The following is a 144,179-nucleotide window of genomic DNA, read 5'->3' on the forward strand; positions in this document are numbered from 1 at the left end:
GCTCTTCAGATGCGATTAGATGAGAGTTTCAGCTTTCATTTAAACAGAAGTTGCTAGCCCCTGTGGCAATGGAGAAAATCTTGAAAACGTCTTGTACGTGTACTAAAGGCTTAACAACCAGGTAAAAAAGAACCCTTTTTTTCCAAGTCTCATTTTAAGTAAAGTTCATTTTTAAGGCAATCTTCATGATTTGGGGTCTGGCTCATGATTTTGGAATATTCAGGGTTGACAACATTGTGTTATGGCATTTCTAGAGACCTTTATATTTGTGTAATTCTCAGCATACAATATACTTTAAATAAGGTTCCAAAATAAATAGTTTAATGATGCTCCTTAACCTATGAAAGCAAGGAAATCATTGTCTTCTTTTTCACTGAACCATGGTGAAAAACGTCACTGTTTTTATTCAGCATTGTAGTTACATAACAGTTGTCTGTTTCTATTACTAGAAAGAATTTATTAAAATAATCCTGAAAGACATCTTTTCTCCCTCCAATGATTTCATAACTATGTCTTTTAATGCCAATTTCCCACAAATCACCAAATGGATTTGATCTGTAGTAGTCAATTATAGCAATTGTCAAGGCACAAGCTCAGCTCTGCACATCAGCTGTTGCTTGCAGTCAAACAAGATATGCCAACTGTGTCCTCATTGTTAAAAATGCATAATCCCTTTATATTGCAACAGGAGACATTAACGTTACATATACAGACTACAAAGGGTCAAGGATTTACTTCTGATATGATCTGTAGATTTAAATGAAAAACCTACTGCATGTTTTATGTAGCAGATGAAAGTAACCTTCGTATTTCCTTTCGAAAGGCATGTTTGTGGTGGGAATAAACAATGTAAAGTAGGTCTTAAAAGTCAGTTTTAATCATTTCCAATTTTGTCTACTGTCAGAGGAAAAATGAAAGGTACAGGAGCCATCCCTTTTGATTATGTTGCAACACTGATCATGTGCCTTGATAAAGGAACAACACTTCATTAAATAAGGACGATGACATAACATGTAGGGAAGACTTTGGATTGTCTATTTAAAATGTCAACATAATAGGCAATTAATAATAAAACTTCATTTAAGTGCACTTCCACATGCTTTTTGTTTATAATATAGCAACTTCCTATCCTTTTTCTCAACAAATTTCACTCTCTACTCTAAAGCTGTTTGGCTGAAAATGCACTTTCCCCAGTAAACTTTTGTTTTTTAAAAATAATGTAACCAAAACTCCTACCCTTTCATTGTCTAAGAAATAAGTTTTGCTAATTAAAACACAATATATTACAAGACGTGTGAAGACAACACATAGTGAAATGAGTTTTAATTGTTGTGCTGTGACTAAAGTAAAGTTCTCAAGGCTGCAGTTTAACATTCCAAGTTCTCCCTTCCATCTTTATTGATTACGATTTTAAACAGAAACTCTTTGGGGGCTAGAACAGCAGTAATTGCATCACACTGTTTTCCAAGACTTCAAGTTTCAAAAGCAAACTCTTCAAAAAAGTACAGTTCCTGATTTGATTAGATACAGGGACAAAAATATAGCACATACTTGAAGGTTACATGGTCTACAAATGATGGCAATATTTTCCTTGGGAGAGTACAGTTTGTTTTCTTGTAAATACTCAAAAAGGCTCAACTTCAAGCAGTAATAAACACAAGCAAAAGTGATTTAACCCTTAAAATAAATATTCAGGAAAACCTCTCTGTACATACAAGTGAAAGAATATGTAATACTTTCACGCTAAAAGAAAAAATAAAGAATTTGTTCAATAAGCAGCTGAAATCTGCTGTTCCAGCCCAGTGTCCCCAGTAAAGAAGGGAGGCACAAACACAGGTGACTACTGTAGCTCACTATCTTATGGCCTTTTTTGGACAGGGACATCATCACCACCATTTTAATCCCTTTTGTTATATTTATTTATTTATTACAGCATGCCAAATCCTTTGGCGTATGTGATGGCCTTCAACAATCTCTCTTTAAGCTTTTCTTTGCTTGAGTATTCCGGAAGCAAAAGGACATTAAAGCATGTGTGAGATGTAGGTAATCTGAGGAAAAACAGAAAGGAAGAATTCAGTCATTGCAATGCACAGCACACGCACATAAGCATCCTAATCTTTGAGAGCTACCATGCTACTTCACCTGATTTTACATATGCAAGAACAGCAATACTCCGGCTCTGGTTCACAATTTATACCCATTTCACGTAATGTTGAGGTCACTGCATTACAAAATATTATTAAAATGCTACTGTAAGAGATACTTAAGCTTTAACCTAAAGATTTGTCAGCTAATATTTTCACTTTGCACAACCTGCCTTAATTATTAGGAAGTCAATATTCTCTCCCCCCCCCCCCCCACCGCCCAAACAAAAGGCCAATATTTTACCTTTCTGTGTCTGGGCCATTTTTGGCTATAATCATCTTTAATTTTCCAAGTCCTCCCACAGGTGCTCTATCTGTGCCTGTTGTGAACTGCAAAAATAGTCTTTTTTGCTCATCTGTAAAGGAATGGACTATTTCCCAGAATTCCCTATTGAGGGGAAATTGAAAACAAAACGTTGAGACAGCAAGAGAAAATGTTCAGAGTACTGATATAAACAACACCTATTTGTATGCAACTTTCACCACTACTGGAACTGTGCAACTTGCAGCTGTTAATTGCCATGATTAAATATGCCACATTTGATCCTCTAACACATAAGTGTATAAATTGAGCTCACAGGAGAGGAACAAAACTGCAATCAAACATTTGTTAACTGCTGCAGTTTTGAAACTACATGACATATTTCAACATCATTGAAAAGTGAAGTTATTAACCTTTGTAGAACTGTTACAGACTATTTTAAAGTTAGCAAATAATTTGTAAATGCCAGTTGGTTTTTACATGGTTTTTATTTTTGTATTTCTCAACTATCCTTATTGACATTAGGGATGTTATAGATTAACCAGTAACCAGTGCAGGCAGGGGGCTGCTCCATCCCTGTGGGGCTGCTGCAAGTCTAGAGTGCTCCGGTGTGGCTGGAGCTGCTCCAGCCTGGCATCAGTGGCCTCCTCAGTCACCCCTCCCCCGAACTGGTTAACTAATTAACTGGAGTTTTACACCCCTAAATGCCACACACTCTATTTTCTGATAATCTGGTTTCTCTCTTCCATCATGTTACCAAACACATCAACACTAGCTTGACTAATATATTTCAAATCACATGTTAACTACCAACTGTATGTTAAGATCAAAACTGAGGTTAAAATAAAGACCAGAAAAGACTAATTCTGCAATATAAATGGAATAGTTTATCTAAAATGTTAGCCAGATTGTAGGCAAAATAATCAATGCTGAGTTTTTGGAGCTGCTACATTTTTCCATAATCATAATTAGGGTAAACACAATATTTTGCACATCCTCATTCTTGACAAATGGCATGGCTTGAAGGCCTTTTGTATGGATGATATGCGATAACAAATGAACCCACCGATTATGACACTTTACCCTATTAGGATATTCATCTTTGAGGGGGAAAAAATCACCATTTATTATTTCATGGTTCTGAAGATCATTTGACTGTATTCGGTACTTATAATGAGAGACTACACACGGAATATTTCATTCGGATGAGGAAACCTCAGAACAAGAATGATGTAGACAGACTGGAAAGGAATTAGAAGAAAAATACAACAATGGGCTGCAGGACAGAGGGCCAGCCAAAGATTATAAGGATTACACTACCCTCTCTCAGAGGTGGATAGGAAACTCTCTGTAAGATTATTCTGTTTTTGACCCCCACAGAATCCTTCTGTGCAACATGGGCTCAGTGGGTGAGAAGGATGTGGCTGAGCACACAGTGGAATTGATCCCTTAAGAGCCACCCCAAAGGACCAATCTACCTTTTTCCCCAGCTGTGTACTAAGGAATTTTCTCTTGAAGGACTGGCTAAAGAACTTCATCAGCATAGGTCCCACAGATTCTCTCACCCCAAGAAAAGAATCAATTGGAAATTCTCCAAGTAGTACTAAGAGGTGGAAATTCCTTTCCCCTATGTGGGAATAATCCAGATAGGAAATGAAAAGGCCCTAAACATTTTTAAAACAAAACTAGGTAAATAGGTAGCATAGTCTCAGAGGAATAGCCATGTTAGTCCGCAGCTACACTAAACGAGCAAGTAAGCAAGCAGTCCTGTAGCACCTTAAAGACTTAACAGTTTTATGTATTGGGTAATGAACTTTCTTGGGTAAGAACCATGTCTTCAGACTTGGAGCAGAAATAAGAATCCAGGGTTTATATAGCAAAGAGGTTTAGGGAAGACAGGCGGGGTGGGGGAAGAGGCAGTCACCTGCAATTAAAGGGACCGGTGAAGAAGTAAATTAAGTGTGATGGGTGCCATTCCTGCAAATATCAAAAGGTGGGGAAAACTGTCCTTGCAAGTCTGACACACTTAACCTGGGGCTTAACAGAGATCTCAATTACCTTATTTATTACAAGGACAATATAAACCCTGGATTCTTATTTTTGTTCCAAATCTGAACACGTGGGTCTTACCCATGGAAGTTCATGCCTTAATAAATAATTTGTTAGTCTTCGAGGTGCTACAGGACTCCTTGTCTTTTTAGGTAACATAGTGTAAGAAATAATCCTGCTCAGTTGGGGATTAACTAACGACCCCTTTTCATCTCTCAGCAAGAAAGCACATGCGTAAAAAAGATCACAAGCAAAGGAACCATTTGTTCCCTCTGCAGGTTCTTCCGCAGCTTTCGATACATTTTCATTGGTTTAAAAATCTTATTCTGGAATGGCATGTTAAGCATTCACTGACTTGATTCAAGCACTCATTTTAGTGAAATTATAGATAATTCAGTAACAACAACAGATAAATTAGCTCCTGCTAGACTTTGTACTTCCAAAACACTTAACACATTACAGATGTCTATTCATCATGAATTTAATAAAATACAGTTGTCTCATGTATCACTGCAAAAGTTAGAGAACTTACCTAATAATAAGAGTCTCTCTGCTATAGCCACCATCATATTCTGTAGTTTCTTCTAGTGCTTGAAAGTCTAGATTCTGTAAATGAAGACATTTTATCACCACCTATAATTGCATCTTTGGGACTAAAAAACCCAGAAATTTGTTTTGTTGCATATTCCAGCTTTCTTACCCTACTTCCACAAATAAGCAATTCAATTTCTTCTGGTCTAAATAAATATTTCAGTGGAGACTCATTAGTCACCATATGGAATCCTCTCCGAAAGGCTTTGAACTGCTTTTCTACTGATTTGTTGAGAATGTAGTCCGCATAGAGATTAACAAACTCCTGTAAGAAAATAACCCCACAATTTAACAGTTAAAAGCCAAAGCACACATTTAAAAAACAAGATACACCCCACAAGACATTTTTGTCTAATGCTTTAAATAGGGAGAACAAGTCTTAGCTGGTATTGTGTAAATTCATCTTCTCATTAATGGAACCAAGTCAGAGTGAACTACTGGATGTGGCCGACCTACAATCACTCTCAGGGGCAGCTGAGCTATGACTGGACAATCCTGTCAACTTCACATTTACTGAAATTTTTAAACAGAAATCATCCTCATCCTTGCACAAATTAGTCCAGGTGGATTCTTCCCGGGGGGTGGACATCTTCATTTGAGAAACCATGTTTGTGAGGAAGAAAAAAATTCTCTCTTCCTCCTAACATACATCCACAAATCTGGAGGACTCTGGTAGAACACAGCAAATGAAGTTTAAGCCACCACAAAATCCAAGACAAAACTCACTTCTACATGTTATGAAAGCTTTATTGGATTTCAGACAAATTTAAAGACCATTCAGCAGTGCGTGTAGATGGTCTTCTGGTCTGGCACATTTTCTTATAAGATGGATGCTCAGATGCTGAGTCCAAATGTGTTTGGGAAGACATACAATGTAAAGTCCGGTGTACACATTTCAATATACTAATTTTATAACCAGTTCACACAGCAATCTGCATACACACAACTTAATCCAGAATCAATATCTAGGCTGACAGTTGCTTGTAAACAACACACATTAAAAAGGAGTGTTAAATATTACTCATGTATTATGCATAGATGTGTTACAGTGAATTTATTTTCAACTGATATTTGCGAAGTCATACATGCAAGAGCATTTTACAAAAGCACTTTTTCTATTTTTAATCAAATTAGACTACACTCATCCCTCCCTACACAAGCACAATTAGTTCCCAACTTTCTGCTCATAGGCAAAAACTCATAACAGGGACACAAAATTCCCATTAAAATACATGTAAAGTCTCTGATGGGTTCCTAGGGCTCCTAACTTGAGGAAGAAGTGGCAGCAAGTGGCGCTGCTTTTGAAAGGTAAGTGAACCTTGGGTTGGGGAGGGTTAAAGGCTGGGGGTAGTTTGGGGCCGTGAGAGGGAGAGAAGGTTAAAATCTGCTGGCAGGTTGGGTCCATGGGAAGAGGGGAGGATTCAGGCGGCCACAGTTGGGGCTGTGGGTCAGGCTGCGGGGGGCACAGGTGGCAGGGGGGTCTGGCTGCAGGGACAGCAAGGGGGTCTGACTGCTACGGTTTGGGGTTGCGGGGCCGGTGTGTGTGAGAGACTATGGGGGGTTGGAGCCACAGGGAGGGGGTTATGCTCACATTAGCCGGGGGGGAGTTCACTCATCGAGTGAACTAAGGGAGGTATGTGTGTCCCTCGTTTAAGCAAGTGCTTGTAAATAAAGTACTCGTTTAACGAGGGATGTGTGTATTAGAATTTTAAATTTAACAATTTCTTTATCTTTAGCTCAAAATGTTTTAATTACTTGCTTGGAGAATACTGACTGAAATTCTGAGCTACGTATAATGACACAGATCATTCCACCATCAAGAGTGCCACATGGCTTACCTTTCTGTTTTCGTTTGTGATAGGGATTTTATCTCCATTTTCTTTTAAATCATGCATCATTGGATTGCCGAAGAGATCGGTGTGAGATATTTGGAACGTTATCATCATATCATCTTCCACACTTCCTTCATACTGTAACAAGTCTCTTAAACTCTGATAAAGAACCTAATAAGATAAAAATATGACGACAGAGTTGTAAAATACAAATTCCACATTTTATCACCTGTGATAATCAGGGTAGAGCTTTAGCTACTGCTTCTCCAAAAACACACTTGGATTGGCCAGCTATAACTTTTTGAAGGAGGTCACAACTTTGTACCAAATCCCAGCATAATCCCTTGAAACACCAGGAAAATGTGCACATGATATGAAAAGGAGGAAGTGAAAGTGCTGCCAAATACCTGACCCTTACTTTGAAAAATAAGCACAAGTTAGGGTCAGTAAGTGCCCAATATAAGTGGAATTTTTTAAAACGAATGTACGCTGTTTGAAGGAGTTTAGGGAGCTTTCTGAGTCCCTGTACTCAATCAGTATTAAGCTGTGCAGCTCTGAAGAGGCACCTAGGAATACCTCCTAGCAGCTGCAGTTGTTCAAGTACTGTCACAAGGGGACAGGGGTATGAGCCACTCCAGGATGCACACTGAAGAGAGAGAGAACTCCTTCTCCAGTTAGAGTATAGTGAAATTTCCCCATGTATTTTTTTTGTGACTATTAGTGGCAATCCTCACCCTCTTACAAGCTATCTTCCTCCTCTGCCTACACACACTTTCAAATGCATCGTTTTCATAAACACTGTTTTAGGAACCACTGCCTTTTAAACAAGACCTGGCTCTCTTGCCCTTTGAATTCTGGCTGTGGTACTCAACAATGTGCGAAGTGGCCTGACCACTTTGAATTTTATACAGATGTAAAGCTCTCAATCACTGTTTAAATATCCCTGGGCCTGTTTAATGGAGTCTCTGAAGGCTGATTTTAAAGTAGGGTGGCAGAGTAAGGCAACCCTGGAAAAAGAAAAGAGGTGACAGCTAAACTGAAATTTTAAATCCACACATTCTCATCCCACAAAAATTAGATTGGCCACCCCACAGTTTGTAGTCTCTTGACAACTGTGAATTCACTCGTTATATACAAAAAAAACCAAACCTAAATTGGGAAGCTGTAACAGCTCAATTTGGCTTTTATAATAAAAATGAGTTTAAATTAGCTATCAGCCCTCAAACTACAGCTGAAAGGGTGGCCTGACTTGGCACAGTCCCGGAAGAGGAGCAATTTAAGCAGACCAGGGAATCCATAAAAATTAAGCTTTTTTTTCTCTAACATAGTAAAACAAAACACTTTATCCTACAACCTTTAACCCTACTCATTTTCTCTGTTCTTTCTTTGAACCATTTTTCATTAAGGAAAGATTTAGTGCAGTGGCCAGGAACCTCTAGTACCTGTGGTCTGCCTGGATCAGCTGCTGGTAGGCTGCCAGACAGTTCCTTTACCTGAATGTTCGCAGGCATGGAGGCTCCCACTGGCTGTGGTTTGCTGCTCTGGGTCAATGGGAGCTGTGAGAACCCATGGCCTGGCTTGTGCCATTTCCCGTATTTCCTGGGAGCAGCAAGTGGCCAGGCCTGCAAACCCTAACAAAGTAACCATCTTGCAGTCCGGCAGTCACTAACTCTAACCAACCACATGTGGCCACTGTGCTGGGAGATTCCCCATTTGTGATTCACTGCATAGCCCTTAGAAATAAAAATGGAAAAACTACCCCCCAATTAATTTAAATGAATCATTCTAGCAGCAATTAAGCATATTAGGTTGCATGTTAAAACCATGTTTTGCATTGTTGAACATGAGACCAAAATATTTGAGATGTGCTTTAACTGTCTACTCACACATACTTGTTGGGGGGTTATTGCTATTATACAGCGACCAGCAAGATCATCTCCCTTCATGCTTTAGCTCTACTTTTAAGATAACAAGAAAACAAGAAGTGTATGAAAAAACTGATAACTGCTTCAAGAATTGAGGATAATCTGCACCTGCCACAACCGCCTTTTACTTTAAAAAAAAAAAAAATTAATCTCCACAGCATGGAACTTCCATATGAAGTTTTAACAAGTGTTTTACAAAAGATTAGTTTTACAGACTGGTTTGTTTTGGTACAGAAGTTTAAGTGACTTGCCCACATTCACACAGCGAGGCAGAAGCAGAAACAGGATCACCCATGACTTGCTCTCCTGACCAATTAGCTACCCTATGGCTTGAAAATGTATGCGTCTCTAATTCAGATGTATTGGTTCCATCACTGACCAATTCATACCTTTTGACAAATAACCACAGAACATTTCCTTTAACCTGGTGGAGTATTACACTGTCTCCTATTCTTAGAGTAAGCTTGTGTTGAAATAAAATCTAAAATAAAGGAACATACATTTCTCCCAACCTGTAGCAATAAATTCAAGGAACAGAATGAACTTACAGGGTGAGAATCTGCCAGATCACGGAAAGTTCCTTTTTTGCCCATCAGCTTCCTGTAGACAACCATGGGAAAATGTACATCCAGTATACAGTTATTGTAAATAGCCAGACCCAGTACTATGCCAATCAGTGTAAACTGACCCTCAGTTTCAAAAGAGGATGGGTTAAACCAAAACAGTTTTGTAGACTCATCATATGTGAACATACCTATAAGAAATGATTTTAAATGATTACTTTTATATTTAGTGAAACAAAAACGTAGAGCAAACAATTTAAAAATCCACCTTATAAATCCATCTGTGCCAGAAATACATCTAAAATTACATTTTAAATTTGGTCTTCTATTTAATTTATCAAAAACATTACATGTTCAGAGTATGAATTTATTTTTCCAGTTTTATACAACATAAGGACCACAGCTTCTAGGAACATGTGTGTAACTTATAAAAGCACACATTTATAACCCATCTCCCAAAGTCACCATGCAGTGGGCTGGCTCCCACCTCTCCAGCATGCCTCCTGACTGAGTGCACACGCCTGCAGGCTCTCAGTTTGTAGTGACCCCTGTCTGTGGATGAAAACCCTCCTGGGAAACAACTCAGCCCTCTTACTTATCATCTCATACAGTCTGTATGTCAAAGAGAACAGATCCCCTTCTAGGGCATATAGACCAACCGGTGCCTATCCTAGTACTTCCCTGTTGGCGTCTCTGTAACCCCCCACTAGGCTCAAGTCTTTAAATACTGCCACCCCTGGAATAGGGCAATATACCCAGGGCCGCCTCTCTGGAAACACTGTCTTCCTGCAGCTCTCACTGGATTCAGTCCAAGCAGTCAGCCAGGAGCTCCTTCTTGCTCCCTCAGTCCCTGCCAGCAATTATCTGCCCATGGTTCTGCTGCTTCTTTCAGCCGGCCAGCCAGAAACACAGTTTTCTTTCCTCCAGCTCCAGACAGCAACTGACTGACACTGGCCCAGGACTTCTTATGAGAGCATCTTCTAGCCTCTCATTGTTTGCAGGGAAGCAGCCATTCTAGGCTGTTTGGAGGATTTTTCTGCTCCTCTCTGAGACAGAGTATGGTGGAATCATGAGGCCTCTAGCTGGGGCCTCTGGGCCTAGTGCAACCTGTCACAATCCCCAGTCATAAAAATAAAGTAATCCCCCACTGACAAAAGCTGAAGGCCAACAAATTCCAGCTCACTTGGACCAACAGGTAAGAGAATTCCAAATTCAGACTTCAGGCCCATTCATAAAAGTTGGTCCAAGTACAAGAATTTAGGGTTGTAAAAGTATCTTAGTAAATCTCAACCAGTGGGATGGTGCATGCACAGAGATGTCTTTAAGGGACTGTGTGTGGAATTATCCAGAATACCTCATCCGGAATAACTCCATATCTGGACTTTCCTTAATACAAAGTAACCTTCACGTGCAGACAAGCCCTCACCCAGCAAGGCAATGAACTGGAAAACCCAAGTAGTTTTTAGAACACAAGAACATGGTCTTTATGAAACATATTACAGTAAACCCCAAAACACGACTTCAACTTGCATTAACGCTAGTTAAGAGCAACTCAAAGCTGCTCTGCAGCTGTCTGCCTGTCTGGCTTCCCAAACTGGGGGAAGCCAGGCAAGTGGCTGTGGTGACATGGCTTCTTCCTGGCTTCTTCCCATTGGGAGAAGCTGCACCGCAGCTGTCTGCTCGGTGTGGCTTCTCCCAGCTGGAGGAGGCTGGGGAGAAAGACAGCTGCGCCTTCTTCACAGCTTCCCTTGGCTGGAAGAAGCTGCCCTGGCTCCCTGCCAGCGGGAGCCAGCAAACTGACCAATGACGTGCTGCTCAGTTTCCTGGCTCCAGACAATGGAGGGGAGCCTGGAGCCAGGCTGCCACCTGGTTCCCAGTTCCCCACCTCACTGTGGGAGTCAGGAAACTGATAAGCATTGGTGCTGGTCAGCTTCCTGGCTCCCTCAAGTGGAGGGGAGCTGGGAGCCAGGCTGCTGCCTGGTCCCCCCCAACTCCCTTCCACTTGGAGCCAGAAAACTGACCAGGGCTGGTGCCCTGGTCAGTTTCCTGGCTCCCTTGCCTCGCAGGGGAAATTTGACTTATGTGGGGGTTATGAGAACACAACCCCTGAATAAGTCCTGGGTCTACTGTACTGAGTAAAGCGGGATGCTGCATTCTGCTTTCTGAATTCACTGACGTTTCCAAGTGGGCTTCCAGACTACCAACCACAGCAGAAAGAGCCCCAGCCTGCTCTTGCACCCTTCCTTCTGGCCAGCCCCATTGCCCCAGCCCGCTCCTGCAACCCACCTCTCACAAAGACCTCACACCTCCAGCCCACTCCTGCACCTTACCTTCCACTCAGAGCCAACACCCCCATGCCCACCCCACTCCTGCACCCTTTATCCCACCCAGGTCCCCCACTCAGCCTGCTCCTGCACCCAACCTCATTTTCGGTCCCACCCCAAATCTACTAGCTCTGGGCTCCCAGAAGAGTTAATCTAGTATGAAGGAAGCCCTGAACCTTGGTCCTTCCACACCTCCATGAGGCTGGAGCACAAAGGGAGTGAGGTGTCTTAGTCAAGAACCACGTCACCAAGGGTTTCTCTGTGTGTGCGTGTGCACGCTTCTCACTTGTGTGTTTCCCCCAACTACTTCTACTTTGGGACAGTAGGCCCTGACTCTGGAGCACAAAGGGAGTGAGGTGTCTTAGTCAAGAACCACGTCACCAAGGGTTTCTCTGTGTGTGCGTGTGCACGCTTCTCACTTGTGTGTTTCCCCCAACTACTTCTACTTTGGGACAGTAGGCCCTGACTCAGAATAAGATTCCTCACCCCTGTGTAAGGCAACCACCTAATTAAAAGCATGCACTTTCTCCACTTAAAAAGTGGTGGTGTGGGGGGAAGAGCTAGACTTCAAAACAGGTTAACTTACACTGAATGAGAAAGTGACCAAAACTGGCTCCTGATTTACTTTTCTAGAGTGTGAATTTAATGAAACAAGACATCCTTCCAGAGGAGGATTTTAACACAGATATATAACTTCACTGAAAAGGGTCACAGAAGGGCACGTTTAAACTAAAAACTTTGTGCACAATAAGTGTAAAAAATGGTTACAAACAGTTTAAAATGCCAATTACAGTTTGATGAGACAACAGATTAATTCCTTTCCTATATTATGCACTATACTACTGAAACAAAGCATTCAATCTTATTTTCAATTTATGTGTACATATATTTTATTATTGTGACCTTTGACAACAAAAACAAACTAGTCAATTCCACATTTGTTTCTATGCACAAAGGGATGATTGTGTTACAACAGGAAAATGTTTGTATAACCAAACTATTGTGATTATAGTTTTTAAAAGCTCTTGGGAAATTCTACAGAGGTCTTTTAAGTTTTGTAAAAACATTATTTTAAAACTTGAAATTTGGGGACAAAGGGGACTCAAGTATCCCTTTTACATTTCTTCCCTCCTCCTCATTCAGTTTTAAAGAGAAATGGTAAACTTGATAATTCAAGTATGTGTGAATTTAAAAAAAGTGATAACTGGAAGTAACTAGGCAGACATTTTTTTCAAATTCATTTTATGTTTTTGGCATAGAACTATGTATCCCCTATAGTCAGTTCTCTTACCTTAGCGGCTCTTTTACACAGAAGTAGAAAATGGAGAAAAGTACATTTACAAAACAAAAACAAAACCCACACCAGGAAAATGTGATTATTAAACCACAAAAACCTGCTAGAACTCATGGGTGTAATTCCTTTAATCTACTACTAACTTTTCTTTTAATTGATTTGAATTTGACAATATTTCTAAACTTTCAACAAAAATTAAAATTAGAATCACTAGTTGAACCCTTTTTTGTACAGCCAGATCTTAAAACATGAAAAAATACCAACCTCTTTTTACAGGTTTGCCTTTAGCGTTTGGTAAGAGTTTTATTTATTTATTTATTTTTATGCTTTTTACTTCTCAGTTTTAATTACGAACCATACAAGTAAAACTTTCAATCAATGGGGAAATCAACAGATGGTTGAGATTCAAGTTTTAAGGAGGTAGAAATAAAAGTATTCATTACTTGTTAATGAGTTAAATGTCTAAGTGATAAATTTCACTAGTAGCAAAAAGTAATTCAGTCATTCTAATTGCCCTTTGGATGGTGACCATGTAAGATGCAGGATCCCAAAGTGAATCAGATGCCCTTATGGACTCAGCAAGGGATACAGAAGACCCTCACAGAGAGGGGAAGGAGAAAGAAAAAAAGAGAGAGACAGAGTACCCATAATGAGCAAGTAGATATGGGAAGAAGCTATGTGTTCATGCTCTTCATTGAAACAAGGGAGATAAACTGCATACCAATATCAGGGTTGAAGATTTCCTCCACAACCAGTTGAAAAAACTCTTTGGAAACACCTCCTTCGTCTACTCCTTGCTCTCCTTCAAATTCCACATATAACTGCTTTTTCAAGTCTGCAGGATTTTCCATGGCAATCATCTCTAACTATTGAGTCAACATAAACATGTTATTAGTATATCCATTTTACCAGAACAACCGATGCATGCAGAACAAATACAGGAAAAATGGAGAAACAGAAATGCAGGAAGATGACACCCACAAGTATAAATACAGGAAGGTAATAAAAATCAAAACTCTAAGTGCATTATGCAAGCCATGAATTTGGGAGTGAAGTAACAACTTATCTATTGAGGACTTTTATGTCTTACCAACAGCACAGATGCATTAATGCCCTGTCTCTTGTTTTTAGTAATTTCATTAAATTAAAGTTTTTGGGTTTGAGATACATAAAATTAGGCAGTGGAAATAGAAAACAGAATAAATGACAAAAACTACCACATTTAATCAATGGAATAATTAAAAATTGGAATTACCATTAGTATCAACTGAATCCCATTAAGGTGTTGGAATATGTCAGTTTTCAGTGAAAGGAATCACTGCATTCAACGGTTTGCCATTGCTATATCTAGCCACGTGGAAAATGAAAAATGAAAATAATGACTAAACCAAAGAGTGAAGAACCGAGAGCATCAGGCTCACCAGAATCTCCCATCAACCTACCGAAGAACCCCTCGTAACATATTTCTTCAGTTACTTTAACAAAACTAATGCACTGATTCATAAATGTGTGAGTTCATTCATCCTTGAATTGACTCTGTATGAATATGCCTGAACATTTCACAAGAAACTTTGATTGGACTGTATCACTTTTCAGTCTACCCAGGAGTAATCTTTTGGTATGAGAAAACAGAAAAAATAATTAGCCTTACGGATTGTCTACACTGGAATTTTCTGCACCAGGGGTTGTACACCATCATGCAGATGCATGAAATTAAGGAGCAGCTTTACAAACCACTTTTTACATCAGTCCAGTCTGTTTACGCTGGGGATTTTCAATTGTACTGAGTCTCTCAATACTGTGATGAAAACCACAGTTATGACAAGCCCTTATTTTATTTGTTCTTTTTGCATCCACTGCCACAGAACAGAAACATGTATGTCAGTAATACTTGTCAGTAATCTCAGATATTTCAAATTACAGTCATTCAGTTTACTGATCAACTAGAAGAAAAAAAATCCCGTATTTAATTATTATTGAAGTTATTTGCATTGTAGTAGTATCCAAAGGACCTAGTCAACATTGAAAGTTGTTGTGTGTAGTCTGGAGAAGAAAGATCTGCCAGTCAATTCTTGACACCCAGAAGGAGAGAAGCCTTTAGGTGAATGGCATGGCAGATGAACTAATACAGCTTGATCACCTCTTGACAGGGGAAAGATGACCACATTCTTCCCTTGCTTGTTGATGCAAAACATGGAAGCCATGTTGTCTGTCAATACCTGGATCACTCAACTGGCTAGGTACAGTTGAAATACCTTGTAAGCCAGGCAAACCACCATGAGCTCTTTGAGGTTTCTATGTAACCAAATTCTGCTTTGGCCACATGCCCAGGGACCATAGGACATCAACGTGTGTCCCCCAGCCTAGGTCTCAGGCATCTGTCTTCAGTGACACAGAAGGTCTCAGGCTGTCCAATGGGACCCTGGAGAGGAATGCATCGCAACTGGTTCACCACTGCAGCACAGTGAGAATAGCCAGAGGAATGGACATGACCTTCTAAAAGTGATTACTGGTAAGGGTATATACAGTGCAAGACTACTGCTGAAGTGACCTCATATAGTCTCCTGAGACCTGCAACATACACGCCAGGCTGAAGAGGAACTTGGTGAAGTCTGTGACGAGCTCATTGCCTGTAATCTTTTGTGGGGGAGGCATACACTTGCACGGGTGGAACTGTGCGCTGCCCCGATGAACTCTATCCCTTGTACGGGAATGATGTTGATTTCACTTTATTTACCATCACGCTAAGCCAGTCATGCTCTTCCAGCAGCACCATGAGGCATTCTCAACCCAAGACTTGGTGTTTAAGTTCCTCCTAAGGTACACATCTACGGCAGCTTACCATTAAGCTCCATGCAGGGGTGCATGGTTGCAGCAGGGTCCGCTCTCTCTCCCCAAGCCATGAAACTGCCAGGGATGATGAGAAGGAACAGGGGTGGGATCCATCTCACCAGCCCCAGCATGGAACAGCCATGGCCAGGGAAAAGAGGCTCCTCCTCACCGTACCCACTAACCGCCACCCCACCTTGAGCCCTCTATCCCTGAGCACCATCTTGCACCTCAAGACTCACAACATAGCCCCACTCGAGCCTGCACCCCCAACTGGAGCCCTCACACTCCTCCACCCCTACCCTTTGCCCCAGCCTTGAGCCCTCTCCCACATTCAGAATCCTTTAGCCCCACGAATTTTGTTATGTGCATCAATTTGAAGGTGACATGTCATACATCACTTCCACGTTGGTGAATATAAGAAAAATGCATTCCACTTGGGGGGGTGGGAAAAATTAAAGGGACCAACACCTGAAGTGTTCTCTGACCACCCAGTTGCCAAAGACAGATCATAATACCCCGATGTCTGAGGTAAACTGCCATGAGCAACACACACCTTGCAAATACCCTTCGTGCTGTCGCTAAGCCAAACAGAAGCGCTGCAAATTGGTAGTGATGCATGCCCGCTGTAAAGTGGAGGAAATGTTAGCCTCCGAAGACTGCAAAGTGGAAGTATACTTCCTTGAAGTCAAGGGCAGCATATCAGACTTCTGGATCCAGAGAGGGGATGATGGAGGCCAGGGAAACCATGCAGAACTTTAATTTTGCCCAGTGCATGTTGAGTGCTGGCAGATGTAGGACGGAGTGCGAGTTCCTCCCCTCCCCCTGCTCCCTTTGGAATTAGAAGGTACCTGGAGCAAAACCCACAGTTCCCTTGTCTGTCAAAGTAAGTGAACCTTCACTTCCCTAACAGTGGAAAATAAAGCCTTTATTTCCAGGAATGGCCAACAGTTCTTGTCACTACTAATACACACCACAATTCAATTCTGTTCATCTTAACTGCGCTCGGCCAGGTTTATTAGAAAGCAAGCAAAACTGAAGCAATTGAAAATTCATGTCCCTCACACTAACACTGCCAGGCCAGGAAATCAGTTTGTTTTTGTAAATAGATTTCAATCTCCTTTCAAAATAAGCATCATTCTAAGGCTTGGTCTATACTACCCATTTAATGTTGATACAATTACATCACCCAAGGCTGCGATTATTCACGCTGGTGAGCGACAGTCATACCAATCCAAATGCTGGTGCAGACAGCAGGGAGTACCTATGGCAATGGGAGAACCTTTACCTTCAGCATAGGTCATGTCTTGCCTACCTGCACTGGTGTAACTGTGCTGTTGCTGCGCAGTGTGTAGACAAGCCTTGAGTACTTTTTTGCACAATTTTTACTCCCCAGATTTCCTTGCATGTATTTACCGCATTTAAACACTCTTCTGAAACTGACTGCTATCTACTCTCAGAGCATTATAAACAGACAAAAAGTGTACTTTGCCTTCTGCTGTCCCCTGCAATTTACATATCTAGAAGGTGCCTGAAGTTACTGCAATAATCCCAAGAGGTTACCACAACACCACATGGTTGGACACAGCTATAAATCAGATAAGCCATGAAATCAGTAAGCACATTCTTATTCAAATGATAAAAGAATGGTACACAGAGTAAAGTTAAGTTTACAGCAATATAGCTGTTTCTCAGTGCTGGATGTCTCACATGAGTTCCAAAGAGAAAAGCTCATTTTCGCTTCACAAGTCCCATGCCACAGTAGTACTTGAGGCAGTTGTCGTCTCAGTTTAGCCATAATACTAATCTCTACCCAGGCAGCAGCCAGGCTCTTTGAAAGTTAAAATCTACTCCTCACAACATTGAACTGGGAGTTCATTTAGGGCTCTCAGTTTTGCCTCTTTAATAACAATTAACAGCATAAGCTCAATACACTTAACATCAATGCACTTTATCAGTAACAAATTATAGGCAAACAGCAGCAGAGCACGTGGAAAGACCCAGAATGGGAGAAATGAGTTGATGAGACGAATGAACCTTTAAAAGGTTAATTTGCTATATTCAGAGTAGAAAATATGTTTACCACTTCTCTCCACAAATTTCTGTACTATTTTCCTAGTGGATGCCTCGCATAACTCACTAATCCCTTTGTTCTCAAAATGGTTCTAGCAATTGTTTCTACAATGAATTTTAATGTAAGAAATCATATCATTAGAGTAATAAGCCTCATGAGGGCTACTCTTGCACTTTTCAGGTATCTGAAACTGCTCTGCCTTTTGCACTAAAAGTTATGGTTTACTAATATGCATAGATGAAGCCACTGGAAAATTTTAATTTACTCATTGTGTGTTCACCTAATTTTTTTTTAAATAATAGGAACACCCCCCTCTACCCCACCCATTGAACACAATTACATGGCTTCTCTTCAAACTGTCTCCTGAAAGATAAAATTCACTTTTGGACTATGATCAAGTATAGAACATTTCAACATTAAGGCTAATTGAAAGAAAGTATGTTCAAGGGAAAATAAGCTCCAATAGACAAGAAAAGAGTTGGCAAGCCAACATCCAGTAGCAAGGGCTGCACTCAACACTGAATACTATACTTCTAAGGGACAAGATGTTTAGAAGTTTAAGTTCAACGTCTGCAAACACCAGAAGAGTTATGCTTACTATACAAATATTCCCTTGATGCTGTATCCTCAACGTGCAGGACAGAACTTTAAGTTTGTAGGATATATTTTAACTTGCAGAAATCCAGTAATTAGTGAGCATATTTTTGTTTGAGGCAGTGAAGGATTTTAGCTACTATTACGGTATAGCATACTTAAGTTTTACACAGTTGCATGACTTACCCTGACAAGAGCATCATCTATGATGTGATCACGTCTTACTTTGAGTCGCAAATATGGGTTCAACTGCTGTCCTTGAACTAAACTGTAGAGCACAGTTATGCGTCGTTCACTGTACATGCGGATTCTATTGTCATAATACAATCCCAGGTTCTTGGTAACAGCATTCAGTATAAAGGGACAGGTCATAAAAGAGAATTTATTTTCTGTTTCTACTTTGAAGAAAGTGTAGTCTTTGTCCATTTCTAGAACATCATTCAGTGGCTCATTAATAAATTCTTCAAATGGGATAAGTGGTTTTCGGCAATCTATAGTTTTTACACCAAGCTCAGTTTCCAGTGGGTCCACTCGAGGCCCTTTCTTATTTCTTCTTTCTTCACCCAGAAGTTCTTGAAGAGTTAATTCACTGGATTCTGGGAGGGGCTCCTCATCATCTTCTTCATTGTGGTCTGTGTCCACATCCCCTCCAACTATATTTGCATAGTAAACCATTTTCAAGCACTTTGAAGCAGCAACAATGGCATCATCATCATTCACTAGGTTGCGACTATTGAATTCATTGCTTATGACTTTATAGGTGATAAGCTGTTGAAATGTTTCCATCATCCTCCGAATCTGCTCTGCACTGTACTTAGACCACAATCTGACTAGTTTTGCTTGAGCTGCTAGGGGCAGCTTGCTCATTGCTTTGCAAAACAATGGCAGAGCCATTTCCAGATATTCAGGACTGTGAAGATTGCCATTCTCCATAACAATTACAAACAAATTCAGATAGTTAGGATCCCGAGAGTACACATTATGGTAAGTCAAGTCACATTCCACGTTAGGTGACAAGTACACAAGTGCATTTAAAAAGGCAGTTTCTATTTTTTCATTAGAAAGTAATCTATTGTAGACCCTTCTGACTGCTTCAATATCTACAGAAACTTCATCGGGGCCTAATTTTTGTAGGTTGTTATCTCCTTGTGTGTTGTCACCTATTCTTGATGAAGATGATGATGCTCCTGAATCCTCCTCCATTGCAGCAGCTGAACAGGCAGCTTTTTCTTTTTCATCTTCATCCTTATCTTCATCCTTTCCTTGAAGAGACTTCAGCTCTTCTTTGGTATGCTGCTTGGCTTTTCGGAAACTTTGTACCAATGACTCAGCACTAGAAAACACTCTTCCAATGACACGGATTAGAGGAGAATAATCCTCTTTCTCTCTACACAGTTCAAGAATTTCATCTACCTTCTCTTCTGTTAGGTAAGCCACATCTATAAAATTAAAAAAGAGACCAGACATGAAATTGACTTGATTCAGTACATAAACTTTTTATCATGTTGCAATGATGCACACATTTTCATCACCACCTCACATCTAATACCTCCTACTCTACGATAATGTTAAATGAGTTTAAGATGAATTTACTATGTCTTTCCATTAGTATGAAGAAGCACACAAACATATCTATTACAGAATCCATAATACTTTAATGTTTTATTCCTTACTTCCATGGAGCAATGTGGCCTAGGAGTCAATTACAGTAATGAGATAGCTTTGCAACACAAAAGTAGGAAAAATAAAATACAATCAGTAATATATAATGGTATAACAAAGTCAGTAAAATGTTTAAATGTATAAAGCACATTAAACATCAAAAACATTGAAGCAGGAAGACCAATCCATTAACATACTTGATAAACTTGCTTTCATTTGTTGTTAAAGGACAGGATACCAATGCTTTTATCAATTAATCTTTGCAGAGTCATTAAACATCTGTTGTTCAAATGCACATTAATTTTTTTTTTTAATTTTTAATTGGAGATACACATGTCCTAGACCTGGAAGGGACCTTGGGAGGTCATCTAGCCCAGTCCCCTGCCCTCTTGGCAGGATCAAGCACCACCTCTGACTAAAGTAACCATCCCTCATTAAAGTAACTCAGCTGAAAATTACTATAAGTATGGTCACTGTTCATTAGCAACTATTTTAAGTTACCATGAGAAATTTTAACTTTCTTAAAAAAAAATAGAGATTTTCACAAAAGAGCTACCCCGTTTATTTTGTGATACAGTAAATGAAGGATATCATCATCATCATCATTTAGTAGCACTTTCTGCAACAGTTTTCAAAAAAGTCTCATGAATGTGAAAAATGACGTGTGGACAGCATGTCAAAAATTCAATAAATAATCAATCTCAGAAATTCCTGCTGCAGTGTAAACGACATACATAACTGGCCTTGAACAAAAAAGGTTATGTCTGTATATGCCGGTTCACTTTATTAGTTGAAATCTAGTAGACAAATCTTAAAAATATATCTGTTAATTTTCAAGTCTACAGAAGTTGATTTTTAAAAAGGTAGTTCCAGTGGGTAATTCTCATAGGTATGAAAAGTCTTATTTTGCTGCAGAAGTTCTTCACATGCATCCCTTTTTCTCTTTCGCGTTTCTGCTTTTGTCTCCACTCTTTCAGAAGCCCTTCTGAGGCCATAAGCTTCCAAACAGCTGTTTATAAGTGACTTTACATACACCCCGGCTCATGAATCTGACAAAGTGAGTCTTTGCCCACGAAAGCTTATGCTCCAAAATATCTTAGTCTATAAGGTGCTACAGGACTTCTTGTTGTTTTCACATACATCAGTCTCATTGAGTTCAGTGTAATTACCTATGCACATAAAATTACTACCATGCCTAAATGTTTAGGAGATCAGAACCTAAACAGGTTAATACAGTAAACCCCTGAGAAACACAATTTCAATTTGCATGTAATTCGCATTAATGCAAGTTAAGTGCAAATGGAAACTGCCCCTCACCCCACAACCCCTGGCTCCCTCAGCTAGGAGAGCCTGGTTGGCACACAACTGCTTGCAGTGCAGTTTGTCCCAGCTGGGAGACACTGTGCCACAAGCACATGTGTGGCGCCCCCCCCCACCCCCCAGCTGGGAGAAGCTGAGGGCTGTGTGGCTGCTCCCCTGCCCTTCCAGGGGCTGCCTGCTCCTCCAAGCCAGGGGAATTCCAGGGATATCTCCAATCCCCCCTACCCCCAATTTATGCAAAATTTGATCTATGCGGAGGTTGCACAGAACACAACCTCTGCATAGGTCGAGGGATTACTGTAGAGCCAAAAGTCTGAAGGCAGTCATCTAACTTGGCCTCTAGTATAACACAGGCAAAACAACTTCCCTGAAAAAATTTCCTTTTGAACTAGAGTATATCTTTTCAAAAAACACATGCACTCTCGATTTAAAGTTGCTAGTGATAGAGAATCTATCAGAACCCCTTGGAAATTGTTCCAAAAGCTAAATACCCTCCTGGTTAAAACTGTACACTTCACATTCCAGTCTGAATTTGTCTAGCATCAATTTTTATAGTCAATGAATATTAATATTTATTTTCTGTGTAGGTAATGTACACTAAGATCAAGTCACCCCTTAATCTTCTCTTTAAGACATACAGATTGAGCTCCTTGAATCTATCACCATAAGACATGTTTCCCAACCCTTTTGCAATCCTCATGGCTCTTTAAAGGGCCTTCTCCAATGTATCAACATCATTCTTGAACCGTGGATATGTGAACTGGACATAGTATTCCAACAACAGCTGTACCAGTGTCATATACAGAGGTAAAGTAACCACTCCAACACTTTCTCAAGATTCCCATTTACACATCTAATAACTGCATTAGCCTTTTTGGCCACTATATTTTATCAGGAATTCACGTTCAGCTGTTTAGCCACAGTGACTCTGCAGTAATTTTCAGAATCACTGCTTCCCAGGATGGAGAGTCACTTTTTGTAAGTGTAGCTTGAATTCTTTCCTACTCGAAGTAAAATCTTTAGTTAGCAGTATTAAAACATATATTGCTTGCTTATGACCAGTGTATCAAATGACCCAGGTCACTCTAGTGATTTGTTCTCTTCATTATTCTACTTTCTGAATATTAAGTCATCTGCAAGTTTTATCAGTGATAATTTTATTGTCTCTCCCAAATCACTGACAGAAAGTTAAATAGCACAGGGCAGAGAACCAAGCCCTATGGAACCCTACTAGAAACTCATCTTCATGGTGACGATTCCTCATTTACAGTTACATTTTGAGAACATCCTATCATTTTACAAGTTTTGAATGTATTTAAAGTGAGCCGTCACACTTTTGTATTTTTAAAATCAAAATATCGTACAGTACAAAGTCAAATGCCTTAGAGAAAACTTTTAAGCTCATCAGTATCATATATATCAGGCTAGTTTGACAGGATCTACTTTCCATAAAGCCATGTTGATTCATTAATTCTTTATTAATGGAGTCCCATATCAGCCACTCCATTATTCTGTGCAGGACAAATGTCAGACTGACAGACCTATCACTACCTGGGTCATGCTGTTTACCCTTTTAAAATACTAACACATGAACTTTATTCCATTTTTTGGAGAACTCTCCTAAGATTCCCAGACTGAATGAAAATCAACATTTACGGTTCAGCAAGATCATTATGCTTTTTTGAAACTCTGATTCAAGGTATCCAGACCTGATCATTTAAAATTGCTGTTCAACATCCTCATGAGTTCAGATTCTTCTATAAAGAAGGGTTGTTCAGAACAACCCTGGAAATATGCATTACATTAGTATTCATACTGCTTTCATAGTAAACACACATCCGATACGTGGTATTTCTGACTAAAATACCTTGCATTCCAGACTCAGAACAAATTTTATATGTTCATACCTTATAAGAAGTCCAGTTAATCTATTTTCATACTGATAATGTTACCTGTACCATACTAACTGCCATACTAGTTCAGTCTGATATCCTGTCTCCAATGCTGTCAGCACCAGATGCAAGAATTCCCACAGTGAACAATTACAGAACAATTACAGAATAAAATGACCACAGGAAAGTTCCATATAAACAGATGACACTTAAAAAAGTATTAATCACATGGTCTCAATATGGTAAAGAAATGAATTCCATCTGTGAGTTGTGCAAACTATTTCCTTCGATCATTAAGTGTATTAACTTACTACTTCATTGAATGTCCCTGTGTCATTAGTTAGTGTTTCTCAATACCATTTCTCTTCTTATTAGGAGTTTCTCTAAGCAAAATAATCTTTTCAATCTCTCTTGATATGGAAGCTTTTCTCAGGACTCTAGCTTTTGGCTTCTGGACAGCTATTTCTGCCTTTCTCCCCTTTCCCTTTTTAAGGGCGACAGGGATCAGAACTGGTTCCAGATGAAAATGCACAACTATGGCATTATGTTCTTTTCAAAAACATTTTGCAGTGCATCTTTATACATCTTCATACGTTGTTTGCTTTCTTGTGAGTGCTATTAAAGATTGCACAGAGAGATTTGCACTGAGCTGTTGATACCACCACCTGTTTTTTCTACGTGATCACATTTTTTAGGACCCAGCAATAGGAGACATTCAAGTTATTTCTTCCAAAGTCATTTACTTTGCATTTTCAACAGTGCTTCTCCAGCGTTTCCCAAACTTATTTGGCCACGGAACACTTTTCGGGCGTGAACTATATCGATGGAACACATACATGTTGGTTGGGGGAGGAGAGGGGAGGGTTTCATACTGAAAAATTGCTGCATGTAATGCTCAAAAGTTGATTTAAAAGAGCTGGGTTTTTAGACGTCTTATTTTACAAAGGACAAAAAACATAATAAACCCTCGATTTCAAGGACTCCAATTTAGCAGACTTTGGGAACAATGGACCCAAAGTCCACCAGGGCCGGAAAAATCCTAAATCACTCTCCTCCCTACCTCTCCCAAAAGTATGTCACGGACATATCACTTACAGCTGCTGCGGCCTGGAGGAGTTGCTGCCTCCTATGCCGGAGCCATCACGTGCTCCTCCCACCAGAGATGCGGCGCATACAGGGGCAGACAATACTTGCGTATGCGCTCCACCCCCAGTGGGAGGAGCATGTGATGGCTGTGGTGGCTCTTCCAGGCCACAGCGGGGTGTTTGTTGCAGCGTGTGGCAGGATGCTTGTTGCTGTGCGTGGCGGAGCCTGAAGCTCTGATGGAGAATCCAAATGTGGCTGGGCTGCCAGCTGCTTTGGCAGGAGCTGGTAGCTCTAGCGGTGAGAAGTGGGAATTTTTTTTTTTTGGGGGGGGTGGGGGGAGAGAAAGGGGAGGCGGGACTGGGGAAGTCTGGAAGGGGTGGGCGGGCAGGCAGTAAACCCTCTGATTTAATGGACTTTTGGGTTTAATGGACACCCTTCCCCACATTAGTCCATTAAATCGTGGGTCTACCGAAAACGTTGGAAAATCATCTGAATGAACAATTAACGTCCTCCTGTCAGGATGGTTAACAATCATATAATTAAGTGTAAAAATTAAAAATTAAGTACAAACCCCAAACAAAACATCAATAAAACAGTTGAAAGAATGATGGCTAGCGTTATTCTTTTGTACAAAGCCAGAAAGGACAATATTGGTCAAAAAAGGACTGTCGACTGTTAAAGCTTAAAAACATTTTCCTCAAAAAAAAAGGCAAACAAATTAGGTATTGAAAAATATTTTTATATTTCAGTTTTTAAGAAATGTGTTATTTTCACAAAAAACTACTGGAAAACAAGTAGCATTCGAGACTTTTTTTTTTTAATTGGAAGAATGTTTTGCATCTTTTGTCACAAAGCCTCTCAATATTAGGATGATGCTGGAGAGTTAGATCCCCATATATTGCGCAGCATCACCTGATTTCTCTGAGCGCGACTTGTCCTGAAACAATCTGAATCGACTCCAACTGTTTCAGCACAAGCCATATAACTATACTATTATGAATGTGTTACAAATATTAACATACCTATAATCTAAATACTATTCAAATACCTTAGTATTTTTGATACACGCAATTTCATATTTAATATTTTAGAAGGAAAAATATTGCAAACATCAAAATCTTTTCATGGATCATCTATTCACATTGTGCAGAACACAGTTTGGGAAACTCTGTGCCACTATGTTACCCATTCACCTAGCCCCATTACATCCTTTTGATATATGTTTTCTTTAACCATCACAACCGTGAGACATCTACAAATCCCGTATAAATGTTTAGAGATGTTTCAACTTGAAATTTTAGGTCTATATATGGGACATGAGAAAGACAAATGTACAAGTTTCTAGCACTGTTGTTCAGAATTTTTATTCAATAAGGATTCTACAATGCCTTACCTTTAAAATCATCTCTTGGGCCTTGCATTTCCTTCTTGTTCATTTTTCTGTCAGTACAGGAATTGTTATGGGCACCTTTGGAATTGTTTTCTAGGTAAGCTGAGCTTGTTCCTTTCTTGGAGGGATGAGGATCACAGAGTTTTGCATTAATTTTATAAAGCTCGAGGGCCTTAATGGCTGCTGCATTGTTATCCATACGGCGAAAAGTTGGACAGGAAGCACAAAATTCATTCGTGCAGGCTTCATTTCCACAGCCTTCAGTTAACTGGTGGTAGTAGCGTTCTATTAGATGTTTTGCAGCTGCTCGCTTCCTGTACCAAACATTCAAACAGTAAGCACAAGGATTAGTATGGCTTTCACATACAAAGCTCAGTCAAATCATCATCAAAGCAGAGATTAGTCAGACGTAGAAATAAAACATTCTCAATCAAAGGATACACAACAGGAGATTTTGAAAAAGGCAGGATTCTTATTTTGACAAAAGAAAGTATATTTAACACAATTTAGTTGAGAATCATATGCAAACTGAAGGAGAGCAATGATTTTACCATGTTTCTCTGGCACTAAAAGTTCTTAGTTCTAAATCCAAATATAGTACTTACGTTTACTATCAAAATTCTGCTGGGAAAACCCAAGTAATTCTGTTAAAACCAAGGTATAAATTAACTGAAGCTAAGTATCTTGATACCCCAAATCTAGAATTAATGTTCTGTCATGTGACCGGCAATGTTTCATTTTGCAGGCCTATCAGCACCTTAAGTAAGCACTGCCACATGATCTGATGATTTGAAAGTCTTGTTTTATTTTAGAAAAATACTAAAGTAATAGACATTAACCTAAGAAGCACCCACTGATTAATTTAGGGTCTGTTAAGTTCTAAGCACCCTCTACTCCCATTCAAACCAGTGAGACTAAGGTCCTTTCAAAATTACATTTCCATTTTTACAGCCTTCTAGAAGTAAAAACAGAACTCTATCCTATGTTTATTTACTTAATACTAGGGTCATTTACATTGCTGAAACTAACATAAAAGAGGAGCTCAAGTCTAAATAACTATTTCCTCTTGCTCAAATAAGGCATTTGAACCCCCGAACAGCCTTTCACCAAATCATTGCCTCTTTTTATCTTCTTCCTAATCTAAAACAGATACTGACTGCCGTATATGGTTTCAAAGATACAGCTGCCTCCTTCTCCTGGTTTCTTTGCGAAGCGAAGTGAAAAGCCACAAAGTGGAAACTCATCTGAGCCTAGCACTGTCAGTAATAAAAATCTTGTAACTGGACAATGCATGATGCAGATATATGCGCACACAAGGATGAGAGAGGAAATATGTTATCAGCAGCAGGGGCTGAGCACCTGAATAGCAGAACTTCACTGCTCTACACTGAACTGAAATTTGAATATCTGCTTCCATCGCGTTTTTGCATTCTGAAGTGTGCATTAAAAAGGTTCTATTTTATATTTTAGCATTTAAGTGCACTTATTCCTTCTAACAGTTCTGTAAGACATCATAAGCCTCTCCTAATTTTACATAAAATTAAGATTTTTATAAAATATTATCCATGTGAAAATGAAAAAAATATGTTTAGATTCATGTTACAAACTATTTTAAAACACACATCTGAAAATTTATCCATAAGACCTGAGTCCAGAATTCAATAAGGAGCATTTTATTGTAAATTTTTAGATGTTTTCTTCAACTTTTGCAGAGAACACATGCTACTGAACTCAGGTTTAACAGGCACTGTAAAAGTTGAGGACTGAATTTTCAAATATTTCATTTTACAGCACAAGTTTGTTCGCAATTTGTCTCCTTGATCTTCTGAATGCCCAGTTTGAGCTCAAGCCAAGAAAGAATATGCAAGACATCCCAGACACATCACGCAGCCTAAATGAGCAAGAAATGTGCCAGCAAAATCCAAGTCAGCTATTGCAGATGGTAGATAAATCAGAAACAGATACTAATGAATCTAATTACCAGTCCCACTCCTCTTCTGGCCAAAACAAAACAAAAACCTCCAATACTGGAAGGCTTGCCACTGATTTGTTTACAATATTTTGCTTCTTGTATCCATTCCTGTTAGAAAATTAAAACATTTTGCAAACAAAAAGCACTCCACTTTAGAAAAGCATAAATATAAAACTGTAAACACAGGTCCTCAATGTAGATAATTTTATCTGGGAGACCTAGAAAGTATGGGCTTTCGGAGTTTGGAAGCAGCTGTATAAACATTATCAGAACCAGTCTCTGGCTCTTCACAGTGTACATGGTTCTTTCTTTAGTCCTTAGCTTACTAAGGGAAGTGTAGACCTTGCACTGAAACACCATTTGTTCGCTTCTCTTGCACTTACTACGAAGCATTATTTTTACCACTTCCACTCATGGAATATGTTCCCAGCTCCAGTCCAAACCACTATTCCTTTCATTTCATGTACTCCTCCTTAAGACTACTTTTCTATGATACATATAAGATGACTTTTTAAATCAAATGCTGATGTCCATAAATAGTTGCACATTATTTTTAAAACATTCAGCCTTCCTTAGCCCATTCCCCTGCATCATCACTTTCACATATTTAATCATAATCTGGTACAACCTTTTTAGCGGTGAGGTTGTGAAGTGCCTAGTACTTCTTTGGGAGTTATATGTATCAGTGAAAGTCCTCCTTAATTTGAGCGCCTACATCCAGCCTATTTAAACTAAAGTGTAGGTTAATATGCTACATATTTAAATATAGAAGAAAAGATCAGCAAAGAACGTAGGAATGGCCATACTGAATTCACAACAATGAGCCATGTAGCCTACTATCCTACCTTCTGACAGTGGCCAATACTAAACACTTCAGAAGGAATGAACAGAACACGTAAAGAGCAAGTGACCCATCTTTTGTCCTCCAGGTGCAGCTTCTGGCAGCTAGAGGTTTAGGAGCTCTCTCCTTATGATCTTATCAATTTTTTTTTTTTTTTTTTTTTAAAAAAAAAACAAACCCTGTTATACTTTTGGCCTCCACAACATCTCCTGGCAATGAGCTCCGCAAGTTGACTGCGAAGTACTTCCTTTTATTTGTTTTAGACCTGTTTCCTTTTAATTTCATAGGGTGACCCTGGTTCTTGTGCTGTGTGAAGAGGTAAATAACATTGTTCACTTTCTCTACTTCATTCATCTTTTTATAAACCTCTATCATGACCCCTTCTTAAGTCATCCCTTTGCTAAGCTAAGCAGTCCTGGTCTCACTTCTCATATGGCAGCTGATCCATACCCTTATCATTTTTATAACTCTTCTCTGTATATCCTTCCCAAGTCTAGTATAACTTTTCTGAGATCGGGAAACCAGAACTGCATATAGCATTCAAGAGGTGGGCATAGTCAAGGGTGATAATTTATATGCTGCAGAGGCCGCTATTCTTTAGAAGATGAACTAGGACTTATACAAAAACACAATTAAGCTGGACATCTTACAGTGATGACAAGATGCACTATTAATATACCTGAGCTATTTTAGTATGGGAAATTACTCTGTTTTTAATCACAAAATATTTGAGATGACATATTGCTAGGTGAAAGAAGGATGAGTTGTACTACTTCCTCTAGTAGGAATCTTATTCCCCTGGGGTTGGCTGGCTATATCCAAGATTTCTAAAGGGAGCCATGTACAGTAGACCCCCGAATTATGGGAGAGTTGCACTCTTGCACAGTCTTGCTTAACTCAAAATTATCACAAGTTGGGGGGCGAGGAGAAGCCGGGAACCAGCAAGTTAAGCACAAGTAGAAATGGCACATATCGGGAGTTTACTGTATCCATTTGAAATTTTCTTTGGTATTGGCAAATGAAAAAAACAAGTTTGAAAACCACTACTCTAAGGGACAGCTACCCTATGCTTCTGTCGTCTTCATGATGAAAAAGAGAAAAGCCCAACACAGAATATAATACATCATAAGAGAATATTAGCAATTTCAAACTATATTATGTGACCATTTTAACGTCAAGCTTCAGAATCAATGTAATAAATTCTACACGACAGGCATGCATTTCTGCATTAAGTTAAACTGGGGTGAAATGTGACTATTTAAAGAACTTATAATTCAAATGCTCAACTAAAGAAAAGCCTGAGATGATTTTGCGCATCTCTAACTCAACTATAACAGACCAAAAGTCACTCCAAAAGCTAGATTCACCTGGCCAACAGCTGATTACTTCTCTTGGGTTACTGACAGCTTATAACAGCCAGAGGGTTTCTCCATCTACAAGGAGAACGCTTCTTGTTCAGAAATAGTTTTGTCTGTCACATACCTAAAGCTTTGTATACCTATAACAAACTAGCCCTAAATTTTGTGGCACTACCTGCAGCAAACTGAAGGTTCTCCAACAGCTTCAGTTACATAACAGTGGGGTTTTTATTTCAGTAGCTATGGAGCAGAATCATTCAATTATTACAGTATCTCTAGGAGTATGTGATCTATTTCACTGAATATGAATTTATATTTCTCAACAGTGCTTTTCTTGGTTAAAATGAAAAAAGAGGAGCTGGTACTCAGCTGGCTCCCCACTCCCTCTCCCAGCCCCCTTTCCAGCCAATCCCACGGCTGGGACTGCCAAGATGTGGGTACTCGGCATCGGCAAGTACCGGCACAAATAAAGCACTGATTCTCAATGTGCTGCAAAATTCAGTATTAAAATGTAAAACTGAGAATATACAGAATTTGTTATGGGGAAGCTGGAGATTTTGAAAATTAGGGTTTTTGGCACCCCTGGAATACAAGAGACAATTTGTACTTATAACGTAAGAAAATTAACTGAAGGTTAAAATGATGGAGAAAGGCTAGTTTTATGATTAAGATACATGGCGGGGACTCAAGAGACCTGGGTTCAATTCCTGGTTCTCCTACCACACTTCTTGTGCGACCCCTAGGCAAGTAATCTAACTCAAGATTTTAAAGGACTGGTCTGGTGCCTGAAGTGAGGCTCTTAAGTGGGCTTGTCCTCCAAGAATTCCAAGAGCCTCATTTGCCGACCTCAATTTTCTGAATTGTCTACAGTAGGCCTGTATTAGTGCAAACCTCTAAACACAGAGACAGTGCAAAGATGCAGACCATGTTTTACACCAGTACAGAATACTACAATTATGTAACTAAACTGGTAAAACTAAAGAGGAGATTACAGATTAGGACCACACATCAGGAAAAACCATCAGCTACAGGTAAGTATTCTACACATGGATGTGCATATGTGCCAGGCACTTAAGCCTGGAAATGTTTCTTAGTGGTGATTGACCACATGCATATGGCACATCCCCATACACTCCAGCTGAAGTTATAAGTAGTAGTAGTAGTCTGAGTTGACACCTCTCCAGTCTCCCTCTTACTGTTTTGGAAGGCAGTCTAAAGCAGAGGGAATGGAGGGCTGATAGTGGAATAAAGGCAGCAGCTTAAGACAACCAGTCCAGATACTGCACTCAGTGAGTAACAGCAATGGTGCACATCTCCATTTAGCTTGGTTGCATGCCCTGTTGGATTCTCTCCTGCTCAGAGAAAGGCCCTGCCACACTGTGGGGGAGCATTCCTGACACACAGTCTCACCAACCCAAATTCCACAGTGTGAGGGCAAGAGAGCTCAGACCAGGGTGTTTCTCCTGATCTGTGAACATAAATTTGGGAGTATGCAAAGAATGGAGCAAGTATACAAATGGAGTGTGTGAGGAAGTCCACAAATCAGGACTGACAGAACCAGAATGGGGCTATGAATATCATAGTTAAAGTTTGCATACTAGTTGCAGGAGGAGAAAAGCATAGGGATGTGTTCTGTACAGAGGGGGAGGAGACCACTGCCTGGTAAGTCTTCTTACCTTATTACTCCTCTACAACTATAGAGGGGCAACTTCTGCTTTGCATACGTGGCAAAGAGATCTTACTGAGGGTTTCCCTAGTTCTCAAAGAGGTACCACTGTGTCCTACAGCTCCCACTTGTAATTTAAATCAAGAAGCCTGCTGAGCGTGTTGGCTGGGGAATTCTGGGCATTTGGGAAGTGCATGGCTTGAAGATTAATGTATTTTTGATGCACCCCAGTTCCAAAGGTGGATGGGCTTTGAGCAACTTTGCTTGTTAATGCATACTGCTGCCATGATGTTCCTGGAGAGCAGCTGAATACACGGGACTGAATGAGCAAGAGAAAGGCCTGATAAAACAAGAAGGCATGCATCTTGGGCTCCAACAGCTTCCATCTTTCCAGGGCCACCTGGTAATTCAAGTGGGTTCTTCAGACTGCAAGGGAGGTGTCTGTTGTGATGACGACTTGTGATGTCAGAGGAATTAAGGGGATGCTGATTATAAGCTTGGAAGGATCAGCCCATCACATGTGGGAGGTAGCATACTCGAGGGAATAATGACCCTGGTCTGCTTATTGTCCATGGTGGGTCTGTAGATGGAGAGGAGCCATGCCTAGAGGCAAAGCGCACGAAGACCTTCTTAGGTGTCACACAGGTTCAGGCAACTATATGGCCAATGACAGTGATCCAACAGCTGTAATGCAGTGCGTGAGTCTCTGATGTAGTGTAGTGAAGCATTCCATTGGGAGGAAGCTCCATCCTTGATGAAGTCAAGATGTGCATAGACAGTAAACTGACTGTGTGGGTATCAATACAGACTTCTCCTCATTGACACAAATGCCAAAAGAATGTGAACGTTGAGGATTGTGGAGTCTACTTCCTGGTAAAATGACACCATGAGGAGCCAGTCTTCAAACCAAGATGGCACACGTGGGTTGCTGCCATAGTAACAACCTGTGTGAATTCCTGTGGAGGTGTCACTGTCAGTGTTCATGTAAGCTGTGTGCTGGTGTGGTCACTCAGGAGAGATTCAAATGCCACCAGGTGATTAGCCCTCAACTCAATTAATATATTTCTTCATTCAAATCATTGCTCTGAGCTGGAGGTTTCATTATGTAGTCTGTTCTGGGGAGTAAGGACTACCCCAGCTGTCACTGCAGTAGCTTCAGCCCAGGGGAGAAGTGCTTCTCCCTGGCTGCTGTAGCTGCAGTAGGCACATCCAGAGGAGGGGTGCATGTCCTCCAGCTAGGGGGGACACAGAAACATACACAAACTCTCTCAAATATATACAGTAAAATCTTTCATATCCAGCATTCTGTTGTCCAGAACTCTCAAATAACTGGCATTTTAACCATAAATAAATTTTAGCCATGTTTTCCGTAAGTATAGTATAGTGAAAGTAAATACAAATAAATACAGCAAACACAGTATATGTTTACAGTGTACAATACAACTGTTGCTCGTAAATAAAGTACTCTGCATACATTTTTGTTTTTTAATACCTAGTCTTGTTCTTCTTTAGTGTTATACATTGCTAGCTCTACCTCTCTGCTATCCTGAATATCCAGCAACTTCCTGATCCCGGGGCTGCCAGATATGAAAGAGTTTACTGCATTACACAGCTGTCCCTTTCTTCCACTCCTGCCTCATACTGTCCCAATCGGGTTATAGCTGCCTGGTCCCCATCTCTGGCCCCTTGCTGCCCCTGTGTGATCATTATACAATATAACTGTCCCTCCTTTCCATCCCATTTGCGCCCTGCTGACTCCGTATGGTCCTTACAGAGCAGAACCCTCCCTTTCCATTTTAGGAGACACAATACCATTCCAGGCACACCCTATTTGCCTGACACAACCAAACCCTTATCTTACTTTAAGTTATGGTAAGAGGAAGCTGCATATCAAATTTGGTGGTCCAAGCTCTTACCATTTAGGAGGAGTTCTTGAACAAATGAACAAACTCTCTCAAACATATAGTAAACTAGCCTCTAAAGTTTCTGTCCAGTAACATAATTTGGGTTGAAAGACATGCACATAGCACATCTAAGGCTCATATGCAATCTTTGGAATGGATTATGGGGATAATGTGTTTTTATTGAACAATTCAAAAGCAGGTCCCACATGATGAAAAATTATTATATAATTTCAATACATGATAGCACATGAATCTGCATTTCTCAAACAATACCACTTGCAAAGAAATGGTAAACAAACATGAAAGCACAACACACACAAAACCAGGCAGCCAAGTCAAATGAGAGATGCATAAATACATTACCAGCATTAGAAGAAATTTAAAACTATATCAAGGAATTCACAAGTAAAATTCCCAAGTTCTGTTATATGGTGTTAGCCTAGATTATAAACTGGTGCACAAAAACAACCTTTAAGTGCTTTATTACATTACCACACGTTTCAGAATGAAGGTTAATATAAGATTTTGTAACAGCATATCAACAGTATGAAGCATGGGATTTTTTTTGTTTTAAACAAGTTTACATATGTGCATTCTAACTTTTATACTTTGCTGCACAGAGGAGTACCACCATTTGAATGCCTTTCGGAAACATGCACACTAATATTCACTGAAGTTCACAAACTGCCATGTTTAGGAACCCAACAGGGACTCAAAGTATAACACAGTACTTCCTTATCCAAATCCTTTCTTTAACAAGCACAATGAAAAAAAAATTAGCATTAGATTGTCTCCCATAACTTGCACGGAAATTCTGGAAGTAAAGGAAAATAGTGTAAACTTTCTAAGTAAAAACAGAAAAAAAAATTTAAAATGTTCATATCTTAATCCATGAATTAGTTTCATTTTATTTTTATATAACAAAGAGCAAATAGATGATCTTGCAAAACAAATCTTTAAATTGCTGTTATAGCTGGAGTATATTTATAATGCACGTCTGGAAACAAATGTAGCTGAAGCAAGAACAACTAGCACCAAACAGTGAAATTTTTGTGGGAGTTTGAAGTCAGATTTTTAGGGGGATTTTTGTCCCTTTTCTTTCCCCTAGAAGGAAGGGCTATGACGTGAAGACAATGATGGCTACTGAGACAGCAAACTCAAAGTGATCCAGCGAGACAAAGATGATGGTCAGATGTGGCAGTTGTGAAACGTATATCTGATGGAAGCTACTTATATATGAATTGCTACCTGACCTGATAGAGTTTGATGGTCAAGAAGATTCAAGGACTGGATATGCAGCTGGAGATGACAGAATTCAGAAGGGGATTTGACAATTTAATCTAAAAGAGGAGGTGTCACCAAAAAAAAAAAAAAAAACGGTCAGTATTTGTTTATTAGGTGTTCGCAAAGGGATCTGTAGTGCAGACTGCCAGAGGAAGAGTGTACGCCATAGAAGAATGTGACCACCAGTATAAAACAGGAAAAGACCAGCTAGTGGAGGTGAAATAGGGTTGAACAAGGAGAAGAAAAAAAAGATGAGATGGTAAGGAAGACAAGAAGGGAAGCTAGTCTGTGCAGAATAGAGAATGGAACCCAAGGAAAAATGAAGATGACACACAGGAGTCTGAAAAAACATTAGTCATTTCAACATCAGGAAGAGACAGAACTGTTTGACCAGGGTCTCCATGAGAAGAACTGACAGACCTAAAACAGACAGAAGAGTTCATTATCTATCAGATCCTGATTGAAGTGGGGAAAATATGCACAGACTGTGCTGCATGTCAGGATGAGTCACCTTGCTAGAATCCCAACAGCCAAGATGAATAATAATTTTTGCTAGGCTTGATAAAATGCTTAAAGAAGTGGAAGCTCAAATGATCATCAGTCCCTACTGAATGAAGGTGCAGGTGTGCAAGAAAAAGAAGGTGAACTGATGGCTCAAGAACTGGTGCTCTGAGGAAGATTCTGGGCTAGTTGACCATGGGAAGGCATTCACAGAAAGACAACTCTTCTAAACTGATTGACTCAACTTCTTTACCTGGGATGCTAGCCTTCAGGGACTGAGACTGATATGACTGGCAAGGGCACCTTTCAAAGCAGGGAATGAAGGGAGAAGATTCTGAGAGAGATTATGTAATCTCCATGACAGACTTCAATACACAGGAGGAGAAAAATCAGCTAAATGAAAAAATAGTAAGGAATAAAGGAAAATAAGAATAAAGAATAAGAACAATAAAGAAAAAGTACATATATATTGACTGGAGCAGAAATCAGGTATGTAATAGTTGAAGGACCTGACTGGCTAGAATACTATTGTGTGAAGTCTAAGCAACAGAGAATACCTGTATCTAAATGCAAGAAGTCTGGGAAATAAAATAGAGGGAAACGCCTACAGGAAAAATGTTTGGATCAGCAACAGAAGCTAAATGTTGGAAGAATGTAAGAAAATGTAGGAATAAAGTTACAAGTACTAAAAGTCAAGCTGAATTAGCTATTGCCAACGAGATTAAAATAAATACTACAAGGATATTAGTTAAATAAACAAAAAGACAAAAAGAAAGGTTAGACTGCATGTGATGTGGATGGACAGGAGATCAAAAATAATGTAGGTATATAACCCGGAACCTAAATAAATACTTTGCCTTGGTTTTCAGTAATGATGATAATATGGAACATGAGCATGTAGACATGATGCATGATGGAAACAAGTACACAGAAATGGAAACTATCACATCTGAAGTGGAAGAAAAACTTACACAGCTTCCTGGGATCTCAGTAATTTCCATTCCGTAATACTGAAGGAAGTAGCATGTAAGAGGGCTTGTCCAATAGCAAGGAACGTTAACCATTCGTTGTTGAAGTACCATATTATGGGATGATAGCTAGGGGCATGAAAAGTGACCCTGAATGACAGCCCTGTTAGTGTAAATCCAGTAGAACAAATCTGGAAGAAAATAACTACTAAACACTTGGAGGCGAATAAAAAAGGGGATGTGGATTTCCACAATGACATCCGCAGATGCAGATACCCACACATATAATGAGGGTAGCCACAGTTTTGTAGGGCTCTAGCCATGGAGGAAAATTCAGCTTTAATAAACTAACCTGAGGGCACCTTTTCTTTATGAAGTAATAACATATATTAAGCTGAACAAACTCACCAGAAGGCTGAGGCTTTTTCTTAGTCTAAGATTCAGTTTATTAAGTTAAAATGAAGTACCCTTAAGTTATTATACTGAAATTTGCTAATTTTAGTGATATTTTACTTGAGATTACAAAATCAAATTAGACTTCAAAATGCTGAAACGTCTGTTTAGTTATCTAAAAACCACTTCTAGCATTTTCCCTGTTTTCTCCCTCCTCACCTCTTAAGTTAGTGAAGTCTGAAGTAACCAGCGCAAGACAGATAATCACCAACCTCCTGAGGTCTAATCCCAATTTTGCCACTAGCTGTATAGACTTGATCAAGTCACCATTAACCTTGTCTCCATAAGAAAAAAGGGACAAAATCTGGCTATTAGCTTCACAGGCATGCAAGGATCAGTTAGTATGTATACTGACTTGATACCCTATACAGAAAATATTAAGTATTATATCCTATTCCCTATCCTTCATGATTTCTTCTTAGGTTAAAAAGTCTTGTCCCCCATGTAACTGCAGAAACTTTTTTGACATGGTGTTTCAAAACTGAATGGGTCGGCCAGTGGTTAGAATTCTCCCAATGCAAACAAATAAATGTACACAAACAAGACTGACTTAGCTCTAATTCTTTTTTTTCTAGAAATATATATCCCGTTACTTTACCATGCCTAGGTCAGCTTACGGCACCAGATCACATGGAAAAACACAAAGATGTTGCATACTTCCAAAACATCTGTAGGTGTTCTTTTTGAGTATCTCTGACAAACGGCGGAGTTGCTTCGTATGTCTTTGTGACAAAGTGGGGTATGTTTGTAGCACATTATAGACTATTTTATATTATGTACTTGCCCAAAACAAACCTACTGAACTACATTCCAGACAGCTGCCCTGCAGGAAGAGGTGTTTGCTCTCTCACTGAAGGACTATCACCGAAAAATCATCAAGCTACTGGATGTGATGGTCTCTAAACTGACGTACAACTGCCATGGGACAAGGGTTTTCCCACTGAGGGGCCCAGAAGGATTGCATAAGTGACTGAGACAGAGGGCTGGAGAGTTCTAGTGGAGTACATGGCAAGAAGACAGGGGTGGAGGAAGCAACCATTACCATCTATAAGAGAGACTAGTTGAAGATAGGGCAAGAGGACTCTGTCCTACCTGAACCGTGACTAACCTCTGACTCACAAAAGGGAAAGATCAGACATGGCAAGGATGTGCCTTGGTACTTTTTCATGTTTTCAGAAATCTGTGACTTCAGTACTTTTAAGAATACAGTTTATGCTATACCTTCCAACAAAGAAAAGATGATTTCTAAATGGCAGAGCTCGCCCCACAATATGAGTAAAGAGCTATTCCAAAACAAAAAATACCTACTGGATGGAGGGCAGAGCAGAATTTAAGCTCCCTAAAATGGGAAACAGGCATTGTAAAATATATAATCCAATAATTAATTCTCGTTCAGATGACAACTTCAGGTAACAGTGCTTCATAAAGGCGCTGGCTTTGAAAGTAATGTGAAGAACATATTTTAGGCTTGAAGGTGAAGCTGCTCAGTCGTGACATGACCTTCAGGCTTCTCAGGCTTGTAGCACTGAGAAGAACAGATATTCTTAATGGCGGATTATTGAAGTTGCAACTAGCTGTCAAGGGCTGCAATAGCTCTGAGTTGGGAAGCTTATAGGTTTTCCTGACGGACAGAGAACAACAGTTCAAAGGAATCAGCAGCTCTCCCAAGTCACTGATTTCCTTTAAATGAATGTGTTGCTGGGGTGCTGTGTGTGGAATTTCTCGAGCAACCTGGAGACAGTGAAGCATAGGATTGTGCAGGAGTCTGATCTGGAAGTACTGCTGTAGACATGGCCTGTCTTTGGATCTGCAAAGAAGAAACTTGTGCCAATGCAGAATCTTTGCATTAAATATGGGTATTTAATTCAGAGGGTATGGCCACAATACCTTGAGATAACTATTTGCTGGATTTACTTGTATTTTTCAGAGACCAGGATGGCTACTAGGCCCTTCCCACAACTGAAGGTGTACGCAATATTTGAAAGCCAAAAACATGATGTAAACTCTCATAAGTCTTTGACCAGACAAGTAGCATTCATACCTATCTGTAATGGGAATGTTTGGGCATATTTTTTGGAAGTTACTGGCGTCTTCCTTCTTCCATTCTTTTGAAAGCAGTGACAAATATGTACCATGAAAAGAGATGTTTAGGTACTAAGTACAACTCTAAGAAAAGCTGCAGAGAGGAAAATGGGAGAGCTCACCCCTGCCCGTTGGGTTTCAAACTCTTAACCCTAGAAAGAATAAGGGATCAGAGGGCACAGAACCCACACGTCTCACTAACACACCAGGATACCTGCCCTGAAAGGCTGAAAGAGGCATCCTTGGAGATGTGATGGAGTGAATTAGGACAATAGCCTGGAGATACAGATAAGGCAGACATTTAGAGCTGAGTGCACCAATGCAGGTGGGAGGCTGGGGGGAGGCACATGTTAAGCTGCAACAGGCTTTAAACGCGAGACAAATCAAAGGAGGATATTAGACAACTAACTTGTACGAACGTAGTAAAGGTGGCAAGAAGAACGAAGCAACTCGGCTTAGATAAAAAGGACAAATGAGGCACTTGAATGAGGTCTGTGAAAAGCACACCTATAAGTGCCTCAAAAACTTGGTAACTTTGAACTGTCAATTAAGTTGCACATTGGAAGTACGGAACTAGAAGTGGGAATCTAATCAAACTGAAATGTCTGGAGAAATGAAAGTTATTAGGGGAACAACAGCCTTGTTGTACTGGAGAGAGGGGAAGAGGAAACAAACATATTTTGGTTTGTATTTAAATGTTCTTTCTTGCTGTTTGGCAGTCAATGGGAAAACAACAAAATATAAGTTCTCTTAGTTTAGCTGAAGTGAATTAAATGCTGGCAAACAACTTTAACAAAGTCCAGAAGTGGAGTACAGAAATTATATGAAAGTAAATCAACCTGCATATTCACAGTGAACAAGCAGCGAACCGAAAAATGATTATGAAAATCCCTGCATGATCTCAGTGCTGTAGTTCTTTTTCTAACTGCACAACAACAAATACACAGATCTGAAACCCAGAATCAGAGTTTTGGTAACTGGATAACTAAAACTAAAAATACCACTTTATGTGCTAAGAGCAACTGTGTCTGGGAGACTGCAGAGATACTGCAGTTGGAGAGGCATAACCATATAGTTTCATAGTTATGCAGTTCCAGGTTCTTAACTTCAAGTATATCATCATTATACAGTTAATACTCAAAATACATGACTTACTTGACTTACACCCTTGTACTCCGGGTGGAGGTAGGTCATCTACAAGTCTTCTCCACTTCACTCTGTCTCAGGACAAAAAAAACTTCTAGCTGACTCCATGAGTAGTTCATTTGCAGTCCTTCAGTCTCAGTGGATCTGCATGTTGTCCGAGGTCTCTCTCTTTTGCATTTTCCTTGAGGGTACCATTCAAGAGCTTGATGGACCATGCTGGATGAACATTTTCTCAGATTGTGGCCTCGCCACCCCCACTTTCTTCTCTTAAACGTCAAGCGGTTCTTGTCATGCTCTGTTCCAAAGCTCCTCACTTGTGACAGTCTTGCCATTTGATGAGAAGGATGTACCTCAGGTATCTGTTTATGAATGTCTGTAGCTTGCGAGTTGAAACCTTTTTAGTAAACCAGGTCTCACATCCATACAAAAGCACACTCTTCACATTTGTGGTGAAGAGCCGCAGTTTCATCTTTGCGCATATTATTTGTGAACTCCATATGGGTCACATAGCCTTGAATGCAGCTGTTGCTTTCTCTGTCCTAGCACTGATATCCTTGTCTGTTCCTCTGTCTCTTCCCACCTAGGTGAACTGCTCCACATCTTCCAGGTCATCTCCTCCCAGTGTGATGGTGGTGGTGTTGGACTGGTTGATCCTCACTGGCTTGGTCTTTCCCTTCTTTATACTCAGTCCAGTCAGTGAGGCAGTTTTGTCTAGTGTTGCAACCTTTTCTTCCATGCTTTCATACTGGAGTGAAATGGGCTGACATTGTCAGCAAAATCCATGTCATCTAGCTGTTTGAAAACTGTCCACTGAATGCCTTTGATGGCCAACTGCTGTCCTGCTCATAATCTAGTCCACTGTAATCAAGAACAGGAAAGTAACAATAGGCACCCTTATTGTACTCCTGAGAGCAAGCTGAAGGATTCTCTCAAGACACCATTGTGAACAACTTGGCATGTCGGGGTTTCATATGCTGAAAGGATCAGGTTAATAATTTTGGATGGGATGCCACAGTGTTGCAGCTGTTTCCATAAAGTGTCTCTGTGAATACTGCCAAAGGCTTTCACAAAGTCTATGAAGGTTATGTACAGTGGGAGTTCCACTCAAGCAACTGTTCTACGATCACTCAGAGTTGCTATTTGGTCAGTATGAGATCTCTCACTTTTGAAACTGGAGTGTTCTTCCCTGAGCTGTCAGTCAATTTCTGTCTTCATTCTCCCCAAGAGAATCCTACTGAATACTTTCCTGGAATAGACAGTAATGCGATGCCCCTCCAGTTCTTGCACTGCTTCAGGCTGCCTTTCTTTGGAAGCTTGATAAGGCAGCCACATTTACAGTCTAGTGGACTCTCCTTAGTGTCCCAAATTTTCCCAAATAGATTATACATCACGTTGACTGATGTCTCACTAGCTGCCTTGATTGCTTCTGTGGGATTTTGTCTGGACCAGTGCTTTTCCGCTTTTCAGATGGGCACGGTCTTTTCTGATTTTTATTTTTGTAAGTCTGTCGTTAATTTGCAGAGTTGTATTTGCAGGTGGTAACTCGGGAGGTTCCATGTTGGCAGGGCAGTTCAATAGCTCTTCAAAGCATTCCTTCCATCTACTGAGCAGCTCACTTTGGTTTGCTAGCGCACACCCCTCCTTATCCTGTTCTGGCTAATCCACTGTATGCTATGACGTAGCTTGCCTCCGGGTGACGTCATATAGCTCTTTCAAAATTTTTCTGTCCTGCAGCTTGTTCGGCTTGTTGTGCAAGGTTTTCCACAAAGTTCTTCCTGTCCTGTTTTACAGCCTTCTATCTTCTCTGTTGGCTTCTGAATACAGTTGCTGAGCTTCCGTCTTGGATGCTCTTGTTTTGCTGTTGACTGCTGCTTTTCTGTCCTTTTGTTCCTTCACTTTTCTCAGAGTTTCTTCTGTGATCCACTCTTTGTGATGCCTTGTCCTCTTTCCCAATGTTTATCACGTCTCTTTCCAGGCTGTTTTGGTGTGTTCCAAAGTTTGTTCTACAGTAGCATCTGTCTGGATGAGGTCTGCGAGAAGCGCGTATCTGTTGGATAGCTCCGCTTGGAAACAGGCTCTTGTCTGTATGCCCTTCAGCTGCTCCATATGGAATCTCAATCCCGGCTTGGTTGCTTTTCTGGTGAACCTCTTGAGCTGGAACTTGAGTTTTATCGTGACCAAATGGAGGTCCAAACTCACATTTGCTCCTCTTCCAGTGTGGACATCCTGCATCAACCTTCTGAAAGAACTGCTGATACAGATGTGATCAATCTGGTTTTCTGACTGGTGGTCCAGTGAAACCCAAGTGATCTTATGGATCCTTTTGTGTGGAACTACCACCTGTGACCAATCTGTTGAAGGAACAAAAGTCACTGAAGTGCTCTCCATTTTCATTCATGTTGCCTAAGCCTTCTTTTCCCATGGTCTGTTCTCTGCCTGTATTTATGCTTCCAATTTTGCACTGAAGTCGCCCATCAAAATCAACATATCCATCTTTGCTTTCTGGTTCTCTACACTTTGTATTTTCTCATAGAAATATGTTTTACATTCCTCAGTTGCTTTGTTGTGCTTAATTTCACAATTAGGACCTTCCACACTTCCGTGTGAAATCTGGCTGTGATGATACTGTTGTCCACTCCATAAAGCACCAGATCCCTCTCTTGATAACATCAAGCCTACACCTTCTATGTGTGGTGCACCCTCTTCTTCATATCCTGAGTAGATAACAGTTTCACCTGTTGCCAGACCAAAACTGCAGGCTTGTGCTGTTTCATCTCCGCTGCAATCTGTGGTGTCTTCCCTGCTTGATACATGGTCCAAACGTTCCATGTACCAAACCGGGTGGTGGCTTGTGTGTCTTAATGACCTGGAGAACTATGCCAGCATGAGCTACAGATCCTGGAAGGGTCACCCAAACTGGACAGGTTAAAGGGTAGAGACCAAACAAATTTGGATCACCTCTCCCTGAGGTAAAAAGGGTTGACTTAGGGGTAGCAAGCCTATCTGCAAAAAAACCAGAAATTACAGTAACACCTACAAAGAAACCTACAACTACACAAATCTTGGCCTGTGTTTACACTAGGAAATAAAGTTGAGTTTATTAAAGTCAACTTCATACCACTAGATTTTATAAAGTCGATGGTGTGTGTCCCCATTACCTTTGCTAAGTTTGACTGTGTACCTAGCCCCCAGTTCCTACATTCCCGTTGCATTTTGGGTTTCTGTGCTAGTGTGTTACGGGAAAAAAATGCACTGCAAGTGGTTGTGGGTGTATGATGTCATCATCCCAGAGTGCATTGCCCTCACTCCCTGCTCCCATTGAAAACAAACTGCCAAATACATTTTTCTACCACTTTCCTACAGCCTGCCTCTGTCACACAATGCTAGTGGGCCAGGCCTGAGAAATGTAAAATGCAGAAATAAAAATTTGAAAAATTTCAATGTGGAGCTACTGACAAGTATTTTTTTGGTATTGTTGAAATGCTTCATTTTGATAGTATTATTTTGATTCATTTTGACCCAGCAGCTGTGTGATTGGGGGTGGGAGCAGTCGTGTGATGCGGGAAGCAGCTGGAGAGCCGAGAAGCCATGTAGTGGTGGGGCAGCTGCGTGGTGGTGGTGGGGGCAAGCTGGTGAGCCTGGCAGCCATGTGGTGGTGAGGGTCAAGTCAGAGACCCCACCAGTCATGTGGGGGGGGGGAGGGTCGGGGGGAAGAGAGAGAGGCAGCCAGAGAGCCCAGGCTGATTCCTGTTTCCTACTCCCTGCTCACCTGGAGAGCAGCAGAGGTGAAAGTGATGGTCAGAATGGAAACAATGGCCTCAAGAAGTACCCCACAAAGCCCCCAATAAAATCAAATTAAATAGTGCTGTGTCTATACTAGCATTAAATCAACTTTGTAAACTTGAATTTAGTGTTACTCCTCATGAAAAATCTGGAGTAGAAAAGTTGACCTTAGGCCCCCTTAAAATTGACCTAATGATATTCGTGGTGAAGACAGGTACAGTATAAAATTGACCTAATTGTCCCTTAAAACTTTATGCTCTAGTGTAGACATGGACTTGGGAGGAGTTGGCAATCCACACAGATTGAGTATGAAATGTGGTAGGGAAAGCTTAAAGGAAGCTGCCCCAAAGATGACCCTTCTCTCACCCAGGACAATTCAAAATATATAGATCCTCATAATCTGACTGGCTAACAGCTATTTTTAGACAAAGTGCAGGGATCTTAATAACCAGGATTCCAATCACTGGCTCATTAGTTCATGCAACAAAATAATTTGTTTGTATGTAAAACAAACATGACTGCCAAAGATTGTCATTCCTTTCAGCTACAAATTCTACAAGAGAAAAAAAGCTGTGGGGAGGGGGGGAGAAAGAAAGAAGAAAATATGTCTGTCAAAGTGCTGAAAAAGAAAACAGTTTTGAATCATTCATCTTCCTATGTATAATAGGTGTTTTACAGCAGCTGAACAGTCTTTAATGGATTTACCCTGACAATATGAAGCAGAGACTGTCCAACATCACATGGGAAGACTGTGACAGAAAAAGAATTGAATTTAAATTTAACTCCTAGACTACTGTCCTAATCTCTGAGTCATCCTTCCCCTATTCAATATTTTGGACCATCTCTCTTCATATGTTAGTTTGCTTTTTTTATCTACAATGTTTTTGTTGTTTTTTGAATTTTGGAGTCTATCTCCCCAACCATTAGATAATTTAAAAGACATCCTGCTCAGAAGTGCCTGGCTAACTCACAGAAAACAATTTACTTCTCTATAGTTTTACTAGCCTTTTCAAATATCTTTTTTCATTTTAAAATGAGAGAGATTTGGATAACTTCAGAATGCTTCCAGTTAACCTTGAAATAATCACTACCTGGACCAATAAAGACAGAAGCCTTAGATTGTATCGAGCTCTTATAAACAGGAAAAGTTAAGAAACATCTGAAGCTGAACTGCTTTGCAATTTAGTAACTTTCAAGTTGCAATAATCAATAGGGAAAACAAGCACTCAATATGTATTTTTCTACACTAGGTCAGGCCTTTTCTCTCTCGTCCTGCAACTTACTTCCCACAATATGCAAATCCTCATGTTTTCTGTTTTGCTAAGTATCTAACTAATCAATTTATTTTCAAATATGTGCAACGAGGTGTTACAACTCTAGGAATAAAATTAAGAGTAAAAAAGTGGAAGAAATACCTTTTATGGGACCACCTTCTGATAGTCAAGGTGAAATTTTGGGGCTATATAGAGCTATTCAGGATTCAGAATATCAGATCTGCATACTTGTTGTTGGGCTGTTAGAACAAGAACTACAGTATTCAGATCCTTTGATTTTCATTATCATAATTTATAACCCTACATTTTAGACCTAACAGCATGTCAATAATTTGACATACTGTTAGGGCTCAATATAGGATTATACATTTCAGCTTCTGTATTCTGCTACCATCTGCTGGTTGGTACTAAATGAAACTTACAAAAAGGTAATCATCACTGAAATAAAAACATCTCTAGACTAAGGACTAAATATTATTCTTTTAGAGCGAAATACTAAGTAGACATAGGTCTTGCAGAGACCAGCTGGGTGAAGTAATAGCTTTTGTTGGACCCACTTCTGTTGCTGGGAGAGACAACCTTTCAAGCTATACAAAAGTCTGAAGAGGAGCTCTACATATCCCAAAAAAGCTTGTCTCGCCAACAGAAATTGGTCCAATAAAAACATATATTACTTCACGCATTTTGTCTCACTACTGTCCTGGGACCAACTCTGCCAAAACTACACAGCACAAGTCTTAAAACCAGATAACCAAATTGTTTTCTGGATGGTTTTTAGACAGACACTTAAAGGTTTATTTATTTTTGCAAAAAGCTGCCATTGCATTTAGTGCAGAACAGTCAAACAAAACACACAAAACAAGTCAATTTATTGCTTGCTATACTTACATTCGGCTAGTTTCAATGTTTTCAGAGTGAGGTTCTCCTGGTGATCTGCAAGATGCAAAAAAGAATTGTTCAGCATCATCCTGTAATGCAAGTGATTAAAATACAACATATACAAAGTCAGAAAAGGAAATGTTTTTTTATATATTGCTAGCTCTATAATGTTCATATTACTGCTAAAACAACAGTGCTTTTTGGTGCTGGTACTGAGTACTGGCATCTCGGTAGCCCAAGTGGTGGGATTAGCTGAGGAGGTGGGTGGGGAGCCGGCTCAGTAATGACTTTTTAAAAACAAAAAAACAAAAAAGCAATGTAAAACAGTATAAACAAGATAAAAATATGACTTGCTTATTTTATCTTATTTGTTTAGATAAACTCTGGAGGAGAACATGGCTTACAGCTAGGGACCTACTAAATTAAAAAAAAACCAAACAAACAAACCCCCCCACACCACACCACACCCATGTAAAATCTAGTCTCCCCTGCTGAAACCTGGTCTTTTGTGTACTTTTGTTATTCTATAAAGATTTCATAGGGAGACAAGCACTTCTCAAACTGGGGGTCCAATTAACAAGCAAGTTTACTTTGTAACACTGAATCTCCAGTAGCTTTCTAGAAAAGAGCCTGAAGATCATTTCTGAATGACAACTTAAAAGCTACAATGTAAAATTGTCTATAGCCTTGAGCTAGCTGACTTAAATTGAAATTTAACTCACACATCCCACAGTGAGCCAGTTCCATTCATCCCTAAATTTTCATAATTCAATGGGCAGATGAAAAAAAAAAAGCCAAACAGTTGCTGGTATTAGGGATAAGACTATCAGCAGTTTCCAATACTGAACAACGTAGCAAAACACTGAAAATGAGAAGGAAAACAGAAGAGAGCAGAGAATCAGGTGAACAACAAAAATAAAAGGAAGGAGGGACCAGTCTTTAGCACCAATTTGCTGCACAGTATGTCCAATATAGCCCTGTAATTTCTATTCAGCCCATCTGGTCTTTCAAAGAGGTGATATCACTAGAGAGCAGACACCTAATTCCAAGCTGCTGTACGGGATGACCAGTTTATTTTGAAGGAATAAATAAAGTAATGTTTATGTTTATGGAAAAACGAAGCAACTTCAGAACAAATAGATTGGCACAAAACCTTTCCACTGATTAATACAAAGAACAAAATATAATGCAATGTAACTTATTTAATTATTCAATGTCTCTTTAAATGTCAGATTAAAAGGGACAGGATACATTTTCAAAATGTAAAGGATGTAAGAATCATGTCAAGTTTTAAAAAAGTCAAGCTAAATTTTAACATTAATTAAAACAGTGCGGGAATTCAATCTTATTACAAGACGTGAAGTTCACTAGTTTGATGAGCAGCTATTTACTCTTTAATATAAAAAACACAATTAACAAAACATAGGACTGATTTCTAACTATGTAGAATACCGAAGACACAAATGCATTAAACTGCTAGAATACATAACATTCTGAAACATTTTCTTTAAACACCATTTGTTTAAAAATCTGAAGAGAAGAGTTTTAAGTACTTTACAATAACGGTTTTAATAAGACCCCTGAGCAAATGCTCGTACAACATTCAACCTTGAATTAGATTGCAGAAACTGTGATCACAAGACACCAACTAATCTGAATACTGCAGCATGAGCTAGCAAATTCAAATGATGGCTCACTTCCAACAATACTGGGAGCAACTTCTCCATTCTGCAAGCCACTCCTTTTACCTCCACTGTAACTCCCTAGGAGAGAAAAGTAAAGGTATGCAAGTCTACTGAATTTCAGTATCATCAAGTTTCCTGGACTAATGTTTTTAGAAAACAAATCACTAATAAAATGCATACTTTAAGAAGATTGTGGAAAGATTTATTCATCATTAATGGGACTTTATATGGTTATAACAGTAGTTGAAAGCTTGAATTGCGATCTGCTTCTTACCAACGCTTTTGTTAGATCGTTGGCATGCAATAGGCTGTTATTGGAGGATGGACATGAGTGCTAGGATGCTGATATTTAATTGTGCAAAGAGGAGTATTATATTTTGATATCAACACAAAGAAGTGTAGGCCAAATGTTAGGTCTCATCTAATCTTCACTATGTCCTTTAAAAAGTTGTATTCCATTTATACAATAACTTGAAGTCATATAAATCAACTATGCTTTAAATTAAGTATTACACTCATAATAGTTAGTTAATTCACAAAATACCATTAAGTATTTTTATGTTTACCTTTTACAAGCTGTGGCCATTCGGTGACATCGGGTTGATCACAGTTTTGAGACACTGATTAATAACAGGCTGTCACACCAGTCGTTAGGTTGGACTAAGCCTAGGCTTAGCAACTCTAAATAAATAAAAACAGTTAAAAGTCCTTAAATGTTAATGTTTTCAGCCAGAAAAATGAATATACATAACAGAAAGAGGTAAAATAATTATCGATGCTAAAAACAGATTTAGCTGATAAACTTAAGTCTATACTGCCACAATAATTAAATGGCCATTCAAGATCCCTGATTATTTCTAATTTAATTCACTATAAAAGCTGGAACTGATCCAGATAAATTAAATTTTAATACAAACCCTGAAATTTATTAACTCAATAAAAAACAAACAACTTCATTGACCAATGGAAGATTCTTCATTCAATGTAATGAACACTCAACACTTTGGAAACACTGCATAAACATGAATTATAGTCCAGTTCTCAGTATAAGATTTGATAATGTTTCAATAATATAATTAAAATTTAATTTATTTCTAGAAAGATTACTGAGAGATTTCCACTTCATTTACTTTATACCGTGCCTTTCTTAAAAACAAAACAAAAGCAACTGAATGAACAAAGTCCATGCATGAAACTGGTCAGATATTTGACAGGAGCAATGTTTGGACATCTCATTAGAGAGTCAGTCCCATTTATATTATAAAACTTTTAGTTTTCTTCTTTCATTAAAACAACAACAACAAAAAATTATTTTACCTGTCAATTGTTTCCTGTGATCTGGCTCCACTGGCATAAACTGTAGGGTTCGTCCTCTACTCTGTCAGGCCGGTGGCAGCCAATAACTCAGCAATACGTGTTCCCAAAGTGCCCTGGGACCACCCCAGTTGATTACTTCCATGTCTGAAAAGGAACCAGTTAGTCTCTTACCTATTTCTATTATTGTCTGTAAACTAAAATTAATCCTTAACAGTCAAAAATCACCCATTCTCGCCTCCACCCCACAACCACACTTCTAGCAAGACTGGATAGGATTACAGCAAAGAAAAAAAAAAAGGATCCTATGTCCTGTGATGGAATCAGCTCACAATAAGAAATTTTACAAAAGCAGAAATTTATGGAAGTCGATCTCCTACCACAGAAGGATTTATTGAAAACAAGCACTGCCTTTTGATTAAAACGTGTGTATGTGCTAATGATGTAATTAGCGAGTGGGGAAAAAAAACAAATGATTTTACTTTAGTATCTTCTAAAAGTAGTGACCAGTCAACAGCCAGTCCAGTGCTGTGCAATAGCTAAGAAGTTTCCTTCAGGGAGCTCTTGCTTTGACTTGTACAGACTGTAGGGCTCTAACTAAAGGGCTCTTTGCACACAAATGAACAAAGGCAAATGGCCTACTGAAGTAGAAAAAGGTTCAGCGTTCTGCAGCTGACAACCACATCCATTAACAGCCAGACCATAAGTTTATTTGGTGAAAGTTCAGGGAGTGCATGTGTAAGCTCAACACAATACACAACACAAAAGCTTTTTCAGCTGAACAGGTCAAAAGGACCCTTATAGAAGAATCTAATTTTGATAAGCATTAGCAATAGCCACTGAGGGTTGGAACTCCCAAATACGGCATTCTCTGGTTCAGCAACATCTCTCAATTGGCAGGACGAGGGATGTCTCTGGCCCAGAGAGCCAGGCTGGAGGGTGTGGAGGGCAGAGGGTGGAACTGCAGCAAAGCCTATGTTTCCCCAGCAATCTCTTTGGACGGGGGCAGGCACGCAGGGCTGGGGCTGGTGTCTGCCAGCAGCCCTGCAGGGCCAGAGCCAGCTTTCCCCAAACAGCCCTGGAGGGCTGGAGCTGGCTTTTCCCCAGGCAGCACTGTGGAGCCAGGGGTAGCTATGTACATCCGGGGCTGTGTCCCCAGCAATCGCCAGAGGGCATTTTCCCTGCCGCCCAGGGGAAAGGGAAATAGCCTGGCAGCAGCCACAGGTTGGACCCTGGGCAACTGCAGAAAGTAGGGAGCAGCCTAGTGGTGGGGTGTGGCAGATTGGGGGCCGTGGCAGGGAGCCTTCCCTGGTCTGGCAAATTCTCTTGTCTGGGACCAGTCAGGTCCTGATGATGCCAGACCAGGGAGGTGGAACCTGTAATTCTGTTTGCTGGAGCAATGTATCACAGCTCAGTGTGATCCTTAAGGGCTTCAAATGTTTTGAAGTTTCCCAGCTCTACCACTAACTCACTAGGATAAGTCATTTCACTTCTCAGCTTCATATTTTGTAAAATGTAGTAATTATACTTACTACCTTTGTAATGCAATTTGAGATGAACAGACGAGAGGAGCAAAGTGTAAATACTACCAACACCAATAGTGAAATGACATTTCCTTCCCACTTTTAGGGTAGGAAGAAAGAAAATTAATTCTGGAAATGTAACTAGGGTTATGATCCCTATTCTTTTAGTAAACATAATGGCTACAAGGGGGAAAACCTAAACCAATTTAAAATAATGACAGCAACAGATTTGAAAAGGTTTGAGTAAGGAAGGAATGGTAAAAAATGACCTTTTCAAAATCTTATTACAGGCTCCGAGCAGCTGGGGACCTAGTGGTAGAAAAGAGGGGAGGTCTAAATGCAAATGAGTATTTCCAGGAAGTTGGCACTAGGTTTAAAAGCCCATAGAATGCTACATTTCCTTGAGACCATCAATGGCAGAGACCTCAATCCTTAAAGTAGTGGTTCTAAAATTATTCTCCATAGATCATTAATAGTTCACCAAAAGAAATATCTGTGAACCAAGGAAGAGGCAGTGATTCAAAAACAGGATGAAAAGCTTTGGGGCATGATGACCTTTATAAAAATGGTACAAAAGCCATCTACTTTCTTAATTTGCTTGAGAGACAAAAAAGAAACGTAACCAGGATCAATGTAATATGCTAGCAATATTTTCCTTTTAAAATATTAAACAAATGATGTGCTTATCAAAAATACTAAAGGTATCTGAATATTATTTAGATTGTAGGTATATTCATATTTATAATGCATTCGTAACAGTACAGTTATTATGCGACTTGTGCTGACAGATGCTCAAGAGCATGCTTCCTACTTTAAAAAACTGTCAAATGTTACTCATTTTTCCAGTAGTCTTTTGTAAAAATAAATTTATAAAAAAAACACACCAAATTTTAAAATATTTTCCCTCATCTAATTTGTTTTTCATTTCTTTTTCATAAAAATGTTTTTAAGCTTTAAGGAAGAGCAGTCCTTTTTTGAACAACACTATCCTTCTATTTTTGTACAAAAGAATAACACTAACCTTCCCTCTTTCAGCTCTCATACTGATGTTTTGTTTGGGGTTTGTACTGAATTTTTTATTTTTATACTTAATTATAGGGTTGCCAACCTGCCTTCCTATCAGGAGGACATTAGTTTTTCCTTCAGATGATTTTCTCTTATTTTTTGTTCTTTGTAAAATAAAAGACATCTAAAAAGACTAACTTTTAAATAAACTTTTGAGCATTATGTGCAGCAATTTTTAGGTATGAACCCCTACTACCTTCAGACCTGGATGTATGTTCCATCAATATATTCCAAGCCGAAAAGTCTTCCATGGCCAAATTAGTTTGGGAAACGCTGATTTATAGATATGTATCTGAGCTACTTATCACAGGGCTAGCTGAACAGCTATAAACGTAAAACTTCACTGTGTAGACTTCACTTCTATAGCAAGGGTGGCCAACCAGTGACTCATGAGCCACATGTGGCTCTTTTATAACTGAAGTGTAGCTCGCCCACAGGGGATATGGCTTCTGAACAGCAGAAAGGAAGGTTTCTCTGCTTCTGCTCCCCAAGGCACACATGCTGGGTGGAAGCTCCGAGATCTGTCAGGTGTGCTCCAGCTCCTGTACTTCGGAAGATTGTGGCATGTTGCTTGGGGGGGGGGGGGGGGCAGTAAATTTGGACACCCATGTTCAATAGTTAAAGAGCTCACTCAGTGTCTCTATTTGTCTTGCTTATGTTTGCAGTTTTTTATTCTCTAGCTCTGAGAAACTGGTGATTGTGTGCACTGCTTGTTCAGCCACCAAGCATTTCCACAGAAGAGGGTTTTTTGAGTTTTGCTTCCAGATTCTATGCACAGCAGTATCCATTAGACTAGAAGAAGAATTGACATGGTCTCCATCAGGACTGGGCCTAAAGAATTACGGATGACAGTCTGACTATTCTGTCTGTTCAACATTTTTTCCCTTCTGGAGTATTTTTACTATTACCTCCAAAAATGGCAGAGGCACATGAGGAAGAACTTATATGGTTGCTACCAGAATCAAAATATGGACAAGATGAACCAACTGTCCAAACAGAGATCTGTCAATAATTGTCTGGAAAGCAGTGTAGACCAGCACTGAGGTCTGTAAAGCTGTTTGGAATAGTGGCTGGCCCAAGTGGTGGGGGGGCGGGGGAAGGGAGGAATTAATTGGATAAACTGTAGCAGAATTGGTCCTAAAAGAAAAATGTAATTCACAAGACACAGAAACTGCTCTTCAATTTTTTTGGTTTGCCTAATACACTTTTATACCTGACCTGACAGAGATTATGCTCTGTTTGACTTCCAGTTTTTAAAAGGCACCTTTTTGTCCATAACTGCTGCTTTTATTCTGCTGTTTAGTCATGATAACATTTATAGGGCCTCTTACTGCCTTTTTTGGCAGGGAAAAGGAGTGGGAATACTACATTTAGTTTGAATTGTTATTATGATGTTTTAAAATAATTTCCATGCAGCTAATAGGAATATCAGTCTTGTGACCATTCCTTGTAATTCCAATTTTACTAGCTTCCTAGTTTTTGTATAATACCTAGGACCTTATTAGATTCACCATTCATTTTAGTCAATTCCACAGTGATTATGAGAGAAGCTGCAGACTCAAACAATGCCCATAGATCCTGACGACTGCTATTAGCCACTGCCTCTCGAGATGAAAAAGGGACATATTTTTAAAATTGTATATTTCATGATTTCAACTATTTAAATATGAAATTTCACAGCATTGTAATTGTTGAGGTCCTGACCCCAAAAAAGAGACTGTTTTGTGTGTATGTGTTGGGGGGAGCATCACAATATTATTATATTGGGTGGGGGTTACGGTACTGCTACCCTTATTTCTGTGCTGCCATCAAATATGTGCAGCTGGAAAATGGCACCTGCCCACTGGGAGACTGGCTTTGAAGGCAGAGCTGCCACCCACAGGCAGCACAAAGGTAATTACTCCAGTACTGTTGTCCAACTCTTCCCAGTGACTGGGGTTCCCACCATAAGGAGGGAGTGTGAAAGACACCATGATATTCACCTGGAAAGAGAGTCCGAAATATGCGACTGTTTTTCCCTCCAGCATGATCTTTTCCTGGAAGTTTCATCTGTGTACTTCTGTCTCCTTTTGCTCTTACAGTTCAGTGATTGTAGTTTGAAGAACCATATGCTTGCACCAACTGCACATGTATGCCAACTGTCAAGGACCTAATCATACATGGTGCATTCAGCAGAATAAACTGGATAGCCCACTCTGCCACTGGACTTTGGCATATCTTAAATTTATTCTTATAGAGGTTTTAATTTGTGGCGTGGGGGAGTGCTATTTGGCTAAGTTTAGAATATGTTGGGGGTAGCTAGCGTTTCAAAACACTCCTGTTTGGTAGCTCCTCTGGTTGCTCTGGAGCTGTGTTTAAAACTCATTGTCCAATCTGGCCATTTGCTTTTGTCAAGGGATACTGAAAGCAAAAGGGATAGTGCAGAAGAATAAAAGGAAGAGGAATCACAGAGCACTATGAATGGGTGCCAGCAAAGAGAAGGGGTGAGAAAGAGAGCCCACCAAAGGAGAAGGATTGCAGCTAGAGAGATGACAGTTCTACAAAATCCAAGGATGGAAAGGATGAAGAGAATATAGTTGAACTACTTAGCAATAGTGACCATAAGGTAATTAAATTAAATCTCCTTCTGGGATGGAAGAAGCTCACTCCAGCAGCATTTAACTTCAGAAGGAAGAAATAAACAACAATGAGGACACTTCCAGTAGACCCTTGTTTTGCACAGACTTGACTTATGTGTTTTTATATTAACGTGAGTTGAGTCCGCAGCTGCAGCTGCCAGAGCAGCCCCAGGGCCAAGCTGCACTGCAGCTGGAGCTCCCCAGGGCTCTAGTACTGCAGCTGGCGCCGCCACCATCCAAGCAGTCCCAGGGCCAAGCTGTACCATGGATGGAACTGCCCAGGGCTCCAGCTCCGTGGCTGGACCTGCTGATGTCTGAGCAGCCTTGAGGCCAAGGTGCACTGTGGCTGGAGCACCAAGGCTGCCCTACAAAGGCAGCAGTTGGAGCAGGAAGTGCCCTGCCCCTGCCACAGGAATTCTGGGGATCTCCCCAACCCACCCCCGCATTTACGTGAAATTTGATATACGCGGAAGTTGCCCAGGTTGCAACCTCCACGTAAATTGAGGACTTACTGTAAATTGAAATTACAAGTTACAATCACAAGAGTGACATGCCTGCAAACTGCATGGAACCTACATAAAACACCACAATAATGGAGCAAACTAAATACACACCCCAAAGTAAAAATACCCACACATACTAAAAGGACCCAAAGAGTGCCATAATGGTAAATAACAATAAGGTAAAAGAAGCTGTAGGAGTTAAAAAGGCATCCTTTAAAAACTGGAAGTCAGATGCTTGTGAGGAAAACAAAAAGCAAACAAACTCCAGCGAGTGTAAATATATAATCAGATGAGCAACCAGCAAAAGATTAAAAAAAACGGAACCAAAAAATAGTGGTGCCACTAGACCATCAAGGTGCAAAAGGAGCACGCAACAAAGAGGAGGCCATTTTGGAAAGGCCAAATAAATTTTTTGTATGAGTCAGTCTTCACTCTTGTGCAGGAGTTGGCAACCTGATGTTCCAGAGCTGCATGTGGCTCTTTAAGGAGTCATCTGCAGCTCTGGACCCTGCAGCTACTGATTCCTCTGTGACTCCCTGCCCTGCTGCTGCTGAAGCATAGAACTAAATTCAGTTGGTTTAACGGCTGGATCCCTCCCTACTGCCCTGCTGGCCATTAAACCAACTGAATTCACTTCTACTACTTCAGTGGCAGCAGGGCAGGGAGCCACAGAGGAGTCAGCAGTGGCAGCAGCATCTGGAGCTGCAAATGACACCATTTTGGCCCCAGGAGAGAGCAGTCTGGCACAGGAGGTGGGCACGAGAGGGGGTGGCTTTGCATCCTCCCTCCCTGCCCACCTGCATCTACCATGTTGGCTGGCTCCCTCACTCCCTCCTTCTGCCTGGCCCGTGCAGGTTAACAGTGTGGAGGCGTGCCAGATAGGGTGGGCAGATCCAAAGGCTGAAAGGGGAGGGGAAGGTAGAAAGGGTGCAGGTGGCGGGTGGAAGGGCAATTGGCACTGCTGGTTTCATGGGGGACAGGAACTGAGCCCCCCACCTCCCCCCAGGTAAAGTGTGAGAAAATGGAATATGTAAAAAGTTTGTGAACATCCTACAGTAAACATGTATCACATTACAAATCATTGCATGCGTGCTGTTCTTACAATAGGGGTTACAAAAGGTATGGTCAAGAACAACAAGAAGTCCTCTGGCACCTTATAGACTAACACATTTTGGAGCATAAGCTTTCGTGGCCAAAGACCTGCTTCATGAGAGTACGGTGTGAAGTTATTTATTAAGGACTGTCTTATTTTCACATGCATTGCAGCTCTTAAAATATAGATTTTTATAACCAAATTTGAAAAAATGGCTCTTCTCGCTATTTTGGCTGCAGACCCCTGCTCTTGTGGCTATGAGGGAGACTACCCCATCTGAGCTAACATTTTTAAGTGAAAAGTGTGAGGAACGGTCTGAGGTGTCAACGAAGATTTTGTAACAAACCGATAAATTAAACAGCAGTAAGTCATCAAGGCCAGAGGGTTTCACTCAAGAGTTCTGCAAGACTTCAAATATGAAACTACAGAACTACTAATGGTAATATGTTGCTTATTGCTTAAATCAGCCTCTATGCCATACGACTGGAAGGCAGCTATCATACAGTCCACCTGTAAAACTCGCTGCCAGGGAATATTGTGAAAGCCAAATGTATAAATGGTTAAAAAAAATTATTAAATAAATTCAAGGAGGATCAGTCCACCAAATGACTATCAGCCAAGATATTCAGTGATGCAACCCTATATGGCATATCCCTCTAAGCCTCTGCCAGAAGCTAGGCCTGATCAACTGGGGATGAATCACTGCCATGTTCTGTTCATTTCCTCTGAAGACTTTGGTTCTGACTTCTGCCAGGAGAGAGGACACTGGACTATATGAACTGTGGGGTCTGATCTTTTGATTGCATCTGCTGTCTCTAAAGAGAGGATTCATTTATATCTCTACGTGAAATATGGCCAGCCTTACATTTCATATTCTCTCCTAGGTTTCTTTTTGGGAAGGCTGCTCTTAACTTAGGTTCAGCATGAATGAAAGCCGTTTATTTTTTCCTCCCTCATCTACTACCTTTGTTCCTCATTACGGTTAATAGCAACGAAGGGTTCTGTGGCACCTTATAGACTAACAGAAAAGTTCTGAGCATGAGCTTTCGTGAGCTTCTTTTGCTGTAGGATAGCTACTTTTAAGTCTGCTACTGTGTGGCCTAGGAGATTGAAGTGCTCTCCTACGGGTTTTTGTATGTTGCCATTTCTGATATTTCAGAATGAAATTTCAAAGACCAGACTCCAAAGAGAAATTTCTGAGCTACAATTCATCTGCAAATTCGATGCCCTCAGCTCAGGCTTAAACAAAGACTGCGAATGGCTCGCTAAATACAGAAGCAGCTTCCCGTCCCTTGGTATTCACACCTCCAGATCAACTGCTGGTAGTCAGCCTCACCCTTGCTGACTGAGCTAACCTTGTTATCCCCACCCTTGCTCTGGCTTATTTATACCTGGCCCTACAGATCTCCAAGCCCAGCATCTGATGAAGTGAGTCTGTGCTCACGAAAGCTCATGCTCAAAACTTTTCTGTTAGTCTATAAGGTGCCACAGAACCCTTCATTGCTGTTACAGATCCAGACTAACACGGCTACCCCTGTGATTACTGTTAATGAGTCTCTACCATAAAGTGACAAAATCTGGGAGTCATTTTAAATCCTTCATCTCTCACTTAGGTCATAACAAAATGTTGCTTCACTCCTATCACGAAAAAGAATCCATTCCTTTTCCACTTTTGCAACGGCAACATAACTTTTCTAAGTCTTAACCATCTGCTTCACTGTAAACGCCTTTCAATCTGATACCCACAGCTGCTGCTGAAATTAGTTTGCATATCAGTTGTTCAGATCTTGTCACCTCTGTTTAGTTTCTTCCACTGGCTCCCTCTTGTCTTATGTATCAAATTTAAAGTTCTCATCCTTGCAATGCAGATAATACAAAATTCCACATTAGCGTTCACATCTGATCTTTTGTTCCACCAAGCTTCATCTCCATTTGTGATATTTTCCTTTGTTTCCCTCTCACACTCCTGTCTTCTTCCATGTTTCTTCTTATACCTTCCCAGTTTTTGTTTGACAGCCCACACTATCCTCTGCTCAGTCCTAAACACAAACTTGCTCTGTATTACCTGCAGGATGTAAGTGTGTACCTCTTGCACACATTCACACACACATCTTTCCCACTCCCACCACCTTTATTACTGGAACTACTAAGATGTGCAGATACTAAAACCAAATAACCATTTGATTACGTTCCTAGAATGACTATCCTTCTTGGTGTTCCCCCACATTTAAAATTAGATTGCAAGTTCTAAAATGGTGCAAGGAACATGTCCTTATTTTATGAAGTACCCAAACTGTCTAGTACACTTTCAGGAACCAAGTTTAAAAAGACCAACCATGCCACATAGTTATATCATTCAGAGGAGATTGGACAGCTGGAGAAAAGTCAGCCTAGAAGAATTGGCCAAGATTTCAAAGGAGCTGTCATCATCCACAAAAAACTTTTTACAACTGAAGAGCAAATTTTTGGAGAACAAGAAGCAGGTGTGTGGTCGCAGAGGTGCTGTGAATGCAAAAATGACTGACCACTCATTAGGTGCCATCTGATAGAGTGCAGAGGACCAACATGTAAAGTCCTCCAAGTATAAATGTATTATGGAAACATCACAGCTCTTGCAAAGACTTACAGCTTTAATGAAAGCAAAGTCTATTATTAATGTTGTAACTCAAATTTCATCATAAACTTCACCCCTCAACAATTTTACATTGTTCATAACTCTTTAAAAACTTTTTCCTTCTGGGCCAATTCTTTCAATATTTGAGCTCAACAAGCAAAAAAAACTTAACACCATGCACCTCTTTCCAAGATGCACTTAATAGTTCTTAAATCAGGAACACCACTGCTTCCCACATATGAACTGTTGCAAAAAACAGTCTGTACAGTATTCAAAATTGTCGCCCCGCCAACCCCCATTCCATAAGGTTAGTCTTTATTAATGGACAGTCACTCAGTAAACTAGAAAAAATATGACAATTAAAAGAATCACTTTGGGCATGTGTGGTTCAAAAGGTTTTCAGTCAATTACTAATTACGGCAGTTAGAAATTTTAGAATTCCATGGTACTGCAGCCACGTTTTTGTGTATCTACACATTAGTGCAGTTGAACACCTAGCTAGCTGTGAAACTGTTTTGAATGCTTTACAATTTTCATCTCGTATCCTTATTTTTTCCCATAAAGTTTAACAGTTTCAAATTAAGAGTCAAGATATTTTAAAAGTTAAAAGTTTAAACACACATGTAATATTTTCAATTCTAAGCTTCCCTGTTAAAAGTATAAACAAACACTGTTTGCAAATGACCACACTAACACCACTATTAGAACCTTAATTTCCTCATTTTCTGTTTCAGTTTGAAATCTTAATGCTATATTAATGTCAGCTTTTGCATTGAAGATTGTTGTATATCTATTACTTTGAATTTTGCAACTGAAGTTTCAAATGTGTAGAAATTTTGCAAATGTGTTCAGAAGTTAATAAAAATTAAAAGTTGTCTCAATTCTGATTCAGTCACAAATTCAGATATGCAGTAAAAGCAGGATTTTAGGTCTGTGAAACTACTGTAAAGGGGGGGTGTGTCATCAAGCCTATATTACTTTGTGTTTAATCTACTGAATCTCTGAACATAAAGTGACTGCCAATTGTCAGAACTGTGCATCATAAAGGAAGGGATATTACAACTCAAATATTTGAAAATAAGAAAATATGTCTCAAACTTCACCATGAAGCCTCTAAGGGTTACACACCTGTCCCAAGCCTGAATAGAGGAGGAGGGTTGGTCAAATGATGATGATGTGCCGACCGTGAAACGATATGAATGAAATCTGATGCCAGTACAACTAAATGATAAATGACGCCGGCTAGGACATCACCTGGACAAATAAGGTCTGTGACATCAATCAAGTGATTAGGGTTGGGTTGATAAGTTGGCTACCAAAAGAAAATTACAACACATGTACTATCAATTGGAACATGGAACATCTGAACACTGTGGGTGATTGGAAAATTAGAGCTACTTCACAAGGAGATGTAGCGATACTGATGTGATATACTTGGATTGGCGGAGATGCGTTGGATGGCATTGGGAGAGACGTGCAGCTATAAAGTAATTTGGTCAGGAAATGGAACAAAGCATGAGGCAGGAGTCGGATTCCTTCTCAGCAAAAGAGATAAAGGAGCATAGTTAGGATGCAAACTGGTGAGTGCAAGAATGATGGCACCGAGATTCAAAGCAAAACCGTTCAGGTCATTCAGGTGTGTGCACCCACATTGGACAGTACTGAGGAACAGATTGAGCTATTCTATAAAGACGTGACAAAGACACTGGAGAAGATACTGAAGAGAGATGTGTTGATCATTGGAGGAGATTGGAAAGTGAAGGTTGGAACAGATAATGAAGGTTGGGAGAGAGTTTCAGGAAAGTTTGGATACCGATAAAGGAAAGAGACGAGAAGCTACTAGACTTTGCTACAGAGCATGAGATGGTGATCTGCAACATGAGATTTCAACAGAAGGACTCCAGGAAGTGAACATGGCAACCGAATGGTAGATATGATTTTGATTAGAAGATGGGTAACATCACTACAGCAGTGCCAAACTTTACAAGGAGCAGATATAGATTCGGACCACAATCTAGTCATTGCAAATACCAAGATGAAACTCAAGAGAAAGCGTAAGACAGTTTAAGAAGAGGGGAGACATGGCGAGATTAAGCGAGGAAGAAATACAGAATGCATACAGAGCAGTGCTTGAAGAGAATATTAGGAATGCAGTCACAGAGAAAGACCTAATAAGAGTGTCGAAGGGATAGCCATGGTGATACAAGAGGCAATTAAGCATACTGTTCCAGAAGAGGAGAAGATCAGTAAGAAGTGAATTATGCAGAAAACACTGAAGTTGGTCCAGGAGAAGAGAGCACCAAAGATCAGAATGGATCTTTCTGAGAAAACAGAACAATAATATAGGGTGAAATGCAATGAGGTATGGAAAGTGGCCAGAAAGGATAAGGTGAAATGGTTAGAGGAGCAGCATGAAGATATAGCGAGGTATTATGGCGAATGTAAGACCACGGAGGTGTATAAAATGATTAGGACCATTAATAGCAAGTGGCAGCTGAAGCAGATTACAATCAAAGATGAGAACGAAGAGGTGCTCAGGAACAAGGAGAAATTGTGCAGCGATGGACGAGATATTGCCCCAATCTATACAAAGCAAAATCTGAGTGTCTCAGAAAGAACGATGGAAGAACTGGAAGAAATATCTCCAATAAGCATGGAAAGCGAGACTGATATTTCAAAGGAGGAAGTAGAAACAACAGTGATATGACTAAAGAACAAGAGCCCTGGAAATAAGATCATGGAAGAGATGACTAAATATGGCGGAGAAAGTATGATTCAGAAAAAACATCAACTATGTAATATGGCACGGAAAGAAGGGAAGGTGCCTAAGGAATGGACAAGATCTGTGACAGTGACAGTATCCAAGAAAGGAAGTACAGTGGAGTGCAAGAACTACAGAGCAATTGCCCTAACAAGTCATCTAGGCAAGGTGCTAATGATGATACTGACGGATTGACTAAGATCGCAGACAGATATAAGAATATCAAGTGGATGAGGAAGCAGGGTTTAGGAAAGATAGAAGAACCATACGGCAGACACTGGCACTAAGATTGATAGTGGAAAAAGCTCGATGAAAGAACAAGAACATTTAAACTTGCTTTGTCAATTTTCAGAAGGTATTTGACAGTATAGATCGGAAATTGACATGGGCAGTGTTGGAGCCACACGGAGCGGATAGCAGACCGATATGGCTGTTGAAGGGTATCAATGACAATGCAGAGGCAGTGGTCAGAATGTGCGGAGTGTTGGGAAGTTGGTTTAGAACGAGTAGAGGTACGAGACGCTGAGTACCTTCATCACGCACCTAGAGAGAGCGATGAAAAAGATCAAGGAAGAGGTAGAAGGGATATTTGTGCATGGGATAAGAATTAACAACTTGAGGTTCACAGATGAGACAGTTATCACTGAGGAAGATGAGAACCTAGTGAAAACGGTGCAGGTGCTAAATGAGGAAGGGAAGCGATACAGACTGATTATGACCATTGATAAAAACAATGATATTTGGAGATAAGGAAATAGGATGGAAGATCAGTTTAGATGGGACTGAAGTAGAGAATGTAAAGAAGTTCACATATCTGGGGAGCAACATAACGTAAGATCTAGACTGTAAGAAGGAAATAGCAAATAGAATAGTGAAAGCAAGACTGAGTTTGAAGGCTGTAGAAAAAAATCTGGAAAAGCGAAGTGATTAGCTTAAGAATGAAGCTGAGTATCTTGAAAATGCGTGCATTCAGCAGCATGTTGTATGGATGTGAGACATGGGTGATAATGAAAGATTCAAAGAGAAGAATATTGGCGTTTGAGAGGAGTTGTTATGGAAGGATCCTGAGATTAGGATGGATGCAGATCACCAATGAGGAATGATATATGAAGATACAGCCAAAAGAGAACCTACTGCAGAAGGTTATACAATGCAAGTTACAGCTATTCAGGCATATTTGAAGAACGAACAATGAACAAAAAATCAAGACCCTACTATTCAGCATAATGAACAGTTTGAATAGGAGAGACAGACCCCACAGAGAATGGGTAGATGATACAGTAATTGGTGCAGAGCTAGCCTGAAGAAACTAAGCCACTCCGCAACGGACATGGAAAGATGGAAGGAAATAGTGAGAAATGCATCAGGCACCAACAGGTGCAGAGCCGATGGTTGTTGACAATGATGAAATGTGTTTCAGTAATTCCGCTAAGTGGACTATTTGTCATAACTTCCCATTTTTATAAACAAGTTTTGCTCAGGTAACAACTGCAACTCAAGAGATATTTGACATGTTATATATACACACCACTTGAAAACAACAGCAGACCTACCATATTTTTCCACAGCTTCAGAAGTTTGTCCTTGCGAATTATAAAACGGATTTCCACTGGTTTTGAACCTGTAATACAAAACAGCACATTAAAGTTTTTGCACTGATGAAGAAGTTCAATACCAACTTGAAATAAAACAAATCAGCCTTGAAAGCGAGTGTCATTTACTGGATGAACGTTATCAGAACACAAAACATTTTATATGCATAAAAACAATTACCTTCAGTATAATTCATGAATGGACACAATATTTACAAGGACATACTGTGTCAAAGGAAACAGAAAAATCAAAACAAAAAGAATGTCTTTTTTCTACTCTTCTGAATGATGCAAAAAGACTGTCCCAAGAGACCTAAATAACAACAACAACCCTCTCTTTGATGGAAGATCTTGGCAAACCCTATGGAGAGACTGAGATGTATAACTGAGAAAGTTTGTCTGTCTTTAGACACCACAGGAACAGTAAAGGGAAAAAAAAAAAATCACATTTTTGTGTTTTTGCTGAAAATGTAATATTTCAGGTTTGAAGGCATTGCTATAAAATTATTTTAAGGAGTCATAACTAATAATGGACTCAGACATAAAACTGATAAAATACTAATTTAGAAATAAGTGACAGAGAAATATGTTCTTCTCTCATAAAACTCAAAGAAAGGTCTGCATTCACAGAAGGAACTACCACCATCCTTGACTCCCCCCACCCCCCCAATCTAACCTGCCCCAGAACCTTGAAGGGTCCCCTCAAGGCCTGAACTCACAGCCCTCAGTTTACAAGGCCAATTCTCCAACCACTAAGCTCTCTCCTTCCAGAGGGATCAGGCTGAGGCTCAGGCTGAGTCTTTTAAAATGGTGTTACTATGGCTCACTAGATAAAAATTGGAGAGATTGTAAATTTACCACAGTACCTTTGGGTACTTTGAAAGTGAAATTATAGTCTTACCATAGACTTTAAGGCTAAAAGGAACCATTATGATCTCCTAGTCTCACCTTTAACATATGGTATAGCATTTCACCTCAAGTCCATAACTTCAATTTGAGCTAAAACACATCATTCATAAAAACATTCCATCTTGATTTAAAGATGTGAAATAATGGAAAAATCCATCACATACCTAGGTAAACTGTCCCTAATTACCCTCACTAAAAGTAGACTCTCTGTTCAGGTTAGGTCTACTCTAGCAAGCTCACAAAGGCACAGCTGTACCAATGAAGTTATGTAGTAACAGAGAGGAAGCTGTGCTAGTCTATACACTATCAAAACAAAAGGCAGTCAAGTAGCACTTTAAAGACTAGCAAATTAGTTTATTAGGTGAGCTTTCGTGGGACAGTGGGTCTGTCCCACAAAAGCTCACCTAATAAACTATTTTGCTAGTCTTTAAAGTGCTACTTGACTGCTTTTTGTTTTGGCAATGCAGTTATGGCACTATAAGATCACTCACATAATCTCTCATGTAACCACTCGACACAAACAGGACGTAGCTCTGCCATCAATATAATTAAGTCACCTCCAATGAACTATGTTGGCAGGAGAGCATCTCCTGCTGCAACAGTGTTGTCCATAACAGGGCTTCTGTCACAGCACCTTACATCACTCAGCCGACCGTTTTCTCACATGCCCAAGCAACATGAATTATAATGGCAAAAGTATGAGTCTAAACATAACCTTAGTTTCAAATTATATGACAATTTTTTCAAACTGAACTTTTCTCCATGCAAGCAACAAGTATCTGTAATTATTTCAAATAGTTCTTCTTCTTAATATTGTTAGCACACAGATTCACTCAATAAAAACAATTTCTCTCTGGTAATATGTATATTCTGCATGCCAGAAAGAGACTGTGTGTTCACAAGTGGAACTGTGACCTTGTTAAGTTATGCAAATCACATGACAATTTACCTTAAACTTCAGTCAACCACACAGCCTGCGTGGCATTTGAAACAAAGCAACTACAGGTTGAACATCAGTAATCCTGCACTCTAGTTAGCCAGATATCAACTTATCACGGGTTTGGCCAAGTTTCACTTGGTGCCATAGTTTGTTTACAGCCACCAGTCCTGGCTCTCAGTGTTCTGTTATTTAGCTGTAATTTATCCCTAAATGTCTTCTAAGAGCTCTGTATGCAGTGAGTGTTGGTAATGCTGCTAGACCAGTGGTTCCAAACCCTGTCAGTAACACAGCACACTTCAATGAGACAAACAATTCCATGGCACACCCACTTTTTTTCAGCTGAATTGATTGCTCATAAATGTCACATTTACTATCATTAGTGTTTTACTAGAGAGGTTTGCAACATAGCAGTACATGTAAAAAGCTAAATGAGGATCAAATGCGTGAATTGTTTCAAATCCATCACAGAATACACTGTCTTAGACTGCTAGCACAGAAACATTTTCAAAATCTACTCAACACCATGATAGGGATGTTGAGTGAACGAGTAATCGATGGAGGCAGACAATTAAACCTTGACACAGCTCCAACAGGCTCTCTCCCTTGCTCCCTCCTCCTTGTCACAAAAGGGAGTGGCGGCAGACTCCCCGCCAGCTCCTTTGGGCTGGGTAGCAGCATTTCAGCTGCCTCCCAGTGTGAAAACGGTTCTGTGGGGTCAGCATCTTTGCAGAGCCACTGCAGGGGTGAAATGGCTGAACCTTGCACCAGCTGGGACTCAGGCAGCCTGGCTGCTTGATCCCCAGCTGGCACAGGGTCTTCAATTTTCCCCTATATGGGCTCTGCAAAAAGCCACAGTGACAGGAAATTGATGAAATTTCATAGCAGACTTGGACAGTTCTCATGCACACTGGTTTAAATCCATTGTACTAGACAATATTGACTTCTCATGATTGAACAAATTCTCTCGTTCAGCACCAGTCAGGTCCCAAGTGTGCTGGATGAGAGAGGTTTAACTTGTACTTTAGTGAGCACGCCTTGCAACTGCACTGACACACAACATGTAACTAGGACCAGAAAACAGATTTAAAATCCAATCTTACTAGGACCACTGTGCCACGTTATTATTTCACGTCAGACTTTTGAAAACATGACGGTGGAAGCCACATGAATTCATCAATCAGAGAAAGAATAAATGGAGGTGAATGCAAGATGGAACTGCACTGGACTATGAACACAAGGTCTAGAGGATGAATACTGTGAACAACTTGGAGATGGAAAGAGTGGAGTGAAAAAAAAAATCAAGAAATCTCAGGAGGAAAAAAAAGAGGGAGATGCAGCAGGACATAATGAAACTTGTTAGGCAGCAAACTGATGCTGCAGCCAGATTCAATATTCGTGGGCTTGCCACTTTCTGCAGCCCACTGCTATCTCAATAGTGGAAAGTCATGCGTCCAACCAGTTCTGAAGCAGTAGCCACTATACTAGTTACTGCTACAGCCCCATTATTCTGAAAATACATTTATCGTTCAAGCCAACTAGCTACACTCGACCGGCCAATAGTCACATAGTCACCATAGCTCTCCATCCCTTCAACATTCCACAGGGCATTGGGATCATGGCACTACAGCTAAGACTCATCCTATGGGGCAAAAAAAACCCACCACAGCTTCACATGAACTGCCCTGTGAAAGCTGCAGTTGGTGTATGTATAGCTGAAATGGACATGAAGATTCTTATCCATTCATAAGTTCCATTCCCTCAATTTACTAAGTTTAATTTAGATTTTAATGCATGTTTAAAAATTACATAGGTTTTTTTGCTCTGATTATATTACAGAATAAAATTATATCTGGAACATAATTCATTTTTATAATTTCACAGTGTATGTAACCAAATGCTTGGCAGTTTTGAAAGCAACCAATTAAGGTTTTACGACATAATTTTAGGGGACTGGAGAGTCCCCATACAAGCCGTATGCTTAAACTAGAGTTATGCAAAAGGACTAGGATCCTTTAGCTCTCATTGCCATAACAGGAAAAATCATCTTTGTTGCAGACAGGATTGGGTTACCAAAACAAAACCAAAACACACTGTAGTAGTTTACAGGAAAATATTAAATCCTTCAATCCATCTGTCATAAATAGAATGCTAGCAACATAAAACAAGGTTGTTTTTTTTTTTTGTTTCTTTTTTAAATAAGGGTTTTAATACCTAATTCTAAGTGAGGGATAGGAAGATTTTATACGTATAACAACAGGAGTTATAATTACATGATGTAAGCCATGTTTGTTTTATTCTTTTAGTAGTAAAAAAAACTGTCTAAATTCTGTATAAATGTGTAACGTATTAAGCAATTTTTAACAGCATGTAAGATCTGCCTCCTGAAGGATTTGTGGCATCAAAGTTTCTCTGCATGTGAGCAACATAAAAATGCAAGAAACGACATGGGAGTGAGTAGGTGACAGTGGCAACTTCAAGGCAGGGTGGAACTAAACAAAAAAGTACCAGATAGGGCTCTACCCTACACATTTCAGTAATGCTAGAATGAGGCACATTTACCCTTCTTGTTTTAATAAATCATGTGCTTCATGCTTTCAGGCAATAGGCTGAGCCATGGCTGGACATGTCTCAACATGCTACATATGCACATGTAACCATTCCATGCAAAACTTGGCATATACTCTTTGTGGAGTGTGATGGGGGGGTGACAGACTCTAAAAAGGAGAACAAAAAAGGTGCATCTTCACACAAGCCCACCAGCAGGGAGTGGTTGTTTACTTACAAGACCAGCAGCAGGGAGTGACTGTTTACTTACCTGATTTACCATACCCTAGGATCACATATTTGTAGTTGTCAATAAATGGTTCAAGTCTACTTGGTCTCTCTTGACAAAATTACTCTGGAGTCAGAGGAAGAGCAGTTGATAACAACTGATACCCCATGTACCTGGATTCAGGGTGAATTGATTTAAATTATTAAAATCAAGTTACCAAAAAAGCTAAGACTGACTGCACTTAGAGTCAACTTAATTTTGAAATAACTCCCTTTGAACTTACTGGCACTTGTGTTTTTTGAGAAAACAAGTATAGGATGGGGTTCCCTTGGAAAAAAGCAAAATAGGAAACAGATTTATGGTACCACCATTGTGATCTTTGACCGTGATGTTCCAAAAAAAAAGAGAGAAAATGACAGTGGTAACTGGCAACTTTAGATTTCCCCTACTGCAGCTTTGTTTTACTGTATACGTGAGCAATTGATTCTAAACCTAGTTAACTAATTAAACAAGTCATGAGGATTAGCTAAGCCAGGTAAGCAAACCTTTAATGTCAGACCCCACTTTTCAGCCCTGCAATTAGCTGAGGTCCCCCAAACCAGTGGGAAGACCACAGGAATGGATGAGGGAGTGGAGGGCATTTGGGAAGGGGGTGCTGGGAGGCTTCTGGGGTGCCCCAACAGGGGAGGGGTACTCATGGGGAGAACTCCAAGAGGGTACTTTACCAAACTCAGAACTCACTGGCTGCCCCCACAGCTTGACTCAGGGCTTCTGCGCATTCTGACTGGCTCAGCGGCAGGGGGGCATTCCTTTGGCAACAGCAGCAGCAGAGGCTGCGTGGGAGAAAGCAGACGGCTGGCGAGGCAGCAGAAGCCACCGGGGGGTGGGGGGCGTGGAGACGATCACACAGCGCCCCCCCCTTACAAAATATCACCTCCCCTACTTTGTGCACTCCTGAGCTAAGCTAAACTTTCTTTCTCTAGCAACATCCAACACAGCAAACAGCTTGGGAATTTATTTGTCAAATCACACTTACACTAAAAGGCATAGAAAGAGTCTCAGAGAATGATGCATTGCCAAGTGAATTATTTAAGTTACTAACCAATTGATAAACTCAGCCATATCCATGTGCTTATCCACATAATCTTCTCCTAACAAATAGTTTTCCTTATGATGTTTCATCATCATCGTTTTCTTGCATTGCTTACACTTGACATGTTTTCCTTTTTTACCCAGGAAACAAACTTTTTCAAAATATTCCCAGTTAGGGTCTCTCTTATTCCCAGAAGCCATGGTGGCTTTTCTGTGGCAAAAGTGTTTGTGTGGGAGAAGTGGGGAGGGGGAAAGAGGAATATAGGAAGCGCTGAGTGTGCTGAATGTCCTCCCTTTTATTTCCAGTCCGCTCCACTGTTCTATGCTGCCTCCGTCCTTTCCTAGCTTTCTCAAAGGAACTTCATCACATGCTTTTTTTAATGGGATTTACTTCAAAACTAAGTGTACTCTATGCACAGTCCGTCTTCACTTTTCCGGTAACCTGGAATCAGATCTTCATCAGAATGACAGAGTTGGGAATATGAAAGCTACTTGTAGAAGTTTTAAGCATACCATACATTTAGTGTTCTTAGGACTTGTCTGAATTAATAAAATTTGTACTTTAAAAAAAAAGTTTAAAGACAGTCGTGAGCTAGTAACTCAGGAGACTGCTGAAACTGCAAATGTGGAACATTTATGTAACATTTCATATTTAGTTTAATAACAGTGCCTTAGTATTTGTGTGTATGATTTAGTTCTTTTTCTAATGTACTGCTGCTGCACCTGCAGCTTGACACAGGTAATGAGTATTAAGTACTGTTTCCTAAAAAAATAAAAAATCAAATTATCCAAAAGAAAAAAAAAATACAGAAAGTATACGCTCTTAGGTTATGTAAAATGCTGTACCAAGCTGCAAATTAATGTAGTTTAGTAATCAGATTTGCACCGCTGTTTGAAGAAATATGTGAAGTAGTATCAGTCGGAAACTTCGTTTAAATCAATCTACCCCGACAGAAATTAATTTTGATTCAAACAAAGGAAAGCATGGCACTTACTACATGAGAGTCAATGAATCTATCCCAGTGCCTCAAGTAGAAACCAGCCCCCATGGGACCAATTACTAAGTTAATTCCCTAAATTGTGGGTTACCCATAAACAAGACTCTGGAAAGCTCAGTGGAGACGTGCTAATTGTGAGAAGCGATTCTTCATTGACAAAGGAGGCAGGAGATGAGGCAGAAGCAGCAGTTACTTAAACTAAGTCATTACTAGACCAGAGGACACTAGTTCTCACATCAAAAACAATTCTACCCTTTGACCATTTCACAAACTGAACAGTTCCTGGAGATGAACCATTGATTATTGAGCAATGATTCAACAAAGTCCTGCAGCTGCCCTGTGCATCTTACTGGGACCTACTGGAACAAGTCATTGATGGAAAGAAGTGGAAAAATAAGTGGTTTTCTATTTTTGGTTAAACTTATGGCTTCGAACTCCAGAAAGCCCATACAAATTTGCTTTCAAGCCCAAAGATCAAGAGTTTATTCGGCTCCTACTTGCTCAGGGATTTAATAATTCTCCCTCATGATTTCATGTAGCCATGAGCAAGGTTCTGTCTCCTCTTTTAGAAAATAATCAGGTTATCAGTGTTATGGTGACAATATATGAATTGCCTTAAAAACTGAGATGCACATACACTTATCCTAATTTGGCTGCTTAAACTACTGAGTGACACAGGATTAAAATTAAAACAGGAAGAAGGTTCAGATAGGCAGGAATAAAGTATCCACCAGGAACTAAAACTGGTCCTAAAAGCAGATAGGCCCTTCAGGAGCAAGTCCAAGGTATCCTAGAGCTCCCAATGTGCTAAACATGAGTTGCGCTCCCTTCTGGAATTCACAGGTTTCAACAGAGAATTCATTCTCAGATTTGATCAAAATATTAAACAGCTATACAGACTTCTCAGGCAGGGAAAAATCTGGGAGTGAAGTCTGAACAGAATCAACCAGTCCAGTCCTTAAAAACCAAAAGTTGCCTAGACAGCTACACTAGCACATCCTAATCTAAAAAAGATAGTTTTATTTTGGAAACAGGAGCTTCAGCTACAGCTGCCTGTTGTGTTAATGCAACTTCAGTTAGGCAAAGAAATCTATCACTTATGCTTCCATGCTTCCTAGCGGAGCAGAGGCAAAACTTTCTAAAAGCAGAAATCAAGTTCTAGCAGTGTAAGAACATAAGAATAAGAACATAAGAATGGCCATACTGGGTCAGACCAAAGGTCCATCCAGCCCAGCATCCCATCTGCCGACAGTGGCCAATGCCAGGTGCCCCAGAGAAGGGGAACAGAAGACAATGATCAAGTGATTTATCTCCTGCCATCCATCTCCTGCCCTTGTTCTGAAGGCTAGGGCACCATACTCTATCCCTGGCTAATAGCCATTTATGGACCTAACCTGCAAAAATTTATCAAGCTCTTTTTTAAACCCTAATAGAGTCCTGGCCTTCACAGCCTCCTCGGGCAAGGAGTTCCACAGGTTGACTGTGCGCTGTGTGAAGAAAAATTTCCTTTTATTAGTTTTGAACCTACTACCCATCAATTTCATTTGGTGTCCCCTAGTTCTTGTATTAAGGGAAAAGGTAAATAATTTTTCTATATTCACTTTCTCCACACCATTCATGATTTTATATACCTCTATCATATCGCCCCTCAATCGCCTCTTTTCCAAACTGAAAAGTCCCAGTCTCTCTAGCCTCTCCCCATATGGGACCCGTTCCAAGCCCCTAATCATCTTAGTCGTCCTTTTCTGAACCTTTTCTAATGCCAATATATCTTTTTTGAGGTGAGGAGACCACATCTGCACGCAGTACTCAAGATGTGGGCGTACCATAGTTTTATATAGGGGAAGTATGATATCTTTTGTCTTATTATCTATCCCTTTTTTAATAATTCTTAACATCCTATTTGCCTTACTAACTGCCGCTGCACACTGCGTGGATGTCTTCAGAGAACTATGCACTATAACTCCAAGATCCCTTTCCTGATCTGTCGTAGCTAAATTTGACCCCATCATGTTGTACGTGTAATTTGGGTTATTTTTTCCAACGTGCATTACCTTACACTTACCCACATTAAATTTCATTTGCCATTTTGCTGCCCAATCACTCAGTTTGCTGAGATCTTTTTGTAGTTCTTCACAATCCCTTTTGGTTTTGACTGTCCTGAACAACTTGGTGTCATCTGCAAACTTTGCCACCTCACTGCTTACCTCATTTTCTAGATCATTGATGAACAAGTTGAACAGGATCGGTCCCAGGACTGACCCCTGGGGAACACCACTAGTTACCCTCCTCCATTGTGAAAATTTACCATTTATTCCCACCCTTTGTTTTCTGTCTTTTAACCAATTCCCGATCCATTGAACCATTCAGCATTCTAAAGCTCTTGATGGGTTAAACACCACTGTTCTTAGGATTTCTTATATCCTTCTAAAATATCTTTTCTCTGGGCAAACTAAAGATGGACAGGTATCACATTCTTGGCTGGTTTGCTGGACTGTAGCTTTAATGGGTTGAGATTTGCGGGTAAAGAGTGGACCATCAAAAACTGCTTTAGATTTAATGGCAGGCGTGAACCCCACAAGTGCTCACATCTTCAAGTAACCAATCAAAAAATATTTTTCCTTTGTCCAAATATGAAGAGAAAACTTTTCCTGAACAAAGATCTACTCAGGTGAGGATTGTAGGTGGTTCATCATACCACACTAACTGAAAATCCTACACTGGCTTTGTACTTACAAATCCTGCCAATCAGACAGGGATTGCAACATAATGTAATTATAAATGTGACTTGGTAAGATAAATTAGCTGCAATATTTCCTTAGAAAAAGAGGTATACTTGTGTTCTGACTCTCAATGGGCCTGCATGGCTTCAAAAATGGGAGGAAATGCTATGTGTAATGCCGATGGTAAACCTGCGCTACACAGTGAATGATAACTATGAATGATTGTGTTTTTAAAAAGTATTTGTGATATAACTTTACCAAATAAAGTTTCAGCTCATTAAAATAATCTTCCACTCTTTTGTGGGTCTGACAAGGTTGATTCTGAAGCTAATCAGGGAACAATAAATGGATCCTTCTGACAAACTCCACAATAAAATGCTGTAGCAAAAACTCACAAAAATAAAGTCAGAAGATACAATTTTGCTGAAATGAAGAACAATCTATGGAACCTCTCTTGAAAAAAGATGAGAGATAATTCCTCTGAGTACTACTTGAAAGGGGTGCTCTGGTCAGAGCAGAGCCACAAAGCCAATGGATGTGAGTAGCACATAAACATTTACAAACTGAGATCATGTATCTTGCACAAAGAAGTAGAACATTGCTCATTCAAGTGAATGTGTACTGAAGACAGCTAGGTAGCCTTCAGTACAATCTGTGAGCAATTTCTGACAGATCGGTCAATGTGCTGCTTTCAGGACAGATCAGGGAAGAAACAAGATTCCCTTAAACTCAGAGGACATATGGTCTACAGATTAGGGGCAAACTGATTATACTAGGACCTTACCTACAGGAAACAAGTCTCTCTTGGTAAGGCGATGCTTTCACAAAATGAATTGAAGCTTTCCCGTAAACACTAACACTGCTTTAAATGCTACTAGATGTCTCAGTGAGCATGTAATGCATAGGTGGGGAATTTATATTATTCTTGGCTTTGACCAGAGACACCATTTCAAGTGAGACCTAACCCAGTAAATATATAAATTATATAGAATCAAGATGAGAGTCCACATCCCCTCCCATCCTCCAGCTAGTGGCAACATGGAGCAATCAAACAGCACAATTAGGCTATGTCTACACTAGAGATTTTTGTCAACAAAACATGGGGGCTATCCACATTCTCCATGAGTTCTGTCCACAGTAAATTGACAGAACACAGCACTTTTGTCAACAGCCTTATCCTGTTTCCCCATGAGGCACAATGTCTCTGTCAACAGAAAGCTAGTCTGGATGTTCCTGGAGGACTTCTGTCGACAGCGCTACAAGGACACCAGGCATCCCTGTCTGCTGTGCTTCTAGTTGGCCGTTTAGCCAATAGAGTGGCCGGGCAGTCTGGCTGCTATCAGCAGAGCGGATCGCTCTTTCGATCTGCTTTGCAGTCTGGACACAAACTGTCAACGGTAGTTTTGCTGAAAGATATCTTCTGACAGTAACTTCTGTCAACAGATCACTAGTGCAGATATAGCCTGTGAAAGGAATTTAGAAAAATGGTCTCTGAAAATGGAAAGCATAAGGATATTAAATTATCACAAATTCTGATAGCTCCTTGAGCAGCTACTAATTAATGCCTCTATTAGATATAACCTATTGAAATCATTGATAGACCAGCTACCACAGATCTGATACACTCCTGTTCCACATAAATTCCTGGACCAACTGAATACTTGACTTCCTAAAGTGAGCAGAAGAGCAGCTCGGCAGGCAGGAGAAAGAAGATGGAAATTGCAAAGAAGATTTCTCTATAAACCAGGACTAGACCTTGAAGCAGAGTGTCAAATAATGGTGAAACATCTAAGTAAAGGGAACTTGCCTTCCTTCTCTTGATGAGACCCTACCTCATTACTGCTGAACTACATTCTTCTATCAAACATGTTTACCTCAAAAAGGAAGACTCTTAAAGTGTTATCACGGGGGCGGGGGGGGGGGGAGGGGCGCTATTAAAACCCATTGGTAAATCCTAGATATTAGAGACTCTGTCATTAATCTAAACAGAGCAAGAAGCCCTTTGTTTTGTTTTTGAGAAAATGTGCACAGGGGACTCATGCTTACTACCACTTTCTGCTTATGGGAAAGCTGATCTTTTCATGTGGCATTATGAGGTCTATTCAAAATAGCTGAAATTATTGTGGTCTAGCAGCAGTGGACTCACACTGGAGGCCCATTCTGAGTTACTGAGTTCTCTGAATGATGGCATGGCGATGGTCCAGACAGAGCTATCATTGGCAGAAATCCAGTTATTGAAAATCATATTGGGAGAAAATAATTAATTCTATAAAATACCTTAGAAGAGTGCATGCTATTCAGAAAGTGCTTCTAAACTTGTTTTAGAATTTGTAATTGCTATTCCATATAGTAACGGATGGTCTTTTTGTGTACAGAAAATCCATTCCGCCAATTCAGTTGTATCTACTGTGACAACCAAAACCTGGTATGCAGGAGGTGGGAGTACAAATAGAAGCATATACTATAGGGAATGCTAGTTTAATTTTATACTTGTTATATATATATGAGAATTTATTTCAAGTCAAACAAAAATCCATGGAAATGTGTTAAATCACTCCTTTTAAGTGTTTAATGGCGTGACAGGGTAAAGCCAATACAAAAGTTCAGGAGGGCAAAGCAGGGCTGTGTTGAACTAACAGACAGAGTGGGAGCAGCTGGGGAGGAGGCTGCCCTAAATTAATTGAGGCCAGCTGGTCCCACTTAAGACTGCCTTTAAAAACTCTTTGCCCCATGGGATGGGGGTGGTAATTGAGGACAGCATTGGAGGCGAGTGAAGAGAAGTAAGAGGCGTTTTTCTAGGAACAGCAGAGAAGGGGAGGTGTTTTCATCAGCGAGGAGCTGGGGCCCCTGTCCAGGTGGCCCTGTGATTCCATGTGATACCAAAAAGAACTGATGGCCTGGGGGGAGCCGATCCAGGAGGGGGAAAGTGTTGCTGCTGCTATCACTACCTGAAGGAGGTACCGGGGGGAAGGGGTGATTGGGGAAGTGGCCCAGGGAGAAGAGCTGCAGTGTCCAGGAAGAGGGGAGTCCTTCCCCACCAGTAGCAGCCACAGAGGGTTCCTAGGCTGGAACCCAGAATGAGTGGGTGGGGCCTGGGTTCCCCCCAGACCACCCCCACCCCCCCCTTCCCTGTCCCAAGAAGGGAAATGGCCTCCTTGCCGTGGGCCACTGGACTGAATAGAGGCCCAGAGCCCAGGAACAAGGATAGCCTCACCACAATGGATAAACTATATCTCTAGCCTTGAAGTGAATACTACTTTTTGCTGCTAAAATTACTCCTTTTGCCAACTTCTAAATGATTAAAACAACAGCTGCCTGTTAAATCTGAAAGTCCTATTCATATGAAACATTCTGGTGGATTGGTCAACCTTCAAAATGCTCCAGGTAGTGATGCTGATGCAGACAGCAAGGACAACTACCTGGATTTGTGGGATTTTGAAGAAAAAAAAAAAAAAAGGAGGGGGGTTAAGAATAATGGGTTCATATCATGGGACAGGCACAGTTGCAAACTGGGAAGTTGACCGATGCTCCCTGTCATCCCACTGTGACTCCTATGGCCCCATCATGCATTGCCAAAACTTCCCAGAAGACGGTGTGCTGGATGTGGGTGAGCTGTACAGCAAGATGCCTGCCCACTGTGCACTGCACTCAACACTGAGTATTCACACCACTACTACTAGGAGCCATATGTGTAGACACACAAGCGATGGACTAACTTTGGTATTTGTGTACCAATGTAATATGAGTCAATAAAACTTTGAAGTGGAGACAGTTAAAGACAAGATGGAACAGACTTTATTTCAAGGCATCATTCAAGTTGAAGCAGCTTGGTAATACTTCTTTAGTCACTTGCAAAGGAATGGAGGAGTGGGAGAGATTAAGTTAGTTACAAAATGTTGTAATAAGCCATAAATCCACTCCCTCTATTTGGTTCATCATTTTCAGTCTCCAGTAAAGTTATGAATTTAAGCTCTCAGGCTTGTCTCTTGAGGGCTTCCTTTGAAGATGAGGACTGAGAAGTCAGATATAGAGTGACTGCTTTGTAAAATGTTTTCTGTGAGCTTTCCCTTGAAGGTAGAGTTATTGTCTAGTTTCACCCACGTGGTTGTGACTTGCACATTTAGTAAATTGGATGAGGTTGTAACAGGCATGTCTAGAATCAATGGATCTTGAAAGGTGAGTTGTCAGGTATTGATCATTGTAGCAGTGGAGAAATATCTACAGATTTTGCAACTGATGTTCTTGGAAAGGTCTCATGACTCTTCAGGTTGATGGGTCCTGGTGTGTGGGAAGCTTGTTTCTGATAAGCTTGGAGAGACTGGAGGTTGTGTGAAGATCAGAAGATGAGGTTCAGAAAAAGATTTCTTTCATCAAGTTGTCCCCATTGAGCCTAGGTTGTATCTATTTGAGGGTAACCCATTTAATTCCACTGTGTCCTGATAGGGGTCAACCAGAGTTCAAAGGGCTTTATTTCTGTATTGATGCAGGTTCCCTCATATTTGGGTGATCTATCTACTTTTCCAGTGAAGCATTCTTGTTTGGTGAAGGTGGGTTTAAGTGTGTTAAGGCATATATCTCAAACTTTCTTTGTAGAGCATATTCCATGGTATGTGGGAGCCTAGCTGTAGATTAAAAAAATTCTTCTTGTTTTGGGAGTGCTACTGGGACTTGTAAAAGTAGGTGTAGCGATTCAGGGGTTTTCTGTGTGCAGAGTTCCATTACTGAAGCTGATCAAGATGCAAAGGAAGCTGATGCTCATGTGGAAGTGTTTTAAAGAATTTAATGGGTGGTGCTTATTGAAACTGTGGTGGAAATTTCTGAGGAAGCTTAGGTCGTCGGTCCAGAAGATGAATACTGCTGAATGTAAAACTGTTATGTGTGAAGATGAAACAGATGAGTTTGATGAGATATTTGTTGTGGATAGCTGAGGCTTTTCCATAATCTTGTAAGTACCTGAGTCAGGCAGAGATGATGTCATTGTGAGGAACGCTGATTATACACAGGCGACATAAATGGTGGTTAGGATGGTGTTCTGAGGGAGGGTGTTAATGTAGAGTTTCTGAGAAAAGTTGGTTGTGTCCTGGAGGAATGTGGCCCTTTGTCTGCCAAGTGGTTTGATGATATGTGTTCTCATACTCCTTCAGTAACACTGCTGTGGACAGATATGGTAAGTCTGCCTGGGCTGCCTTGTTTGTGTATCTTAGGAAGCATGGAGAAGGACCCCAGGGTTTGTGGGAGATGAGGTTGCAATTGTCTGGGGGGGGCGGGGAGAATGATAAAGACCACAATATCGGCTGGTGAACACTTTTACAATGCAATCACTCTACAGCTAAACTTCTCAGATCTCATCCTCAAAGAAAACCTACACACAAAAATCATGAACTGAGCAGACACACTAGATTAGGGGTGTGCAACCTGCAGCTCTAGAGCCGCGTGCAGGTCTTTAAGGGCTTCTTTGTGGATCCCAACATCCACCAACCCTCCTGATTATTTTTGATAAACAGTGAATGTCTAAAAGCCAAAAATAAACACTTCATACCTAAATCGCAAAGGATATATGATCTCAACATGTTGGATAACTCCCCCAGTGTCCTCCAGAGAGAGAGAAGGTTCAGGAATGAAAGTCAGGAAGACAGTTCTACAAGCACACACATTAAGTGTGAGAAAACAGAATATGTAAAAAGTTTGTGAATGCCCTGGAGTAAACATGTACCACATCACAAATCTTTGCGTGTGTGCTGTTCTTAAAACAGGGGTTACAAAACATACGGTTTGACATTTTTTATTAATGACTGTCTCATATTCACATGCACTGCAGTTCCTGAATTAATGAGTTTTTTACCAAGTTGAAAAAAAATGGCTCTTCTTGCCAGCCCCTGCACTATATTCATGGATTAATACCACAACCTATAACTTACCCCAACCCAGCATTTTCCCCCCTCCTCTACTTCACCATGACTGCAGAAGCGTTAACATCGCATTTCAACTTGAATTGTCCATTGAAGTGCATATTAAGTACTTATCTGTTTCAACTTATATTTAACTGTGACTTTAAGAGGGTAGGATTACATGTAAACAATGCACCAGGGTAGCTTCACTGCTGTGTTAAGTGAATTTAGATGCTCCTTGCAACAAAGCCTGTTGCCAGCTTTGTCCACATATTTATTCTAGACATGCTAACGCTGGACCTAACCACGTTAATTACAAGATTGGGGCTCATTCTCCTGTAGCTCAGTCAATGTTATATGCGTCATCATGTGTCAGCAATGCCCCTCTACTATGTACACTGGACAAATCAGGCAAAAACTTCGCCAAAGAATGAAGGGACACAGAACAGACATTAGGAGTCTCAGTACAGATAAGCCCATCAGTGAGCATTTCAAAGGAGTGGGCCATTCTGTTAAAGACCTGAGAATATGCATCCTAGAAGAAAGAGACTTTAAAAGCAGATTACACAGGGAGATTTATGAACTGGGGTTCATACTCAAATATGACACATTAACACTTGGCATGAACAGGGACAGCAATTATCTCACGCATTACAACCCTTCTTTTGATGTTTGTAATTATCTCAGGCTAGACATTTAACATCCCCCGCCCTTCAGTTCCATGCATTTGATGTTAGTTATTACAATATCTTTGGACCTCCCTGCTATATAACTGAGTCTGAACTGGAAATGCTTTAGATCTGAAGAAGTGGGTCTGTCCCACAAAAGATCATCACCTAATAAATTATTTTGTTAGGTCTTTAAAATGCTGCATGACTGCTGTTTTGTTTTGTTAGAATACAGACTAACGCAGCTACTTCTCTGTTACTATTTCAGATGCTTCTGTGCTGACAACAGAGAGCTACCCCCACTGGCACAGTTAATCTAGCTCCCAGAAACATCGTAGCTATTGACAGGAGAGACTCTCCCTCTGAAATAAGGCTGTCTACACCAAGATGTCTGTGAAAAAACTGGTATAACAACATCATTCAAGGACGTGGATTCTTCACACTGATGAGCAACATAGTTACACTGGCATAGATCTATGGCATAGATCTAGATAGAAAAAATTTTGAGCTTGAAGTGCATCACCTTGTAAACTCAAAAATTTGTCTCGCATGAACAGAAGATGATTCATAAAATTATTACTTCTTCCACCTTATCTAATATCCTAAGACCAACATGGCTATGAGACTACCGTATACATAAAATAATAATGAAAGAGAAGAATATTCTGTGTCCTGGCCTGCAAATGAGAACAGCAACCACTTTACCCCAGAATGTACACATCTAATCCTGGTGCTCTCACAAACATTACACATATTTGACAGATATTTATTTAACTCATTTTTAAGGCACCTATAACAAGGCATCAAAATATCATATAATAAAAATATAAAACTTCAGCAGTCCACGTATATTGCCAAACAGAATTCAGGATTCTGGCAAAACTTGACAACCCCTCAAGTGAAACATAACAATAGCAGAAGATATCTCAACTGGGACCAAGGAAGTGGTGATGGAAAAAGAGGAAGAAGATGCTCAATAACAGGTCAACAATATAAGTAGAACTATCAAGTGCCATAAAATTTGGGTTCAGTCTTTAGCAGAGTTCCAAGTCAAAGGACTTTTGAACAGGAATAAATAAATAAAACCTTATCCTTAGTACAGTGACTACTTACTGGGATCAAAAGCAGATCCACCTGAAGGGCTACGAGGGTGAGATATAGCATGACAACAATCAAATCTATTAAGTTCTTAAAGCATAGCACCACGGTGTCCAATACAGTTGCCACTCGCCACATGTGGCGAACAGGACACAGTGGTGTGGCAATTTGTCTCTGTAGCCGCACACAACTCATGGAGCCTATAGATGTGGCTCCTCCTAGAGTTGCATGCAAGGGCCACCTGCCCACATGTGCGCCCCACTCCTGGTGGGAGAAACACCTGGCAGCAGCGACCCCAGCTGCTCTGGCAGCTCCTCCAGCCCTGGCAGCAGCACTGGTGAGTTGCCAGCATTTATTTGCAGGTGGGGGCAGGGGGACGCCTGGCACAAACATGGAAAGATGACAACCACAAGTGTGGTGCTCTTTCAGTTCCCATTGGACACCACTGGCCCAGGTTATGAGGATATCTTGTATTAAAAATATTGAATTATATCCTTTAGCTGATTAATAAGCATAATGTGAAGGAAAAAATAACTTCTACCCTGACAAGGAAGCACTTGCTCCAACCTGTGTCTACACTAAAACTTCACAGCTGTAATTCAACTCTGGTGCAGTTCCACTGCTAGTAGCAATGACCTAAGCTATAATTTAGGTTGTACCTCCCTTACCCAGTACCTTCGGGACAGTAGTTCTAGAAAAGGGATTTGGCCGAAAGAGGAGAGGTCAATGCCCCCCTGCTAGCCTCCAGCCCCTGCTCCTGGGCTCCACTTCCAGCTGCTGACTGTGACTCCCTAATCATGGTTCCCCAGCTGCCAGCTCCCTGGCCCCAGCCATGGCTTCCCCCTGCCACTGCTCCTGTGGGCCACAGCTTCCTGGCTGCTCCCCAACCATGGCTCCCTTGGGTTCAACCCCCTGCTCCCCAGTCCCAGCTGCAGTTCCCTGGGCCTTGGCTCCCCAGGCTTAGCCACCCACTTGCCAGCCCCATCGTGGCTTGCTGGTCCCAGCCATAAGCTGCCACTCTCTGGCCTGGGCTGCTGGGTTCCTGGCCCTGGCAAACTGCTCCCAGAGTGAGGCTCCCCCACTTCTTCCGGCCACCATGCCAGAGGCAAGGCGCCCCTGCTGCTGGCCCTCCTTTCCGCTAGCCCAGCTGTGGCTGCTGTGGACGAGGCTCCAGCTGCTAGTCTAGCTGGTACCCCCTTCCCAGCCACTGGAGCTAACTGGTCCAGCAACTTCCATGGTTCTGCTAGACCACAGATGTTGCCAGCTGAGAAAATACTGGATTTCAGTGTTTCAACCTACATAAGGAAGGCTCAGATTGGCAACCAAATAGGTGACTAAAAAGTGACTTGAATGAAACCTGCAGTATGGTTTGCTGAAAAGTGTAAGGCCCCATCAGTGCTACAGGGTCTGTGGTGACAAAGCTACCATACAGTAGCTATGGTGGCATAACTCTGTAGTGTCACATCACAATGGAAGGGTTTTTTTTTTTTTATTATAATATGAAGACCACCTGCTAGCTGCATCTGCAATGGGCTGTCAGGGGCAGACTGGAACGGCTCTGGCACATGGGATGTGGAATTTGTACACCTCTTAACATTGTGGCTTTGTCAACCTATATTTTAAATGATGACCAGGCCTTACAATCCATGCACAGGCACTGCCCAAGTTACAAACATCCCCACATGCAAACAATAGTTCACCTGCAGCCTCATGAGAGAGCCACAGGTGATGGGGAGCAGCACAAGTGCGGGCTGGAGGACTCAGGAGGAGCAGGAAGAGGTTGTGCAGCCAGTAGCTGGAGAGAAGTGGCATTTTGAAGGGAAAATCGCTGCTTCTCTCTAGCTGCCAGCTGCATGGCCTCTCCCTGCTTCTTCAGAGTCCTCTAGCACATGCTCATGCTATTTGTCTTCTCCTGCTGATGGGGGCTGGCTGCAGCCCATGGTGGGGGCTGGCTGCAGGAGCTGGTGCAGAGCCCAGGGTGGGGTGCAGGGGGGAGCAGCTGGGGGACACCCAGAAGTCTACTTCAGAATCTCCACCTACCTCATCCTCCTCCTCTAATTAAACCTGTCTATCCTCAAGCACCAGTATTCAAGGTTAAATAAATGATAGCTACCAATTTTCATTGCAAATATACAGTATTTCAGCTACATTATGGATTAAATAGGCTATTGTGGGCTAGCCTGGGAACCTAAATACCATTTATAAACATTGTTTCTATAGAAAAGGCATTCTGAGTTCCAAACAACCTACTTACAAATGAACTTTTGGAGCACAACTCGTAGTAAGTTGGGGACTTCCTGTGATGACAGAGAATTCAAACATCAAGACTAAAAATTCACTTTCAACAATCATAGAAAATCCCAGTTTTCTGTTTAGAAGAATATCAGATGCTTCTCTTTAAATACATCTCTCCCGCTACCAGTAAAAAAAAAAAGGAAAAGAAGAGGGTGTATCAAAGTGGGGGGGCTCACTCTTTGCTCCCCAGACACTGAAGTGAGGGTTCAAAGATTTCACCAGCATGGCTCTACCCAGCAGAGCAGCTGCACCCTTTCCTCTTTATTTCCCACTCTTCCGCAAAAACGGAGAAAAAGGAGGAAACAAGTGGCAGAAAAAACTGAAGCAGGTGACACCATCCCTAGTCCCCTCCAACCAGGGGATTTGAAAAAGTGATAAGAGGAATCAGACTCAACTTTTAAAAATAAAAAGTTAAATACTGTGACCATTTATCTTTCTCATTCTTACAGGATGATGGTTAAAAGAGAGGCACATTTATATTTAATTAACTGGCCCTTTCCTCCAGTTGATATAAACTGCTTTTTCTAATTAGTTTAAGAGAAACTCTTAGGGGAGTCTCAAAGAGAAACCAATCACTACTACTTCCTTTACCTATAGCCCTGATAAACTTTTTCTTCATTCTAATGAACGTATTCTCTTACACTACTATTTCATTTATATTACAGCTTAATCAATAAGCCATTTTATCCTTTATTCCCTGCTCCCCAATCTTCCTCACCAAATAGTTCCTCCTCCTCTTCACATGGAAGTCACCCGCTCCCCATCTGCCAATACTGAGTCAATACATTCCACGTACCATTACTTCATGCACAAAAAACATGTCATGGACCACGAAATCTGGTCTTGTATGTGCTTTTATCCTGTCCTATACAGATTTCACAGGGGAGACCTCTTTCTCAAATTGGGGTCCTGAGGCAAACATTATTTTTGGAGAATCACAGTACTGCCACGTTTACTTGTATGATGCCTTCAGAGCGGAGTGACGAGAGACTGTCAGCTGCTATCTGAGGTCCCAGCTCTACAAAGAAGTATGGATGGCACAGTTTGATATTTCCACCCTTATTTTTGTCCAATTTGCAGGCAATTGGCTTTACAGCTGGTCTGCTAGCCAGCAGCCACCACTTTCCTGATGCCCTGTTCTGAAGAGTGCCACCACCAGCACAGAAGTAAGGATAGCAATACCACAAACCCAGCAACAACTTTGAGGCTCACCCCTAACCCCTTATCCGGTCAAGACCCTAATATTACAACACTGAAATTTCAAATTTAAATATCTGAAATAATTAAGTTTATTATTTTCAAAATCCTATGACTGGGAAGTTGACCAAAAAGGGCCATGAATTTGGTAGGGCACGAGCATGTCTAAGTACTGCTCTCTCCCTGACCTCTCTTTATGACCAAGTGACTTCTATCTTGATAACTACTAACTCTCAACCTTGGCTCATTTCTCACATTTGCTTCCTTCTATCTTGTTTCCACACCATTGAACGTCTCAGAAACCTGCAAGCTTGCTCTATTTAAATTTGCCATCCCCATGTTCAGTACTATCATCTTCCTTTAAAAAGTGAAGTTATTTCTACTTCATTTAATTCCTTCACCTACACCACACCAGACACGTTCACTAGCTTTGACTCCCTCCTCAAGCTTTTGTGAATGTAAAATTCCTCTCTTGCCAGGATTTCATTGATCTGTTTCGATTTTTTCCCCCCTCTTGAGATAATTCCTGTTAGGGTTAGAATGTAATGGTTTTTGTCAAATGCTTCTTTCTTCTTGCAGAGTCAGGAGATGGATCTGGGAAACATCTCATCAATGACAGCACAGGGAGATAGCAGCCCTTGCTGCACAAGAGGAGACACTAAACATTAAGGTGTCTCTACACTACAATGAACCTCTCATAGCTGGCACCTGGCAAGTACTGGTGCTTGCAGGGTTCACGCTACGGGGCTATTTAATTGCAGTGTAGATGGCTGGGATTGGCCTGGAACTGCAGAACCCTGATTTACGGCCCAATCCTGAATTGCTTCAGTGCAATTTTACAGCCTTGCTGCCCTCAGACCCATAAGTGCAGATCAGCTGACACAGGCCAGACATAGGTGTTTTACTACAATACAGACATATTGTAAACCCTTGGCAGTTTTCCCCAAATGCCTCAGGATATCTAGCTACCACAGGCATGAGCATTCCAGGAGAGAAGTATGGACCTGTTTTATAGCTATAAGAAAAATCACACACTTCCTCATGCTCAACCTCCTATGGAGATGCTTCACTTCCTCTTTTATCATGGAGCACCCACTCATGTGAAAGTAACCAGTCGAACAGCATATCTTCTTCTTCACTCTCCTGTTCCAAGTATGTGTGTGGAAGATCCCAAATCCCTGTCCCATGAAAGGCTGGGAGAAGAAAGAGGAGCAATGGAACCCCTTTTCCTTCACTTTTGAGCACAGAGGGCCTGTGGACAGTGGTGGAAAGGAAATCAAGAGACTCGGGATGAGATTTTTCAGAATTATTGAGCATCAGCAAATCCAGCTAACATCAGTGAGAAATACAGGTGTCCAGAGTTTCTGAAAATCAGGCCCTTGTAGTGCACAGACAGTCAGTTTCATTACACGTACATGAAAAATAGAATGTATGGCCCAAAGATTACCACACGCTCAAAAAGCACAACCCCTTGTTTGCAGGACTCCATGGGGTCTATGCCCAAATTGTTGGCTGTCTACTTACATTAATCATCTATTAGAAGGGAACTACAAATGATCGACTTTTATCATTATTGGCTGATGGGAAGGACTTTTTCCTTCATGAAAATTTGTGTGTTAACTCATTATGAGCCTCATTTACTGCAGACCCAATCCTATTAATACTGAGCATGCTCAGCTTTCACTGATAAAGTTTTTGAGAGACAGGAGGGAAAGAAGAAGAGTACAGTTACAGTTTGTGTGCAGTTCTACACAGTTTACATCTATATACTTTGCACTGCCTTTTACTGCAGATATCAAAATAATGTACATACATTAATCGTAACTCAGGATACCCTCATAAGTTAGATAATTATTACAAATCTCAGAGGGGTAGCTGCTTTCATCTGTAACATAAAGAGTAGTCCTGCAGCATCTTAAAAACCAACAGATTTGGGCAAAAGCTTTCATCAGCATCAACGTGGTTTTTGCTCATGAAAGCTTATGCCCAAATCTGTCTTTAAAGTGTCTGTTGTTCTTATAAATATCACACATTTGTAATATAGGCAAACAAAAAAAATGTATTTGCGATGCTGAAAAGGTGTGGTTGCTTATCTGCCAGACTCCTTGATTATTATGCATTCCAAACATCATATTTCATCAGTGCAAAAGTTTAATACAGAAACTCATCATCATCAACAACCAGAGGCTCAGCTCCCATTGGTGTCCAATGCTTCCCTCACTATTTCCTTCCATCTTTCCCAGTCCAGTGCGGAGTGGCTTAGTTTCTGTAGACTAGCTCCACACCAATGATACAGAAATTAGGTGCATAAAAAAGCATTAAAAGTGTCATGGCCAAAGGATTATTGAAGCCACTGAAACAAGCATGCAGGATTAAAATATCCTACTTGCAGTGTCATGATGCTGTATACATCAATACTTAAACTGTTAAAATAAAAGCAGTGACTTTAAACTGTACAGAATTACATATCCAGTACAACAAGTATCCAAAATATTGGATAAAAAGGGCATTCAGGTTATTAATAAATATAAATTAAACTATTAAATTTTTTACACAGCCCACAAAGCCTGTTGTAAACACTATGAAACGTATCACCGTGGGTCATAACAGGTAAGAAATATACCTCTCCTCTATTACTTATTATAACAAAAAAAAAAGCTGAAAAATTTTGAGGCATATGCAAGATGCACAGGTTTTCAGGGGTCTATGAACTGAAAATACAATGTAGGCATATTGGTTTAGTTGGCGTGGTGATTAAAACCCCAACAGCTTGTCTATGCTAGTACCGCTATTATGGAGCTGAACTGGTGGTAATTATGGTGGGAAAAATTTAGAAGATAGCAGAGGGTAGATAAGTATATTAAGGTTCTGCAAAACATTATGATTATGCTTTACAACTTTCAGAGTGAGCACTGAAAAGTAAAGTAGGCATTTTGCAGAATAGTTTCTCATAAGTGCAAAATGCTGCTACTCTTTAAAAATTTTGCATGATAAAAGTGAGGTTTTAATTAAGAAACACCTACCCTGGCCAACATGTTCTGTAGTATATTTCAGCCCAAGATAATACACAATGGACACCCTCTAAACTTTTTGAAAATAGATATTATAACAGGACAAGTTATGTAAGGTGACAAATTGTGTTAATTTGTATTTGACACACCTTATAATTTTAGAAAGACCAATGTAATACTAACAATGCTTTTATTTAATTAGCTAGCTAAAAATCTACAAAAACTGCCTATCACAAGGAACATCACTGACGTTTGCTTTTTAGCAACTGCAGCAATAAGCAGAGTGAGTTCTAAACATAAACTGCTGTGCATTTTTAATGGAAAGAGGTACAAAGCTGAAACTTCTGCAGGAGTTAGACTTATCATCTGGAACTCACTCCCACAAAAAGTAATAATGACTACAGTCTTCACCATTTTTTGAGCTGAATACAGTCAAGCCTTTGTTATTCAGCATATTGGGGCATGGGAGGTGGGGAAGCTGGCTGGTAAATCGAGTATTCAGGTTAATTTAACGTTTGGCGTATGGGAGGGGGTTCCAGACTGAGGCAGGGAACGGGGTATGGCTGGGGAGACAGTAAACCCTCAATTTACCAGACCCCAATTTAGCAAACTTTGGGAGTACCGGACATCTGCCAGCACTGCCACCCCCCGCCCTCAAAAAAAGGAAGAGTAAATACTGGAGACTCACCAGAGCTGCTGGGGATGCCGTCACTGGGGCACCAGAGTCATGGCTGGAGCCACCGCAACTGGGGCCCACCATGGCTGAAGCTCCTCCCACCGGGGTGGTGCACATACATGGGCAGGCAGCACTTGCATATGCACCCCATTCTGGTGGAAGAGCGTGTGGCAGCTCCAGTGGTGACGGCTCCTGCAGTGGCTCCAGCCGTGACGCGGCCCTCGCCGCAGAGGTCTCCAGCTCCTGCTGCTACTCTGGTGGCTCCAGCCACAGCACGGCCCTAGCTGTGGCAGGCTCCAGCAGATCCTGCTGCCACTCCAGAGGCTCCCACTATGGCGGTCTCTGGCAGTGACACTGGCCCCAGCCACAGCAGCTCCTCCAGCAGCAGCTCCGCCTTCAGTGGCTCTGGTGAGTCACTGGCATTTTTTGGGATGGGGAGGCTGGCGTGGAGGAGCTTGGCGGGGTGGGTTGGTGCTATGGCAGTAAACTCTTCGATTTAACAGACTTTTGGGCTTAACGGAGACCCTTACCTCCATCAGTCCATGAAATCGAGGGTTTACTGTACAGGCACTGAGCTTGGGATGTGGGCTCTGAGGCGGAAGCAGAAATGAGGGGTTCATGGTATGGGAGGGGTATCCGGGCTAGGCAGGAAGTTGGGTGTGGGGTGGGGCGAGGGTTCCAGCTGGACGTGTGGGCTCTGGGGTGCTGCCAAGGATGTGGGATATAGAGTGCAGAAGGGGCTCCAGGCTGGCGTGGAAGAGTTCAGAATGTGGAACGAAGTTCTGGATTCTGGCTTGAGGAGCAAGTTGGAGTGTAGGAGGGGGCTCAAGGCAGGCCAGTGGGGCACAGGAAGGGTTTTAGGGTGCCAAATCCAGGTGACACTCACCTTGAGCAGCTCCCCATAAGCATCAACATGTCCCTGCTCCTCCTAAGTGCAGGCACAGCTATGTGGCTCCGAGTGCTGCTTCTGTCTGAATGCACCACCTCCACTGGACACAATTACCAGCCAACGGGACCCATGGAACCAGTGCTTTGGCTGGGGCAATGCACAGAACCCCCAAGGCCATTCCTTCACCTAGGTAGGAGAAGCAGGGACATGTTGCCACTTCTGGGGATCCACACAGAGCCAGGTAGGGAACCTGCCAGCTCAATACCAACCAGATTTTTTAATTAACATCAGAAATGCTGGTGTATAGAGATTTCCAGTTGGCTTGGGACAGAATAATACAGCTTTTATAGTTCAAAACTGAGTTCTTCGACCTAACTTCCCTTCCATAACTTCTTTCATCAGAGACAGAGGCACATATACCCACTTAAATCAAAACCAAAAAATAGATGATAAGCAAAACAAACCAAGTCTAGGAACGAAGGTTAATTTTTTAATGAAACGTTAGTAAAAGTCAAAAATGCTAACAATGTTGTGAATCATTAGGAAAGGGATTGATAAGGCAAAATATCACATTGCCTCTATGTAAAACTAGCATACGCCCACATCTAGAATACAGCATACAGATGTAGCCCTTCCATCTCAAAAAAGGTACACGTTGAACCTCTGTAGTCCAGCACACTCTCGTCAGGCAACAACCATAATCCAGCATGATTTTACTTAGCTGGATAACCACTTACCATGGTTGTGACCAAGTTTCCCATGGTCCCATAAAGTTTGTTTACACCCACCATTCCTGGCTCTCCGTGCTCTGTGTTGTTGTTTAGCTTAATTAATCCCTAATTGTCTTCTAAAAGCCCAGTAAGCAGTGGAAGTGTTAGCCATGTTGCTAAACAATATTGACCTCCCATGGTTCGGCAACTTCTCTCATTCGACACTGGTCACGTCCCGAGGGTGCTGGACTAGGGAGGTTCAACCTGTACATTGGAATTGGAAAAGGGCAACAAAAATTATTAGGGATAGTGAATGGCTTCCATATAAAGATAAATAAGGAAGCAGTAATCTATCTTTTCCACGCCAGTCTTTGATTTTACAAACCTCTATGATATCCCTTCTTAGACATCTCATTGTCAAGTTGAAAAGTCTCAATCTTATTATTTATTCCTTCTCATAACACAAGAATTAGGGGTCACCAAATGAAATTAAGACACACAGTTTTAAAAACAAACAAAAAGGAATTATTCCTTCCCACAAAACACAGTCAGTGTGTGGAAATCTTTGCCAAAGGATTTTGTGAAAGCCCAGAAAACAGCAGGTTCAAAAAAGAACTAGATAATTCATGGAGGATAGGTCCATCAATGGCTATTGCACAGAATGGTCAGGTATGCAAAATCATTCTCTGAAGTGGCCCTAGCCTCTGTTAGCCTGAAGCTGGGAATAAATGACACAGAATGGTCACTTGGCTCTCTAGTCTGTTCATTCCCTCTGAAGCACCTGAACTCTGGCCACTGTCAGAAGACATGATACTGGATGAGGCGGACCTTTGATTTGACCCAGTATGGCCATACTTATGTATTTTATATTTAAATTCTTAGGTAATATACACACACTGTAGTGATGGAAAACGAAGAGTAGACAGAACAAGGATCTTCTTTTACATTCCAGAGTGTTAAATGATACAATACAGTACTTAATTTTGTAATAACCAGCTATTCTAAGACTGGTTTATATTGGCACAGTTAGCACAAAACTAAAGCTGATCTGACAGATGGTGCAGATAAAAGTGACCAGAACCAGGAATAATGCAAATCTGTGTATATAGATAAGTCAATTATGCATATTTTGTGTGAAAGTTATTTAAATAATTTAGAACACAAATTTAGAGTTTTAAGCTAAAGATGAATATGGTTACAGTTCATACACACTAACACATTTTCATAGTATCACAAAGTGACAGAATCTTTACCTTTATTTCCCAGCTTTTCTGCATTTTCAGTGTGTGTGATGTATTAAATTATTTGTTCTGGCTGCACACAAAATGTGCTAGGCACATATGAATAAAATAATAAAATAAAAAACAAGGCCTCTGCCCTAAAATTAGCTTTTTTGCCATATATACAGTACGTTTGATGTCTTATATGAAATAAGAGTCAGATCCAGCAAACTGATCCTTGCAGGCCTTTGAGTGTACAGAGCCCCAAAGCCCACATACACAGGGGCCTTCTTGCAAGTGTCTGATCAGAGTGTGGTGCCCAGAACATATTTTCAGCCCATAAATGCTTAGAACCTGAGTAAGGTTACAAAGAAAGTGTAGGAAAGTCTTCTGTAGCTTTAACAAGCCTTAATGAATATATAGTTTGTGTTTGTAGTTTACGTACGCTTACAACTGAACAATTTAATAAAAAATTTTCCACGGCTTTAGTATTTATATTATACTATTTTACTACTTATGCCGTTACTTATGTCCAAACAGCACACTGCAGCCACTGCATTTCTTTAGTTTTCAAACTGACACAAAAGTACTAAATTCCTGCAATCAACATTAACTGAATATAGCGAACTGAGGAGCAGCTTTTTCACAGTTTAGGAAGTTCTACTCTTCAACCAAGATGACATACTACACAAGGGAAAAATACCTCTTGAATAGTCTGACACATTTACATGGGCTCCATCATAACAGCATGTGAGTATTCCTAATCTTTAATGTTTAAAATGGACAATTAGGACATACTAGGATATGTACCTTAAAGAACTAAGGCATAGTCTACATGGCATTTTGGAATCTGTAGGAGCAAGCCTCCTAGCCTGCAGTTCAGAGACTGAAAGCAGCTGTGTGGACAGTGCTTTGGAGTTGGGGCTCAGGGAAGAGGGCCAGGGTTTCAGAACCCGATCGCCAGCCCACACCTCAACTTCACGGAACTGTCTTGGCAGTAGTTTTTAGAACCCCAGAACAAGCCCTGCTAGCCCGAGTCTGTCGCCTGGGGCTGGGCCGTTTGCTCCGGCGGGTTTCAAAAGACTGCACAGAACTGCCCGGGGAGGCTAAGTGACGTGTCCAAGGTCACTCGGGAAGTTGGTGGCAGAGCAGGGCCCTGCTGTCCCCCAAGCTACTATCCAAACACTGGCACACGCTTCCTCCCCGCCCTGCTCCCACAGCGGCAGCCCCATGTTACAGACACCCCGATCTCTGCCCAGGGAACACCTCCCCGCAAGGCGGCCCAGCATCAGCCGGGCTCGGGGTCACCACTGAAACCGTCTCCTGCCCCCCCCGGGCAGCCTCCCGCCCGCCCCAGCGGGGCCTCCCCGCAAGCCCAGCGGCGAAAGCGAAACTGTCCCCGTGGGGACACGCGCGAGCCGGGCCGGGCCGGGGCGGGCCTGGGCCTTCGCCGCCCGTCTCCGGGCTGGGCTGATCCGCCCCCCGCCCGCCGGCCCCGTACGGACCTGTGCGCTGCGGCCTGGTCCCCGGCGCGGCCCTGACGCTACTGCCCCCGGGCTCATGCGGGGCCCGCGCTGCTCTCGGTGCGGGGAAGCGGCGGCGCTGCCTGTGCCGGGCCGGGGCTGCGGCCTCGGCGGTTCCGTGTGGCGGTGGCGGATGCGGACGAGGCCGGCGGCCCGGGCTAGGGGCGGGCGGCGACGGTCGGTCGGTGGGGGAGGTGGGCAGGGCCGGCTTGTGCGCCTCGCTCACCCCGAGCCCAGCGCCACCATCTTGGGAGAAACACGAATATCGGCGCGGCGCAGCCTCGGAGGACTCGCGGGCTCAGCAGGGTATCCCGGCATGCACCGCTCCTCGCAAGCCGGGCGCCGTACCTTCCGCCCGGAACCATAGAGTTCCCACCCTTCCCCGGGGGCGGGGCGCCGAGGCGGCCATGTTGGGGCCCCAGTCACTCCCTGGCTAGCGGGGCCGGGAGTGCGAGCGGGGCCGGCCGAGCCCGGCCCGCCGAGAGGGGTGTGAAGTCCCGGTGCCGCGGGGCGCCAGGTCATGAGCTCGACCGGGATTCCGGCTTCCCGGCCCTGAGCCCCGATTACCGCCGTCCCCCGCCGGGCGGCAGCTCTTCCCGAAGCGGTGCCGGGTTGTGCCCCGGGCCGCGCCGGCCGGGTTCGGTGCCCAGGGGCTGTGGGGCGGAGTCCAGGCCGGGGCTGGAGGAGACGGGGTGCGGGACCCCCGCTCCCGCCGGCTTTGGGAAGTCAGATCCCGCTGCGGTCCCACCCCAGGGGGGCAAATCGCAGGGACCGAGCACAGCCTCAGCGCCGCGTTTTGTCCGCAGCAGTGGAAGGGCTGCAGCAGCGGGGCCTCCGTCCCCTGCATTTCAAGTTCTGCGCGGGGTCACGGGGGCGGTGGACGGGCTAGAGCAGCGGTTGCCAACCTCTCACTAGCGCCGACCCCCAGTTACACCCCCAAACGGTTTCCGCCCGCCCGCCCGCAGCCAGTTCTAGCCACTCTAAACTACACTTACGCTGTTTGTTCTTTTCTGCTCCAGAATCTGCTGAAGTGGGTCTTAGCCAGGAACGTTCATTACCTAATCAATAAAATTGTTAGTCTTTAAGGCTGTCTAGATTACAGCAATTTGTTGACAGAAGTTTTGTCAGAACAGATCTTCTGCCAAAATTTCTGTAGACAGATTGTGGCCAAACTGCCAAGCAGATCACAAGAGCAACCTGTTCTGTTGACAGCAGCCAGACTGCCTGGCTGCTCTATTGGCAAAAAAGGTCAATCAGAAGCATAGCAGAGAGGGCTCCCTAGTGTCCCAGAAGACCTGTCTGTTGACAGAGGGTGCCCGGAACATCCAGACCATCTTTCAGTCGACAGATATCTTCCCTTTCTCATCATCTTCCGTTATTCTTTGTGATTGTGATGAATACCCAGGTCTGTGGGTGCACCCACAACATTTGATTTAGTGTGCCCTTACTAGACTTGCTATACTGAATCCCAGAAGATCAACCTCCAGAGCATTGACTCTCCAGTAAGTATAGATAAGCCATTTGTGTCACATTTCCTAACTTTCAGGCACTGGGAAAATAATTGGAAAAACACTGCAATCCACAAAATCCGAATTAGGTGCATAGGCTGCTATACAATCCAAAGTGAGGTAGGTTCCTAAGAACGTGATCCACACGCCTGCACACTAGGCATGCAACCACTTAAACAAGCCAGTGGGATAATTCTAATACCTAAATCTAGGCTATGGGCAGGTGCCTAATTCTGCTAGTGATCTACAACCAGGAAACCCCTCAAATCAGGTGGCTTAGGTGCCTAAAACATTTTTTGTGAGGAGTTACATGCATGTTTCTCTCCATAGAAAACAGCTGGAGGATGTGTACTGCCCACTTCATAACTTTTAGCTCACTGATTAGCACAATTACATGGGACATCTGACTTTGATTTTCCTCTTTGCTTGATGAATAGAAAGGGTATGAACAGCAGTCTTCCATCTCTGTCAAGCATGGGCTAAACTACTAAATTATAGGAGAGTTGTGAAGCTTTTTCAAAGTCCTTGGCTGAATCTGCTCCAATTTTTGATATATGCTTAAATGGCCTTTAAAGTAGATGACCTAAGCCCTGGGTCTTCTACTTCAGAGGGAGCAAGTTTGAGCCAAGCAAGAAGCCATTAGCTTAAATGTGCAGCTAATTTTTCAAAGCTGCTTGGAGTACGAGGTGAAGATCATGGTCTCGCTATTTGCAGATGGTTCATTATATGATTTCAAAAGCAATGAAGCATTGATGTTTTGTCACAATGTTCAAAGTTTTCCAGTAGCAGGTTAATGCCACTTAAAGCAATTGCCTACCAGTTTTCTACTGTAATTACCTTTGTTTTTCCAGAGTGGCATCTGTAATTTTGCAGTGATTTCCACATTTAAGCATATGAGACACAACTTCATGCTGCTTATATGAAGCTCTTATGCGGGGAACCAATTTTGGATTTTATTGTTAGGATGGTATGGTATTATACCAAATAGATTAAGGTCCATCAACTTGCTGCAGGAACAAACAAGGCAGATATGTGCAACTGCTTGGAAATGTACCTACACTGTGACTGATCTTCATGTTTACTTCTTTCATATAAGCAACCAAAAAGCTTAACTTTTTGATGCAAGGGAGAAAACTTAGGAAACAGCAGAAGACAGCGCTGTCTGGAGAAAGTGTCACAAACCCTACCTTAGTAGCTGAGCTAATTGTGTTTTCATTCCCTCTTGAGAACTCAAGTTTTACTGAAGGGAATTTCTCCTCTATGCATTTCTTGCAGGAGTCTCCACTCTAAGAAACTTCTGCACAGCTGCTGTAATTGCAAAAGATGCATGGAATCGATCTCTGTTTTCTCAGAGATCTCAAGCTTTCTTGCCTGCTTTTATAAATCAATGTGAAATCTATAATGATTTAGCTTTGTGTATTCTTGGTAACTAATGACCAGAGTATCAGCAAACCTTGAAATTAAAAGCAAAACAAGTGGAAGATGTTGAAGATTCTCTATTGGTGTGGTGAACTATGAGACAATTGGTAGACTTTTTCATATCCAGTAGCCTTGGGATATGTCGATTATGGGGTTGCCAGATATTCAAATATTCTGAATATTAGAGCGGTATATCCAGCAAAGCATAACATTAAAGAAAAACAAGATCAGATGTTAAGAAACAAGCCAAAATGTATGCAGAGTACTTTCTTTACCAACAGTAGCATTGTACACTGTAAACGTACAGTGCATTTGCTGTACAGTAAACCCTTGATTTTACAGACCCCAATTTAGCGGACTCTGCGAACAACGAATGTCCCCCCATTGTTCCTGAAGTCTGCTGGGGTCCATCAAATCCTAAATCCTCTCCCACCACTAAAAAAAAGGGGAGGACTTAACGTGGCTGCAGACTGCACTGCATACATGCCCCACCCCTTGTGGGAGGAGTGTGTGGTGGCGGTGGCAGCTCCTGCAGGCCATCAGGTGGCCACTCCAGCAGTGCACAGCAGGTGCCTGAAGCACCCAGCGCCCATCCACGTATGGTGGGATCTGAGCAAGGGCGGGGGCCGGGGGCTCCTCCAGCAGTGGCTTTCAAGTGTGGCAGGGTTTTTTTCCTTTTTTTTTTCCCTTTTTTTTGGGATGGGGGAGGAGGACAGGCTGGGAGAGCTGGAGGGGACAATAATGGACTTTTGGGAACAATGGACATTCCTCTCAGCATTAATCCTTTAAGTGGAGGGTTTACTGTATTTACACTCGTCCCTTGTTTAATGAGTACTTTACTTATGAGTACTTGCTAAAGCGAGGAACATATATACCTACCTTTATTCACTACATGAGTGAACCTCCCCCGCTTATATGAGCAGGGTCCCTGGCTGGGGGTGGGGCGGGGAGACCTGCAGCTGGAGCCTTCTCTCAGACATGCAGCTGTCTGACAGCCTTTTGGCTAGGGGAAGAGGAAAAGGCTCTTAGCCTGGTTCCCACCCCTGCAATGGCAGGAATGTGAAACTGACCAGCCATGAGATGATCAGTTACCCGGCCCCACAAGCCATGGGGAGACTGGAACCAGCCTGCCCCTGGTTCCAAGCTCCTGCCACTCTGGTAGCCAGGAAACTGATGGTGGTTCCTGGCTCCCCTCCCCTTGCAGGAAAATTTGAGTTATGCAGGTGTCGCAGGAGTAACCCCTGGGTAACTCGAGGGTTTACTGTATTAGACCCCACCCCCACCCCCACCCCGCAGACCTCACCCTCAGCCAGGTTTTAACACCTCCAAGGTCCCAAACTGCCTTCAGCCTTAAATCCACGCAACAGCCCCAAACCTTCCGCAGCCTTAGACACGCCCCCGCAACCACAAAGCACCCCCAGTCTTACAGCCCCCCCAGCAGCCCCAAACCACCACCAGCATTAGACTCTCCCTGCAGCCCCAAACTTCCCCCAGGCTTAACTCCACCCCTGCATACCTCAACAGCCCCAGACTTAGACACTTCTCCTTCTCCTGAGCCTCATCACCAGGGCTGCTAGGCTGGGTGGCTCCCCCAGCCCTCCTGCTCCCAGCAATTAACTCAAGTGTTAAGGTTTCAGCACCTAGGCATAAGGTAATTGCTATCTCTAGTGATAGAGATAGCTGCCATCTCCAGCAGTTATCTCTATTGATAGATATCTGCTTGAGGCAGCAGTATTAAGAAACTGCAAATGGCTTCTTTAACAGCTACAAGCACCTGGAAACTGCTCCGCTGGCAACATTTAACAAATCTAATGGGGCCCATGTTTGGGTCCTGACCCATAGGCTGGGAATCCCTGCTCTACACACATACGCTACATCCTATTTCTGATGCCAAACTATTCAAATACATCAGAAAAGTATGTAAACTCAACTGGTTTATGCCAAGTTACAAGCCCTTGGAACGAACTGGAGGCTTTTACGTGTATTTTAATGGGACTTTAGTGTTGCTCTAATGAGTTTTTGCCGACGAGCAGAAATTTGGGAACCAATTGTGCTTGTATGGCGAGGGATGAGTGTATTTGTATTTACTTTCATAATATTGTACTGATGGAAAATGTAACTAATATTTATTAATGGTTAAAATGCCAGTTATTTGCGAGTTCTGGATGATAGAATGCTGGATATGAAAGAGTTTACTGTACTTTGTTTCAGGTCACATTTACTTTTGTACAATTCATTCATTAACAAAAATTATCTTAGTGTTTCTAAATTCTGAATGTTGTTATTTTGCTATATTTTGTTATGAAGTATTCCCTGAATCTCAGGTAATATTGTTACATGCCTCAAAGTGACTCTGTAAATAACAAGTGCCTTCCCCTCTCCCTTTGCAGTCCTCCCACCCCTGATAAAAAAAGGCTTTTTCCTTACCGGACCATGGAATCAAAGTGCTGTGATTTGACTTCTCTGCCAAAGCTCCCAATTTCCCCAAACCATAACTACGGTTATATAGAGTCCACAGTTTATATTTACATGACATAACAAGTGGTTATGATCACTTGTGCGAACTGGAATCAAAGTGTTAGGAAAATATGTAATACTATGTACTTTTCAATATTGGCAACACTACTTTTTACATCCAGTATTTGTAAGTGAGCCATGTGGATTAACTAGTAGATAGATGATATTTATTTAAAATACGGTATCCACCGTACCCAAATTATTCTTTAGAAAATTATTCATTGGCAGAATTTATGGTCAGTTTGTGAAATATGGAAGAGAATTCCTCAGTGCAATGAAAGTCATTTTAAACTAATTTTAATATTTTTTAAAAAAAAGTCATACCAGATCTGTGATATGCTGGTTTACCCCAGTTGGTGATCTGACTCTCTGTGGGTAATAGTAAGAGACAATGGAAGGATTCATCTAAAATCTTCATGAAAGAAACAAAAAAGCATTAACATTGGTCATTTAAGAAGACTCCCGCAAACCAAACAACCATTGTTTCCTCTTCACAGAAGTCACATGTTATTTGTACTGAGGGAAAAGTGAAAAGACCATCTCAGTACATGATGTCCTGTGACAATTCATGTATGTTCTATTTTACCATTTATTTTACTGTTCAATGAAAAAGCATAGTTAGCATGGCAAATGCTACATAACATGTCAATTTAACGAGAGACTGTATGGCTGCATGCCATGAGAACTTGAGTATCTTTTGAAATGAGTTCATTAAAGTAAAAAGTCTTATATGAAGGGTGGATTGATTTAAATCTTTATATTAAATCAGTGATTTACAGTATAGTTGAGTGATAAATTCTAAACCTAGTTAACTAATTAAACAAGCTGTAAGGATTAATTAAGATGAACTTTTTCTTTTCTAGCAACATCCAACATGTCAAACAGCTTGGGAATTTACTTGTTAAATCATGCTTATACCAAAAGGCATAGAGAGACTTGAAGAACGATGCGTTGCCAAGTGAATTATTTAAGTTACTAACCGGTTGATCCACATCGTTCTTCTGCCGTATCCACATCTTCATCCACATAATTTTCTTCAATTAGTATTTTTTTATGATGTTTCATTCTTGCAGCTAGGCCCTGCTACACTTGATACATTTTCTTTTTTTACCCAGGGAAGCAATTGCTTCAAAATATTCACACATATTCTTCAAAATATTCTCTTTTACACCCAGAAGTCGAGGCAGTGTTTCTGTGGTGAAAGTGTGGGGAAGTTTAGGCAACTGTGTGTGGTGAATCGTGCCTTCTCTTTTTCTTTCTTGTCCACTCCACTGTGTCTTTCTGTGCTGCCTACACCCTTTCCTGTATATTGTCAATCTGTCTTTAAGAAAATGTCTTAACTAACTCCTCTGCTGTGTTTGGTCTAGGTCCACCACCACATAAGCACAGAACAAAAGCAATCCCATCCAGCTTATGTTTTTCTTAGCACATTACTTTTTAGTCTGCAGAGAAACAGAAATTGAAAGCCCAGAACTTTCAAGAAGCCAGAGCTAGTAGTTAGGCTGCACAGACTAGAGAGAGCTGTTCATTCATTTTGTAAGACTGTAAGCATGTTTGTAATGAAAATGCCATAATTTAGGTATTTAAAGAGTTGATGAGTGATTGTTAGAAAGGCATAATACCCCTAATTTGGTTGTAGTACCAAAGTGCTTAATCTGCTACATGCATATGTCATTGAGTTCAGCTGCTTTCAAGCGACTTATTCTGGCATTAAGTTCATCTATTGTGTATAGTACACTGTTTTCTGGCTGCTCTGAGCGCTTGCAGGGTATTCTGGCTCCGTGAGCGTTTGTACTCCAGGAGCGCAGCGTGCTTTTTTTCGATGGCCAGAATCATCTTATCGGAGTTAGCTTCGAACCAGTCATTTGTGTTTCTAGCTCTTCTTCCAAACACTGACAAGGCCGTGTTGTACATTGTATCCCTCAGATCCTGCTATCTGAATGTCACATCGGCATCCCCAGGGTTGCTGCACAGATTCTCCTCGAGGGTTGCTCTGAACTTTTCAGCTCTCTCTGAGTAAGCCGTCTTTCTGGCATCGATGCGGGGCCTTGCAGTTGGTTTAGAGCGGTGCAGCTTCTTGGGAATCACCTTGAGTTTGGAGCAAACTAACGAGTGATCTGTATCGCAGTCAGCACTATGATAGCTGCGTGTCAGAAGGACGTTTTTGAGGTTATCATGTCTAGCGATGACCACGTCTAGTTGATGCCAGTGTTTTGAGTGTGGGTGTCTCCATGACACTGTGTGCTGTGGCTTGGTTTGGAAAAATGTGTTTGTGATGCACAGATTGTGGTACGTGCAAAGTCCGAGAAGATGCTGACCATTTTCATTCATTTTTCCCACACCAAAGTGGCCTAAGCAGGAAGGTCACGAGTCACAATCGGCTCTAACTCTCGCATTGAAGTCACCCAGAACGTACAGTTGTTCGCAAGCAGGTATTTGCGCTATGGCAGCACTAAGCACGTCATAAAACTTGTCTTTTACTTCCGGTGCGGCGTACAGGGTTGGGGCGTAAGCGCTGATCAGGTGGACAGGACCGGTGCGAGTTTGAAGTATGACCTGAAGGAGTCTTTCTGATCCACCCATGACTAATTCCACTATTTGTAGAAGGGTGTTTCTGATGGTGAAGCCAATACCATGCTCCCTGGGTTCTTCTGGGGCTTTACCCTGCCAGAAAAAGGTGTAGTCCTTTTCCTTTAGAGATCCTGAATCTGCGAGACGTGTCTCTTGCAGAGCAGCAATGTCAACTTGGAGCCTGTTCAGTTCTTCATTGATGACAGCAGTCTTTCGGGTGTTGCTGATGTCCTGAAGATCTTCAGTCAGAACTCTCAGCATGGTCCACGCATTCCAGAAAACAAGCTTAAAACTTTGATGGTTTCCTTTTCTTGTTGATTTTCTTATTGGTTTGCCTGGTGCTCATCTTTCAGGTCACTTATCAGGTTTGGGAACCTTAAGCCTTACGCACTCAGTGAGGCAGGTGAACTGTGGCGGGACAGTACCCTATTGGCTGGGGGCTGCCCAGCTTGAGGCGGGCGGTGACTGTCCAGTGAGCTGCGACGATCTCTCCCAACATCGGAAGCAACCCCTGGCGCTCGTTCTCTGCGCCAATTGAGCAAGAGCTTATAACCGGTATCTGTTACCTCCTGTGTTGGTTCAGCGCTGTTAGCGATGCTGGAGTACCTCTCCAGGCACGAGCTTGGGCGATTATTGGGACCTTGGGCTGCCCAGATGCCAGTGTTCCCCTCTTGGCTTCACTGATATAGTCCAAAGGAGGGGATAACCTCTACGTCTGGTACCAGCTCAGCTGCAGGAGTTGCCAGGTCAATGCCAGAAGTTGGCACAGAACCGCCTTAGGACTCCCCTCCAGATTTTCTGTCAGGGTTTACTCCCTTAGCCTTGCTCCTTTCCAGGATAACCCACAAGGCAGTGGGGCATGGAGAACGTGGGTACAGTCCCACTACCTCTTGCACCTCCCTGGCGCCACATGTCCCCAAAGCTCCCCGTAATGACCACCTCGCCTCCCCAGGACCCTCCTCCCCACCCCTCTGCCTCTCCTCGGCTACCATCACCCCCCCAGATCCTCCCTCCCTGTCCCCTTTTCCCCCATCCACGCCCATGTCTCCCAACTGCACCACACTGCTCCCTATCAGTTCTCGTTGCCCCCAGGTCCCACTTCCCCTGGCCTCTCCGCACCTGGCCACACACTCCTGCAGCCCCACGTCATCTAGGAATGCGCCGATCTTGCAGCCCAGCCGCACCCTGGGTCCCAGCCAAAGCTACCATCACTGACACCCTGTCCTTGGAGACTGAAGTAAATAGGAGGATTGGTAAAGCAGCCACAACTCTGTCCAGACTCAGCGAGAGAGTGTGGAATAACAACAAGCTGTGCACTCACACCAAAACGCAAGTCTACAGAGCCTGCATCCTCAGCACCCTCCTTTACGGCAGTGAGACTGGGACCCTGTATGCCCGCCAGGAAAAGAGGCTGAACATCTTCCACTTCCGCTGCCTCAGGCGCATCCTTGGAATATTGTGGAAGGACAGAGTGTCCAACACTACCGTCCTTGAGCAAGCTGGAATCCCAACCATGCACACCCTCCTCAGGCAGCGGCGGCTCCGCTGGCTTGGCCACATCCACAGGATGATTGATGGAAGGATCCCAAAAGACAACCTGTATGGCGAGCTAGCCTCTGGCAAAAGACCTCCCAGATGCCCGCAGCTGCGCTACAAAGATGTTTGCAAGAGAGACCCCAGGGAAGCAGACATCAAGCCAGACAGCTGGGAGGAGCTGGCAGACAATCGCAGCAGATGGAGGCAGGAACTATACAAGGGCCTTCAGAAGGGTGAGTTGAGGATCAGACAGCTAGCAAAGGAGAAGCGAGCCCACAGTAAGGACCTGCCAGACACCCATTACATATGCAACAGATGGAGCAAGGACTGTCACTCTCGCGTGGGTCTTCACAGTCACAGCTGACGCTGCAAATGATGATCCCAAACGGAACTACGAAGGGCACGATCCATAGTCTATGTAGACTGAAGGATGCTACTACTATAGTACACTGAAACTGTTTTCTTTCAGACCTGTTTTCCATCTAATTAGTATGGTAGGTTGCACGTTCAGAGCTTTCCTGTTGAACAGAAGCTGGTGTGCCACCTGATTAGCTATGATATTGTGGTGTTGCTCTCCTTTCTTCAGCTCATTATTCAGCTTGTGAATGGTCAATCAGTCTTTCCTACTAATACGGGTCATGTTTATTCCTTTGATTAGTTCTTTCAATTTCTGTTGCCTTTCTTCTTGCAGCTTGTTTGTAAGGCTTTAGTGTCTTTGAGAAAAGATCTCTTTGGAACATTACTTAGCATTTTTATATTTGATTTCTGACAAGGGACTGAATCCTTGATATTGCTCAGTTCTGCCTCTTTGGCTACATCTACACTTAGGAAAAACTTCGAAATGGCCATGATAATGGCCAAATTGAAGAATACTAATGAGGTGCTGAAATGAATATTCAGCGCCTCATTAGTATGCTGCCAGCTATGGCACTTTCGCTCACACGAGGCTTGTCTACACGCTGATAGGAATAAGGGGATTTCGATGTTTGCAGGGTCCTTTTGACAAGGATCCCCATGTAGACAAGCCGCTTCTGAGCGAAACGTGGCACTTTCAAAGTGCTGTGGTTAGCAACATGCTAATGAGGCGCTGAATATTCATTTCATCACCTCATTAGTATTCTTCAATTTAGCCATTAGCATGGCCATTTCAAAGTTTTTCCTAAGTGCAGACACGGCCCTTGAGACACATTCCTTTTGGAGGTATTGCAGAGTGCATTTACAAAGAGGTTTTCATTTTCTGGAGATCATTTTTTGTCAAGGTCTTCAGAGAAGCCACATCAATCTGCTTTCCTGTATTTGAAGCATCTATGCATTGATACCAGATCTGGAGTTATAGCCGCTGTGGCATTGATTGCAGTTGGTCTGTTTTGCATGGGGTATGGGTTCCAGCACTTCTTTTTTGCACATGATGTCTTTGCTGCTGTCAGCAAAGATCTGCATTATAGCTTCTCCTCCCTCTGGATTGTTAAAGGGCCTAAGTAGTTTTGAGTCACGGACCAGGCTTAGGCAATATGTCTTGGCCAACAACTTGACCAAGTTGCCATCCTCATCATTTTTGCTGTAGCTCTATGCGACACAGTGTTAATCAGTCACTAGAGATGACACATGGTTTGTTGCATAGTCTAGATTTTTTGGACTCCTAAGGCAAACCTCTACCCTGGAAGCTTATAAATGGATGTTATGGAGATATCGTACATATTGATCATTCAGACTTCAATATCGTTCTGCTCTGTCATAGATATTGTGTTAGCAGTGAGTTTTGATTTCATGATGATAACATTATGGCTCGTATCATCCCAGGAACACTTGACCTATTGGTATTTGGCTTTCTGTGCATTTCTAGGAGACAGAGAACATGACTTTGCTTGCTGTACTCTGTCTTTGAGCTCTTCAGTGCTTGCAGAGCTGATCATCAGTAAAGGATTTGGTAAAGTATATTTACAGTCAATAATACACCTTTGAGTCAAATTCACCAGGGGACATAATAGCTGCGTCTACACGTGCACGCTACTTCGAAGTAGCAGCACCAACTTCGAAATAGCGTCCGTCGCGTCTACACGCGTCGGGCGCTATTTCGAAGTTAACTTTGACGTTAGGTGGCGAGACGTCGAAGTTGCTAACCTCATGAGGAGATAGGAATAGCGCCCTACGTCGACGTTCAACGTCGAAGTAGGGACCGTGTAGACGATCCGCGTCCCGCAACGTCGAAATTGCCGGGTCCTCCATGGCGGCCATCAGCTGGGGGGTTGAGAGATGCTCTCTCTCCAGCCCCTGCGGGGCTCTATGGTCACCATGGGCAGCAGCCCTTAGCCCAGGGCTTCTGGCTGCTTCTGCGGCAGCTGGGGATCTATGCTGCAGGCACAGGGTCTGCAACCAGTTGTCAGCTCTGTGGATCTTGTGTTGTTTAGTGCAACTGTGTCTGGGAGGGGCCCTTTAAGGGAGCGGCTTGCTGTTGAGTCCACCCTGTGACCCTGTCTGCAGCTGTGCCTGGCATCCCTATTTCGATGTGTGCTACTTTGACGTGTAGACGTTCCCTCGCTGCGCCTATTTCGATGTTGGGCTGAGCAACGTCGAAGTTGAACATCGACGTTGCTGGCCCTGGAGGACGTGTAGACGTTCTGCATCGAAATAGACTATTTCGAAGTCGCAACATCGAAATAAGCTATTTCGATGTTGGCTGCACGTGTAGACGTAGCCAATAGGTTCCTCACGTTCTCAACCCTTGATTTACATAAACAGTGAGTTTAGTGGATATTATCTGTAACACTCCACTTTATTTGTGTGACGTTACTGGATTTTTAAAAATAACTATGAAACCATTTCTGTGATCACTACTAGATTTGCACCAAATCTTTTGCCAAGTGGACCAAATGAGGTGTCTAATGAAACCTGGTAATGCCCTGAATCTGGTTATGCTACTTGTATATCTGTGCCATGTTTGTATATAAAGTTATAGATATTGGCTATATACCTGCATAGAAATGTTTTAGTGCTGAGATTCACAGTGGAAGGTGTGATCACCTCTCCAGTCAGGGGACACGGGCTGAACAAAGGAATAGAGACCAGATACCCAGACAGTGATTCCACATCTCATGTCAATTGGCTGAGACATGCTGGCTAATTCAGCAACCAATGGCAGAGTGCCACAACAGACAACTTGGGCAGGTGGCCCTGCATTGCCTATGGAAAAAGAAGGAATTTTTCTCCTCAATATGGAAAGTTATCAAGATGGCGCTGGCATTGGTCATTTTGTCTTTATTCCTCATGAACTAAGCCTATGTGAACTGGGGTTCCATTCCTCATGAGATGTATTTTTCAGTGACTCTCAAGAAATCAGCATATAACACTACTGGCCTGCATCAATGGCTTTAATTGGTGTATGTAATGTACCACTTTAACTATGTTTTTCTCTCATCTTGTTCTTTCTTTGTTAATAAACCTTTAGATTTTAGATTTTAAAGGACTGGCGCAGTGTGCTGTTTTGCATCAGACCTAAGTATATACTGACCTGGGGAAGTGGCTGGTGCCTTTGGGGGCTGGAAGAATCTGTGTGCATTTGGTGAAATAAGCTTCCAGAGCCTCTCACCTGAAAAAGGATGGTTGCTGGTGTGAGCATTAGGAGCATATGGATAATCCGTGGGTTTGCTTGTGTAGCTTCTGGCTGGCCAGTGGCGCTGGCAGAGGTATTGTTGTGGTTGGTCTGATTTGCCTTACTGTGAAGGAAACCCCAGCCTGGGCTGTAAGTGGCCCAGTTTTAAGCAATTTGCCCAGGATTGGTTCTCTTGGCTGTGCCCAGAACGCACCCCGTAATATTACAATTTATCAAGCACAGGCTATCTTCCTTTGAGAAACTTTGCTCATCATTTTGTGACACATCATAGTGGTTGATTTTTCCAAAACTTACTCACAGATTATATAAGTGACCAAAGAAGAATATTATTCAGTTTCTCAGAAGAGTAATGGAATAGATACAATTGTATGATGTTAAGGAAGTATAACATAGTTGAGGAATTAGTAAAAGCAGAGCAATGAGAGCAACTGAGCAGTGGAACAGACTACTAAGTTACGAGCATTGCAGACAGTTGAGACTGGAATCATATTTTCAAGGGTGTTGGTCTTACAGAACTATTTCGTGTCAATGGCAAAATAAGTTGGCCAATACTGAGCCTTTTTGAAAAAAAACATCTTAGATTGCTTATTCCTACCTGTGATATAGCTTATATGTAAAAATTAGAATTTGTCCTGCGCACTGCAACAGAGAAGTCTGAGATGGCAGTGATTACGTAGAAGTATTTCCTTCACACCTTTGCTGAACTTTAAAGGGGTTCTGATGGGATTACCCTAGTAGCCTTTTTTTCTGCCTAGTCATTTAAGCTTCTATGATGTCTGTTGTGGAATGGCCTTTAATGTTGTTCTTTAAATCCTTTACTGCAGTGATTACGCAGGACAGGGATTAAATTACTGTCCAATAACAGCATGCCTAAGTGTGTTATTAGATACAAGGCACAAAGCCAAGTACTATTAAGCACCCAATCATGCTGCAATTTCCAAATTTAACAAACCCTTGTGACTGTAGAGTGGTTTAGTGTTTTGATTACAAACAGAATAAAACAAAAGGCTTTAAAAGGGGAAGTTTTGTGATGTGAAAAAGTAGATTGTGTCAGAATGATAGGGTGATTAGATGTCCCATTTTTAAAGGGATAGACCCATATTTAAGCCTTCCTGCAGGTATCCCGACTGTCTTAAAAAGGGGCAACCTGTCCTATATTTTCTATCTCACCCCCATGCCATGAAAACTGGTGGTTCCTTCAGTTGGCCAGATCCATGTTGCCAGCCAGCCACACACCAGTGGTGATGGGGGAGTCCAGTGGCTGATAATGGAGTGGGTGGATAAGGCTGGTAGCAGGGTGAAGATGTAGCACACAGGGTTGGCTCCTTCCCTTTCTTCGCCTGCTGGTCCATCAGCACAGCTCCCATTGAGTGCCTGTTCTTGGCCAGCAGGACCCAGCCCACTGTCTTGTTTCTGGATGGCATTGGCTCTGCGCTGCAAGCTGTGGTAATTGTTCAGTGCAGGCAGGCACCAGGCAGTGGAGGGTTACTTGCAGTGTTTCCTGTAAGCTGAGTGGTTGCCCAGGAGAGAGTCGGCTGATTAACAGAGTGCCCACAGGCACCCTCAGTGGACAGCATCTGTTTCTATTGGTGGTGCACATACGCACATGCCTGGGTGCAGTAACAAAATTTATTTTGCCAGTGGATGGAAAAAATTGAAGGCAATGCTGATTATGTGTTACCTCTGCTGTCCACCCATTGGCCCTTTACATGTTCCTCCTCTTGCTGTCCTGTCCCTGCTTTGTCTGCCCCACCCCTGGACCTTGCTAATTTTCCATGTTGTCTCCCCCAAGAGTGCTGGGCAGAGAGCCAGGCCCTGGTCGGAGCACTCAGCTCATCAACTACCTGGGTGGCAGGTTGTTCCTTTCCCTGCTGCCTCTGGCAAAACCCCACACAATGCTGGCACGTGGAAGTCTCTACATCCCTCTGTTAAGCTCTGCAGTGCGGATAGGGAAGCAATTTCCAGCCTGTTCACATCCTGAGCGTTCAAGCCCTGCAGAAACTCCCAAAGCAGGTGCCTAGCACCCTCTTCTCTCCCCCACTTCCCCAATCTGGCTCTTATCTCCAAGGACTATGGGGCTCCTCCAGTCCAGGGACCCTCCCTCTTGCTGAGTCCTCTTTGGCCAGGTTCACTGAAGACCTGCAGTCAGCTTTCCTCAGCCTTGGTGCACAATGCGTTTTCAGGGTTTAACCCCTTCTTGCGTGCAGTGTGGTTGGGGGATAGGAGTGGCCAGCAGCAGCCTGGAGGGGTTAGCTACCTTTTGACATTTTTCGGACAAACTGCTTCATTGGGGTGGGGAGAGATGAGCTCTACACAGACATGGGCTATGTCATTCCTTTCCCTCTCCTTCTCCTCCTCTGCAGCCAGAAACAGCTCCTTTCCCTGCCCTCCCACACAGCACAGAAAAGCTGCTGCTGGCCATGTTCTATTGTGAGCTGTGGCAGAAATCTGGGCTGAGGGTCATGTGACCCTGTATGTCCCCCAGATTGTTGCCTCAGGAAGTTATGGCTCTAGGAGGGACCGGGGGGCCCAGCCAGGCATGGAGGATGGAGAGCACCTGGCAGGGAAAATCACTGATATCTTCGTCTATGTCTCTCTCTCACACACACACACGCGAGAGAGATATTTGAGCGTTTGTGTGTCACCCCTCCCCAGGTGAAGCCTTAAAGTAAATAAAAAGAATCAAACTGCAATATTTCTATTTAACAGGGCCTCAGTCAACATGATGTTAATGGGAATGTTTTTACTGCGTAGTTGTGATTGATTTGGAAAAACTAGATGTCTGCAAGTCACCAGGGCCTGATGAAATGCATCCTAGAATCCTCAAGGAGCTGATAGAAGAGGTAGCTGAGCCGTTAGCTCTCATTTTTGGAAAGTCATGGGAGACAGGAGAGATTCCAGAAGACTGGAAGAGGGCAAATATAGTGCCCATCTACAAAAAGGGGAATAAGAACAACCCAGGAAATTACAGGCCAGTAAGCTTAACTTCTGTGCCAGGAAAGATAATGGAGCAGGTAGTTAAGGAAGTCATCTGCAAGCACTTGGAAGGTAGTAAAGTGATAGGGAACAGCCAGCATGGTTGTGTAAAAAACAAATCATGTCAAACCAACCTGATAGCTTTTTTTGACACGATAACGAGACTCGTAGATAAGGGAGAAGCAGTGGATGTGGTATATCTAGACTTTAGTAAGGCATTTGATACGGTCTCGCATAATATTCTTATTGACAAACTAGGCAAGTCCAACTTAAATCGCGCTGCAATAAGGTGGGTGCATAACTGGCTGGCTAATCGCACCCAGAGAGTAGTTGTTAATGGTGCTCAATCCAGCTGGAAAAGCATAACAAGTGGGGTTCCGCAGGGGTCTGTTTTGGGACCAGTTCTGTTCAATATCTTCATTAATGATTTGGATATTGGCATAGAAAGTACGCTTATTAAGTTTGCAGATGATACCAAGCTGGGAGGGGTTGCAACTACCTTGGAGGATAGGGTCATAATTCAGAATGATCTAGATAAATTAGAGAAATGGTCTGAAGTAAACAGGATGAAGTTTAATAAAGATAAATGTAAGGTGCTGCACTTAGGAAGGAATAATCTGTTTCACGCATACAGAATGGGAAAAGACTGTCTAGGAAGGAGTACAGCAGAAAGTGACCTAGGGGTTCTAGTAGATCACAAGTTAAATATGAGTAAACAGTGTGATGCTGTTGCAAAAAAAGCAAACATGATTCTGGGATGCATTAGCAGGTGTGTTGTGAACAAGACACGAGAAATCATTCTGCCGCTCTACTCTGCGCTGGTTAGACCTCAGCTGGAATATTGTGTCCAGTTCTGGGCACCCCAATTCAAGAAAGATGCGGAGAAATTAGAGAAGGTCCAGAGAAGAGCAACTAGAATGATAAAAGGTCTGGAGAACATGACTTATGAAGAAAGGCTGAAAGAATTGGGCTTGTTTAGCTTGGAAAAAAGAAGATTGAGGGGGGACATGATAGCGTTTTTCAGATATCTTAAAGGGTGTCATAAGGAGGAGGGAGAAAACTTGTTCTTCTTGGCCTCTGAGGAGAGAACAAGAGGCAATGGACTTAAACTGCAGCAAGGGAAGTTTAGGTTGGACATTAGGAAAAAGTTCCTAACTGTCAGGGTGGTCAAGTACTGGAATAAGTTGCCAAGGGAGGTTGTGGAATCTCCCTCGCTGGAGATATTTAAGAACAGATTAGATAGATGTCTATCAGGGATGGTGTAGATAGTGGTCGATCCTGCCGTCGGGGCAGGGGACTGGACTCGATGGCCTCTCGAGGCCCATTCCGGTCCTAGTGTTCTATGATTCTATGATTGCAGTTGAACCTGCATAAATATGATTAATTTTACCATATGCCCCCTACTCAGCATAGGGAAATGTCATTCTACAGAAGGACGGAACAGAGATTTCAGAGGAGATGGTGTTCTCTAGTGGGCACAGACTTTCTGCTTATTCCTTGCAATTGTTCATCCTTTCTGCCCCGTCTTTTCCCCTTCCACTCAGGCTTTTCTTTCCCAAACTTGCCAATTCAATCCATACCCCACTCTTCCTGGCCAGTAAATCCTAATTCCAGCCTCTGCCCTTCATATGATCTGTCTTCCTTTCCTTCCACACATGTCTTCCCTCAATTCATTGGTTTCCAGTCCCTGGTCCCCCTTTCCTCCCAACTCCCATTTATCAGTCCACTCCAACCTCCTGTCCCAGTCATGTGTCCCCCTACATCACAGGTTCCTTGTCCCAATCTAGTCAACTCATGCCCTTGACTCTGTGATGGACCCCCTCCTCTATGCTTTATGAATATAACTTATGAATATAAATGTATGTAAATTAGAGAGGAATTGAACAAAATGCCTCTTGTTACCTACATTTTTGATAGTAGAGTCTGCCGAATCTGTATATATTTGTGTGTGTGTGTTATTCGTGTATGTGAAGTTAGAAGTATGGAGTGTGTGTCCATTTATAGTTTCAAATGTTCTAATAGGGGCCATCACTGCTGTCTTAACCCCAAAGACTGGGCAGTCAGCTTGATGGCTTGTAAATGGCTTTATTTGTCCTGTAGATCTGCATGGCGGTAGTCTAGAAAGACATGACCATGCTAGCAGGTACAGGCTTCCATTTTGGAATTGAGCTTTCTTTCCCTTGGGGGAATTGTTAAAACAAAGGATTCTTACCCTGGGGAGAGTGTATTTAAGCAATAGGAATCTTTCAGTTCTTTTGTCTTGAGCCTGCCTTGGAAATTGCCTGCACACCCCAAAGAGAAACAGAAGTACTTCACAGTTTACTGGACACCTGAGTCAGGATGGCGTCTTTCCTGAATTGAAGCATTCATCTGATATAAAGGCAACTGTTTAGGGCAAGAACTTGTAAGAAACCAGATTTTTATTTGGGTAGACCTAGCTATGTGTTATGTCTTTTGTTTAATTAGGTAACTCACTTTGACCTGCCTGTTTTTATTTGTAACCACCTAAATCCTATGTTTTGTTTTTAAAAACTCTTATAATCAAGCCATGTGTAAACTGTTGTTACCTGAGGTGCATTACCACTGTGTATATCTCCCTTTCATTGATAAAGGTGGCTTACCTAATGACCCCTCCCTCTGCAAACCTTTTGCTTTGAGAGAGAGAGATGGATTTATTTGGGGTTTTGATTTCTTCTGGGGGTTGATTTCCCAGGTGCTGTGCCCTAGAACTTCACCTGCCCAAAGCTGTGGTTAATTAGTGTTTGCATTGCTCTGTGGGGGAGTGGCAACTCCAGCTCTGTGCCTTGGCTGGGAGAGACCAGAGGCTCAGCAGGATAGGATGGTGGAGATCCCCAAAGAGCAAGAAGATGGGTATTAGTGGCATGACCAGCACACTAGGGAACATCTCAATGGGGGCTTCTGTGACCGCACCCCAGCCCAGGCTCCTTCAACTAAGTCTTGTTCTTGTCCTCTCTGCATTTGAATCAGGCATCTTCTCCTTCCGGGGTTGTCTGGGGTTCATGGGGAAAAGACAAGTTCATTCCTTTTATTTTTGATGTCCATCCCCAACAACCTAGAGGTGCAATTGCTTTACACTATTTTAAAAAGTAGTATTTTCATGGTCTGACTGTGCAATTCTTACACACTTGGAGAGCACTTACACCAGTGGGTCTACTGAAGTCAGTGAGACCATTCCTGAGAATAAGATTTGCACCATTAGGCCCTTCAATTTAGATTTACTAGCATGTTATCTAGTGTATGAAAATATCTACTTAATTAATATATTCTGTGGCATGAGAAATTGTTCCTAGGTATATGGCTCAAGGCCAAAAGCACACACAGTACATTGATAGAGTAGGTCAACTGAGGTGACTAGAATTCTCAGGAAGAGAATTAGCAAATTTTTGGAAGAGTGCCAAAGCCTTTTTTCGCATATTAGGCCCTGGTTCATGTAGCATAGTAGCCTGTAATTCAGTCATGAACAGCATGATTAAATTATCCCTTTCTCTGAGAAACCTTGTGGGGTAGATGGATGAAGGAATGGGAGACATTATTGAGAAATTCTATGGAGGTAAACTGCATAGACTTCTCAAGACATCAACCCTACAGAGGGAAAGGGGGCACAGGTCTACCTAAATACACAGTTGTCTGAGGCTTTTGTGGGGGAATCTCGTGGATTTTAGGACACCTATGTAGAAAAACCATCAGTCCCTGTCAACTGGTGTCTAAACCACCTTCCCATGTGATAGCCAGGTTTTAAAAACATCCATACTATCACATCCTCCCTGACTGAATTGACCTGATTTCTCCTTTCTTGATGTTCACACCTGCTGATAATGGGCCACATCCTCCATGACTGAACTGACCAACTCTGGCCTTCCTCTTGACTGGGACTCCCTTCTTTTCATGAGCCTATAAATGTAGACCGTCCTCTGGGACCCCCATTCATGCATCTGACGAAGCTGGTCTTTGCCCACGAAATCTTATGCTCCAAAATATCTGTTACTCTAAAGGACTAACCGCACGCCACAGGATGTCTTGTTGTTTTTGAAGATATAGACAAACTTGTCTACCCCTCTGATACCATACTGTCACTGGCTTCCAACACGCTCTTACCCCTTTCCTTCAAAAGAAGAGGATTTAATACAGGAAAAGCCAGCATTAAGTTCCAGCTGTAACTTCCAATTTAAGTTCTTTGGAATAACTGGGGAATGATGTTGCATGGTACATTGACATCTGCTTAATCAGCCTTCCAGTTGGTCACTGCCCAGCACCTCAAAACCAGAGCTCCTAATGTGGCAGTGTGTTCATAAAGGCCATGTCTACACTAGACCCAAACTTCAAAATGGCCATGTAAATGGCCATTTCGAAGTTTACTAACGAAGCGCTGAAATTCATATTCAGCGCCTCATTAGCATGCAGGCGGCTGCGGCACTTCGAAATTGACAAGTTTCGCTGCCGCGTGGCTCGTCCCAACAGGGCTCTTTTTCGAAAGGACCCCGCCTACTTCAAAGTCCCCTTATTTCTGTGAGCAGATGGGAATAAGGGGACTTCGAAGTAGGCGGGGTCCTTTCGAAAAGGAGCCCTGTTGGGACAAGCCATGCGGCAGCGAGGCGCGTCAATTTCGAAGTGCCGTGGCTGGCCGCATGCTAACGAGGTGCTGAATATATATTTCAGCGCTTCATTAATAAACTTCAAAATGGCCATTTACATGGCCATTTCAAAGTTTGGGGCTAGTGTAGACATGGCCAGAGAGTCACATACTGATGTGGTGGAAGGTGAGTTGGGGGAAGTGATGACATCTCAACACTACAGGTCTCTCATCTGGCAACATCTGTAATCCAACATGTTTTTATTCAACCAGACAACCACTTATCATGGCTGTAGCCAAATTTCCTGTGTTCCCGTAAAGCTTGTTTACAACCACCAGTCCTGGCTGTCAACGTTTTGTGCTTTTATTTAGCTGTAATTTACCTCTAAATGTCTTCTAAGAGCCCAGTAAGCAGTGCAAGTGTTGGTAAAGTGCCAGACTATATTAACCTCTTGTAGTCTGGCAAATTCTTTCATTCAGTATAAGTCAAGTCCCAAGGGTGCCAGATTAGAGACATTCAACCTGTACTGCCTTCCTTCCAGGTAGACCAGCCTAATTCTGCTTTCACTTGTGTAAATGGGAAGAAGGCAAGACAATACAGTCTGCCTTGCAGTTCACAAAAATCAATTAACAGACATATTTTAGGATGCATCTAGAAGAAAGTCATTTTGTAAATATAAGAGCATTTTATCAAAGGTCAGTACCGATATACTACCAATGTTTCAAACAAAGTGCTCTCACATCCCTTTACCTTAGCTGATGATTAAACCTTTATTTCAGGATTGTGCACAGAGGGGTGAAGGAATGGGGAACTGTTCATTTGTTTGCCTTCCAAAAAGTTAATAAAATAAAAAAGACATTTGTCTTATAACCAAGGAAGGAGACATCAGTGTGGTAAAGAAACACATTAATCTGCACTTATTGCTGGCAATGTTTATACCTCGTTTCCGAAACGTGTACATAATATATTGATAACACAACAATGTGTCCAATTTGTGCAAATTGAAATATGGAAAGGAAAGAAAAGACGTCAAGCAAAGGTATTCTCCACTGGAAAAATGTAAGGAAAATTCTGACACGCAGGGTGCAATCTGGTTATTCCAGGGACAAAAACTAAAATTGCTCTTCTTAAGTATCTATGAGTTCCAGAGATAGAAACAATCTTTGGCATGATTTAGCAGTGAACACAGTCCATCTTCAGCAGAGAATTCGTATCAACCATCACTTTAATTTGGTTGCAGAAGTTTAAGCAAGGGGCCACTGCAAATCCTACAAAGCCCAATAAGGCACTTCAGGTCAGGGGCTCATGGACTAGGAAGTGTCAGCTTTACGACTGGCTGTGCAACTTTAATTTGGCCCCCTTCTGCATCCAATGAACACACTGAAAAATGCAGGTATCCCATATATTAAAACCAGTAGCATAATGAAGTCGTACAAGGTGTAGAATTAATGTTTTGTGTATTTCATGAGTTTAGAGTGCTTGACTTTGCAAATGAAAAAACTTGAATGCATCACTAGGGAGCTCTGTCCTCTGCTCCTTATGCTCACCAACCTCCCCTCTCTTCTTGGGCTGGGGCTGGTAGCAGGTGGTTCCAGGAGCCATGTGGCCAGCCCTGGCCTTCCTGGAAGTTCAGGAAGCCGCACAGTCAGCCCCAGCTGGTCAGGGAGCCATGGGGCCAGCCTGGGCCTTCCCCACCCCCCAGGCAGCAGACAGGTGTCATTCATGTGATGATGTCATTCTGTCACCCATGAGGGGAAAAATTATGTATATTGAGAGATTATTATTCATACTGAAATAACACCTACTGAGGTCCAGTCATGGATTAAGAAACCATGGCGCAAGGTACTGCACAAACAGAGAACAAAAAGCTGGTCCTTGATCAAAGAGCTTAGCAGTTTTTTCTGTGCATTTTCCTAGGTTTTTCTTTTTTTCTATGAGACAAGATTTAACACATGTATGATGTGTAACTATAACTACCTCCCCATCACACATCATTAACAGGGTTTGAAACCTGGTTCTCTGGCACTGCAACACTGCTACCACCTGAAGTACAGGAGGAATGTGTCCTCTGCAAGCAAAAGCTGTGCTGCTTTGACTATGCTGTTACTGTTAAAGTGGAACAACTTCCCTTGTGTGGGCTCAGTACAGAGATAGAAATGTGCTTCTTTGTAACAGGATAGCTTATTCCTGCATGGGGAGAGAAATAATTTATACTGCTTGTGGCAAGGTGCCCCCTTGTCCGACTTGGGTCTTACCCCTCTCCCTCAGGTGGGAGGGCTTAGGCTGCCCCCACCTCTGTTGTTCTGGCTGGCTAGTCAGCCTCTTTCTCTAGGGCAGTCAGCCTTGTTCAGGGAGGGGAGCCCAGGCGTTCTTCCCTCCTCCGCTGTCTTTACAAGCACTCCCTGCACTCCCTATCAGTCCAGTCTTCTTCTTAACTGATGTCCAATCTCCTCCACCTCCTCTCTCACTCTCCCCCTGCTTGCTTCACTGGGAGGGTTTTTAAACGCTAGCCAGCACACCCACAGTCAGATCAGCTGGCTCCCACTAGTCCATTGCAGTGCTTTCATCTGCATTGCTGCCCTAGCTGCTTCCCTCGCTCAGGCTGCTGGCCTGATGTGCCTTTTCTCTGCTTCCTAGCAGGATGTGCCTGCCTGACTCTGTTACACAGTATAAAGTCATCTTTCTACTAATATAACTGCATCCACATCAAATATTGAGCTGGCGTAAATGCATTTTTAAAAATTACCTCACAACTGAAATTGTTTATACTGGTATAAAATTTGTTTAAACCAATACTAACTCCATGAGCTGGCATCAGGAGTAGGTTGTTATCTCAGACAGAAAGGGAGATAGACTTATGGATAGGAGGAGCCTAATCCACTTGTCTTAGATTCAGAGGTTCATCCTCTACGTACTGGTTTAAGAAGTGGGGAAATGAGGTTCCTGGGACCTGGTGTTGGGTCGAGCGTCATGACCCAGTAGCTACCTTGTTGGATGAAACAGTGAAGGAACCATTCTGCACCCTCTCTCAAGGTGACGTAACCATTCTGCCACTGTGTGATGCCCAGAAACCCCCAAGGGAAATTCTTGGAAAGTGATGTATTAGAATTTGTCAAGTGTGTGAACAAATATATGATCAAGCGATTTTCCATGCGTAGAAATGGAAGATGGGTAGAAGCTTGGCTGATGTTTGATCTTTCATGCTTTTGATTTTCAAATGTTGAAAAGTTTGTATAAGTGGAAAATGAAGTCTGGTTATTTTAAGAAAACTGTAGTGACCTAACTGGTGGTTGTGTGAAGAGCACTGTCCTGTACTGCATGTAAGAAAAGATGGTTACCTACCTTTTGTAACTGTTGTTCTTTGAGAGCTGTTGCTCATATCCACTCCCATAGGTGTGTGCACATGCCTTCTGCACAATCATCTGAAAGTTTACCCTAGTGGTGCCCATCTGGTCAGCTGAGGAGACCCCTGGAGTGGTGCCGGTATGCTGACCCACCACCTGCTCAGTTCCTTTTCGCTGGATTATTCCGTAAGAGAAAAGGCGGCTGGGATTCGAAATGGACACGAGCAACACCTCTCTAAGAACAAGAGTTATGAAAGGTAGATAACCACCTTTTCTTCTTTGAGTGATTGCTCACGTCCATTCTGATAGGTGACTTCCAAGCAAAGCTCTTGGAGGATTCAGCTGGGTACTGTTTGTAGAACAAACCTACCAAAGGCAGCGTTATCCATGCCATGCTGGGCGATGGCATGATGGGCTGTGAATGGATGCACAGAGGGCCATGTTGCTGCTCTACAGATGTTCTCAACTGGGACATGTGCGAAGAAGGCCATGGAAGACGCCTGCACTCTTGTGTAGTGTTCTGCCAACAGCGGAGGAATCACCTTTGCCAAGTCATAATGTGTTTGTACACAGGACGTGATCCCTGTTGACGTACATTTTGAGGAAATGGGAAGACCCCTCATTCTCTTGATGATGGCAAAATGAGTTTTATGGAATGGTTTTGTGCTCAGTGCAGAATGCCAGTGCGTGTCTGGCGCTGAGGGAATGAATGCTCACCAGCTGGGCCCCTTCCCACTCTTTGTTCGGGGACAGAGGTGTTGTTACCTGACAGCTTAGGTTACAGCCAGCAGTGGGTCATCCGCGGCTTATGTGAGCTGCTCAGCCTGTGTCTCTCTCTTTCTCATAGGCCGTGTCTGCACGTGCCCCAAACTTCGAAATGGCCACGCAAATGGCCATTTTGAAGTTTACTAATGAAGCGCTGAAATGCATATTCAGTGCTTCATTAGCATGCGGGTGGCCGCAGCACTTTGAAATTGACGTGACTTGCCGCCGTGCGTCTCGTCCCAATGGGGCTCCTTTTCGAAAGGACCCCGCCTACTTCAAAGTCCCCTTATTCTTGTGAGCAGATGGTAATAAGGGGACTTTGAAGTAGGCGGGGTCCTTTCAAAAAGGAGCCCCGTCGGGACAAGCCGTGTGGTGGCGAGGCACGTCAATTTTGAAGTGCCGCGGCCACCTGCATGCTAATGAAGTGCTGAATATGTATTTCAGCGCTTCATTAGTAAACTTCGAAATGGCCATTTGCGTGGCTCTTTTGAAGTTTGGGGCTGGTGTAGACACGGCCTGTGTGTGAGAGACAGACTTTGTGACATGGATTGAGTGTGTGCTGCAGTGTGTATGTGACAGTGAGTTGGTGGGTGGGTGGCACAGACTGGGTTGGTGTGAGAGTGACAGAATATGTGCACTGGCTGCTGCTGGGTAGGTTCCTGAGAGAAGCCACCCTCTGTCTCTTTAAGGGAAATCTGTCCTGCCCTGTCGCTTCTCCCCTCCCCAGCTGTGCACTCCTGAGTGAGCCACTTACCATCCAGACTGGAGCAGCTCCACTGTGTTTCCCTCTCCTAGATCCCTGCTCTGCACAGGTGGGGCAGAAGGGCAGGGGAACACCCTGACTTCAGCATTATCCTCTCCCCTACACTCCCTCTCCTCTGCACAGCTAGTAGAAGAAAACTAGGAGTGATGCTGCAGCAGATGGAACAAAGTGGGGGGAGGCAGCTGAGCACATGCTGCTGACTGTAATATGCACACTCTGTTAATCAGCTCGGTGTGCCAGAGAGCACTTCTTGATGGGCCAGATCTGGCCACGGGGGCTGATTTTGCCCACCTCTGTTCTACAGTCCACCAAAAGTTATTGGAAACCCCCACCCGCCAACTCTAATGGTACAGATTGCTCCATAGCCAAGGTCGTAAGACACTTGGATACAAGCTATTTGGACCTGCTGATAGTAAAATGTCTAATTTCAAAAACTGAAGTCTAATATTCTCCCAAATTGGTGTTGGACTGGAGATATATAGTGTCTGCACCTGGCTTTATCTACAAATGCAGAAGAGAACTATGTGTTGAACATTTTGCCTTTGCCAGTTGATAGCTGCACCATTTCTGTTGCTAGAGTTCCTTTTGTTCCATAGATATTAAGAAAGTTAATCTTTAATTCTGCTGGCCATTGATTTCTCTTCATGTCCTTTTTCTTCTTCCATCAATTTTCATAGTTTTCCCCTTCCACTTTATGTACATCTCTATCACCTTCACTTTATCCTCTCCACTTTGTGCATACAAATATACACACTGATTAGTTTAACTCATGCAGCTTCCTTTCTCCGTTGTGGGATTACAGATTTTGGGACAGCTATTAAAATATTAATAGATTTCCAATTCTGATTCATATTTTATGTCCACTTTTTGTCTTTCAGTTGATTTGCTTCATAATTCTCTTCAGCTTTGTGAAACTAGCTTTTTTTAAAACAACATGTACATGTTGAACTGCTCTAGTCTGTCGCCTTTGGGACCTGACTGGTGCTGAACCAGAGAATTTGCCAAACCATGGGAGATCAATATTGTCTAGCAGCGTTACCGACACTTCCACTAAATGGGCTCTTAGAAGACATTTAAGAGTAAATTAGAGCCAAATAACAGCACAGAACACTGAGAGCCAGGACTGGTGGCTGTAAACGAACTTTATGGGAATGTAGAAAACTTGGCTACACCCGTGATAAATTGGACATCCAGCTAACTAAAATCATGCCAGATCATCGGTGTTGCTGAACTAGGAAATGCCAGACTAGAGAGGTCCAATCTTTATATATGACTAGTTTGGACTTTATTCTGTTTGCCCACAATACATGTAACCATGCCATGAGCACTTGCAATTACAGAACCACTGACTTTTAGTTGTGCGTTCAGTTCTTTTTTTTGTCTGTCAGGATGAGATGTTAATGGGTCCAACACAGGGGAATTCTAATACCTGTTGAGCATTGTGGAACAGATTTCTCCTCTATAATAGTTTTTAGAAATTCCAAGATTTTTTTAGTTCTAGCAGCTTGAGACCTCCAGTGTATGACAGATTGAAGTCCCCCGTAATCGTATAGTTTTCCCCCCTTACACATTACAAGTAGGAACACAAGAAGCTGTGCTCTTTAATATGATTTGATGGATTATAGACACCAACTCATTTACCATCTTCTGCTTTATCCATTAGAACATTGATCCATAAGTATTCAGGATAATTTTTCTTTGAAAGTCAGTGACCTGGAAACACGTCACTGACTTTTTGTTAAGTGCCAGTCTCCCTTCCCTTTTGCCCTCTTGATCTTTCTTACATAAGTTATATTTAGTGCCTTTAACATTTAGTCATGCAAATCAGCCCATCAATACAAAGAACGTAGAGTTTATATGCACAGATGAGCAATTCCAATCCTCAGGTTTATTACCCAGGCTGCTAGCCCTGGTGTTTAGGCAATTAAAGATTTTTTTCCTGAAGAAAATCCTGTGCGGTTACACAGGGCACCACATACAATCTTTGCTTATTCTGGAGGAGGCACTTTCAGTGGACGGTGCTGAATTATGAGTAGTAATCTTACTGTGGCACCTAGCAGCCCTAGCCCTGCATCAGGACCTCACTGTATTAGGTACTGTGCAAACACTGAATCTATCTTGCACAGTCTTAATAAAGAAGCCCCTTTATATTAAACAAGTCCTGCTTCATCTCTGACTTGATGCATACTACCCACAGGAGAAGCTATTTGTGGAATTCTCCACCCTTATACCTGACATGTTGGTTATCCCACTGGTTTCGCACTCTTAAAAATATTTCAGGCAGAATTAGCTTAGTTTATGTTTCTCACCTACAGTTTTGCCCAGTTACTGAGGTGACTGCCCTTGCCACTAGGAGACAGAGAGCACTGAGAAGTTGGCCCCTTCTGACGAGTGACCCATATCCTGCTGCTTGGCAGGACAGCTGGGATGAAGATTAACATCAATTGATCCTGCTCATTCTTACAAATTACTTAGTCAAAAAAAAATCAGCCCTGAGCTGGAGTATTCTGGGTGCTTTGGCTCATTCTTTTGCACAGACCAGGGTTGTGGAGAGGGGAGATATGGACTGAAAATCATTGCTGCCTCAGCTGTTAGGTAATCTGCATGAAACAGCAATGTGGTCTCAGCATGGTTACTACTCTGCATTCCAAAACCCACCATCACTGCAGGCTCATCGATAGGGAGAAAAAAATTAGCTCTACCAAGCCTAGTTTTGATGACTCTGAGTGATTTTTATTTTTAAGACAGCTTCGATTTTAAAATAGTTGTATGTATTTCTTTATGTTCACAGTCGCAGGAAATTAAGTGAGGGAAAGGCTGGATTGGGGGAATACTGCCAGTGGGGCTGCAGGAGGCTTCCTGTAGCCAAAGGACTCAAGACACTGAAGGATGTGGTCCTAGCTGAGTAGAATAGGGACTCCCAGAAAGTTTGGAAGGAGAAGGATGTGGCCCAGGCTGCACAGGAGGTCATCATGCTATTGAATGGTTCTAGTCTGGAGACAGAGCCATTTCACAATGTGACGGCCTTGCTGTAGCCACAGCTTGTCCTCCTCACAGTCCTGGCTGGAGTTTTCTGCTCCCCTGTGTCAGAATGGCAGCCTTCCATCTCATTCCTGCAGGGACTGCTGTTGCCAGTCCTATGTCAGTAAAGGGAACCCTTTGCAACCTTGCTGCCGTGGGAGTAAGGGATCAGGGTTCTCTCTCCATGGCCACAGAGTTGGTAACATCTGATCCATGCAGAGGCAAGGGGGTAGGCTACACTTGCACTAATTGTTACCCACTGTTTTATTCCCCAGTTGATTGTAGTGTGTGCCAACTGACATCAACATCTCTTGATTTAAACTGAAACCTGCCAAGCCTATTCCAACACTCCTGTGAACGGTATTAAGTAAAAAAGTGCAAAGAACTGAATGGACATAGAGACCTAACTGCCATGTCAGCCCTGGAGGGGTTTCCCCACGATGGTTGAGTTACAAGTGCACTGCCACGGCTCATTTTACCCTGTACTGTTCCACAGATACGTAAAGAACCGGAGGGTACATCTACACTTACCGGGAGATCGACCAAATGGAGGCCCATGAAATCGAACTACCAGGGATTGATAGCTGACCCCTGTACTCCTCAATCTGATGAGGAGTAAGGGAGGCCAATGGGAGAGTTTCTCCTGTTGACCTTTCTCAGTGAAGATGGCCAGATAAGTTGATTGTAGATACATCAATTCCAGTTATGCAATTGCTGTAGCTGGAATTGCGTATCTAGGATTGACTTTCAGGTCTAACGTAACCTGCCCTGGAGCTGTCACTGTGGCACTTTTCACAAGCACTAATCCACTTTGAATAATAATGAAAAATCCCAGTACCTTTAATTCCTTCTCATGGGTCAAGCTGCCACTCCCTCACTTTCTACATTGCGTTGATATGGCAACAGTCTGCAAAACTGTATTCAAGATCGACACGGCAGCATTTCCTAGCAGTTTATGGCCATGTACCACCTCTGAAAAAATCCTTCTTCAAAGCCTTCCTGCTTTCTACTGAGCCCCAAGGTCATTCTTTTTATTCTTTAAAAACATTCTTTTCCTCTGTGTTATTTCCTCTTCTTTGTCAGATCACACCAGTTTTGTCCCTCAGACACAAATATATCCCTTTGAATGGACATAGACTGTGCTGTACTGATTATTTTGAAAATAATCTGAAGAGTGCTGAGCACTCACTACTTTTAGGTCTATATGTGGTGAAAAAACCCAGGTGAATAATTGTAAGACATTCTTTCTAAGATTTCACTGAAGCAGCACCAGTGAAGGCAATTTTGGTGTATTCTGTATTATAAGGACAAAAAGGGTCATATATGTGTAAACAGTCTAATATATATACATATCTTGACAGAGCTGTAAGCTGGTTTCAGAGAGATAAGATGTTTATGCTTACTGAATCAAAATTACCTTTTGTTTGATTAAACTGGTTTCAACAAATCACTCATCTTCAAATCCAGTGGTGCTGGAGGGGATACCAAGACTAGACTACCTCAGGAAACTGCTTTTCTGACTTCTTGTTAGAAGTCACATGTAACTGAGGAGGCTGAGTTGTGTGCTAAGTAGATTCAAAAACAACATTTGGGGATGAATGGAGAAAAAATTCTTCAAAGGGATGTCTCTGGTGTCTGAAATTTGCCGCCTGTTCCAAACATTTTTGCAGCTTAATATTCTAGCTGGTGGATGCAACCCTGCTGATTTAGTGGTGGATGCTTTTGGAAGAAAGTTGAGAGTGATGGAGCCTCAGAAGAGCCTTCATACGAAGTCCACAACCACTATGGGGTGATATTTTTCTCACCCCGCTGGAAGTTTGCTAGAGCTCTGGGAAGTCCCGGTGAAAGACTGCAGGCACTGCACTACAGAAGCATGAATTATGCAAGGGTGAAGCATTTTTTTAAAAGTAGAATATTTCTCTTTTATGGAATTATATCTGCATCTTTGTGTGTCACAACTGAGTACACCACATTCAGGTCCAACTGCTGAGAAATAGGGCAAATATGCCCCAAAATGCTGGTGGTTATTCTCCTACAACACATAGAAAACCAGCCAAAGTAAACTTCTGTCTCACCACGCTCGCAAACAAGAAGTCAGAAAAGCAGTTTCCTGAGGTAGTCTAGTCTTTGTATCCCCTCCAGCACCACTGGATTTAAAGATGAGTGATTTGTTGAAACCAGTTGAATCAAGCAAAAGGTAATTTTGATCCCAAAGGACCAGCCACACACCCAGGTTAGTATATCACTCAGATCTTACCCCAGATCACAATGTTGCCAAACCCTTAGTATCTCAAATCTAAAGGTAAAAAACAGAAAGATACAAGGGTGAGAGTTAAAGTTGGTTAAAGGGATCAAGTACAATAATCACAAAGATCTTGCTTCAAGCTTGTAGCAACAATGGAATAAACTGGTGGCTAAATACTGGTTGCTTCCAAATGGTTGGAAGGCCCTCAGTCCCTTCGCTGGAATTCTGGCATTAGCAGTGCTATTTTTGTAAAAAAAGGAGCTCCCTGTCTCTACCCCCACCCACTAGGGTTTTTGTGCCTGGGGCTGCTGGTGGGGCTCTGTGCCCCAGCCGGCTCCACACCACGGGACTGCCAGCCCCCCCACCCCCCAGCCCTGGCTGGGGTCCCCAGGGCTGGAGCTGCCAGTGGGGTTCTGCACCCCAGCCAGTTCCCCACTGTGGGGCTGCTAGGGACTCCCACCTCCTGGCCAGCATTCCTGAGGCTGGGGCTGCTGGCGGGGCTCTATGCCGCAGCCAGCTCACGGCTGCTGGTGTGGTGGGGTCCCCACACCACCCAGACGGGGATCCTGGGGCTGGGGCTGCTGAGGAGTACTGGCACATACCGGTATTAAAAAAGCATTGCCCATTAGTATAAGTCCATAGTCCAGAGGATGGAGCAGGAAAGATGTGGGAGCAGGAAAGAGGTGTAGAAGTGTTTCCAGGGTCTTTTATAGTTTCTGCCCTCTAGAGTGAATCCCATTGTTCTCATTGTGAAAATTACAATACCAAGATGGTGCTTGGAATCACTTGGGCAAGACACATGTCCATGCATAATTTTGCATTCTCATAACAGCAGCCATTACTCATGCTCTAGTTTGAATTAACAAGAAAGTCAGTTAGGTGCAGATGGGCATTTCCCCCCATGGTCCGTTGTGAGTCAAATGTTCCTTGATACTCCCTTTACATTGTGCTGGTTAATCATCTTATAGGTCTTACCAAGGTCCAACCTTTGAAACAGAGGTATATAACTAAAATTGATGTCTTCAGACACAAAAAATACATGCATACAAATGGCAAAATCTTATTCAATGAGTCATAACTTTTCTAAAGACATAGTACATGCTATGTGCCGTACAAGGTTTTTGAAAATAGATGATAGTGGTTGCAGCAGTGATCTACTAAAATTCTATGTGTTCATGTGTCAATCAGATAGCGTCACTGGAATCCATCCAAGAAAGCCTGAAATTTGGTAGAGTATATTGTGAAGCAGGTTTCAGACCCACTGCACACTTCTACTGATAGTCTGGACGCATGTTCCTGTAAAGTTTTCTGTCTGCATTAAACAGAGTCCTATTCAACCTTGTCTTTACATGTACCCATGTAAAGCCTCCATCTCGCCCTGAATAAGGGCTAGGAATTGCTGCATGACTGCACTCAGGAAGGGGAAGATTCAACTACTTTCTTGCACTCACAGGAGGGGTACAGAGGGTGTGTGAAGCTACTACCCTGTTCCTCCTACTCCACCCTAGCATCAGCTTAGGGAACAGAACAGATGCACAGGAACATGCCAGTAAATGAGTTTTGCAACAGATTGTTTCCCCTGTGTTCTCGACAATTCTACTCGGGTTTCTCCCCAAAATATTTAAGAGGGTTTGAGAATCTCATGAGCAGATGGGAATAAGGGGACTTCGAAGTAGGCGGGGTCCTTTCGAAAAGGAGCCCCATCGGGACGAGCCGCGTGGTGGCGAGGCGCATCAATTTCGAAGCGCTGCAGCCACCCGCATGCTAATGAAGCGCTGAATATGCATTTCAGCGCTTCATTAGTAAACTTCAAAATGGCCATTTGCATGGCCATTTCGAAGTCTGGGGCTAGTGTAGACACAGCCTGGGTGTGTTAAATAAAGTTACACTGTGGTGGGGAAGGCAAGGTCATCATACCACCCACAGGCAATTTTTTATATTCAAATATTCATGATATGAGAGGGAACTATATTACCTCTCCTTTGGACATGTCCTTCATCTGCTTTCTTTGAGGAAAAGTTACCAAGAGATACAGTAATTAATAACAAGTCTTCTATTAATTCCAGCTTTTTCCCCTTATCTGCTTTTAATGTATTATATTGCACAAATACTGGTTGGCCCTCTCTAGTCCACCTCTCCCTGATCTGGAAATATCTGTGGCATGATATTTGTTAGCTGGTTGTCCACTCATAATGGCTGTGGACACGTTTCCTGCAGTCCCATAGAGTTTGTTTACAGCCACCTGTCCTGGATCTGAGTGATCTGTGCTGTTATTTAGCTGTAATTTAACTCTAAATGTCTTCTAAAAGCCCAGTAAGCAGTGGAAGTGTTGGTAATGTGCTAGACAATGTTGGCCTTCCATGGTTCGTCAAATTCTCTGGTTTGGTAACATTGAGGTCCAGAGAATGCTGGACTAGAGAAGTTCAACCTGTATAATCAAATTTACTCATTATTTTGGAGTTTGCCAAGACATATATTTCACACTAGAAATACAAGACATTCAGCCACTACCATCAACTGGTTGATAGTTCAACAAAAACTTCTACTCCCTTGTCATGGCAGAGGTATGGCCAGGTATAGGAGTGTGAGAGGGAGGCCAGCCAAGGCAGGGGTTAAACAAGGCCTGTTAGCCCAATCAGCCCAACCCCCTTTCACTTGCGGCCAGTGTCAGGTCTGGAGGGGTATAAAGGGAGGGAAGCCAGCCCAATTTGGTGCTGACCAGCTAAGAGGCAGGAGCTGGCTCTGAGGCAGGAGGCCCCAGGCCAGAGCTGCCACCCAGTTAGCTGCTGGAGGGTGCAGCCCAGGACCCTCTCCCAGGTCCTGAGGGAAGCAAGGAGCCCCCCACAGAGAAACCCTCTCCTGCCAACAGAGGGGACCAGATCCTTGAAGCCACACCCCAAACTCAAGCCATAGACTCTTAAGTGGGGCTGTGGACCCATCCAACAGGCCCTGGCCAGGGGCCCTAGCTGTGAACCGCTCACGCCAGGTTTATCCTGAGTGGTGCTATGACCATATGCATAATTTGTAATGCCACTCACTCAGATTTGGCATTGGAAAATGGAAGTGTTTATAGATGAAATCATCAAAAGGTATGTGTTTTTGATAGCTAGTTTTAATAGGATGGGTTAGCAGTCACATTCCTGAAAGACTTATTCACCATGGCCAGAGAGGAAGGGAACCAGATGACAGCTCCATCTACCATCAGGTTTGGCTAAATCTTGAATGATATCTGAGATATAAATGTTAGGTTTTTGCTAGTAGACCTCCTGTAGTGTCATTTTCCTTTCCTACTTTTTTGCCTTCTGTCTAAAGCTACAGCTACACTTCTGGGAAGATTGATGCACTGGCAGTTGATCTTTCAGGGTTTGATTCAGGGCACCTAGTGGGGCTGTACTAAATCAAGTGATCAGGGTGCTGCTGTTGTCCACCCGGTATTCCTCACAGTCATGGATAGTAAGGAAAGTCAATGGGAGACTTTCCCCTATCAACCTCCCACAGTGGGAACAGCGGCAAAAATTGATTTAAGAGACTTTGACCCCAGCTATGCAATTCTCATAGCTGGATTTACATACTTTAAATTGATTTTATTCCCTAGTGTAGATCTAGACCAAGATAAGTCTGGCTTAGCCAGCCAAAACAACTCCACCTTTTGAAGCAGTCTGTCAGTAGAAAAGCAGGCTAAAAGCTGGTATGTTTTCCAGGTCTGTCAAGTATGTCTACACTGTTGACCTGGGCTCAGGAGTTGTTTATTGCAGTTAGGGATTCAAGTTCAGGTTACAGCCTCACTCTAAGACACTGTAATGGGGGTAGGAAGTCAGAGCTTTGGCTGCAGCCTGATCCTGTACACAAAGAGCACAATTAAACAGTTGGTAACTCAAGCCTCAAGAGCCCAAATCACCTGGCATGGATCAGCTGTCGGGGGCTGATTGCTTAAAAAGGATTTGGACAGATGACTGGCTCATGTGACAGGCTCCATCTTGGAGTATGCTCTTACACAAAGAGAACAACGGAATTCCCTCCATGGGGAAAGGCATGAAAGGAGTTTTCCCTCCACATGGCAAGCTATAAGATGGCTCTGGCAGTGACCATCTTTGTCTTCAGTCTTCAGACTACATGAACAAAGCTTATGTGAACTGGGGTCCCACCCCTCATGGGGTGCGTTTTCAGCGACTTTCAAGAATCAGTATATAATGTTGCTGGCCTGCATCAATAGTTGTAATAGATGTATGCAATCTATCAATTAAACAATTTTTCTCTCACCCTGTTCTTTCTTTCTTTCTTTCTTTCTTTCTCTCTTAATAAGCCTTTAAGATACATCTACACTATAGATTATTCTCAACACAACTGGACTTTTGTGGACAAACCTCATGGAGCATCTACTCTTAAAATGTGTTCTGCCAAGAAACTGTGGACAGAACATAGCAGTTTTCTTGGGAGACTTCTGTCACTCTTGTACAAGGCTGAATGCCTATGTCACCAGAATCTGTTGAAAAAAACAAAAGTGTAGTTGCTCTGGCAGGCCTTCTGGTTCACTGGGCAGCCCTGTTTGCAGAGCTTCCGGTCAGCTGTTCTGTTGAGAGAGGGCCGGGCCATCTGGCTGCTCTCCATCGACAGACCAGATTGCTCTTTCAAGCTGCTTTTATGTGTAGACACTCTGTAGACAGAGGTTTTGTTGGAAGATATCTTCCAACAGTAACTTCTATCAACAGATCACTGTAATGTAGATGCAGCCTTAGATGTTAGATTCCAAAGGATTGGCACAGCATGCTGTTTTGGGTCAGATATAAGTATATATTGACTTGGGACTGTGGGCAGTCCCTTTTGGGGCTGGAAGAATCTGTGTGGATTGGTGAAAGAGTTTTTAACAACCGCTCATCTGAGTAAAGGGCATTGCTGGTTTGGGGCATTAGGAACAGCTGGAGAGTCTGTAGGTTTGCTTGTGTAGCTTCTTTCTGGCCAGTGAGGCTGGCAGAGGTATTTTTGTGTCTGGCTTGATTTGCCTTCGTGAGAAGGAAATCACAGCCTGGGCGGTTAGTGGCCCAGTTTTAAGTAATCTACCCAGGACTGGTTGTCTCAGCTGTGCCCAGAATCCCCTGTCATATAACACCTTGGCTGTGGGAGACCAGAGGATCTGGCTTTCCAGGACAGAGTGGTTAGGCAGCCCCTGAGGCGGAGGAAAATGGATTTCAGTGGCATGATCAGATCACTAGGGAATAGCCCAAGGGGTCTTATGTGATCACACACTGTCATGAGCATCACAACAGCAGAGGCTCCAGATAGAGACACATGAGACTCTGCTCTACCCTCCTGGGTTCCTTTCTGCTCTATTATTTTTCCTCCTGTCCAATGTCTATCTTCACTCTCTATTTGATCCTGAGATCAACTGCACCTTATGACATCAGCACTGTGAGATGAGACAACCCTCTCCTTTTTCAGCTGTATCCAGCCTAAGAGACACAGATAAAGGAGCGGGACCAGATTAGCCAGATGACACCCCAGACCAGAAGATGAGCCTGAGCTCAGGACAAAGGCTGTTATAGCGCACCTGCCAATTCAGAGCATCCATCCATGACTGTTCTGCCAGGTGCAATCCTGAGAACACCAAGGGAAGCTGTATTTCCCTCACTTTTACTATGCTGTCTCTTTTTCTCTTTGGGTATGTCTATCAAAAATCAGAAAAGTGACCATTTTTTCACATCTTGGAATTGAAGTTACATCATGGGCACTTTTCTTCCCTTTACAAAGGATTGTCCAGCAAAATAGAAAACTAATAGTCTTTGTCGCTCTCTCTTTTTTAAAAAAATGGTTTTGGTTAAAGTTGGTTTACACGATTCAAGTTTAAAGTGCTTTATAACTGGTTTTACCTACATTTCTCATGTATCTTATAACAACTACACCTCAAAATTTTGGTATGAATTTCTTTCTTTTTGCCAAGAGATTTACCAAATTGAGCTCTCTAAACAAAACCCTGAATGATGCTCAGGATGGTTTCATAGTGGGGTTTGTTAACATTAATAACAATACCATAGGTCTTATTTAACTATTTAACATGATAACATTTTACAGGGTTCTTTTATGATCTTATCCACTGTGGAGCCAGAAACTCTTTAACATAACATGACTTTCCTTGTAGAAGAGCGCATGGCACAGACTGTACACCAGAATGCTTGTGTCGTAGAACATAGTAGTACCTGTGATGAGTACACCCTAGAGCAGTGGTGGGTAACCTGTGGCCTGTGGGCTACATGTGACCTCTCAGGTTCTATATGCAGCCTGCAAGTCATTTTGTTTATCATTGCTCATGTGCCAGATTCTGCTGTGTTTCTGCCCACATTAGTTTTTTTCCTGATGGAATTACTAAAGAGGCAGGCCTGTAAAGTAACGCCATGTGAAGCAAGGCGTGTGCTGATTGCACACAATGTTTACTGCGAGAGCTGTGTACTCCTTTTGCATCCAGGCAAAGCACGGCTGTAGTTCAGCTGACACACCCTGCAGATTCTAGGCACTCAAGTGCAGTTACTAAAACTACCCTTGGTTATGACAATCTTGCAGCCCACTGAAATAAAAGAAGGCCACTTGTGACCTGCTCACTTGGTTGCCTATTGCTGGCCTGGAGGAAAGTCTGCAATATTTGTACCGGAGAATACAGAGTAACGTAACGTGTGGTGTGAATGTCCTCACAGGCTCTGCTAGGGAGGAGGTATTGCAACCGCTGTTTTCCACATTAGTTTGGAATTATTTATTGTACATATTTGAGAGGCTAAACCCCTCAGAACAATGGAGTGGTCACCACAAGACTCATGCTACTGGTGAGGCCTATGCTATTGGGATGATGGGATGTTAGTATGGGAGTGGTTGTGCTGTTACTAGTCTCAAGATTCAGTGTTCTTGCGTTTAATAGTAGTGCTGCTCCATGACTTCAACCCACCCGCCTCTTGAGTGCTCATTAGCTGTACAGTGACTTTGAAATTTAGAGTGGCAAGTGCCTGCTGTAATCACAGCATACATGTTAATTCATCGTTCCAGTGCTAGGAATAGACAAAAGCAGAACAGAGAGTGGAAGACTCACAAAATACATGAAACTGTGCCCATAATGGACTTTTATGGGTAATTCAGCCTCCTCGCACAGGGTATTACAGGTAGTTCATATCAGAAAAGTAATTTGAGTAGTCTTCCAGGGGTATTCTCACCAAGAGCTCATACTTAGAAGTGGATAACAAATTATGGGAGTGGAAGAAAGGGAGAAAAATATATTCTGTGAAACATGGAAAAGCAAACCATACATACTAGATTGTAGTATAGCAGACTCATACATTTCTGGCATTGTTGCCACAGTTTCCCTAGGGATGTCTCCTTGGTTTTCTCCTCAACACAGACTAATAATCAGTAGGGGGCCACCTTGAGCTACTCAAATCCCCAGGCAATTGCTTAGTCTGCTCATGCATAGTGCCAGCTCTGCTTACGTGTACTGACCTGCCATTGAATGTCTAACCACTTAATTTTTTGTATAGTTGCATAGATTTTTTTTAAGTAAAAATGAAGGTACACATCTCCTAGAGCTAGAAGGGACCTTGAAAGGTGATCTAGTCCAGCCCCAGTCAGATCAAGCACCAGCCCTCTGGCATCTGTTTGCCCCAATCCCTAAACGGCCTCCTTAAGGATTAAGCTCATAACCCTATGCTTAGCAGGCTAATGCTCAAACCACTGAGCTATCCATCCTTCCCAACAATTCCTGCATCTTCACAACCTCTTCTGGTCTGATCTCCAATATTCTTGCTGGGAAATCTCACTCCAGACATCTCCTGTTTGTTCTTAACAGACTGAGCAAGAAGTTTGCCTTAGGTAGGCCCATCTTACCATTATAGGGTTCCTGAACTACACCCACATGTAGGTAAGTGTAGCAGTCAGTGGGTTTCTGGTAGAGTGGGGCCCCATACCAATTTGGGGATGACTTATATCTCCAGATCAGTAACACTGCTATGGACACCCGCATGATCCCATAGTATGCTAACATTTTTATGGTTGACTTAGTACAATGTTTCCTTAGCTCTCGTACCCTATTATCCCTCCTTTTCTTATGCTACATTGATGACATCTATATCATTTGGACCCATGCTAGAGAGACTCTGGAAGAATTCTACAGAGATTTTAACAACCTGAACCCCACCAGCAACCTCAGCCTTGACCATTGCACATGAGAGATCCATTTCCTGGACACCACAGTACAAATCACTGTTGGCCAAATCAATACCACTCTCTGCTGGAAACCTCCTGACTGCTACACTTATCTACATGCCTCCAGGTTTCCTCCAGCACACACCACATGATACATCGTTTATAGTCAAGCCCTTACATATAATCACATCTGCTCCAATGCTACCGACAGAGACCAAAAACTTCAAGATCTCTACCAACTATTTGTAAAACGTAGTTACCCACCGGAAGGAGTTAAAACAAAACAAAACAAAACAATAACGGATTGACAGGGTCAGTCAGGCAAATATCCGGAAACCAACTACTTTAAGATAGGCCCAAGAAGGCCAGTAACAGAACACCACTTGTCATTACCTATAGCCCCCAGCTCCAAACCCTGCCCCATCATCAACAACCTACAACCTATACTGGAACTACTACACTTCAAGAGGCTCTGGGTGAGAGGTTTGTTCTTTCCTACAGACAACCACCTAATGTCAGGAAAATTCTCACTAGCAACCACAGGCCATACCACAACAATACTAATCCCGGAACTTTTCCTTGAACAAACCCCATTGTCAACTTTGTCCACATATTTATTCTGGAGATACTATCACTGGAATGAACCAAGTTAACTACAAGATTAGGTGATCGTTCTTCTGTAGCTCAACCAATGCTATATATACCATCATGTGCCAGCATTGTCCCTCTGCTATGTATATTGGACAAATGACAATCTCTTCGCCAAAGAACGAATGGACACAAATCAGACATTAGGAATCTAAATATACATAAGCCTGCCAAAACAAAAAGCAGTCAAGTAGCACTTTAAAGACTAGCAAAATGGTTTATTAGGTGAGCTTTCGTGGGACAGACCCAGAAGTGGGTCTGTCCCACGAAAGCTCACCTAATAAACTATTTTGCTAGTCTTTAAAGTGCTACTTGACTGCTTTTTGTTTTGATAGTGTATAGACTAGCACGGCTTCCTCTTTGTTATAAACCTGCCAGTGAACATTTCAGTGGAGGAGGCCTCACTGTTAAAGACCTGAGAATATGCGTCCTATAACAAAGAGACTTTAACAGCAGTTTACAAATGGAAATGCTCAAATTTGATACGTTGAGGTGTCGCTTTAATAGAGATAGCAATTACCTCATGCATTACAAAGACAGCTTCCCGCTCTTTGATATTTGTAGTGATCTCAGGCAGGACACTAAGTATTTTGCTCTATGCCTCCCCACCCTTCGCCCCACCCCTTTCAGTCCTATGTATCTGATTTGTCAGCTTTTATTTCAATTTTGTTGGATCTCTGTGTTATAAAATTGTCATTGTTGTACTGGAAATGGCATATGTCCAGTTATGAAGAAGTGGGTCTGCCCCACGAGAGCTCATCACCTAATAAATTATTTTGTTAGTCTTTAACGTGCTACATGACTGCTTTGTAAGAGCACATCTTCAAATCACAGTGTAAATGTGAACTAACTAACTAGTCCTCGCAACACCTTTGTGAGGTAGGCAACTGCTAATCCCAGTATTACAGATTGGAAAACTGGTTAAGTGACTTGCACAAGACCAAAATTTCTGGTCTGGGGTCCTGTCCTCAGGTCACAACCCCAAACTTCTCTTTCCTGGATCACTTTGGCTGTGCCCACACTAGCAAGGGATTTCAAAAGGGGAAATCCTGATCCATAATTCTGAAGAAAGTTGTTTCGATATGGAGCAACTACACACAAAGTGCGGATCGACATTGCAATCCACAATGTTGAAAGGCAGCAACTACACAGCACAGTGCCTCTTTTTGAAAGAACGGGGCGAAAATCGTGCGGGAAGGGTCGAATGGCCGACAATAGAGCACGGGCCAGCTATCCCCTTAAGGGGCCCCTCCCAAACGCCCCTCTACGTACATGCTGAGGGCTCAGGCTGCATGCAGCATGCATCCTCCAGCACAGCACCAGCAGATCCTTGCTCAACCCCAATGCCTCAGTGCGCTATGGACGTGCAGCACCTCCACGAGGAAGATGTCCTTCACTTCACGGCCAGTCTGGTGGCCGTCCTCACTGCAGTCCATTTCAGGCTCCGGGCTGCCCGCCATGTGGCTGGCTTCTTGCAGGCCTCCCCCAGGGTACACCCAGAGCACCACCTGTCCCGGGCTCGCTGTTGCCTCTGGCAGTCCTCCGCCAGCAGGGAATGGTGGGACTGCACTGTGATGGAGGAGTGGGACAATGTGCAGTGGCTCCAAAATTTTAGGATGGCCAGGGCTACCTTCGTGGAGATGTGCCAGGGGCTGGCACCAGCGCTATGCCACTAGGACACATACCTGTGGCCTGCACTCTCCCTGGAGAAAAGGGTGGCCATTGCTGTGTGGAGGCTGGCCACCCTGAACAGCAACCTCTTGGTTGGCCACCAATTCGAGGTGGGGAAGGCCACCGCTGGGGTTGTCCTGTTTGAAGTCGTCTGGGGGTCATGCACCCACGATGGGTCCCGGGGAAAGGGTCCAGGGAGGGATCCAAGAGAGAGGTCTGGGGAGGGGGCCGGGTGCCCCCATGCAGCCCACCTCACAATCATGGGTGCTTTCGCCCTCCACTCTGTGCAGGTTGTTGATGCCATCAACAGCACCCTCCTGTGCTGGCTCATCCCGGGGTGGGTGTGGAAGCTGTCATGACGGGGTCCAGTAGCTGGGGTTCCCCAACTGTTTAGGCAGCTTGGACAGTGCCCATGTGGGCTCCACCACGCAGCTGCGGACGTTATATCAATCGGAAGGGCTATCATTCTGTCATCCTCCAGGCCCTTGCGGATGCCAGTGGACAGTTCACAGACATTTGCATGGGGTGGGCGGGCAGGACCCCTGGTGCCCACATCCTGTGCAACTCATGACTCAGGCACAGGATGGCTAACGGCACCTATGTCCCCCCTCAGGAGCTCCCAGTGCGGGACACAACTTTGCCCCCCGTGCATAGTTGCTGCTGTGGCCCACTTCCTCCAGGCCTAGCTGATGTGCCCCTTCATGGGCCACACAAGTGAGACCCAGGACCGCTACAATGACCAGCTCTGCCAGGCCCGGAATACAGTCAAGCAGGCGTTTGGGTGCCTGAGGGCACTTTCCAGGTGTTTGCTCCCATGCCTGGACACAATCTCGTGGACAGCAAGCACGAGCTCTTCACGGCACGCTGGGTGGCCAAGGCTGTCCCGCAGTATGAGCAGCTGGGTGTGGTCCTGTGCCGCCAGGCACACAAGTACGGGTTGCACGTGCAGGAGGCCCTCCAGTAGGCCTTCACCTTGGGGCCCCCATGACCTGCCCCCCGGCCTGCCCCATGGAACCACCCCTGCACACCCATCCCTCACCTCTGCCCCACCAGCACCCCTCCCGTTACTTGCTTCAAACCACTGAAGCCTCAATGCAACTCTTTACATGGCGGGGGGCGGGGGGGGTGGGATGGGGCAGAACTATGTACACTGGAGGTGGGGGGGGGACCTCACTTATCTGTAGGGGTGGGGGGATGGGAGTCACAAACACCACGGTCCGGGGTGTCCTGCAGGGCTTGGACAGCGGTAGATACAGGCCTGGTGGTGGTGCAGTGATGTCGGGCTTGCCAGGAGGGGTGGGTGGAGCTACAGCTGGGGTGTGTGCGCCAGCCTGCAGTCACCACAACAGCTCCTCCCTTTCGGCCGGGGCCAGGTGGGGTGGGAGGAGGGCAAAGAGGGCGGTGGGAGGGGCCATCAATGGAGTGAGAGGCTGGGCTAGGCAAGTGGCAACGGCCTGGGTGAGAGTGTCGAAGTATCCGGCCACCCCGTCCCAAGCCACGCCCTCCATTGACAGCCACTCCTGCAGGCTTCGGGTTTGCTCCTGCCATGCGGCTGTGTGGGCTGCCATGAGGTCTTCTGCCTGGCTGTGGTGGTGGGCCCACCTGGTGCAGTGCCTGGTCTTGGTGGCATCGCCTCTTCCCCCTCGCTGGCTGCTGCGAACTCCCCAGGACATTGAGGGGACTGGGGTGGCTTGTGGACGTCAAGGCTGTGAGGACATATTGGGAGAGGACAGAGCTCCATCAGTTGTGTGACCGGGTACTGTGGGCCAGTGGCCATGTCCCCATCAGCCATCCCCACCTGCCTGTGGGGAGGGGGTCCTGGGGCGTCCTGGCCTCAGTGGGATCCGTCCACAGGTGGGTTGCATGAGGGGCTTGGTCAGCCCTCCACATGCCTTCCCATGCCACATGCACTGCACGGCTGTCCATGGCCCAGTGTGGGGATCCCCATGTGCGGGCCTCTCCTGGATGGCAACCGCAGCTGTCCTTGGGGCCCCTGGAATGTGGTTGCTGGCTGTGCGGCTGGCCCCGTGCTGGCAGCAGTGGAGGCTGGTCTCCCCACAAGGCCCAGGGGAGTGACACACCCATTCTGACCTAAGGATGCCTTGGGAGGCTCGGTGGAGGCCCGGGCAGAGGTGTCCCAGCTCGTGTCGTCGAAGGGCACGGAGACGTAGAGCCTGCCCTCGCTGCCACGCCCTTCATCACTGTCCTCATCATCACACTGGGGCTCCAGGCACGGACTCGGGGGTGATATGGAGGGCCCCAGCTGTGGTTCTTTGCCCTCGCCATCCAGCTCAGCACTGTCCAGGGCCCATTCCAGAGTTCCTGCCTCCCTGGAGCTGCAGAGCTGGTTCAGTTCAGTGAAGTAGGGGCAGCTGACTGGTGCTGCCCCCGACTGCCGGGCTGAACCTTTGGCCATTGCATAGCCCTGGCACAGCTCCTTCACTTGGAGCGCACCTGGTCAGGGGCTTGCGGGGAGCGGCCCCTTTCAGCCAGATTGTAGCTCAGCTGGGAGAAAGCGGCCGCATTGTGCTTCTGCCCCTCCATACAGAGCAGGACATCCTCGTCCCCGCAGATGGCCAGGAGATCCTGGACCTTGGCCTCCAGCCACACAGCACCCATCCTGTTCACCAGCTGCCCAGGGTCCTGTGAGCCCTGCCGCCCAGTGCCTTGCGGTCCCTCGGGCTCGCGGGGTCTTGCCTGCCAGCCATGGCTGCAGCTAGATGGTTTTTTGCCATTCTGGGGGGTGCTGGGGAGTGTGCAGCTGCAGGCATTTGCTCCTACATCTGCTAGCACACTCTCAGCTTCCTGCATGGGATTTCTGTGTCCCCGCATCTTTAAGGCAGCTGGAGCTGACAGCCATAGAGCCCTGGGTGCTGGCCAGGGCACCTCTGTGCTCCAGGGAGGGGACAGCACCATGGAGGACTTGTAATTTCGAACTGGTAGCCAGGGGAGCGGCTGCACACATTTCTTTTCGAAATCGACATCAAAAAGAGGTGTTGTTCCCGAGACAGGAGCGGAACGACGCTTTCAAAATGACCACCTTTTTATTTCGAAGTTGACTTCGAAACGGGCCATTTGTGTGTAGTCGCTCTGCTGCTCGTTTTGAAATTGCCCCTCCTTTCAAAAATGCTTTTGAAACTATTTCCTCATGTGCTCACAGCCTTTCAGAATAAAGTAGCTGTCAGGTGATAAGGAGCTTACGGGAAACGGAGGCTTACTCCCTACCATTACTTGGGCACTGCCCATGTGAGAAGTCAGGGATGGTGTTTCGATCTTGCTTGTGGGCATTTTGAATGATGCAGTACGAGACTTTTGAATGACAAACGTGTAAGTAAAAACACAAAGAATCACAATGTGCTGTGCCGTGTACCACAGAATCCAGCCCCCATGATGCCTGGCAAGTGTGGAGCTTAATATGTATTGGAAAGACAGCACCATTGTTGTGTAATTCAGATAGGGGAGTCACAGTATGCGCCTCTTCATTGAATTTACACTGGAAGTAGAGACCATTTCCCACTGGCTGTGAAAGAACACAGCCATCGGTGTGGTTTGCCTTAAGAATTCCACAGTGATACTTTATTTTTGAATATGCATAAAGTAAACACTAATGTAATAAAAGAAGAGACAGAGAAATCATAGGCACTCTTACTCTGGGAGAGCAAAGGAGCAGAGCCATCCAATGCAGGAGAAAGGCTGAATCCTATTTATTCAGCCATTCAAAGTGAATTATTAGAAGCCTCATCTAAATTTCCCTGAGCCCATGGGTCATTGGGCTGACATAATTAATGTGCGTTAAGGCACCACTGAAAATCTTGCTGCACTTAGAAGAACAATTAAAAGTTAAAGTCTTCTGGATAGCATAAAGGCAATGTTATTTTAATCATCTTTATCATTACTTTGATTAAATCGTTGTTTAGATCTGATTTTGCCAAAATAAAATTCAACTACATAAACATGAAAAAACAAATATGGAAATGAAAAAAATATTCTCTTATTATTCCACATGAAGAGTAAATCATGGGACTACTTCTGATGGAATTTCATACAATTCTTATAAATGTAAATGAGTTTCTTGGGAGAGAAATTTAGGTTTTTCAGGGTTCATTCTCAAACCTTCACCGACAGAACAAAAAAGGAGTAAAGTAGCACTTTAAAAACTAACAAAATAATTTATTAGGTGAGCTTTTGTGGGGCAGACCCACTTCTTCAGACCATAGCCAGACCAGAACAGACTCAATATTTAAGGCACAGAGAACCAAAAATAGTAATCAAGGTTGACAAATCAGAAAAAAAATTCACCAGCAGATGTCACTATTTGCCTACCAACTATAAACTGTCAGTCAGTAAGATAGGTTTAAAAAACAATCACAGAGAGGTAGCCATGTTAATTTTTATCTTCACAGAACAAAAAAGCAGCCCTGTAGCACTTTAAAGACTAACGAAATAATTTATTAGGTGATGAGCTTCCAGGGGACAGACCCACTTCTTCAGATCTGCAAACTCAGTTTTGGTTTTTTAAAAAAAACAGGATTGATGGAAACCTGAATACTTCATGTTATACGAGTACCCTTATTCTGAATCCTCAGGGAAAAATATTATTAGACTCAAAGGACATTTGTTAATATAGATACATAAGTTCATTGCAAACCTGGTTTTTACAGGTATTTCAGAACAATGGCTCTGAACCTTGCCAGACTATTCTGTCTCTCCCAGGAGTCTCATTTGTCTTGTGTAGGCCAAGTTTCACCTCACTTAGAAACTACTTGCTTATGAAATCAGACATAAAATACAAAAGCGTCACAGCATGCTAATACTTGGATTGCCCACTTTCTCGTTTCCCCCCATAGAATCCTAAAATAAATTGATTGGAACATAAATTACGTTTGTATTTCAGTGTATAGTAGATACAGCAGTATACATAAGTCCTATTAAGTTGTACTTTGTGCTGATTGCATTAGTGTTTTTTAATGGAGACTATTGTAAAATTGGGTAAATATCTAGATAAGCTGATGTACTCCTGTAAGACCTTTGCATACCTCCAGGAGTATGCATACCCCGAGTGAGACCCATTGATCTAGCAATGTTAAAACTGCTTTCAGTCCTATCCTCCCACAACCACAACACCTGTTGCAACATCTGACTCTGGATGTGTAGATTAGGGCCCTGAATACACCATGAATAGTTGACCTTTGGGGCACACAGCTGTCAAGAGCTAATAGGGTTGAAAACTGTTAAATATTATTATGCAGAGAGTCTCGCCAATATATAAAGACAAAATACGACATTGCCAAGGCCATAAAATCTCATGGTTCAGAACATAAATCAGTTATTAACATCATAGGATTGGAAAAAAGGTTTCTGCAAGTTAAATCCATATTTGTCCATTTTTTCTCATTTTTTTTTCTTTGTGGTACTGGACAGTCTTGGAACAGGCTACTGGACTGGAAGGACCTTAGCTTTGATCTGGTATAACAATTCCTATGTTCTCAGTGAGTGCTTTGCCAGCTAGGATGCTCTGTGGTTCCTGCAGAGGCACTTATGCTCTACAATAAAGAGGCTAAAAATACCATGGTGTTAACCAGGGCTTAAGTGCCTACATGGGTAGCATATATAAGGCAAGTAGGGCTATTGTCAGAGTGACAGAAAAATAAACAGGGGGAGGTGTAATTAAAAATATTGCATTAAGATTAAGGTTTTCTTTCATTTACATATGTTTCTAATGAACAGTCTGGTTGTTTACCTTGCAAACAAAAAATAATGATAGAAACCTAGGGCTGGAAGAGACCTTAGGAGATCATCGAGTCCAGCCCCCTGTCCAAAGCAGGATCAAGCTCAACTAAGTCATCTCAGCCAGGGCCGTGTCAAGCTGGGACTTAAAAATCTCTAAGGATGGAGATTCCATCACCTCTCTGGGTAACTAATTCCAGTGCTTCACCACCCTCCTAGTGAAATAGTTATTCCTAGTATACACCCCACTCTGCGAAGTGAGATCATTGCTTCTTGTTCTGCCATCCATCACTACTGAGAACAGCCTCTCTCCATCCTCTTTAGAGCCCCCGCCTTCAAGAAGCTGAAGGCTGCTATCAAATTGCCCATCAGTTTTCTCTTCCGCAGACTAAATAAGCCCAAATCCCTCAGCCTCTCATCATAGGTCATGCGCTCCAGCCCCCTAATAAAGGCAGAAGCATACCTAAAAAGAAAATTGATAACCTGAAGACTGGGATACAATACAATACTAAACATGCAGAATCCAGTGGTGGTGTTAATGATATGTTCTGTGCTGGTATATTTCTCAGCATAACAGGGTCCTGGGCTGTGGTTAGGATTTCTAAGTACTATTTTTTACTATTATTTTGAAATAAGCTGTTCTAGAATAGCTTATTTCAGAATAATGCTGCTACAGACAAAATTGCATTTCAAAATGGCACTTAGCTATTTCAGAGTACAGCATCTACACACATAGGCCACATCTACATTGGCCCCACGCTTTCAAAAGGGACACGTTAATGACGGAGTTTGGAAGATGCTAATGATACAGCACCTCATTACTATAATGGCAGCCACAAATGATTCAAAAGTGCCGTTTTCGGAATGCATGCTACCTGTTTAAACGGAGACCTTCCAAAAGGACCCCCTGACTTCCAAAGCCCTTTCTTCCTATTTGGTTGTAGGAAGAAGGGGCTTTTGATGTCGGGGGGGTCCTTTTGAAAGGCCCCCTTCTATATGGGCAGTATGCATTCCAAAAATAGCACTTTCGAATTACACTCAGCTGCAATTATGCTAATTAAGTGCTGCATATTCATGTCAGCACCTCATTAGCCTCTTCTGAACTCCCTCATTAACATGCCCCTTTTGAAAGGGAGGGACCAGTGTGAATGCAGCTATGGAGCCTATTTCCAACTAGAGCCTCTGGGTGTACTATGACTTATTTCAAAATAGGTTCTACTCTCTGTCTTAACAGCATCTATTTTGAAATAGCTATTTCAAAATAGGTGCTGTTCTTTATAGAATGAGGTTTACCAATTTCAAAATAAGCCAAATGATATTTCAAAATAGTGGGTTTTTTGGTGCAGATGCTAGGGTATTTATTTCAAAATAATGACTCATTTCAAAATAACTTTGCTCTGTAGACCTACCCTTAGATCTTGTGTGGATTACTGTACTCATTTGTGATTGTTCTTTTGTAATTGATGGAGAATTATAATCCAAGGGTTCGGATGGGGGCCCATATCCCTACTAAATCAATTTCAGGCACCCTTCTTTAGCAACCAGCTTTATTCAGGAATGCCTTCCAGGGCAGGATCCCCAGCATACTCTCAGGAGAACTGCAACCGCCCATTTACAAAACAATGTCTTTTGTATTACCTTGCATGGTAATCATCCTGTACCCATTGACCACTCACAATCACACACCTACACAGGTATGCACCAAACCTCTTCCAATCACTACATATCACCTCAAATTCCATTCTCAGGTATCTCTTCAGAGCAGTACATCCTCACAAACAGGTTGATACCAGTAAAACAGGTTTATACCAGCTTCACCCAGCCTCTTCCTTGCTGCCCACCTGTGAGCCTGCACATACCACTCTACAAGGGGTCAGGCCCAACACCTAGGTCACACAGAGGTCACAAAGACAGCAAGTTAATTTTCTCCTTCATAACATCTACTCGGTCGGCTTTTCCAAATTCCCCTGGGTGGATTCAAAACAGCCACTGATGCCAAAGCTGTCTGATACAGAGAATATCCTAGACACAATAAAGATGGAAAAGGGGATGTAACTATTGTATGACAACATTGCACTTGAGGGGGTTTGACACCTATTGGAGTATGTATTTATCTCAGTATTAATGTGCGCTGTATGCATGACTCAAGGACATATATTTAGAGTAACCCTCAAGGCACAGTTTGAGACCTGTAGTTAATGTAGATTGACCCATTTCAAATATTTTTTTCTTAAACAAACTATGAGGTATTATTTTGACTCTTGTTAAGGTCCCTTGATTATAAGGTACTCCTCATTATCACTATATTATCTGTTACTCTTTGTTATAAGATTACTGAACTCTTGCTTTCAGCTCAGTTGAATTCCATTATAAATTGCCCTTAATAACACACAAAATGCTTGTCTGACAGAGTTAAAGATGACATTCTATTCCCAGGATTTTACTGTGACTAAAATACTCCACAGTGAATAAATTAGCCCTCAGAGAGAGTGTCGCTTGTGAGAGGAATGAATTGATGTCAGAGATGTGTGTGTGTTTAAATTAGGTCAGAGGCAGACCTGGAGTGAGAAAAGATGGGAAGTGTTAAATTTGCATAACATGCTGACTCTGTAGAAACAGAGAGGTAGCCCCGTTAGTCTGTATTCTAACAAAACAAACCAGCAATTATGTGGAACTTTAAACTGTCCCATGGAAGCTCATCACCTAATAAATTATTTTGTTAGTCTTTGAAGTGCTACATGACTGCTTTTTATGTTGATTCAGTGTAAGCTCCATCAGGGTCTAATGGAAAGCTTTGATCCTCCAGGAACAAGATAGTGTGTATTCATGCCAAGGAAAGATCTACATCTACAAAGTCACCGACACTGAAGCCATCGTAGCACTGGTGAAACACACCATGCTTCCCTTGCACGGGTAAAAAACAAAAAGGTGATCACTCTTGATATCTGTACACATTTATTCCACTCTTCCCCAACTGATGGTGCTCTGATCCATGTAGAACTATCTGAAGTCATAACAAACTCAGTGTAATGTGACTCTTGTCCATGATTGCATGCTGAGAAAACGTAATTAGATACATACAAGACTGAAATAAAACATGATTAAATAAGTCATCTTGAAGCCTATAGACAACTGCTATCCAGTAATCAGTTGTTCAAGTTATCTGGTGTCCTACCACACTGAAAACTCTGGTTTCATTAAACATCACTAGCAGTTGTTGAAAATTTTCTGCCTTGTTTTTTGACTAAAATTTGGGTTTTCAAGTAAATGAATTTTTATGTGAAACATGTCCCCCAACCAAAAAAAAAAAACCAAACCCACTCACAAGTGTCCAAACTCCAGAGCACAATGGTCCCTCAAGTTGTGCATTCCCATGCACCCTCACATAAGTTGAATTTCACGTAAGTTAGGGGGCAGTTTTCCCCAGTGGAACGCACATTCTGCAGCCAGGAAAGCAATGGGAGCACCTGGAGCACATTTTAAAAGGTAAGTCCTGGGGTTGGGGGCTAGTTGGGGAGGGTTAAGCATGGTGGTGGGTTGGGGCCATGGGAGGGGAGCAGGAGGTTAAGCCTGTGGTGGGTTAGGGCTGCAGGAGGGATGGGGGTGGAGCTAAGTCAGAGCCATGCACAGGGTTGTGAGCCAGGCCACAGGAGGTTGAACCAGGGCAGGGGGGTTTGAGCCACAGCCACACACCTGGGGGGAGGGGTTGAGCTGGAGCCGAGTGCGGGGGGTTTGAACTGGGGTGGGGGGTGGGGTTGAACCAGAGCCATATGCGAGTGATGAGCTGGAGCTGAGGGGCTGTTTGAAGTGGGCGAGGTGGGGGCTGAACCAGGGCCATGTGGGGTGGGGGAGATTTGAACTGGGGCTGTGTGGGGCCAGGGTAGGGGTTGAGCCAAGGCCAGGGAGACTGGGATTTTGAGTTGCGCTTAACTGGCATTAATGTGAGTTAATTGCAACTCGAAATGGCACATTTTGAGAGTTTACTGTATTTAAATTCAAATATTGATTCTGATACTATGCCTCATGGGAGCTGTATATTGATTTCCTTATGTTCCCATTCCCTTTTATGGGCTGTGTTCCCCATGATGCACAAGGACCAGTGAGTTCCATGATACAGCTCCCTCAACATGTGGAGAGGTTGCGCTACATCATGGATCTTCAACCGGGAAGTCCAGGCTATAGAGGAGAATGGGTGCATGAGGTACCACAGCAGCCTTTCTGAATGGAAACATTTTGGTTTTCGGCTGAACTATTTCAGTATTTGGTGGGGGGGTTGCCATAAAATCAAACTTTTCCATGCAAAACTTTGATGAAAACTTGTCTTTTTCATTTCCATTGACATTTTCCAAGGGGGAAAAAATTCTATTTTCTGACCAGTTGTACATGGGACCACAGACCACCCCAGTAAAGATGGATCAGCATTTTTGTCAGCAAGAGGCTCTGTAACTCACAGTATCAAGTAACAGTGACACTGTTCATATGGCACTAGAGGCCAGAAACTAGAAGTGTCAAGCAAGTTTTGTGAGTAGTAGGCTGCAGGGAGAAAGCCGGCAGCTGGCCTCCAAGGAGAGATTGTGCGGCATGGCTTGATAGGTGGCTGAAGGTAAAGACACTGAAAGCTTGGAGGTGGAGACAAAAGCATCTGAAGGGTTTGGAGATGGAGATGACAAGATTCCCAGGGTGGGATCCCAGGAAGCCATTTATAGTGTTTCTTTAAACCTGTAGCAAGAGGGAGTCTGGGAATAATTCCTGGCTGAAATTTCACAGTGGGCAGAGAGAAGCACATACTCAAAGAATAGCTTGAGGGATTGTACTGTTTCTCTTAGTCTGATAAAGTTCTTTGTTTCATATTGGTAAGAAAACATGATCTTGGTAAGCTGCAAAGGGCATCATAAAATCATTACCCAATACAGACCATGTTTTATCTATATACATGTCCTGTGTTCAAGAGGCCTGCTGGAGTGTTCTGATGTAGTGCTTAGTTGGGTGAATTCTTGGAGGAGTGCAAGATATTACTGAGAAACAATTAAAGGAGTGGGAACTTTGATCAAGAATGCAAAAGCAAGAACTATTCATAGTCGTAAGATTTACTCAAATGCCATAGTTGAACCTAAATGCAGCGAAGAGTGTTAAATACCTGACTGGCCCCTTGCCAAAATTTTCCTGGAAGGCACATTGGAAAGAAAACTGGGTAAGAGTGGAATAAAAGGACCACAGATGTCAGGAGAGATCCCCCACTCCACCTCCCTTGGGGTTCTGATAGAGCAAAGGGTCTGGGCCTTCTGGATGTGGCCTGGAGGGGAGTGCTAGCTTCATGGAGTCATCTCCCTGGGGCTCATGAAAACCCCTCGGTGGGACTCACTGTGGGGATTGGGTTGCACAGCTGGGGAACGGGTGGGCGGCTGACATTCATGTCATCATCCTCCACCAACCCAATAGGACAGTATCAAAGAGGTAGCTGAGTTAGTCTGTATCTTCAAAAACAACAAGAAGTCCTGTGTCACCTTATAGACTTCGAAGCAGGTCTTTGCCCGTGAAAGCTTATGCTCCAAATTATCTGTTAGTCTGCAAGGTGCCAATAAGACAGAGTTTCTCAGTATGTGGTACATGTACCCTTAGGGTATGCAAGAGAAGTCCAGGGGATACGCACGCTGGAGCCATATGAATCTCTTTGAGAAATAAAGTGCTCAGATCTGCGAGAGCACTGTACGTTGCTCTGTGAATGCGTCCCTCCCTAGCGCTTGGAGGGAGAAGTGCATGGGAGCGGTGAC

At 42.6% G+C, this 144,179-nt stretch overlaps 1 protein-coding gene across 5 annotated transcripts; it reads right to left on the reverse strand.

Moving 5' to 3' along the window:
• Positions 1–304: 304 nt before the first annotated feature.
• Positions 305–91,577, reverse strand: UBE3A (ubiquitin protein ligase E3A). Of its 5 annotated transcripts, XM_074991962.1 has the most exons (14): positions 91,303–91,577; positions 62,672–62,739; positions 48,945–49,088; positions 48,194–48,308; positions 45,952–45,996; positions 25,835–26,145; positions 18,668–19,920; positions 13,706–13,850; positions 9,352–9,557; positions 6,885–7,049; positions 5,156–5,311; positions 4,988–5,061; positions 2,389–2,532; positions 305–2,048 (listed from the first exon to the last, which is right to left on the reverse strand). In XM_074991962.1, exons 4-14 carry the CDS (start codon positions 48,211–48,213, stop codon positions 1,928–1,930), a joined length of 2,640 nt encoding a protein of 879 aa, XP_074848063.1. In that variant the 5' UTR covers positions 48,214–48,308; positions 48,945–49,088; positions 62,672–62,739; positions 91,303–91,577; the 3' UTR covers positions 305–1,927. The 5 variants fall into 5 exon arrangements, with proteins under 5 accessions (XP_074848063.1, XP_074848077.1, XP_074848087.1 ...); XM_074991976.1 differs by lacking the exons at positions 48,194–48,308; positions 48,945–49,088; XM_074991986.1 differs by lacking the exons at positions 48,945–49,088; positions 62,672–62,739; positions 91,303–91,577 and adding an exon at positions 47,640–47,705 and having other exon boundaries at positions 25,835–25,949.
• Positions 91,578–144,179: the final 52,602 nt, after the last annotated feature.

This window comes from Carettochelys insculpta, chromosome 1 (genome assembly GCF_033958435.1).
Source record: "Carettochelys insculpta isolate YL-2023 chromosome 1, ASM3395843v1, whole genome shotgun sequence".
Taxonomy (NCBI): Eukaryota; Metazoa; Chordata; order Testudines; family Carettochelyidae; genus Carettochelys; species Carettochelys insculpta.

Coding starts and splice junctions, on each gene's coding strand:
- UBE3A (XM_074991962.1), bottom strand. CDS start 48,213: ATGGCCACAGCTTGTAAAAG. Junction 13,851..18,667: donor TAGATGATGCTCTTGTCAGG/GTAAGTCATGCA, acceptor TTGACTCAATAG/TTAGAGATGATTGCCATGGA. Junction 7,050..9,351: donor ATCTGGCAGATTCTCACCCT/GTAAGTTCATTC, acceptor TTATCTTATTAG/GTTCTTTATCAGAGTTTAAG.